Source organism: Cibotium barometz, chromosome 31, assembly GCF_041138505.1.
Source record: "Cibotium barometz isolate CiBa-2024 chromosome 31, ASM4113850v1, whole genome shotgun sequence".
Lineage (NCBI taxonomy): Eukaryota > Viridiplantae > Streptophyta > Polypodiopsida > Cyatheales > Cibotiaceae > Cibotium > Cibotium barometz.
Genome location: NC_141076.1, coordinates 16,791,192 through 16,935,370, shown reverse-complemented (window position 1 = coordinate 16,935,370; position 144,179 = coordinate 16,791,192). Strand labels below are relative to the sequence as shown.

At 41.4% G+C, this 144,179-nt stretch overlaps 1 protein-coding gene across 5 annotated transcripts; it reads right to left on the bottom strand.

The window, feature by feature from the left end:
- Positions 1 to 56,537: 56,537 nt before the first annotated feature.
- Positions 56,538 to 114,009, bottom strand: LOC147620554 (leucine aminopeptidase 2, chloroplastic-like). 5 transcript variants are annotated; one of them, XM_086824782.1, is made up of 15 exons: positions 113,859 to 114,009; positions 112,569 to 112,730; positions 85,276 to 85,349; positions 85,050 to 85,161; positions 84,792 to 84,920; positions 84,358 to 84,508; positions 81,635 to 81,720; positions 81,422 to 81,545; positions 68,449 to 68,591; positions 57,879 to 57,974; positions 57,707 to 57,784; positions 57,526 to 57,586; positions 57,352 to 57,445; positions 57,149 to 57,242; positions 56,538 to 57,062 (listed from the first exon to the last, which is right to left on the bottom strand). In XM_086824782.1, exons 1-15 carry the CDS (start codon positions 113,937 to 113,939, stop codon positions 56,934 to 56,936), a joined length of 1,614 nt encoding a protein of 537 aa, XP_086680908.1. In that variant the 5' UTR covers positions 113,940 to 114,009; the 3' UTR covers positions 56,538 to 56,933. The 5 variants fall into 5 exon arrangements, with proteins under 5 accessions (XP_086680908.1, XP_086680911.1, XP_086680912.1 ...); XM_086824785.1 differs by lacking the exons at positions 112,569 to 112,730; positions 113,859 to 114,009 and adding an exon at positions 85,685 to 86,279 and having other exon boundaries at positions 85,276 to 85,553; XM_086824786.1 differs by lacking the exons at positions 112,569 to 112,730; positions 113,859 to 114,009 and adding an exon at positions 85,685 to 86,085.
- Between the last annotated feature and the right edge of the window lie 30,170 nt (positions 114,010 to 144,179).

Genomic DNA, 144,179 nt, shown 5'->3' with positions numbered 1-144,179 from the left:
AATGAATGAGGAATGGGAATATGCAAGAGGATGCAACCCTCTTGGAAGTGCATCTCTTTTATTCTTATAAATGATATGCTCTTACATTGAAATCTAACTTTATATATATATATATATATATATATATATATATGTATGTATGTATGTATGTATGTATGTATGTATATATATATGTATGTATATATATATATATATATGTATATATATATGTATGTAATAATGTATGTATGTATGTATGTATACATATATATATATACTATATGTTTTTTATGGTAGTGCAAGGTCTTCAACACGATGTGGTATGAGAGAAGACATTTTCACACGGAGCATGAGCAACCTAAGATTCTAAAATCATAGAAAATTTTTAGTAAGATAACTGCTCAAGTGTGTAAGAGACCAATATTCTCATTGACAAGTTTGAGTACTCTAGAATAATTCAAAACATCTTGGAGGCTCAATTAATAAGAGAATCAAGAGCAAGTGTGCCAAATATTCTCATCGAAAAACTTGATTAATGTGAAACAATTTCAAAACCTCTTTAAGGTTTAATTAACAACTTTAAAATTATGTTTATTTGATGTCAAGTGGGTATGTTGAGGTCCTCATGTAAACATAATAAGACATCAAAGTGAGTTTATGGCAATTGAGTCTACCAAGATTTGGCAACATGAAAGAGACACATTTGTGCTACTCCAGCATCATGAATAGGTAATCATCAAAGAAATTTCAAGTTAAGGTTCAAATAAACAATCTTAATGTAGAAACAATTATAGCTCTAAATGTTCCTCTAACTAGGTTGTGTTTCAATCATGCTGCCAAGTGGTGGTATACAAATTTCTCCTCATATTTGAGGCATGTCAATATCAATTTATATAAGGAATTGAGAGATATACACCGATGATTCTTTTTCTAACCAACCTTCTTTCATGCTTGCATGCTCCCTTTTAGCATTACACTTGTTTTGGCAAACCCCTTCAAGGTCTTCATGAATTTCTCCAAGAAAAACACCCATGAGCTATGGTCAATGCCAACAATTACAACCTTATTAACTACATGTACAAGAAAGTGCATCTAGATGGTGAGAACACTCATTGGAAAGTTCTTCTTAATCAATCATAGTGCTTCTAAGGAGTTCCTTCTTGCATCTTTGATTGATTTTTAGTTTATCTTCTTCAAGGATATTCATCAAACTAAGGTGCTCATCTTGTAAATAGCATTCCTACTGTCTTCTCAATTACATAACCTTTAATTGTGATAGGAACCAAAAGCTATAATGGGATATATGTGTGTTTGTTAATGAATACATATATGATTAAGGAGAGAGAAAATGAGTCATGCATAAATGTGAAAACTTATGCCAATTGTGAGACTTTAGGCTACCCAATTTATTGTTTCGATTAAATAAACCCTTCACATAATGAATGTGTCTCATTGGTGTATGAAAGGATCCAATGATATTCTTTATCCCTTTCTCCTCTCTATTTGACAAAATCCAATGATATTCTTTATCCCTTTCTCCTCTCTATTTGACAAAATCCAAGGTGCTAGGGGTAGGACTAATTTTCTTGATACATCTACTTGTGGGGCCACAAATATTTCATCTTCTTAAGTTCATTAAAATCATCCAAGGAACACTTACTATTTTTGTCTCTAATTAAATGTTCCCAAACAATGATCCCATAATTTTTGAATATGTGCCAATCGCAACACTTTAGGCTACTTAACTTATTTTCTACGTAAATGCACCCTTAAGATAATGTGTGTGCCTTGTTGGTGTATGGATAAAATCAAAGGTGTTTGGGGTAGGGGGACTACTTTTCTTGATCCATCTACTTGTGGTCACAAAGCTTCTATCTAAAGCTTTCCATCTTCTCTACTTCCTTCAAATCATCCACCAGGGCACCTTTCCTACCTTTATCTCTTATTAAATATTCCTAAACAATGCTCCAAAATATTTTTGAATATATGCATGGGATCCAAGAAATGATTGATTAATAAATGTTGGTGAAAAGGGGAGATTCTCTTCTTTCCATCTATAGGTTTTTTTTTGTTTTACTTTGGTTTTCCCCCTACAAGATTATAACAGAGCATGAAAGCTTCAAGAAATCCACATGAGGACAAGAGCACAACCAAACATAATTGAATAGGCTATCCACAAAACATTATGGGTTCAGTTGGATAGAGGGTAAGTGTGGATGACTTCACCGGTCCTTGCTAGGAAACTCAAAGACAACCGACACAAACACTATGGTTGGGGGAGAATGGAGCGTTAATCCTCTCAGGGAAGTATACCTGCCAAGGATGAGTCGACCTCACTGGCTAGACATGCAAGACCAGTCTAGGCATACAAGATACAAAATGAAATCTGGCCATGGCCAGTATATAAGAGATCCGCTTTTCATTTAACAAAAAAGGTCTGATGCTCCCAAGCATAAGTAGCATGTGCCACGGTCACCTCCAAGAGAACGTATGCTTCAGGGTCAAGACTGCTCATAAACTACCATGGAGATGGCCATACCAAGGGCTCTACAGCCAAAGGGGAAAGCTGCACATGTACATGCTGTGTTATGGTATTGTAGAGCAATGAAGAAGGGGTGTGCCCTTGAGAGTTTCTCTACAACCTAGCTGCACCCCATGCCAAGAACTCTTTAAGACATTTAGATGATCCTTTATGTGCTACAAAATGCAATGATGTGCTTCCAAAACCAAAGCCGCTTCCACTAGATCTTGTAGGCGTTGCACACATGAGAGATGCCTTACTTAAAAGCAAGCAAACTACTATAGAATGGCTGGACCAGGATACCAAGTGTAGAGGTGTAGGTCCACATGTTTCTGCCACTATGGGCATCTAGACAACATCCAAAACTTGTTGGACACAATCAAAGTGGCCACTCTTTACTACATAATGGAGGCATGTGCTCCCATTGGGAGCATCAAACATGAGGATATCAGTTCCCCATGCCACAAGCCGTTCAATGCAAAATACCCTTCCATTTTTGTAAGCAAGCATGAGAGGCATCTGTTTGTGATGATTCATTGCATTCAACGACACACCCTTCTCCAACAGCAACAAAAGTACCTCATATTAGCCATGTGAGGAAGCATAATTAAAAGGTGAGAGGTGGCAGTTATGAGAGAGGGTGCCGATGGGGAGTCATGGGAGGGAGATGGTGACCGCACACACGGAGGGAAGTGAGGGCAGTGAGAGAGGGGGAGGGGGTCGGGTAAGTTGACGAGACGAGTAAGGTGAGAGAGGGGGGGTTGTTCAGGGAGTGGGAGAAAGGGGGGTGGTGGGTCTGTGGGGTGGGGTGTGTTGCCATATATATAGGCAGTGATGTGTGTGAACACACGTAGGACCACCAGGGCACTTTTTCCCTTAGGAGGTTTTTTCCCCCGGCTTGTATATACGCCCATCATTCTAGGGCTAACTTATCTTTGTACATTGACACAATCTAATACATTGTGTGTTGTGTGCATTCTTGCTTCTTCTTCTCCAAGCTTTGTGTGCTTTCTTGCAACCCTAATTCCAACAATTGGTATCAGAGCAAGCATCGACTCCCAAGGCTATGCCGCTAGCACCCTCCGACTCATGTTCTCCGATTGAGGTGAGCTTTCACAAGCGCTTGCAGGTCCTTTTACTCTGCAAAAATTGCATCTAAGGTCGTTTCGGGCTCCATTTTTGCATTACAAGTTCTGTACAGGTGTTTCCGTCATTTTGTGCAGAAATTTTAACAGTGCAGTTTTGTGCAAAATAGGCATATGTATTCTATTGTGGACCGTGCTACATAGCACAAGTTGTTTTTTGTTCAGTCTTTGCTTCATTACAGGTAGCTTTTGCATCAGTTTCAGTCAGTGGCCATGGCTGATAAATACAGCAACAATGATGTAATTCGCATGTTGTCTGCTGATGATAAATTGGATGGAGACAGCAACTACCCACTTTGGGCATACATGATGCAGCATGTTTTGGTTGCAAAAGGAGTGTGGAACATTGTGCAGGGTATGGATGTATGTCCAGGTTCTGTGGATGTAGGATCTGTTGAGGATGTTGCAGGTTCTAGCAGCTCTACTGTTGCTATTGTTTTACCCCTGCTGAACAAGCTCGTTTTGGGATGGTAAAGATGCGTAGGCTCATGTCTTGATTGCACTTTTTGTCAAATGTAACATCACTCCACATATTCGTTCAGCTAAAATAGCAAAACAGGCTTGGGATATTCTAGTTGGTTTGTATGTAGATCGTAACGAGGCAAAAATCTCTTACCTGCATAAAGAGATAGAATCGAAGATTATGCAGGAGGCAGATGATGACATGAATGTTTTTCTTGCTGAGATTAAAGATCTCAAAGGAATAATTGATTTCTGCAAGTGAGATTATTCCTGATCATTCTCTTGTGCAGAGACTGTTCTTGATGCTTTACCTAAATCATATCAGACTTTTGCTTCCATGTGGAGACTTGTTATTGAGGACAGACCTGATGTTGTCAAGTATGATACTTTAGTCAACAAGCTCTTACAAAAAGCGCAATCTAGGTAAAACAGGGCTAGGCAGCGTGCAGTTGATCAGGCATTTGTTGTGCCCAGCAGCAGAGAAGAAGTGGTAAGGCAGCCCCTTCCACTGTTTCTTCTCCTATTAGTAGGTCTACAACTTCTTCTCCTTCCACAGGTAGCAACAATAGGTCTGAGAAGGCTCTTGATAAAGGCAAGAAAAAAATGAGGTGCAACTATTGTAAGGCAACTGATCATGTCATTAAGAATTGCCCTAAGCTAAAGGCTAAAGAGGCAAAGAAGAAAGAGTCAAATGCAGCCACAATAGCGGATGCTTCTACAAATGCAGATTCTGCAAATGTTGTGTAGGATACAGAATGGGTGTTTAGCGTGTATTGCAAGTATGACCCATCTGTACATGATGTATGTTTGGCAGTTTCTGTTGACTCTGATGTATGGTATTTTGACAGTGGTGCTACAAAGCACATTACCTCACATCGTGATATGTTCACTTGTCTTCATTAGATGTAAGTGGGTTTTTAAGTTGAAACGAAAGCTAGATGGTAGTGTTGATCGCTATAAGGCTAGACTTGTTGCAAAGGGTTATGCTCAAGAAAAGGGCATTGATTTTGATGAGACCTTTGCTCCCACTTGTCATATGACTATACCATTCGTAGCATTTGTGCATTGGTAGCTCATAATGGTTGAATAGACTGCGTTCTTGAATGGAGATTTGCATGAGGAGGTGTATGTATCGCAGCCTCGTGGTTTTGTTCAAAGAGGGCAGGAAAACAAAGTGTGCAGGTTGAAAAAGGCTTTGTATGGTTTAAAGCAAACTCCACGAGCTTGGTATGAAAAGATACATGCATATTTGACTACACATGGTTTTCAGAATAGTCCAACAGAAAGCACTTTGTATGTTAAACATGTGGATGATGTACATCTAACCATTGCTCTCTGACATGCTGCTCACAGGACCAAATGAGAGTCATATTGCTGATTTTAAGGCTGATTTGAATGCCTCTTTTGAGATGTCAAATTTGGGGCATTTGCATCATTATTTGGGGATACAATTTAAGCAGTGTGATGGAGGTATTGCTTCGTGTCAGACAAAGTATATTGAGACATTGTTGCGGAGATTTGGCCTTGAAGACTGCAAGCCTATTGCTACTCCAATGGAGACAGGTTTAAAGTTGAGTCTTCATGATGCTGGAGATCACTTTGATGTCACACTCTATTAGACAGCTATTGGTTGCCCCATTTATGTATGCGTTACGAGGCCAGACATTCAGTTTGCAGTCTCACAGGTGAGCAAGTAAATGCATAGCCCAGGGTCTCAGCATTGGAAGGCAGTTAAATGCATCTTTCGCTACTTGAGTGGCACCATACATCTTGGGTTATTTTATCCCAAGGGGGGATTGTTGCCACCACATTTACATGCTTTTTTGGTGAAGCTGAGTACAGGGCAGCTTGCACAGCTACGGTTGAGTGTGTGTGGCTCAGACAGCTTATGGCTCACTTGGGTGTTGGACAGGAGTCTGCCACCTCTATCTACACTAACAGTCAGAGCACACTGGTAGCTGCAAGAAACCTAGTTTTTCATGCTCACACAAAGCACATTGGGATGCATTATCACTATGTCAGGGAGAGACTCTTAGCAGGAGAGATTAGCTTGGCATATGTGTCAACATAGGATAACCTCCCCGATCTTTTCACAAAGGCTCTTCCTCGTGAGAAGTTTGAAGCTTTCCACAAAGCTTTGGGCTTGCTCCTCTTTGTGGACTGATCTACTTCGGGCATGGCACTTCCCTATACACATGAGTGCCAGCTCTCGTTCACACCATCACTCCCAGGGGAGATTTGTTGCCATATATATAGGCAGTGATGTGTGTGAACACACTTAGGACTGCTGGGGTACTTTTTTCCTCCTTAGGAGTTTTTTTCCCCTGGCTTGTATATACGCCCATCATTCTAGGGCTAACTTATCTTTGTACATTGACACAATCTAATACACTGTGTGGTGTGCATTCTTGCTTCTTCTTCTCCAAGCTTTGTGTGCTTTCTTGCAACCCTAATTCCAACAGGGTGGGGGGGAAGGCATGGTCGATGAGGGGTGAAGTAAGAGGGGGAGAAACCTTTTGGTTTGTTTGTTTTTTCAATAACTATTATCATCATATATTTTTTTTCTTTTTTGGGGGGGGAATGGTGTGGTGGGGCGTGGTAGGAAGGTTTGCCCAGAGTACAACTCCAAGAGGCTAGTCAAAGAACTCAGCTTGACAATGTGCTAAAATTGATCAATCTCCTTTCTTTCTAAATGAACTGCCCTCAGTAAGTCGGGCACGGCCTCTTGTTGGCTTGGTGGTGAGGTGAGAGAGGGGCAACCAGAAGGGGGGGCTGCTGTGCGCACCCAAGAGCAGGCAAGGGGGGCAGCTAGTCATGAGGTGAGAGAGGGGTAAGCGGGGGGGGAACTGGTCGGTGAGAGGGGGTTCGTGTGAGGAAGAGGAGGTGGGGGTGTTAGTGAAGAAAGTGGGGGGGTGTTGGGTGACCGTTGCACACAAGGTTGAGGGTGCTGGGGGTGTGAGGAAAGTGGGGAAGAGAGGAAAGTGGGGTCGACAGAAGGAAGGGGGAGAGGAGAGGAGAGGAGGGTCGGTTGGTGAGTACAGAGTAGAGGAAGGGGAAGGGGAAGACGAGGGGGGGTTGGGTGAGAGGGTGGGGCCGGGTGAGCGTACAAGGGAGGGTGTTGGACGGTAGGGTGATGGTGAGGAAGAGAGGGTGGTGGGGTCACTAGAGGGAAGGGGGAGAGGAGAGGGATGGTGGTCGGTGGGGTGAGAGAGTGAGGGAGAGAATGAGATGAGTAGGTGGGGAGTGAGGTTGGTCGATGGGGGGTGAAGGGAGAGGGAGATGAGGTTGGTCAATGGGTGACGATGAGGAAGAGAGGGTGGTGGGGTCACCAGAGGGAAGGGGGAGAGGAAAGGGATGGTGGTCTGTGGGGTGCAAAGGGAGAGCAAGATGAGGTTGGTCGGTCAGGTGACGGTGAGGAAGAGAGGGTGGTGGGGTCGCCAGAGGGAAGGGGGAGAGGAGAGGGATGGTGGTCGTCGGTGGGGTGCAAAGGGAGAGGGAGATGAGGTTGGTCGGTGGTAAGGGAGATGAGGTTGGTCGGTGGTAAGGGAGTGTCGGTGGGGTGAGCGAGAGGGAGAGAGAGAGAGAGAGAGAGGGGGGGAGATTTGGTTTGTTTGTTTGTTTTTTTTTTTTGAAAGGGCCCACGAGAGGGAGGAGCATGGGTGAGCAAACAAGGGGGGTGGGGGGGGACACTAGACGGTGGGGGGTGACGGTGGTGACGAAGAGAAGGTGGTGGGGTCACCAGAGGGAAGGGGTAGAGGTGAGGGATGGTGGTCGGTGTGGGGTGAGGGAGTGTCGGTGGGGTGAGCGAGAAGGAGAGAGATAGAGAGGGGGATGGTCGATCGGGTGACAGTGAGGAAGAGAGGGTGGTGGGGTCGCCAGAGGGAAGGGGGAGAGGAGAGGGATGGTGGTCGGTGGAGTGAGAGGTAGGTGAGGGGGTGAGGAGTGTGTGGTCGGTGAGGAGTGAAGGGAGGGGTGGTCACTTGGGTGAGGGAGGGAGAGAGAGGGATACAGGGGGTGGTTGGTGAGGAGGAGAGAGAGAGGAGTGGTTGCTCGGTTGGTCGGTGAGTTGAGTGTGAGAGGGGGTGGTCGGTGGGTTGAGTGTGAGAGGGGGTGGTCGGTGGGATGAGTGAGAGGGGAGGAGTACTAGTCGATGGGTGAGGTAAGGGGGAAAAGAGAGAAAGAGAGAGGTGGTGGGTGTTTTTGTTTTTGTTTTTTTTGGGGGGGGGTGTTTTGTTTTTTAATAGAAAAAAGAAAACTAAGATGGGGGAGTCGATTTTTTTTTGGGGGGAAAGAAACAAAAGTACAAAGGGGGGATTTTTTTATTTTTTTTATTTTTTCTTAATCGGGGAGAAGGGGATAAGAGTTGAGGGGAGAGGGGAGAGGAGAGAGGGAAGGGGAGAAGAGAGAGGGGAAGGGAGAAGAGAGAGGAAAAGAATGGGTGACGAGTGAGAGATTGGTCGGTGAGGAGGTTGGGTGAGAGTTTTTTTTTTGCATCTCTTGTAAAAGAAGAAGGAAAAAGAAACCGAAGAGGGGATTTTTTTATTTTTATTTTGGAGACGGAGACCCAATACCTAGCACTTCACGAACACCAGAGTGAGTTGAGACGACAGGCATTTCGCTTGAACCACCACCCTTGGCCGGTCACATCTTCCGAAGTACCTTGATTGAGGGATCTGAAGTCTACTTACAACCTATGAAGCTTTAAGCTTGAATGTAAGGGAATGTTGGGGGGGGAGGACTCTATAGTGCTTTTGAGGGACTAGAACATGGATATGTGTCTCCCAATTAGATCTCCCAATTGTCTCCAAAAAAGAACTTGGATGGGTAATGCAATACCAAAGGTCTCACATAGTAGATGCCCTTCCTGACCGGCCAACTGCCTTCTTTTTATGAAAATTTGTGAGTGCAAATGGCTGGGTCTATCCCTAGAAGATCCTTGTAAGTCCATGCAAATGCCTCTTGGTGTTCTTTGAAAAAGTTGGTGATTCTCTAGAGTGGAAGGGTCCTCCCAGACCCAAGTTGCCACGAAGATGGGGTGTGGCTCCTCTGATGTGCCCAAGTTCAGCTCTCTCACCTCCTCGTGGGGTGGTGGGTAAAAGAGGAGCGGTGATGAGTGCTGCATATGGAGAGATAAGGGGTCATGGGTTGGTGTTGTCCAGAGGGAAATCACCAATGCGTTTCTTTGTCCAATCAGTGGGTATCTCTTCTACTGGCAAGGCTTCTTCCCAAGCCTTGAGGTGCTCTACCTGCCTCTCCTTGTGGGTGTGTCTAGGAGGGGTTATAGGTGCCTCTGATGACTCCTCTTGAGAGACCTCTTGCGAGGTTGTCATCGAGAACTCAGGTTCCCCTAGACCTATGACCTCTATCTCTAGCTTTGTCTTGGAAGTCTTACACGGTGCCTTGGGGTGGAAAAGTCTCTCTCATATTCATTTGCCATTTGAGTAGGGAGTGCTCGAAGCACCCACTGTAATAGCATGTAGTTTCCATGATCTTGGGGTAGCCAAGCAACCAAAACTTTAGCTTTGTGACAAGTTGGGCCACTGACTCCCCCGCCTTCATGGAGAGTTGGTTGAGCTCTTTAGTGATGAGGTCAAAGTAGTTCCCTGGCCAAAAGGTAGCCAAGAACTATAGCCTAAGGGTGGCCAAAAGGTAGCCAAGAACTATAGCCTGAGGGTGGCCCAATCTAGGAAGTGGTTGATGGGAAATTGACTGTACCACCGATCAGCATTTTCTTCAAGCATTGTTGGGAACAAGACCAAGCGTGCATCATCTCGGTTGAGACCTCTTGAGTCACACATAGTGAGGAACCGCCACACTTGGTCTTCCGCATCTTCAATGATGGTACCTTTGAAGGTTGGTAGCTTAACTTGCACGCGGTTAAGGATAGTAGCCAATGGCTTTGGCCCTGGAGCTGCCATAGGTTTAGAAGAGGAAGATGCTGAGGGAAGAGTAAGGGAATGAGAAAGAACCTTACAAATAGTTCGAAGAGGAGAATGAAGGGGTAAATCACCTCCACAAGCTCTAGTCTTCGGGGGCATGCACAACACTCCTCTCACCACAACGATCAAAAATAGCCAAAAAAAAAATTTGAGACTATCATTGACCTCTAGGAGAGTCCCATTGTGATCACCAAATTTTGTCTAAGAAGCTGTGGATGACTCTGTCGGTCCTTTGCTAGGGAACTCAAAGACAACTGACACAAACACTATGGTTGGGGGAGAAGGGAGCATGGATCTTCTTAGGGAAGTATACCTGCCAAGGATGAGTCAACCTTACTAGCTAGACATGCAAGACCTATGCTCTACACTGTCTACTGTGCTCTCTGACCACCACCTAGCACCGGAGTACCCCTACAGGCCTCTCACTCACACCACACACGCCACTCACACCTCACTCACCTCCCTCACACAAAGAGATAGACAAAACACCAAACAAAGTGCAACACTACCATCACAATACCAAAAAGGAGTGATACAAGGGAGACTCCGCTCCACTAGAAAGACTGTGCTAGAACTCAAGGTGATACACGAGAGAGTGTCCTCCTCTATGAGAGTATGTCCCAGACTCTCTATATGCTACCGAGAGAGTGCTCCCCTTAACTCCTCCTTGGGTGTCCTCCTCCTCAGGTGGTGCTCTGATAATAAACGTGGTGCTCATGATAGATCAAGTGTGTGGAGAGGAGAGACTCACAAAATACAAGAAAGAACTCTTGCTTATTAAGTTGCTTATGCATACAACTAGGCTTTGCTCTCTTGCAAAATGCCTCATGGCCTCACCGTTAAATAGGTGAACAAGTGGACCTCAAGTCCATTCACACTCACACCCTTCTCTCACCCTTCTACTCAACCTTAGTCTCTTAATACCCCCCCTCAATACCAACTATGGAAGAATGGAATAGGTGGTATTGGACATAAGATGCCTTTATAACATTAGGCGTACAAGGCTTGAATATAGGTGTGGTTATCTAGGATTTACAAAAGTGTTCCTAGAGCCTTAGAGGCTATTACATTGATGCCATCTAAGTCTTTATTTGTTTGTCGATGAAGATGTACACCTCAATGATGGTGCACCCCACTCTTTGTGTTTGCTTGGCTTCTTGTAGATGACATGCTTGAGAGATACATGCCATTGCTTCCACCATATGCTTTCCACCTTGACCATTCTCACACAATGATCATGACAAGGCTGCCACCCTTGCTTAAGTGGTTTGCTTTTAGATGGTCCTCCAACATGCTTTATGCTTCCTTGAATACCATATCTCCTCCATGGGTAGTGAGGTAGATTTAAATGGGGAAGGGAAAGGGAGGGTCTTACCACTTGCCTTATGCATTGGTCAAGGGCAGTGTCTACTCCACAATTACAAGAGCTTTTATGCATGTTAGTTACAAGATACCCATTAGGGTTTGAAGATTCAAGCTTAGTGAAAGTGAGTAAATTGTTGAGGTAAATACTCAAACAAATAAGGATTATCATCTTTGGCTCAAGAAGGAGAGGACATGGCTCATAATGTTGCCAATGCCTCTTACAAAAGTAATGCCAAAAAATGCTTAAAATCATGACAACCAATAAGGTAGAGCATTTAGGGATTCTATGCTCAACCTTACAACTCATCTTATACGATGAATAATCAGAATATGCAGCGGAATGAAGTGCCTTGGGGTTGGGAAACGAGAACATATGGCTTATGGCATGCCTATGCCTCTTACAAACAAGGGCCTCAAGGGTAATACACATAAACATTGTAAATGAACACTTAGTGTACATGTGTTCAAGTTTAAAACCCATTAAAAATCTGAGTTTGATGATGAAAAAACCAGAATTCTTCCACCTCTTTAGCTTATGAAGTGAAGACAATTGGTTCATGGTTGTACCATTCCTCTTTGGAAGAAGCGGTTGATGAAATGTAGCACTTATGGTGTGTGCCCGGCCTCCATGTTGATGAAGAAGAGCCTTCTTAATGTAAATGACCTCCTCCTTTGATGGTTAAGACCACCTTAGTGTTGAGCAACACTTTAGTTGATGATTAATATCACCATTAGTGTGTATAAAACACAATTAGTGCTAAAAAGCACATTTTTAGTGTCAAATGACACTTATTTTGGTGATTAACTCACCATTAGTGTTTAATAACACTATGAGTGTTTAAAAACACTTTAAGATAACCTCCCTTTGCTGGATTAACAGAGTGATTAGTGTTAAACAATACAATTAGTGCTTAGAAGCACACTTTAATCACTTTGAAAGCTTAAAACTTGATGTCGGTGTTGAAGCTTGACGGGTATGAGGTTTATGGCTACCTCATGTAGATAGAAAACACTTCAAAATCAAGATTAGGACCAGCAATACTAATGCACTCTCACACTTGAGTGATTAGTAGAAGGGAGAGATGATTAGAGAGAGCAAAACCCAAAAAACTCAAGCTTTAATGGAAGCTTGAGGAAAAGGAAGAAAAAGGCGCCTGGTTTTTTGATGATTCCCGGCGTATTCGTGGATGGTTGGAGCTCTAGTCAGAGCTGTAGGGTCTCCACACAATGGGCTATCAAAGCCCTAAAGAGGCTTGCCTTATTGTGGTCTACAGCCAAGCAATGGCTGTACGACCAGCGCAGCAGGCAGAAAACGACGCCGGCTCATTCTACAGACAATGCCGCGCCAGCGCGAGGAGAAATCGACTCATTGACTGTACGTTTCAGTTCATCGGCAGCTCCTCTTCATCTTTCATGAAGAAATCGGGAAGAGATGTGCCCTCTACAAGCTTGTGGAAGGCCTCCAATGGCTGTAGGTTGAGCTCCACACAAAGAAGATGAGGAAAAAAAGGATATTTTTGACCTATTCTCTACACCACAAAGTTTGAACTCACCTAGGCTCTGATACCATGATAATAAACGTGGTGCTCATGATAGATCAAGTGTGTGGAGAGGAGAGACTCACAAAATACAAGAAAGAACTCTTGCTTATTAAGTTGCTTATGCATACAACTAGGCTTTGCTCTCTTGCAAAATGCCTCATGGCCTCACCTTTAAATAGGTGAACAAGTGGACCTCAAGTCCATTCACACTCACACCCTTCTCTCACCCTTCTACTCAACCTTAGTCTCTTAATATGCTCAAGAGGATCTCAAAGAGGATCTCTCCCTGCCACCTTGGGAAAGGGAGAGGGGAAAGGAAGATGGTGCTCAGGATCTCAAAGAGGATCTCTCCCTACCTTGGGAAAGGGAGAGGGGTGTTGCCTCCATGAGTGCCATCGGAGTTGGCCATGCATGTATGAGATGTCGAAGGGTACCATCAGTGAGAGGGGTCAAAGAGCACTGGCGGTCGTAGAGCACCAGCAGTGATGGCAATTGAAGCAGTTGGAGGGCACTGGCAGTGAGGTGGTTGGAGTCATCGGAGGGCACCGGCGGTCGAAGCCATCAGAGGGCGCACCGGGGGTCAGAGTGGTCAGAGCACACCAGCGATCAAAGTGGTCGAAGCAGTCGGAGGGCACCGACGGTCGAAGTGGTCGGAGCACACCGGTAGTGATGGCGGTCGGAGCAGTCGGAGAGCAGTCGGAGCACGCAAAGCCATCAGAGCAGTCGGAGGCACCGGCAGTCAGAGTGGTCAGAGCATGGTGGTCGGAGAGCAATTGGAGGGCACTGACGGTCAGAGTGGTCGGAGATGTGGGGGGTGATGGTGGGGGCAACTCTTGGTGGAGTGTGGAGGACCTGGCTTCCTGTCCACATTGGTGGAGTGTGGAGGACCTAGCTTCCTATCCACATAAGGTTAAGTATTCGGTTCCTTTAAAGTTCTTTAAAAGGAGTGGCATCACCAATGATATGGTTTTGTGATAAATGAGAGATAGGTTATAGCTTTGGTACCAAGATCATAATATCACACATGTTTGTCAACTTCCATTTGTTAGATATAAATGAGGAGACTAACATTCTCATGATTGGAGAGTTTAAGCTACAAATAAAGAAAACTTTAACTAGCAACATAATTGCACGGATGCACTGGGTAATATCTCCTGATTCATGACAGCTATTTGGCATCTTTAAAAGATTCCCTCAAAAAAGAACCCTTCATATTTTGAAAGAACCATGATGCTTACATACAATTATATCTAAAACTACACTAAATTTCTATGTTTTGGAATATGTGAAAATTGATCTACAAATGAAAATGTCCTTAAAAATTCACTTTATAAATAATAATAAAAGGTAAATCCAAAAAACTATTGATTAACCGAAAATAAAATTTGAGTTTTATAACAAACCCCTCTAAAGAATTCATCAAGTTTTTTGTAATATTTTATTTTTAAGTCCATTATATGCTCACATATTTTCTTACATATCCATTATAGCATTCTGACGTATGTGAGCATATTCATGTACCACATTTAAAAAAAATGACACACTTCCTAATTCAATTAAGGATAATGAAGTGATATAAAATTTCTCTATGAAAATGAAATTAATCTATTATTTTAATTTTATTTTAGACTTACATTGATTTAATTTATTTTTTATAAAAATATTAAAAAATAATAAATATCTTATTTTTACTTTTGATAGTATTATTTATTTTATCATAAATTTATTAATTTTATAGTTTTAAATTTTCATATTGAATATTATGAAAATATTAAAGATGATACATAGATAATGGCTATTCATTTCAAATATGATTAGAATATATAACATTTCAAGTTCAATAATAAATACATCTTGGATATTGATTTTTGTTATGAATTTTGAAAATAGAACTAGATATTGAGAAAAATACGTATTAAGTATTGGTTTTGAATATGAAACTGATAGTAGAGAGATTCTAAAACAAGTAAAAGCTACCTATTTAGAAAATGGATACTGAAAGGCTTGTGCATTTTCAACACATTTGAAAACACACAACCTTTTAACTTGGTATCCATTTTTTTAATAAACAATGATATTCTATTTGTTTTTTGGTTTTTTCCTTAAAAACCCAATCAAAGTTAAGTTTCCTTGAAATACAATAACTTGAGCTACAATACACAATTCTAAATATTCTAGAATTAATACACCATTTAGGCTACATGCATATCTTTTGACACCAACAAAACATTTAGATTGCAGGCATGTCTTTTGATTGTGATCTAAACGTTACATTGATACCAAAAAAAGTTAAAAATTGAGCATATAGCTCAAGCTATTGTATTTAACCAAAAAGAAATTTTTTAGATCTTTTTTTAAAGAAACCCAAAACAAGTAAACTATATTTGCGTGTTTCAAAAATGATACCAAGTTTCAATACTTGCTATCCATTTTTTAAAATAAGCATGGATAATTACTTGTTTTGGGAGCTCTTATTTCAGAAAATGGGTGTACCAAGTATCTAGATTTGTGCATTTTTATTACAATTTGGATACTTGGTATTATGTGTCTTCAATGCTGTGTAGATACTTGGTATCCATTTTCCAAAACAAGTAGCATAAGGAGATTTTACTTGTTGTGGTCTTTTTTCTAAAAAAGGCATATAACTAGCTATAATATAATAGAGCAAAAAACGAATTCATGGTGTCAAAATCTTATTAGAAAATGAAATATTTTTGTGAGCAATTTGGAATATTTTTGAAGCGTTAACAAAACTTAAAAATGGATATGTAATATCTATTTTTTGTGAACTTGGAGACATAGCACAAGAACTCATGTATACAAAATAGATATTTAAGATATTTATACAAATCTAGAATATTTTTGAAATGTTAGCAAAACTTAAAAATAGATATGCAATATCCATTTTTTTGTGAACTTGGAGACATAGCACAAGAATTCATGTATACAAAATAATTATTTAAGATATTTATACCAAAAATGATATGTGTATCCCTTCACTCTCTTCTACCAAAGAATTTTTTTATTTTTCAATCTATCCAAACCAGATATCACATATATAATTTTCTAGAATTTTATAATTTTAAAGTATGTTTAAATTTAGAGAATTTTGTATCTTTGTATTCGTGCCTATTTCTATATTAAAACATAATATGAAATAGAAGAGGATGATGACCTTACCACACCTAGTACACTAAAACATTACATTTTATCCTCTCAATGAAGCCTCTCAATGAAGCCTTAATAAATCATTATTTAAAAGAAACTTGAGAGAACTTTCTTTTCTATAAGCTTTTAAAATTACCTACTAATAGAGTTAAGCAATCATAGATCGATGGTATGTACATGTAGCATCTTTTTAATATTTTTATAATACGATGATAACATTTAATGGAGTAATTATATTATAAAGTTTTTACTCTCCTCTGTGAGAAAAATGTATTTTTTGAATATTTCTTTCTTAGTTTTTAGTGTTAAAATTTTCATAATAGAACCATCAATATCACCAAGTAATAATTAATGATTTATAAGAATCTTATTATTAGATTAGAGATTTATGTGTAATTATAATACAATCTTTATTTTTTCGAATTGATATGATAAATTTTTATGAACAAGGATTTAATGCAAAATTGTCACATAAACAGAAATATATGTTTTTTAAAATAAAATCATTATGCACATTCTACTTTTTTTAAACATGAAATATTAACTTAAAATTAAGGGAATCGTTATTTGGGTAGCATCTGCAACTATGTTTATTGATGGATTAAGAGTTTAATTCCAACTCCTCATGGTGGTGAAGGACGTTTAACTCAACCACCCAATCTTGAAACTGATTCTATGCATAGTAGTGGCATTGAATATCCAAGGAGGTTGCTAAAGATTGGTAGTGTACTTTCCATGTAAGCTGTCATTTTGGATGAGATAATTGTAAAAACTTTAAGGCATGTGATCTTTCATGTATTTCCTATAAGCTTCGAGAAATGTAAAATCCTTTATTTTTTTTCTCATGAGAACCTCTGTTTATACTTATAAATATATATATATATATATATGTGTGTGTGTGTGTGTGTGTATGTATGTATATATGTATGTATGTATGTATGTATGTATATACATATATATATATGTATGTATATGTATGTATATATATATATATATATATATATATATATATATATGTATGTATATGTATATATATATATATATATAAACAATAAAGGAGGCAGCCAGCACCACTCAGCCGACCATCCCCTCCCTATCCTTCTTCTTCTCTTGGCCCACTAAGCCTTCAATTTTGTGCACGTACCAGATAAACTCTTTCGTTGAAGATGTGTGTGCTGAGCCCTCCTTACATGTCGGCACCGACCACTCCATGACTACTGTGCATAGTCCTTCTTATTGTTTTCCTCTACTGGCCACCTAGCCCATGCGCGTTCTCATCTCCTCATGGTTGGTACTCTTATCTCCTTATACAACTGGTGTGACCTTCCTCCTTTGTGCACCGATACCTTGCTCCTATAAATCCATTCTCTCCCCCCCTCGTCTCAGAGACCGCATTCCCCACCCCCTCATTACACTCCAGAGTCTCACCTCCCTCCTTATACAACTGGTGTGACCTTCCTCCTTTGTGCACCGATACCTTGCTCCTATAAATCCATTCTCTCCCCCCCTCGTCTCAGAGACCGCATTCCCCACCCCCTCATTACACTCCAGAGTCTCACCTCCCTCACCTTTGCTCCCTCGTTACCCTGCCCACTTACTCACCACCAACCAGACCCCTCACTCCCCTTGTTTTGCTCACACGTAGCCCCTCTGTTAACCCATTTCTAGGGTTAACAAGAGCTATTGACATTATCTTACATCAAGGAGTCAAGGTAGACATACCAAAAGGGCATACATTCAAGATATGAAGCAATGGTGTCCAAATCTATAATTGGGATGGGCGCTCATAATGGTCCAATGGAATACTTATGGCAATTTTCACTTCAAGAACATGTGGTAGAAAGTTAGGATGATGTCCCAAGTGATGTACTTCATGGATATATTATGTGTGAACACTTATGGTGGTGACCATGTATATAAGTGAAAATCTCTCATAATAGAGAGAGCTCTCCTATTGTGCAATAGAGTCTTGCTCTTGCTAATCTCTCTCTAATCCATGCTAGTGAGTGTGTGTGAGTGAAGTGAGGTGAGGTGAGAGGAGGGACGAGTACACGCAGTGCAACATAGCGGTGTGACAATGCTCTCTCGTGGGAGGCACGGTGGAATTACTTCTCATCAAGGAGTTGTGGAGCTTGGAGATCTCAAGGGTTATGAGATCGGCCATTAGAAAGCTCCCCACAATATTTGCTATTTTCTAGGTAATCTTCTTGTTGGATGTGTTTTGAGACAAGGGTTTGGGTGAACTATAACATTTTTGGCATCGCTTTTGGGAAGCGGGGGAGTGCACATTCTATCCAATAGCTTTACGACGTAAAGTAGGAGTATTTATTGATATAGTTTAGGCTTGTCTCCCTGGTAACCCCAGAGCATAATAGGGACCTTCAATGCTTTCCATTCCAATGTAGGTGAGGTTTTATTTCCCAACAAGAACCCTAAGACACTTCTTGGCAATAGAATATTCTTTTTCACACACTCTTACATAGTTCCCTCTAGGCCTAAAGACTATGGAAGACTTGAAAAGCTTCCATTTCCCTCATTCGGCAGTATAGAGTGGCCAATCCTAGACAAAAGGAGTGTAGATGCCTTCAAACAAAAGATGATTAGTGATATCCAATCTTCTTTAAAATTTACAAATCCCTCTCGATCTCAATAGGTCTTAGCTGGTATGCTCCCATTCATCTTTTTGTGCACATGTTTTGTAAGCTCTTGCCACAAGCCACTCCTGCAGTGTTTATTTGCAAGAAATTGCAATCTGAGCATATGAATTGTTTATTTGGAAATGCATAGGATATAGTGGAAGGGGTGCATAAGGGAGATGTATATTCTTGCAAAGTTGTGATTTTCACACTTTGATACTTGAAAGCGTGCTCAAATTTATACATCCAATTCCACTATGAGCGATGGATGAAGAAAAAGGGGAAGTGGATACCATTGCAGTCATGTGAGGGTGTTGACTCACCTGTAAAACTATCGGTCAAACTACCCAATGGCACCATTGACCTTGTTAATGCTAGCAAAGAATGGAGCTTAGCAAACGTTCGAGAACACCTACTACTAATCATGGGATTTGAGGAAGTACAAGATACAAGCTTCAAGATAGAACGTCGAAAGGTATAAGATTTTTCCTCATGGATTTTTGAGTTGATTTTTCTTAACCATCCATGCTCTGCTGATATTTGTTCATATGTGTTTGTGTAGATTGGGAGACGCATGGAGAAGTCTTTCATGGTTCGTGATTCTTGGAGGGATGGGGGTGTGGAATTGAAATTAGGAGTGTAATTGGGTAATGTCAATGTAGTTGTTTTTTGTTGTAATCCAACTTTTCCCTTTTTGGTCGATAATGTAATGAATGGCATAGACTATTTGGATCAACAAGCTTGAATGATCCCACCAAGTTCAATTTGGATAAGTTTGTACAAACGTATTATTTGGATACACTTGATTAAATATATTACTTGGATTAAGTATTATAATTAAAATGATTACATTTAATAAAGTATTTTGAGCAGTCGGCCCTTTTTTGTTAAGTGTGAAATTGTCAATTTCAAACCCTGATTTTTTCTATAAATAGGGAACCTCCCTCATTTTTGTCATTTGTATCACTAGCACTTGCACGCACTTTGCTAGCATATATTCTCTACAGCTTGGCTTGAACTCTCATCATGATCCTAATGGATTATTCCATGACGTATGAGAACTTTCTTGCATTCCTAGAGGAGACTGAGTGGGCTCGCTATAGCAAGAGTTATTTCACATTTTCTCTCGCACCATTGACTTTGAAGCAACTATCCTCCTCGTTGAACATGACTACAAGGAGACCTTGGAGTACATGGAAACATACATAATCCCTTTTCTGTTATCATCCCCAATAATAACACTCTCTAGGTCCCTTGTGAGCTTCTATGCTACATTAACAAAACCAAGGCAAACTATCATAAGAGATTGTGTAGGTACCAACAAGCTATACAAGAAGATGGGTACTTCAAGGTGCTCTTCTCCACTCAGGAAATGGCTACCCTTGGTAAGGGAAACATCGGCACCAGCTTTTTATCTTGGATCATTCATTCTCATATTGAATGAAAAAGAATTTGATGATGAGGTTAAGGTCAGTGACGTTGCCCTGGCCAATTTAATTAAGGGTAAGGAGGTAGATCCAAAGCCTGAGCTCCTTGATCAAGTGGCGGAGAAAGTTCTGGCCTTGGTTCTTTCAACAACACAAAGAGATGAAAACAGCTGAACGTACCACTTCATGGGCCAGTGGAGAAGGGTCATTAGCAATGGCGGCTATGGATACATCCACAGATGAGGTCAATGAGATAGTGGAAGCACCAGATATGCCCACGTTAGCACTAAGTATGCTTAGCTCTGTAGTGGTATATGGAGAGGAGTTTCTCTTCATGTAGGACTTAGAAAAAATGTTTAAAGTAAATCAAGATGAGTGCTTTTCTCTCCTTGCCATTGGGCTACATTGTCCACCACTTGTGATGATAAGAGATCCTCTCAATACATGATGACGGAGAAACTTGTACTAGTTGATGGTACGGTATTAGAGAGTGTCTTATTTGTTCAAGGGAAAATACAGAAGCTAAGCAGGGTCATGTGCCTGAGGAGGAATTCAAAAAAGTACAAGCTAGCTTTTCCCAAGTCAGCTTGGTGCCTTCACCTCCTCAACAATTGGAGGAGCACAAGTCACATCAATTAACATTAAGCAACCAAATGTGATAGCATCTGATGAACTACACTCGGTAAGTTAATAATCCCCAATTGTTTACTCCTATTCATGGTATGATTGATTAATAAAATGTGGTCTGTATGCAGCATTTCATGGAGTTGGATGCCTGGGCACATCATAAGGGTGGCACAAGGGATCCCTTTGGAACTAACTCTGCATTGGCCCATTACTTGGACCGTATTCCAACAAAAGACATTGTGGTTGTCCACAATGCTTTTAGCCCTATGGGAGGATTCCAACTTTTGGCTCTCAAGGCCTTATCCAAACTGTTGTGCTTGTCTAGCATCTCCAAGAATGCGGAGAAAATTATCCTCATGAGCAAGTTAGCCATTTTTACAACCTTTCAAGGAGGCTACGCTCCCAAGGTCATTGTCAATACAGTCATCGCCGAAAGTGTAGGAGAGAGAGATACCATATGCATTGTAGATTCCATCATGGCGGAAACTCTTCCCCTCAACAAGAGAAGGCGCAAGGCCTCCAAAGAAGCACAATCAAAAGTCTGAAAAAATTTGGGATGTAAATTGTAAAGCTTATCATGTAATCCCATCTTTTGGTAATAAAAATACACTTTTTTAAACTATCTATAGGGGGGTCAATTTTACTTTTTGTAGTTGAATTTTACATGAAGTGAATTTTTTAACTATGCACTTAATTATGAATTTATAACTTAATGGAGTGAGTTCAATTTTGTAGTTGAGTTTTAGCTAAATTTTTGTAATTATATTTGAAATCAATTTTAAAAAACATTCTGAAACATTTTTTTAGAGACCAAAACAAAAATCCATGACTATAGATAAGTTTTTACATAGCAGCAGTGCTGATTACAAGTATTAATAACGACGTAAAAGTCTAGCTAATTTAAGATCCTTCATCATTATAGTAACGCTCTTGGCATGGATAGCAAGGTTTACATCCTCAAAAAAGGTCACCAAAAAAGATTCTGTTGCTTCTTGTAATGCTCCCAAGGCAAGCCTTTGCACACGATAGTCTTGAGAGTAACTAAATAGGATTTATTTTACAAGACATGTGAAAGGTGCCTTGGGAATAAGGAGATCGATAGATTTTTGAAATCTACGTATCTCTTGGAGTGCCTTGACTCCATATTTCCTCCTCCTTCTTGGTGCACGTGGAGGCACATTCGGGTTCTGAGGCCTTGGAGGATGAGGATCCTTCTTCCAGTTAGGTCCCTTGCCTTGGGGTGGCCACCATGACGAGGTTGTGGTAGAGGTTCTCCTACTTGCGGTTATGGTGGTGCTTGTAAATATAGAATCTAAGGTGTGCTCCCCTCACTTGTAGAGCCTCCTTTTCCTCCGCATGTTGCTTGGACTTCCTCTCGTGTTGGAAGGGAACCCATATTGGTAGGGAGGGTCTTCCCATCACGTTTCCCTCTATGGAGAAGATAAAAGAATAGAAGAAAATTTAGCCATCCATCTCTCTTGTGTGCTTATCTACTCGTGTGTGTGGGGGAGGTGGAATATTTTTTTCTTCCCATGGTGGAGCACATTGCTCCTGCTCCCTGTTAGTTGATGATTCCATGTGCTATCGGGATGGCGAAGAGGACACTTTCTACTACCAGTATAGTAGCATTGGCAGGACAAGGAGGTACTTTATGTGCAGTATTCTTTGTTTGAGCTATGGGTGAGAAAGTGAGGAGTGTGAAAGTGAAATGAAAAAAATGAGGCCATAGAGTCTTATTAGAGGCACTTTAAAATTAGGTCAAATTTTAAAAATGAAAATTTAGTGTGAAACCAAAAAATAATAATGTCCTTTATAATTTAATGTTGTTTCACCCAAAACTTACCATTTCTAACCATTGTAGCATGCCATGTAGCATGGTGTGTTGGCCCACTAATTTGGTTCCATTTAGCCATATTGGTCTCCTTCATGTAGAGTTGGACTACTTTTGCAATTTGAGATGCCTTTGCTTTCTCCTTCAATAAGCTTCTACTCAATGTGTATCGAAAAAACCAATCAAACATTTCAATGAGGTAATTTGTTCATGTCACCCCTCCACCATGACGAGTGTTCTTGAAATAGATTCCCTTTGCCCTATAATGTGACTTCTCCATTCCTTGGGTGCTCCAGATGTTGAGGGAGCCATAATTTTCCAAGTAATATGATCCATGAGCATAAACAATATGCTGGAAACAAGAAATTGTGTGAGTGATTATAAATACATATAGATTATAACAACTTGATAATAACAAAAAAGTACCATGTAATGGGTGATTGATGTTTCACCCCAACTTTCAATCACAAGTTGAGTAAAATCGATGACTGTTGTCTTGAATATGTTTCATTGTTCAACGTTTGTAGTACTCAATAGCATGATTGACACCATCTTGTCCAAAACAAGCCCAAACCTTAACCTGCACTTGCATCCTTGTCACAGTCAATAGTACACTTGCATAACTCTTTCCAAAATTCCCATCTTGCTTTGGAGTTTTTCCCCGACATGTTGTGCAAAAGACGCCTAACCTTTTCTCCACTCATTGATACTTGCTGCATGCCACAATGTGATTATCTCCAGACATCTTTACATCCTTCACTATTTTGATGTTGCCTCCATGCACCCCTAGAGAGTTGAGTAGATCCTCCACTTTGGAAATGGATTCCATGGATTGAGCAACCAGCTTCATAGTGAATGCAAAGTCAATGTGCATTTTGAGCAACTTATCAAATATTCTCATCATGGCATGTAATGTGTAGAAGTTAATTTTTTCACATGGGAATGAAATAATGAGATTCCATGTGTAGGATCCTTCGCATCCCTCTCTGGCGGTGCTTTTAAGTTGCATGACATAACTCCATCTATCAATCGCACTTCATCTTCCTTGTTGGACTTTTGCTTTGATTTCTTCATGCTGCATAGAGGGCAAGGAAGTAAAGAGAGGTAGCACTTGTGTCACAACCAAGCATACATTTGATTGTTTCCAAATCTCCTCCTAAATGCCAATCCACTACAAAGGTACCCACACCTGGAACTTCAAGTTGTTCACTATTTATTTGTTGCTTAATGACCTCAATAATCCAAGGACATCTTTGAAGCATCCAATCTAACATTTCATGGTTCTCCTTTGGCACCTCAGATACTCCTAAGCAACAATTGTCTTTTTCAGATTGAACACTGAAAGAAGGCACCTTGTTCTTGTCCTTTGCATGTGCCATTGTCTCATTCATGAGTGTAAGTCCCATCCTTTCCCAATGTGCACCCTTTGATAATTTGACACTCATCTAGCTTTAATACAAAAGAGACCACTCCCATAGACTCTACAATCATGAAGCAACACATGATTAGATATACGTGGTATTTATTTTTTCACCCCATGAATAAGAAAGTTTAATTCATACTAGCCTTCATGAGAGACTTTATAAAATTTAATCATTGCTTGTTGAAGTCTCTTTAAATCCATGAAAATGTTGTTGAAGGCATCATTATCTACTTTGATATCACCCTTTGATTTGTCCTTCAATACTTTTGTTCCCTCCACATGAAAATACTCACCGGACAAGTGATCCTAGATGTGCATTTTTTGTCTTCTTTGCCAATGCAACTTTGTACAGAGATGGACGTAATAAGTGGCCTTTGATCCCTTGCTTGTGATGAAAGAGCCTTCTTTGTGATAGCATGGATGGACTCTTAGCCTTTGTGACTTATATCTACTTCATCACAAGCACTTTGAATATCATTTGCATTCAAAATCCCCTCAATGTCCTTCATGATATCTTTTATCAAAACATCATGAAATCCCTTGTAATTAGATTCACGAACAATAGCCAACATGTCTTGCTTTCTAATGCAAGCTTTCAAAAGACTCTAGGTATATGTTTGTGAATTCCCCATCGATGCATCAATCAAAAAGTTCTTGAAATATAAACATTGAAGAAAAGTGTTAGTTGTAGAGCTCTCATTAAAATTATTCAACACTAAATTATTAATAATCACCTTGTTGCCATGATTTGCCTTTTCCTAGCACCATCGCCTATTGCAAGCCTATCAATTTTTGATAGCTCTCTTTGGCATTCCCTCTTGCACCAACTGGGGTTTTCTTCAAATGATCTAATTTGAGTCTAAGCTTATTTAATTCTTTCTCTTGTTCCTTGATTTGTATCTCCTGGTCTTTATTCCTATTCTCTAGATTTTCCACTTGTTTTGTTAAATCTTCAATATTTGATTGAAGATGCAAATTTGATTTGTATATATTTTACATGAAAGCCCTTCCCCACAGACTGTTGGACGTTTACAATATCCAAGAAGCCCATTTTTCCCATCACCAATGTGACGTATAAACTAGTCAAATCAGTGAACGGTGGGTTATCTAAGGTTAATGGATCATATGGATAGAGCACACCATCAACCCATAAGTCTACATGTTTCTTTCCCTAAGCCCTAAGTAAAGAAGTGGATACATTATCCAATGGTTGTCTTACGTAAGGACATTTCATTGATAAATATTCCTCTTCTACATAAATATGAAGATCTATCTTACATTTTCTTGTGTTAGCAATATCTTGGAGGCATGGTTTAGACTAAGATTAACAATGAAAGAAAGATTAGAGTAAGATGAAAGGACGATTAAAAGAAAATGAGATAGTTATTGTTGAAAATGACCTTCAAAAGGTACTTCTGAGGGTAACATATGATTGAGGGACCCTTTTTTTATTAAAAATAATTTTAAAAAAATAAATTTTCAAAAAACCCTAATTTTAGGGTCCCTTATACCCACGTTTTTCATATTTGGGAAAGAGAGAGGTGTGTGATCACATATAAATGTATGAGATATGATGGAATAGGTATGGAGCTTGAAGAGGTAGTTATTGACTGAAAGTGATCTTGAAAAGGTACTTTTGGAGGTTACATATGATTGAGGGACCTTTTTTTTATTTTAAAATGCTAAAATCTAAAATTTTCAAAAAAACACTAATTTTAGGGTCTCTTTTATCCGCGTTTTTCAAATTTGGGGAAGAGAGAAGTGTGGAACCACATAAAAAAGGCATGTGGTCCAAGGAAGCTCACACATAAAAAAATAAAAAATGAGAATGGACTCTCGAAATACTGGTAACTTTTTAAAAAGTGAGTGGACCCTAGAGTAACAATAGGAGAGGATCTAGGAGTTACAAGTCTAAAAAGGGACCCAAAAGTACCTTACAGGGCTCTTTTTATAGTACATATTTTTCCTAATGCGTCCATGGTACCCTTGAATGTGCTTACACACAAGCCAAGGCATGAGAAATAGTAAAAAAGAACACACTTTGAAATGGGTAGAAAAGCATGTGTTCAAATAGAAACCAAAAGAGGATGCAAAACCTTCTAAACCCAAGAAAAACAAGGGCTAATAAACTATCAAAACCAAGGTTGAAATAAAGGACAAGGCAAAGGATCTTGTTGGAGAACCTAACCCCAAAAGTGCCAAAAGCTATACTTGATGCGAATGCATCCACCTCAAAGGCTACCCCTGAAACCACAAAACCCACATGTGCGACACATGATACAAAAGCCCGAAAGGAAGTTCATTCTCATTGCATGAGCAAACATAATGAAAACCTGACGATCCAAGGAAAGTCAGAAGATGAAATGAGTTCTAGTATGTCACTTAGTGAGGATGAAACAAGTTCTAACTCGTCACTCAGTGCACTTCACAGTCCAATAAAGAAACTAGAGCCCGCCCAACCACCCCAAATTAAACATCATTGATCACATGACATATGAGAAACAAAAAAAGAAAGCTCAGGACAACATGCTTAGCATTGTTGAGTGTCAAAGAGGATCACCAGTTATGATTGAACCTCATAATGTCAAACCAAAAAAAGAAACCAAAATACAAAAACCAGAGGAGTATCACTTTCCCTTTCAAGAGGAAGACGTGCTCTCTACATAAATGAACTCATCAAACCAAGAAGAGTCATTAGAGGAAGATTGCACGAATGATGGAGTTGAAAAATCACGTGAGGAATTCAATGAATCCCTTACAAAATTTAAGCAGTCTCTCAAATCTTCATTTGGAGGAGTGCACTCTTCTCGGGGTGGTGAAGCTAGCATACCTTCATCCCTTGCACCTTTAAAGGCTAATCATGAGTTGTACCAAGATTTCAAGAGCTACATAGAACAAGACTAAGGATTCACAAGTTTCTAAATAGACCTCAGTTGTTAAAGTAGTCAATGGACCTAAAGTACCATTGTACACATTGGACACTCTTGAAAAACCTGAGAGCCAAGAAGAGGATGAAAGTGAATGGGAATATGAAATTGAAACGAGAACTAAAGCTAAAATAAAAATTGAAACTTCCATGGTTCTGCTTGAGGATTCTATCATGGTATGGTTAGATTTCCCTATGGGAAATAAGGTTACACGCAAAGGCACATTGATTAGCCCTCAAGCAAGCCATAACCTTGTGACAATAGATGCTTGGGTATCATTGGGCCAATCTACAATCATCCCTAAAGGAAATTCTCTTGTGATCATTGCCAATGGAGAAACTATTGAAGTTCTAGGTTTGCTTCAGCTATGCTACTCAAAAAAATCAGTCAAATTGTGAAATTGGACTTCCATGCAACCCCATATTTCCTTGAATATGATGTCATCCTTGGTGGAGCTTGGGTAAATGTCTTGTGGTATTCAATTAATGAATCCATGCAAACAGTCAGCTTGAACACTTCTGCAGGCATTGTGAAATTGCTCCTATAGGAGGAAGAGACCTTGAAGGAGCTAGAACTCCCAACATATCTTACTCACAATATCCCAAGGGTTAAGGTTGGATTTAAACTATACAATAAAATCAACACAATCCAAACACAGCTTTATCCACATCGAGAACACGATCTCATGTGACCCTCGAGTCATGGGATTTGCTAGGTCAACTAACACTCAAGACTCATCTTGAAAAAAATCCATTCACAAAAAAACATGAACATGCCATGTTATGGGTACTTTAAACATATAATGTATATTGAAACTAACCCCCTTACGTGTAAGTTCTTTGTGGAGTTGAGTATGTGTTGAAAGTAGATGTGATCTTGGGGTGTAAATGGACTACTCCTACCTAAGCACCATTGTGCTTTGCTAGCAACAAGGTTATCTTCTTTGTCACCAACACAAAGCAAACAATACCATACTACAAGGAAGAGGATCCAACCCTAAGGGATTTCTATGATGCTGAACAAAAGCTACAAGCCTTTTCCTCGAAAGGCCCTCTATATGAAAACCTAACTTCTACATCAATAGCCAACTCCGATTTACCATCTCCATCTTCACCAACAAGAGAAAGAGCTTCTATTTCCAATGTCAAAACCTCCCCATTGATAGCCACTCTTGAAGACGTTGCTCAACCATTCCACTCTTACTCTGACAAGAAACTCAAGGGAAAAGCCCCGAAGCCAGCGCCTCTTCATCAACCAACCTCACCAAAAGAGCGGGTTGCATGCTCAAAATCTGCATTATCAAAAGCCTCTCCACACGAGACCCAAGCCTAATCCAACCCGCCGGCTCGGTGGTGCCAACCAAAGTCAGAGGGGGTACTAAACCTTCCCCTTCATCCAAAAAGAAAGCTCCATCATGATAGCCAATGTCAAGATATCTTAATGGTATCAAAATGTGGGTGGATAATATATCCATTAAGTACATCACTTGGGACTTCATCCTGAAGCGAAAATCACCATACGTATTTCGTCCGATCATTACGGGCGCCCATCCAAGTTGTATATTTGGACAGCGTTGCTTCATATCTTGAATGTATTCCCTTTTAGAGTGTCTATCTTGACTCCTTGATGTAAGATAATGGTAGTAGCTCTTGCTAACCCTAGAAATGGGTTAACTTTCCTAATGCCCAATCACGTCCTCATGATCGCGTTGAAGACCTTTGTGTACGGAGAATTGACAAGCTTGTTGATGGCTTTTGATGTTTAGTGACATTCAATGGTCCTTGCTTCTCCAGAAAGAATGAAAAAGGCTAGTTAGTAAATGAAAAGGTTAGATACTAGTGGGAATTCCTAATGGGGTGGGGGTTTTTATGAGTGATCACATTTTAATAATTTTGTGAGTTTTTTTTTTGTTGTATATTTTTTGCTCACTTTGTTTTTGGAAATCATAAGTAGAGTTTCATGTTATTTGTGTTAGTTGGGAAACTATGAGATGTTAATAATGGGGGAGAAGAGAAGGAAGGATCCAAAGGAACGTAGACAAAATCATCAGAACGAGATTGTGATTCTTAGTTGCTCATTTGATTCATTGAAGCACCATTCATCACTTGAAGAATTTGGTCTTTGATGATGTCCCTTTTTATGGTAGGATTCTTGTCAAATGTTGTTAAATAGGACCTATTCCTGCATGCTTCTTTCCATGTTCTTTTATGCTTTTATGTATATTTAAGTACTCTATGAATCAGATAAACATGAAGTACATTAAATGAGTCAAATAGACTCTCATGTCCCTTTTTATGGTAGGATTCTTGTCAAATGTTGTTAAATAGGACCTATTCCTGCATGCTTCTTTCCATGTTCTTTTATGCTTTTATGTATATTTAAGTACTCTATGAAGCAGATAAACATGAAGTACATTAAATGAGTCAAATAGACTCATATTGAGCTGCCACTTGTTGAAGTAGCCACTTGTTGGTAAGGCATAAAAGAATTACAGTGACTTGCGAGTCATATACATCTTCACTAAGGAATAGAGGTCAATGTGTTGTGAAGACTCTAGTTTTTGTTTGGAGATGTTTGCAATTTGAAGGAAAATTCCAAGCGATGGGTTGTACCATTGACCAGGATGTGGCCCACCATGGCCCCCCATCCAGAGATGTACCTGGAAAGTTATCGATGGTGGGGCTCTGGTGCAAATGTCCTCTAGTGCATGAGTGTACTCGTGGAGCAGCTACTACATTAACTTAGCCAAAAGAATAGTAAGATATAGTCTTAGCAAAAATGTATTATTGGCTATTGAAGATTGTGGGGAGTTTCTTATGATATTCTACCATTTTTAGGTAGGCCATTTGTGTGACTCCCTTGTGTTTTTATCTTTTTTTTCTCTCTTTTTTTTTCCTTTTTTTTTGGTTACCACCTTGCAAGCAATAGGTTCTTGTGGCTACTCTCCTTTTTTAGAGAATAGGTTCTTATGTTTGCGGCCCGCATAGCTTCTGCATTCATGCTTCTCATCTAGAGGGGTGAAAAGAGCCTTGATATGCTCATAAGTCTTCGTTGGCAGACGTGGGGATTGATTCTTGAATTTGTGGCTCAAGTGTTATCGAGGTGATAGATATAGATTCTAGTTGGTTGCCATTGGTGTTGACTGAACACGCAAGCTCTTGTGTATGTGTTTTATGCACGAGAGGGGTTGAGTGGCTTGTTTGGTGTTGCTTGGGTCTCCATTCTTGTCGATGTTTAGGTGAAGTTCTTGGAATTGAAGTCAGTGGTGAGGCTTTCTTCACTTTGTTTGATCATAGCAACCATATGATGGGATTTTCATCATAAGATCCTTGTTCTTGAAGCGCGTGCATAGGCACCCATATTTGATGAACATAATGAATTGGTGGCTGATGGTTTTCGTGCTGAGGTTTCGTTCTTTGTGCAGGTTTAGGTGACTTCTTAATGCGCTTGGGAATCCAAACTTTGGTATTACCTTGGTAGTACCCTTGAGCTTGTAGTAATCATTTTGGTAACCCACACTTGTTGAGTCGTTGGAGTCCTTTAAGGAACTCGCACTTGACAATTGGGTGGATTACTTTGCTTCTTTTGCCTTTGCATTTTGTGTTGAGGATGAGGCCTTGATTGTCGAGGTACCCAAATTAGATTGGTACCTTCATAGTAACCTTGAGATACAAGTAGCTAATAGAATTTGGCCTTTTATAAGCCTAAAGTGCCTGACCTGCCCCATAGTTTGAGTGTGAACACTTGTGGCCATGTATATAAGTGAAAATATCTCATAATATAGAGAACTCTCCCATTGTGCAATAGAGTCTTGCTCTTGCTAATCTCTCTCTAATCCATGTTAATGAGTGTGTGTGAGTGAAGTGAGGTGAGAGGAGGGACGAGTACATGTAGTGCAACATGGCAGTGTGACAACACTCGTAGGAGGCGTGGTGGAATTGCTTCTCAAGGAGTTGTGGAGCTTGGAGACCTCACGAGTTACGAGATCGGCCATCAAAAAGATCCCCACCATGACAGTTGTAGTTTGCCAGGTAATCTTCTTGTTGGATGTGCTTCGACGAAGGTTGGGTAAGCCATAACACCCTTGCCAACACTCACCCCTTCTCTCTCAGCCCTTGCCACCTCCCTTGCTAGCGAATCCCTTTGCTAAAACCAACCCCCCCTCACCACTCACTCGTGCCAACCAGCCTCGTCACCACCCTCTCCAAAATTCACCCCCTCTCTCTTGGTCCTCGCCACCTCCCTTGCTAGCCAATGCCCTCACCACCTTCTACTTCACTCCCTCATAGCTCCTCACCTCCTATACTCCCCCTCCACTGCTAATTCCCTCACCCATTCATGTACTTCCACTCCTAGGACTTTGTGTCTTAGTCTCCTTCTTTCTCTCTCTCAATCTCCAGTCCCTCTCTCCCTCTCCCGGTCTCCTCTCCAACTAACTCCACCTCTCTTGTTCTCCTGCTCCCATATTTCTCTCTTAGTCATCCAAGGTCTTTTTCCATTTCTTCCATTTTTCTACTAGGATAAAGAAAATAACTACAACTTGATTTTTAATTATATATTATGCATAAAGCCTAGTGGTTGAAGAATGAACTAAGAGATTGGAGGTTTTATCTCTAGGAGGTTCTCAATATATTCCACCTAAGAGAGGATTTCCACTTGACTCCCAAGCCGTGTGAATTAATTCCCGACAATAAGCAAAGGCTCAACCACGACAAATAATAATGGCTCGTGGAGGACGTGTAGAATGCAGAGGACGTGTAGAATGCAGAGGACGTGTAGAATGCAGAGGACGTGGGCATCCAAGGGTAGTTGACCGTGTGATGAGGATACCAATGAACCTTAAATAGTGGTAGTTGCAAATGTTTCTCGAGGAAGTGGACCCACCTTACCGCCGCAAATATTGGACCTCCACCTTGTCGTGTGAGTGGGACCAACCCTAGAAGTTTTGATTAAGAAAAGGAAATTTTTTGATCGAGAATTTTTTTTAAAGAAAATAGAAAAAGGTTATCTCTCTCATGTGAGGGAGTTTGTTGCATGATTGCTATGCGAAATGTGGATGGAAGATTTCGACAAGACTGGTAACATATTCTAAAGTTGTTTGTTACATGTTGCTACATGAAAATTTGAAATGTGGATGCAAGGTTTCAACAAGACTGGTAACATCTTCTAAATTTATTATAAAATTAAATCAAGGGACATGTTCTCTTGGGAATAACCATTTTGAAGTGATTGGTTTGGGGCAAAATTGGGTATTCCCATACCTAGGGCAACCAACTCTTGAGTATTACAGAGTTGGGGCAACTACTTTATGATGTTTGAACCACCACAAAGTAGGGTGAGGGTTCCTTCCAGGACTGTATACCCGATCTTAATAGGTTTCATGTTAGTGTAGGTGAGTTAGGGGACATTTCACCTTACTAATATGTGATAATTTATCGCCCCACGATGGTTGCAATGCCTATATTGTATGTATCTTAGTGCGCCGAGGGATGTTCTTTTTCTAAGATTGTGTTGTAATTCAATTTTATGATTATATATGTATTTTTTTAAATGATTTGTTGGCATTAAGGGATAAAGGAACCCATGAAGGGAATTAAATTAAGGAATTATGTTATGTGATGCATCTATACCAATAAATGTGCTTAGTAATTAAAATCCTCATAGTTGAATGTATCCCAAATTTGGAAAGTGGGTGGTAGGGTGGACTCAATTAGTTGGGTACTTTCCAAATAAAAAATATAGATAAACATTAGGTAAGAGTCCTAAGACCATGAATGTATTCGTATATTGGGTAGTCAAGAATTGGCTTCCGATTAGATGATCCTCATAAGAAATATTAGGGTGTTACTTATCAATCAATGAGATCCCTCTCTCCCTCAAAGGAAGGAAGGGTATGGGAGGTATCTTACGGGTGGTATCAAAGCCATGGTAAGAGTAGAGAGAAAATTTAATGTGACAATTGAATTGCCGGTACAATTCCATAACGAGAGTTGATCAAACAGTAGAAATACTCAAATTGAGCTTCGACGACTTAGTAGTCAAAGAAATTAACAAATAGAGAGCTTGGAAAAGTCACTTTTTAGACTTCTATCGGCCAAAAGCATCGAGGATGAAGTTTCTACAATTTCCCTCTACTCGTGAATGTATATTCGCTAGTAGATTCGAACTTCTAGATGTTGAATTGTCCATCCTTTAGATTTTAGAGAATCTTAGAGTACTAAAATACTTCGTATTCTATGGGACTCTTTTCCTAGATAAAATTGTCATTGTTGCAAATGGGGAATCCTATTATGCATCCCAATATATCTATAATCAGAGTCCCATATAATACTTTGTATCCTATGAGACTCTTTTTCCAGATCAAATTGTCATTGTTGTAAATGGGGAATGCTATTATGTATCCCAACATATCTATGATTAGATCACTCAATTCACGTAAGGTTCCCCCTTCTAAAATAGGGGAAACACTTAAGATACTCCACTAAGTCTTAGCTTGGAGAAAATTTCCTATTTATCGACACCTTGACCATGTAGAGATTCAAGGATACGATTCATAGGTAAGACCTAGTCCTATCCCCCAGAGGGGAAGCGTTATCTTCTAAAAGTCAAATCACCCATAGGGTAATTTATCATAAATTGGGCAATCTAGACTTGATTTCTAGAGGAAACCCTTTTTTCCTCATCCATGCAAGGCACAGCCGTTGACCTAGTCTTCTAGAATAGAGTTGCCCAAGAACCTAATTATCTAGCGTAGGGCTTTCACTTAATCTGTTGGAAAGCTACCCGACTAATCGGGTCCACCCATCCGTAGGATGGTGCCATTGGGGCATTCCATCCTCCCACTTTCCACCCTACTCACGCGTCAATTTGTTGGAAAGCTACCCGACTAATCGGGTCCACCCATCCGTAGGATGGTGCCATCGGGCCATTCCATCCTCCCACTTTCCACCCTACTCACACGTCAATTTGTTTTCTAATTAATCCTACCACACTGTTTGACATAAATAAACATGTTCCTTAATTACGGCCCTTTTCACAAGGTTTGTTAAAATAGCCTTTTTACACAATACAATCATGCCAAAGACAAGATATATATATAAAAGTTGATACATGAATCAATTCTGTACAAGCCAAACTGGCTCTCTTATTCTTTTCCTTTATTCTGCCAATGATCTAGAATTCGACCTTCCAGCCTCTACATGCTCGGCAAAACCTTACGGGACCATACACCTCATCGTCGGCCCCGTTGGTGAGGACTCAAGCCGGCCTGTCGCCCTCTCAGGCTCCATCGCTCGATCCTCCTGCCCCTCAGAGGGATGTCTACGCACTAGGGTGGGCTTATTCACTGCACTAGCCTGGGCCCTCAGAACCAGGTAGCATCATAACCTCTTGCCTCAATCGGCGAACCTTATTCTCCCAATGGTATGAGGGATACCTTGGGCCAATCCCGGGCTTTGCTAAACGACACCGCCCGGCTACACAAGCACGGAACGGAGTTAGCGTTGAAGCCAGGAAAACTGTACTCTTTAAAGATAGCAATTTCAATGCAATTTATTGAATACAACATCACACAATTCATAACTTCATACAACTTTATGTCATTACTTTAAAAGGAAAAGATGCACATTTATTAGCACTAATAAGAAAAAAAATACTTCTTTAAAATATAACCAAGCTAACCTGGCCACCATTTACTTGAGGAGCTTGAAGCGGGAGGGTTGGAGCTGCATCGTGAGCATCTTCCCTAATTTCGTTGTTGCGTGCTCCTCTCGGGCAATATTCTGACGTTTCCGAGATGGGGTCATTTTGGATGTTGACTTGTAGAGCTCGCTGCGCGGTCGAAACGCTTCAGTCGGATCTCAATTTTCTGAGATCATTTGCTCACCGTATGAGCAAAAGACTATAGCGTATGAACTCTATCTAAAGGCAAAAATCCCTTATTAAAGTCTACGCAAATGGGGGGGATTTTGAGATGTCCTTAAGACCAAAAACGTGGAGGAGGGCTGAGAGGCTTGCTGTAAGTCTATTCACACGGGGGGGAGAACAATTAAGGACACTATCTCCTAGCAAGAGGGGGATGGAGGAAAATTGGCTTATCTGCAAAGAGGCAAATGAGGGGTGGCTACAAGGGCGGCTGTACTGCAGCAAGTACGCTACACAAGGACGGACGGCGATACAACAGGGCATACGCTGCACAGGAATGCGTGCTGCCTGTGGAGCACCTCGGGGGTTTATATAACTGAGGGGTGAGGGTGCGGGCACTATGCAAAGCAAGGACGAAAGGACGGTGTACCATCAAAGGCTATGGATCAGTGGCCTGCATGGGTCTAGGGGAAAGATACGGTGCCAGTTGCCTGGGAAAGGAGTGGTACGAATGTACCTTATCTGGTCTGGGATAGCATGGGTGTCCACATAAGGGTACGTGTGGACCACACAGTGGGCAGCCGTCCTTTGGTTCTTGGGCGACCATCGTACGGGCGTCCTAGTAAGTGTGTACGGACCAAATTTTGGGATAGGGTACCCGAATTTGGGGCATCCGTCTCGATTTGCATGCTGAACCGTCCCAGGGGCGAAATTGTTTTTTGTCCGAGAGGTTCTCTTGGTCGTTGGGGTTCAGACCGTTCATCAATCGGACGCCCGGTCGTGCATTTATTGAGGTTTAAAGGTCGTCGCTTTTTAACTAAAATGACTGAAATTCACGTATAAGCTTGATTCGGTGTCCGTTTTGGATGCTGTAAAATCCTATATTAGGATAAAATCGCACACAGATTCTAAATTTGGGCTCAAAATTTGAAGATTCTAAGTAGAAATGACTCAATTAATGAAATCATTGATTTTTATACCATAAAAACGCATAAATTTATCTATTACATGAACATTTCTTTATTAGTGAAGATGGGTATGTTACAATTCATCCCTAAGAGTAGAATTTATTATGGTGATTTCACTCGGGATTTTTAGGGATCACTCATTCCACAAAAATCTATGCCTTGGATCTTACCAAACAACCTCCCAAGTTTGTCCTAGGGATAAACAATCTTCAAGAAAGTTTTGTAAATCAACACGTACCTTTGTTCACAAAATGTAATAAAAAGTGAATATTATCTTTTTCACCTCTTTAGGATTCCTTAAATTGGCATTAAAGTGTGTTCTCTCTTTTCATGCCAATAGGATGATGAAGCTGAAAGCAAATTCCTACTTAAGCAGATGCAACCCTCTTCCTTCTTAGGAGAAGGAAAAGAGGCTAAAGATGCAGAGGCATGGATAGAGTCCATGACCGACTATTTCTCTCTTGTTGGTACTAATGAAGCCAACCAATCTATGTTGGCCCATTTTTGACTAATTGGGGATGCTAAGCTATGGTGAAAGGAGTGGTGTAGAGAAAAGGATGTCCAAGAAAGAACTATCACCTAGGAACAAATCAAGGGAGCTATCAAGGGAAGGTACTTGCCCTTAGACTTTGAAACCCTAAAGATGAATGAGTTCTATAGCTTAACCCAAAGGAATTCATCAGTGGGGATGCCTACTACTCCTAGTTTGTTAAAAGCAAGTAGTATGCTCCAACTATGACCTTGGCTCAATCCATTAGCCAATTTGTGCAGGGGAGTTCACCTAAAAATATGTAAGTATAACATGTGTGTTCAAATGAAAGGGTTTTTTAATTCAAAATTTTAAGGTAAATTTCTAGAAATACATTTACAAAAAGGGTTTTTATTGATTTTAGAAAAAAACTTGTAAGTCTCTAAAGATAAAGGGGTCATTTTATTCATAAGAAATTCACAAGTAAGGGGTTTTTCAAATACCACTTGAACGCACATGATACATATGGTTTCTTAGTGGTGCACACCCCAAGGATTTGTGTAAGGCTTAAACCCTCCCCACAACCATCGGCTAGAATCCATGTGGCTGGGCAGTTTTTAGGATGCAGTTTTTTGAGCTAAACCTTTAGAAGAAGAACTAGAGGATAAAAATAGCAACAACTACAGGAAGAGAACTTACCTTGAATCATTCAATTCAGGGCAACCCTCTAGATTACCCTTTAATCGTCTGATCAAGTCAAAATTCACGACCACTCTTGCCTCGCCTGGAGACCCTACAGAATGACCCCAGCATGGCAAAGTGGAGTGTGCTACAATTGCCATAAACCAAGTCATCACTGTGCTAAATTCCCTCATCCACCCAAGGCTCTTAACCTTTGCCTCCCCCAAACTTTCCCAGGAACCCACAAGCTAATCCTAGGGGAAGAACGACTTCCATTCAACAACCCAATCAAGTAAGAAATGGGGTTCAAGGCCCCATAGGTAGATATCATGGACGAGGTCGTAGAAGAGTTGCTATGATCCGAGCTAAAGAAGCAACCCTTAAAGATGAAGAGGAGGCTAGAGCCTAAGTTCATGCTGCAATAGAGCACCAAGGTGAAAATCGACAAGTTTCAGTGATCCAAACACCAGCATCTCATCATGGTAAAAATTTTAAATTGTTGATTGATTGTGGAAGTACTCATTCATTTCTTTCACCAAAGTGTATCAAAAAATTAGGTCTTAATAAAAAATCATCCCAAAAAATGGTCATTGAGCTAGCTAGTGGCAAGAAAGTAATTTCCTAGCATACCGTAGGGGTGATAGAATTCGTGGTGCTCATGCTAGATTCAAACATCTGGAGGAAAGAGACCCCAAAATACAAGAAGAGATCTTGCTCATTAAGTTTGGTTGTAATTCATGCTTAAGTTATGGCGACACTACCTAACTAGGTAGTGTCGCCATAACTATGCTACTCATGATCTAGAACTTTTGGTTGTAATTCATGCTTAAGTTATGGCGACACTACCTAACTAGGTAGAAGATTCATGCTTACTACAAATCATAAGAGCTTAAAATGGATTTTTACTTAGCCAGATCTCAACATGAGACAAAGGCGTTGGATAGAGATCTTATCGAAATTTGAATTTGGAATCAAATACAAACATGGCAAAGATAATGTAGTTGCAGATGCATTAAGGAGGAAGTCCTTTGTGGCTATAATATCTACGCCAAGAAACCCTTCACTTATGGAAGTAAAGGAAAAAAAAAGCCTTGGATGATTACTTTGGGCACATTTTACAACTCATGGCCTGAACAACTCACTTTGAGAAACAGAGTAGGATAATTGAGTATTATACTCTTAGTGATGGATGCTTATTCTATCAACTAAGGATGTGCATACCAAACATTAGAAAGTTAAAAGATTGAATCCTACATGAAGCTCATGATGCACCATCTGCCAGATATCTAGGATATGTGAAGATGTTGAATGTTCTACAAAGAAGTTTCTTTTGGCCAGGATTAAAGAAGGATGTACTCAGGTATGTCACACAATGCTTAACTTGTCAGAGAAACAAGGCTGAAAGGGTAAAAATGCCAGAGGCAAGTTGCACCTGCTAGACATTCCTCAAATGAAATGGGAATGTATCAATATGGATTTTATCACAAGTTTTCCTTCTGTACAAGGGGGTTATGACTCTATCATGGTGGTGGTGGACAAATTAGCAAAAGTAGCCCATTTAATTCTTGTCAAAAAGACCTTCAAAGGAAATAGACATTGCAAGAATATTCATCAAGGAGATATGGTTTGCTAAAAAGGATTATCAGTGATAGGGATACAAAATTTACTTCGCGGTTTTGGATCGCTCTTTTTGAGGGGATTGGAACTCAGCCTATCACCTAGAATCAGATGGTCAGACTAAAATGGTAAATCAAGTCATTGAAGACATACTCAAGGCTTATTGCAATCGCAAACCAAAGCTATGGCTTTATTACCTCCCATTGGTAGAATTTTCCTATAATTCAGTCCATTACAGGAGTATAGGTATGTCCCCTTTCAAGGCTTTATATGGTCAAGATTGTATAACACCATTAAATTGGTATGATCCAATGAATAGAGTAGATGCCTCTAAACAAATAATGGATGAAATTTTCCAACTCGATAACCTCTCAGCTAGAGTGTTCTCTCTAAGATATTCTTTCACTACTATCCTTAAGCTGGGCACTAAATATTCCATAGGCATCATTGCCTTAATCCCATAGGCGAGCCAAAAATGAGCTTGTCCCCTATAGATTCCTTATATAGGAAGTCCTATAGCATGCCCACATTGATGTTGTTAACTTAAGCGCCCAGTCGTTATGACTAGCTTCTATAGTTTTGGTGAGGATACCACAAAGGACTTTATTAGTACTTTTTGTCTAGCTTGGGGATAGTAAGGTGATGATTCTTGGTGAACCACCAAAAATTTAATATTCAATGACCTCATTGATGAAATGCGAGCCCTTATCACTAACCAGATCTAGGGGACACCCAAATCTTGATATGACATGCTCGTATAAGGATCTGGTAGTACGAGCATCTGCCTTTCCTATGGCTTTTGCTTTGACCCACTTAGTGAAATAGTCTATGGCAATAATTATATACCAGGCTTGCATTTGACACACAGCTGGGCTAATGGGTTCTACAAAGTTTTTTTCCCATTTTTCAAAAGGTTGCTACACAAAAGCATCATATCTTGTCCATAAGGGATGGTAATGCGTTGGTATTCATCACAATGTTTGAAAGATTCCATGGCATCACCAAATATAGTCAGCCCACCATCCTACTTGCAAGATCTTATGAGCGGCTACTTCACAAAATATCCACAATAGTGATCCCACTATAAGCCTCTTCCAGAATGACAAGGAATTCATCCTCCCTGGCACATCGTATTTCTTTCAAACCTATTGAGAGATGTAATTGTTGAAATATACAAGTGAATAGGGTGTGTACGGGAACAAGCCCTTGGCTAGAGGCTGTAAAAGAGAATCTATAAATGTGAGAGAACCTATGAAAAGGTGAGAAGAATCTACTGGGAGAGAATAAAGGGTAGCATGAGAAGATTTAGAAAGTGTGGAGATATTCTGGGAGAGGTGGAGAGAATCACGCAAAAGAGGTGGAGTGAATCAAGGAGAAATCAGTGGGATTAGATGCTTGGATGTAAACACTATAAATTGAGGCATCGGCCTAATGAGAATTTTCTAGTTTTTGATTATCCATGCCTACATTAAGCTATTAGTTAATTACTCACTACACATCTTAATTATCATCTAATCACTTTGTTAATGATATTGATTCTAGCATTTGATCCACCATAGCTCATCACATTGCTGTAATTTTAACATGGTATCAGAGCCTAGCCTAGAATCCATCAAGTTTATGAGCCCATTATCTAGTTAATTAGGATTAGTAGATAATTAGAAAATAATCAATTTTTTAGTTATTTTCAAGAAGCTTTCTGTACCCCCAGCCAGTGTGGAGGAGCTCCCTCTCCTTGTAGGCTCAACATTAGCCCAAACCCTTCTAGCCCAACATAGCTACCTCATTGCTGCTCCATCTCATCAAATCAGAAGCGCAAATTGCCAAGAAACGTAGCCGATTTTTGCTGATTAGTGGGCGCCGTTTTTTTGCAGTAGCAAATCATAGAGTTCTACTTCATCAAATCAAATCAGCCTAATTCCTCTTAGCTCCAGGAGTTTTCAAGCATGCTCTGCATGCTCTACAAGTTGGTGAAGTCAGAATTTGATTTGATCAAGTCTACAGTGAGATCCAAGCTCTTCATCAAATCTGCAGGTGACTTTGGTAAAACAGAGATTAAGCATTCAATGTTTGGTCAAATCTTGTGTTTCTTAGCTTAATCCTCTACTAGACTAATTGCTATTGATGGCCTTGAAAGGATTTGAGCTCATTTGAACTCTAAGGCCTTAGATCTGGGCTCCCCGCATACTCTATTTTTTGCATAAAAAATAGAGGATTAATTTGCTAATCAATGATTAATTAGTGTGCTAATCATTGTATTTTGGTGCAATTGAGGGTTCAAATTAACCATTAGTATCTGATATAGATCCCTATAACTTCAGATTGCAATTCAGAGTTGGTTTGATACTCCAACCATTCTGTACAAATTGGTTACCCTTGATTTAATATAATTTCTAGTGATTCTATGCTAATAAATCTATTGTAATCTCTTAAACACCAGATTGAGTTGTAAAAGGGTAGACACTGCCCTTGAATCTTGAAATTAGATCAAGAGGTAAGACCCCCTTCACATCATCATGAGTACAACACAAGAAATAGCCAAATTTAATGGGGAGCAATTTTACACATGGCAGACAAAAACCATGTATCTGCTCATGAGGATCATGAGGAAAAATCTGTGGGGGCTAGTTGAGGGAAGAGATGAATGCCCAGAGGTGAGAGGGGAAAATGAGTGGAAGAGCAAGAATGAAAAAGCATTGGGACTTATTGCACTCAGTTTAAATGATGAAATCATTCATCACATCATAGGGATACAATGGGCAAAAGATGCATGGGATGAACTCAATAAATTATTTGGCACACAAGCTAAAAATTCAAAGATAAATTTGTTAATACAATTCTACAAATTGGATATGAAGGAAAGTGAATCTTTAATCACACACTTGAACAGATATAAAAGCATTAAGCAACAACTGGCAGCTATTGGCAAAAAGGTAGAAGATGATGAGGCACTAGCAGTGTTTCTGAAGAGTGTGGACAAAGGTGAATATGAAAATATTGTAGCAACACTAAAGAATGTACCTGAATTGAAGCTACACAAGATAGAAGGAGCTCTACTAGAGCAAGAGAGCAGAGGCAAAGAGAAAAAATGGCTCGACTCAACAGCAGGAGAAGAAAAAGCATTCTTCACCCGAGGAGGATTCTCTCGAGGACAAGGACGAGGAAGAGGCAGAGTAGGAGGAAGGACCTTCACTTGCCACAACTGTGGAAAGCCAGGACACATGGCAAGAGACTGCTATACAGCAAACCCAGTGGAGAAGGAACGACATCAGCAAACTTCATGGAGAAAGAGGAGTCGGATCATCTTTTCTGAGAGAGAGAGAGAACATTAAGCTATTAGTTAATTACTCACTAATCACTTTGTTAATGAGAGAGAGAGAACATTAAGCTATTAGTTAATTACTCACTAATCACATCTTAATTATCATCTAATCACTTTGTTAATGATGTTGATTCTAGCATTTGATCCACCATAGCTCATCACATTGCTGTAATTTTAACAGTAATCGTGGTGTTGTGTGTGCGTGGGAAAGCACCCTAGAGGTGCAAGATATTATGGCAAGATAAGAATGCCACATGGTGCAAGATATTATGGCAAGATAAGAATGCCACATTGCTGTAATTTTAACAGTAATCGTGGTGTTGTGTGTACGTGGGAAAGCACCCTACTAGAGGTGCAAAATATTATGGCAAGATAAGAATGCCACATGTAATATTGTATGGTGTGTGAGTGTTGACCAAAAGAGTGGAAAAGGGAGTGCCACATGGATGATGATGTGTAAAGTGGGATAAGGCTAGAGGGCCTATATCATTGTATGGTTCATTGTGATATGCAATAGAATAGAGCTATTGTTGAGTGTGCAATCTCTCTCTCTCTTATTATGGAGTTTTTAGTGTGGTTTAATCCACCTTAATTATGTTGCATAATCATTGTCTATCACCATGATTAATCCCATTTTTGGATTGTTAACATGGTATCAGAGCTTGAGTGGGCCCTTGGTCATGGTGAATATTTATGTATAGTTTTCTTATTAATGAGGTTATTTGATTAAGCATTATTTTCAGTTTATTATATAAAAAATTAGCACACTCATTGTCATTAGTATTGCATTTGGAGAGAGATTATGCTCATAGAGATTTGGAGATGCCATTCTCAAGTTTGAGAGGAGATTTGCAACAAAAGGAGGTTGCATAGAAGCTACCCAAGAGTTGCAAATGGGATTTTTACAACATGGGAAACCTGCTTATCATGGAAGGTGAAAATGGAAATTTCAGCAAAGATAGTCTTAGAAGCTGTCTCATCATCAAGGAAGGTGCAAATTGCAATTACAACATTGAAGGTTGGTTTGTGTATTATATTGCCTCAATATTTTGGTGTTTGAGCATGGAAGAATGCTCTATGAAAGGGTTGCTATGTGATGGGATCATGAATCCCATGGTTCTTTGCATTGGGCAAAGAGGTTAAAGGTGCACATACTTGTTCAAGTGGTCGACATGTGGTTATGGGCTAATTTTCAATCCATGTTGGAGCTTGTCAAGAAAATGGCATGGCTCGTAGTTTTCTCAATGAATGAGAGCAAAGAAGGGGATGGAAACCTTGGCAGTTTTCACATGTTTTACACCTTGGTTTCATGGTAATGAAATCTTAAAAAGAAGAAGCATCCTTGAAGGTTCAACATGCAAAGAGGAGAGCATGCAAAGGTTATGGAGATCTTTTAGGAGCTCAAGGTGGCCATGGATTTGGCAAGAAATTCATGTGTTTGGATACCTCAAAGGGAGGCAATGCAACAAAGAGAAAAGCTCTTGTGAAGCCTTATCCATGAAAGGACTAATGAGAATGCAACCAAGTTTTCTTGTGAAGGCAGGTAAAGCATGGACAAGCTCAATAGAAGAGCTTGTGCCCTTGGAAGGAAGAGAAAGAAGTGCAACTAGGTTATGGTAGAGCTATAGTAGCCACTATGAAATGCTTTGAAAACTCGAAGAAGAACGTAGAGAGTAGCAGTTCATGAGATATTGCTTGGTGGTTGTAGAAGAAGAAGAGGCCGCCGGCTTTAAAAATGGTTCCAAGACCTGAGAAGAAGCCAAAGAGATTGCAGGCTTAAACATGGCAGCCATGGCTGCTTGTTCTAAAGCAACAGCTCTATAGTTACAGTCTCGCACGAATGCGTTAGATAGCTGAGGGCTCACATTCGCTCACAGTAAGGAATTAAGGAAGCAAACAGTTCACTTCGATCAGTAGAGTAAGCTTAGAATGTAGCTAGAGAAGGAAAACCCATCATGGGAAAATGAATCAGGGAAGATGAAAACAAAGGTGTAGTTACAGAAACAAAGAGAGAGAGAACAAGAGGAGTGTAGGCGCGCAACACATGATGATGTGGCGGGAGGGGCATGACCTCCTTTTGATGGTGATTGTACAAAACGAGGAGAGAAAGATCTAAACAGAAATAGATGAGAGAGTAGCAGCAACGACAACAACACAGAGGTTGCAAGAGAAAGCTCAAAAGAGCGAGCAGTAGCTATGGTGAGCACAGAGGTGCTATAGGCCATGGAAGCTGAGCACAAAGATGAAGCGTGAAGAGGAAGATGAAGGTGGGTCCTGTAATAAAGGATAGCAGATGGAATCGTTTGTAGAAGACAAAGGAAAGATGGAGTCTTGTCCTTGGATGCAGAGTGACATGCAATAGAGCCTCTGCCCCAACAATAGGAAATAAGCCTTTGCGCCGCCCGACGACCAAGAGAGACATATTTTTAGCAACGCATTCAAGACGTGCAGCTTTTCAAAAATTATTATGTTTTATAAAAAAATCATTTCTTTATAAGGTTTTAAGGGTCTATTCACACACCTACTTCACAAGCTTTCAAAAGCATGAAAGTGTTCACACACGCATGGGTCCGTTCCCATATTTGGCCAAAAGGCATTGTATTTGTTTTACCCATGATTATGAGATGGGTAACCGTACTCGAGCTTGAAGCTCAAAACGAGAAATTTTTGTAATCACCCATTGGTATGAGGGTTGCCCTGCCCGAGCTCACCTAGAAGCTCGAAATGGTTGTTGCGTAATGTGTGCATGAGCGATGCACGTGTGAGGTGCATGCGCATGGGTTGGTTCCCACCCGAACATCTACGTTCAAATTGGACTTCGTGGTTCCGCTGTGAGGGAGTCGTCTCAAAATGGACTTGGTGTCTAAGATGGTAGACACACACACACACATGATTGGTTGCTGGGACACTCCAATGTATCATTGAGGGGGAGTGTTGAGAGGTAGCGATTGCGTTTGTGCAATGCTACATTGATATGTGTGATGGATGATGGGTGAGTTGTGGAACACCTCGATTAAGAGGGGGTGTTGAGAGATGTAATAATGGTGTTGTGTGTACGTGGGAAAGCACCCTAGAGGTGCAAGATATTGTGGCAAGATAAGAATGCCACATGTAATATTGTATGGTGTGTGAGTGTTGACCAAAAGAGTGGAAAAGGGAGTGCCACATGGATGATGTGTAAAGTGGGATAAGACTAGAGGGCCTATATCATTGTATGGTTCATTGTGATATGCAATAGAATAGAGCTATTGTTGAGTGTGCAATCTCTCTCTCTCTTATGGAGTTTTTAGTGTGCTTCAATCCACCTTAATTATGTTGCTTAATCATTGTCTATCACCATGATTAATCCCATTTTTGGATTGTTAACAAAACCAGTACATCGTAGTGATAAAGTGACCTAGAGAAGAACCCTAATGACAAAGCTGAAAGGTTTTAACAATCTGATTGAACATGACACGAGATTAACACCCTAATCTTCCTACTAATAGCTTGTTATAATAAGGTACAGCTAAGCTAAGCTTGGAGATCTAGACCTAGGCTCTAATACCATGTTGAGAAATAGGGATCGAGGTTTCCTAATGAATGGATTTACCTAACCACAAACTAATCTTACACTAATGAAAACACTAATCTAAGGTGGATAGAAATGAAGAAAATGCAAAATGAGTGTGCGCTAATCAAGATGCACTCAAGTACAATCAGACACCAAGATAAATTAGGTTAGATACATAGAGAGACGTGAGATAACTGCTGCAAGTGATTTGTTCATTGCTGAAATGGTCCCCTTTTATATGAGGAGGTACACCCTTGGGCTTGTACATCAAAGTGGGATAATTCCCTTTGTTGCTCATGTGGCTTCATGCTAGACTTTTCTCTTGTTTGGCGTAGAGCCTATAAAGGCTATGCCATTTGTATCAACTACACCTAGTTTCCTCTAATATGTAGCCTCAATTCAAAATCAACCGTTGAAGATTATTTTACAGACGCACACAAGTGTGAAGCTAAAATCCATAGCCAGTATCAAAAACACGAGTAATGCAATATGGTGCCTATTGTTATTTTTGTGACCACCCCACTCCCTAGCTTGTCAGCATAATACCCTGGCTTTGCAATGTTCAACTTCTATTTTTCGATTCCTTTTGCTACCTCCCATAGTTGAAAAGAATGATTCAATCGTCTCATAAAGGCCAGTTCATACTATATTCAATGAGAATCCCTCGTTTGAGCATGCTTTCACCTAGAAAACCCCTAGAAATAAGAAAACCCATAAGCTCCAATGCTTAGCAATAATGGAAGGTTGTAGGTCAAAAGGATATTGTACAAAAGCAAGCTAACACTAGAAATATTAGTGAAAGTGAAGGGGAAGGGTAACTTGCACAAGTCATGACTCTTAGGTTAGTACAATTTCTATATGGCATTAAAAGTGATGTAAATGTAGAAATAACAAGAGTCATTTACTAGGACCTTAATGGTTTGTTTTATGCATTCTTAGGACACCAACCATAACATGAGACAAACATCATCAATCACATTGGGCTATGCTATGGCCATGCAAGGACTAACCTTATAAACTAGGGTATAGGGACCTATAGTATGACGGGTTCTAAAAACAACACACACCATACCCCAAGAATGTTCCAAAAAAGAAATATTTTTGAAATTTTGTGTTTCTGTTTGTGATTTGCTTAAGAGTGTCACACATCTAGCCCTTTACCATGGTTAATAGTTTAAAAAAGTACACCTCTCCATAGAATCCAATGCATGCCTAGCTCAAATGATAGATAAGGATCTTGGAAACAAAATATATCTAAGAAGACACAAGGTCTGGGATCCTGCACTACTGGTAACCCCTGCCTCTGCCATGTTGTCACTTTTGCCTTGCTCCCACCTGGTGCCTCTTCCTCAATCTTTTTACCGCTTGCTGCCCACCGCCTCTGGCCTACTGCCTCCAGCTACCCTCGCGTCAGCCCTGCTGCCCCTGCCTCTACCCCCTGCTGCCTCTACCTCCCTCTTTGCCCTCCTTTTCTATTCCTTTAGCAAAACTATTTTTAAACAGATTCAAGTCAGCTGTCCACCTTTGATTGGCATTATGGCTTCCGCCATAGCTAATCCATCTTCACCCCCACACGCTGGGAGAATCATCAATTTTTCGCAAGACAAGCTCACCTCTCTCTAACATGACATTGACATTGCGGTCTAGACCACCCTTATTGTGGGGGTTTATGGCTCACATCCCTCTCGCTCTCAAAGGCCTTTGTGAATGGCTTTTAGTAGCTCTCCCTCCAAAGCTGATTGTGCACTTCCAGGATACACGTCTGCTTGATCGAGGCTTCTTTCAAGTGGAATTTCTTTCTCCGAAAGCTACTTCTTAGGTGTTGGCTGGCAACCCCTTTCCTCTTGGCCCTAGGAATATCTTCTGATCCAGTGGTGGAGGATCAACACCTTACCTTGTCTCATTGTGGCTCCCCACTCTTCCTCGATCTTATTAGAAGCTTTTAGCTTCCATAGAGGCATCCTTTGAATAGGTTTTAGAGGTATAGGCTCTTCCGGGCTCTCTTACCTCAGCTTCCGCCTATTATCGCCACTTCTGATGGTGTACCTCAGGTTTTTGTGCTTGTTCTTGATGCATCAATTATTGATGATCATATCATGCTACATAGACCTGACAGCTCTCATTTTCATTAGAGGATGGAGATTGTAGACAGACCTGACCAATGTCGGATTTGTCGTTTGTGACAGGACCACATTGCTAGAGATTGTCCCAAATCGACATGCCATGCTAGGAGGTGGCATGGTCTTACCCCCAGTAGATGCCTCCTGCTATCCAGAATCTAGTTTCCCATGTGCCCAAGTAGACCATAGAATATTGGGTTGTCGTTAGAGATGGTAGGTGACCTCAGATCCCTTTACCCACACCCCAACCCTTATGCAGCTCTTGCCTCACAAGATGTCGATCCTTCTTTGGAGAATAAGGCTCTGCAGGCACCGGATTTGGATCCCTTGTAGAAGGATGTAGCATTACAATTACAGGATGATTGCACCCTCGAGGATGATGTTGCATGGTCGCATACCTATGCAAGGCGTACCTCCGTCTCTAAAGGGAGTCCTTTATTAACCCACGAGCTCTAGTCGTTCCTACTCTGAGTCCTTATGAGGATTATCTCATGGAACATTCAGGGTCTTGGGGGTTTTTTTCCACGTTGGCGAAAATAGATTGTCAAAACTCAGCTTCACAGTGCAATTAGAGGTGGACCTATGGATGTATTGCTCTTACAAAAGCATAAACTGGATGCTAGCCAATGTGGGAGATCAGGAAAGCTTCTCTCAAGACACACCTTTTGGTTACTAGCCATTGGTACCAAAGGTGGTGTTTGTATTTATATTTCACTTGTGGTTTTGCATTGCATCATTGGACATGGTGTCATTTTACCTTCGAGAGTGCATACTTCTTATGCAGGGTGTTACACGCATTGCTATTCTTAACCTCTACGCTCCTAACCATAGAGATGAGAGGATTGTCTTTTGGAAATCTCACTATGTTGATGCCTCATGCTGACCATTAGATTATTGGTGGGGATTTTAACATGGTTGAGATGCTAATGGATAAAAGAGGTGGACATGAGGGCTTGGTGTATCCTCTTGAGAGGGCATCTTGGGAGAGGTTTATACTATCCATTGATGGCAGAGATTGTTGGCATGAGGATGACATTCCGAGGAGACCATCCACTTTTCTTCGTTCATGGTCTAACATGAGAAGGGATGCAGGATCACGACTAGACCAATTTTATGTGGATGATTGAGTGTTTGACAAAGGGGGCCATACTATTATTGCTGCAGGCACTTCAAAATGGGATCATTGCCCAATGGTTTTATGCATTAGAGATCGGAGTCACCATGGATCAACACCTCATGTATGCATCCCTAATCATTTGTTCTTAGATGCAGAGCTATCATGTCAAATGCTTGATATTTGGAGATCTCATGATTTCTTGCAGGCCTCGCAAAGCCTCGACTCTGCTCTGTGATATTAGTGACTTTTATCACATGTGTGACCTTTCTAAGAGGCAAGAGGCCTTGGATTTAGAAAGGGCTATTAGAAATAGACCAGTTGCCTTATAGAGAGAGCATGAGAAACATCCTCATGATCATTGGGTTGCAGACTCTTTATGTACTCTTATGGCAGAGCTTCATCACTCTCTTGAGCAGTGTGTAAAGTACAACTACCATGCCGCCCAAGAATCCTTTTGGACCTAGATTGGGTGGCAGATGCAACAAACACTTCTTTGCTACTCACAACCCATCTCATGCAAAAAATAATGTTAGGCTGCTACAAGACTCACATGGCACTCTTCATTTAGATCCTCTTATGGTTAGACAGATTACCATTGATTTCTATCGGTAGCTTCTTAATGCTAAGCCTCTTTGTGACTTGAGACAGGGCATAGAAGAAGGTTTGGAATGCATTGCCACATTTGATTACTATAAGGAGATGTGTGCCGTTCTAGATGCCCCTTTTTCTATGCAGGAGTTTAGTCATACTCTGCATGCCTTACCTCATGGTGGTAAGTGTCAAGGGGAGGATGGTATGTCCCATAATTTTTCATTACTTTTTGGGATGAAACTTGGGTAGAGATCACATCGGCTCTCTAGGAGATGTGGGGCACACAGTCTATGCCTTCTTTTCTCACTGAGGGGCTTATTTATTTTATCCCTAAGAGTGGGGATAAGGCCTTGATTGGACAGTGGAGACCTATCACCTTACTTGGGATTGCATATAAGATTCTTGCTAAGGCAATGAGCATTAGATTATAGCCAATTTTATAGGATGTCATTCATGATACTCGGAATGGATTCTTACACTGAGAAGGAGCAAGGCTTTGATAACATTTCCTCATTTTGGGAGGCCATGAAATGGGCCAAAGCGAGTAATCAGCGTGTTTAGCCATTCTACTTTTGGATTTTGAGAAGGCTTATGTAGAGTGGATTGGGATTTCCTTGAGGGTACTCTTAGCCATATGGGTTTCTCTCAAAGATGGATCAGGGGAGTTTCATGCATGTATCGTGATGCCCACAGTAGTGTGCTCGCTTATGGTGATAGAGGAGAGTGGCTTCAGATCTCTTTCTCATCAGTATGGCAGGGATGCCCTTTAGCCCCATTATTATATATAATAGTCGCGTAGGCTATGAGCATCTTCCTCTGCTCCACTATTGGTATTTCTGGATTGAGCTTGCCTCTTCGTAGTCACGACGAGCTGGTTGACTCTGAGTTAGCTGATAACACAGCCATGTCCTTAGAGGCCTCACACATGTTTATGTTCCTGTCGGGTGGCACTGGAAGAGTTTTGTTTGGCAGCGGAGGCCCTCTTTTATTGGCACAAATCTATTGGTTTTTGGATTAGCAACTCACTGAGAGTTACTTGGAGTGCAAAGCTTGGTTTTACTTAGATTAGCAGAGGATGAACTGCTAGATATTTAAGATGCTAGGTTAGGTTTGATATATCTTTGGCACAATAGTTTGCTCCGGTACTTATGAGTATTCAAGAGAAGCTTCTTCATTGGAGCTCTAGGAGATTGGATTTTGTGAGATCCCTGTCCCCACCGCGCAATAGTTTGCTCCGGTACTTCTGAGTATTCAAGAGAAGCTTTTTCATTGGAGCTCTAGGAGATTGGATTTTGAGAGATCCCTGTCTCCACCGCGCAACGAATTTAGGGGTGCTAGCAGCGGAAGTAGCACTTCTTGAACGGGGCAGGGTCCCCCACTCGGGACCTCGCCCACTCTACGGATATCGGGATAGAGACTAATCCATCGGTTCTTCCAAAACCGAACCCCAAAAAACTTCCCTTGCCCAGAAAGCATGGGCGATTCCTCCAGGATAACTTTTCTCTAACGTAGTCAAAAGTCTTAACTAACAGAACTGATCTGACCGAACTCGTAAGTCCCATAGTCAGATCAGGGAAAAGATTGCACTTGGATCATAGAGACCAACGCTTTTTTCCTCATTAAGAGGCACAGCCGTTGATTCTTTTCCATAAAACAATTTTTGTCCGGGATTTACTTCATCTATCGTATCATAACAAAATTGAGTCTCAATTTAGGGATCCATCAGTCCAGCCTAACCCCATCCAGTCCCATGGGTTAGCCAACCGCCCAACCACTATAGTGATGGGATCCAATTAGGAATTTGGTTAGGTTTTTTCCCGGGTACCAAGAAAAAGAGTTCCCATGTCCCCTAACCGGATAGTCGCCTTTTCGATAGTTCCTAGCTCATAGTAACCGATAATATATTCACATATCAAAATGAAAACTTCGTTGAAGATCAGCAAGATCAACCAACGGATCCATATAAAAGGGCCATGGACTCATCCGTTGAGGACCAGTAAGGTCAATCAACCAGATCCATACCCGAATTCAGAAAACAACTCTTACTCCTTGTTCCAATATCTTCCACAACGCACGTGTGGGTATCATTGGGCGACCCAGAGCCCGAGCACCATATGGTCAGCACCCTCTAGAATCCTTCACAGGTGACCTAGCGCTTCACTCATAGGGCCCACTTCCTTGGTCTCTCATCCACCGTACCGGAAGCTCACCATTTTAATCGAACCGAGGCTGGTTAAGACCTCAGCCGACCTTGCTACGCGAGACATCCTCCATTGACTCTCCATCAGCTGTTGCAACTTAATTGATTAGATCTCCACAACCTCATTCACAAGACGGTCAAAATACTTCCCCAACATTCTTTGACATAAAACATTCATAACAGGTCATAAATATAGTTTCTATAACGAACTCTCGTCTTTCCACATTGTTCCACATCCATTCTTTCACATACTCATTCACATCCATTCTTCACATACACATTCACATCCATTCTTCTCATACACATCCTTATCCATTCTTTCACATACTCATTCACATCCATTCCTCACATACACATTCACATTCATTATCATCACATACATTCACTCACATCCCATATCATTCATTTATATTCTGATTCTCATGACATCACATCTCATCCATTCATTCACATTTATCTGATTCACATCGCATCTCATCACATCTATCCACCTCACATTCTCATCACCTCTATTCACATCACATCCATCTTTCCCATCTATCTGATTCACATCACATCTATCCACATCACATTCTTATCACATCTATCCATATCACATTCTCATCACTTCTATTCATATCACATCCATCCATCCATTCATTCACATCTGTCTGATTCTCACATCTCATCACATTCGTTTTAACATAGAATTTAGAAGAATTCTAATTTTTGATATAAAGATTCTTTACGTATCTATTTATGCATAAAATCAACTTTTAAAATAAAAATAAATCCTTTATACATCTTTCTATGCATAAAATCAATTTTAATGAAATTAATACTTTTAAAATAAAAATAATTCTTTTATGCATCTTTCTATGCATAAATTCAATTTTAATGGGAATAACACTTTTGGAATAAAAATAAATCTTTTATGCATCTTTCTATGCATAAAATCAAATTTGATGAGAATGACACTTTTGGAATAAAAATAAATCTTTTATGCATCTTTCTATGCATAAATTCAATATTAATGAAAATAACACTTTTGAAATAAAAATAAAGCTTTTATGCATCTTTGTATGCATAAAATCAAATTTGATGAGAATAACACTTTTGGAATAAAAATAAATCTTTTATGCATCTTTCTATATATAAATTTAATTTTAATGAGAATAAAACTTTTAATATAAAAATAAATTCCTTTATGCATAAAATCAAAATTAATGAGAATAACTCTTTTGAAATAAAAATAAAATTTTTTATTCATCTTTTTATACATAAAATCAAAATTAATGAGAATAACTCTTTTGAAATAAAAATAAATTTTTTTATGCATCTTTCTATGCATAAATTCAATTTTAATGGGAATGACACTTTTGAAATAAAAATAATTCTTTTATACATCTTTCTATGCATAAATTTAATTTTAATGGGAATGACACTTTTGAAATAAAAATAAATCTTTTAGAATACACAAACGGAAGGAATTACTCTTTTAGAATAACCTAATGTGATAAACTTTAGTTCCACAAAATTTAAGAAAATTTTGCTATAACCTCCTTTGTATGGCTGACCATTTCTCAATTCTATGCCTTAAATTAATCCAATTTGAATTCTAATATCTCTAATCTACTCCATTTTCTAAAAATAAAGAGAGTAAACAATGAAAAGATTTTAATCAATCATTTAACTAAACTTTCTAGAATTAAGAAGGGCTGAATTGTAAAGAAGAGAAGGGGGTGGCCTTTCCATCAAGGCATAGCATCAGATTTTAATTCAAACATTTTCAAAGCATAAAATTTAAGAAAACCATAAATTTAAAATTCACAATAAGTAAGAATTAAGCTTACATGGAGTTTGTAAGCTTTCCTTTGGCTTGAGGGATTGAGGGTTCTACTCTTGTTTGCAACAAGAGCAGCCACCAGTTCTTTTAGAGAGGATTTAGTCAAAAACAATTGAATTATCAAGTGAATTCAATGTATTTAACTCTAGGGAGGAGTAGAGTAACAGTGCATAAATACTATTGAACTTTTACAAGGAGGGAGGCTTCTATTTATAGGAAAAAGTGAGCCTCTAACCAAGTAAACTGATTCTAGAATTTTTCAGATCAGTTTGGTCACTTTTTGACCATTTTTAGGTCAGTTTAGCTTACTTTTTGGATCTAGTTGAAACAGGAGAGAGAAGAGATAAAAACATCTTATTATTTGTGAGTTTAAAACTCATCCACACGTGAAATAGGCGCCTCCCTTCATGAGGAAAATTTCCCACACTGAGGTATCAAAAATGCATCATTTCCTCTAAATATCTCTTCTTTTTTAATTAATAATCCTTGTCCTTAGTCAACTTTTCATCTTATGTGAGTATTTACTCATTTTTGGGAGATTTTTCTTTTATTCTTTAATTTATCTCCTCCCTATATTTGGATTAATCTTATTGGTCCATAGGAACCTTAATCCAAAATTTTCAAAAAATCTAGACCCTCAGGCTAAGGTCCTTTTTACCTATTTTCAATTTATTCCAATTGCACACTGGAAAGTTCTTTTTGAATTTCTGTTTTAGAAAAAATCATTTTAATAAGAAGGGATATTTTTCCATCCAAAGATATCTAGAAACTGAATTATCTCTCTCTAAAATATTTTCTCTCTAGGCCAAAACAGAGAGAAAAAAATCTGCTATTATTTTGAAAAAGGAAATTGATTACAGGGAGAGAAACTGGACATCTTGAGGGGCTGGGGGAGGAATCTTACAGATTTAGCCTCCAGAGCATTGGTGGCTAATCAGGTCTTGCTTGCCTCGGCTTGGTTTATTGCCTCTTGTTGGTGCTTCTCTCATGCGCGCTTTGGTCAAGTATGGAGGTTGATCTGTTTTCTTTGGTCGGGTTTGGATGGCACCACAGAGACAAATGTGCCAGGGTAGCTTGGCTCACACTTATTTAGCCCAAACAAAAGGGGGGACTGAATATTATCGATCTAGATGTTCAGTGTAGGGCGTTGCTTTGCAAACTTGTGGTTTGGTCGGGTTTGGATGGCACCACAGAGACAAATGTGCTAGGGTAGCTTGGCTCACAGTTATTTAGCCCAGACAAGAGGGGGGACTGAATATTATCGATCTAGATGTTCAGTGTAGGGCGTTGCTTTGCAAACTTGTGGTTAGATGTTTCCTACCAACAAGCACTGAGCCTTGGAAGGATTTTTTCTTATCTCAGATGTACACCCTATGTTGGGAGAGATTGGCTGCCCCCAACACATGGTTTTTGTTCACGGAAGCAGATATCAAGGCACCATCTTCCCCTCTTATTGTAGTCATTGTCAAAGCTTGGAGAAGCATGAGACCATTCTTGCGAGAGGCTTCCTAGGCCTTTGGATGAGGCCAACTGACAAACCTATTATGTGGAACGAGTTCATTAGGGATGAGGCCGATCAGCCACTTGGTGCATCCCGTTACATGCAGTGGTCAGGATGGGAGAGATGTGCATATAGAGTTCTGGCTTGGAAGACCTTAAAGAGTCTTTCGGTGGATCGGAGAGCTGCATCCATTTCACATCTTAGGGGCTTTCGCATACGTATTGATCAAATTGATGCAGTTATATCACATGAGTGGCTCTTTGGAACCTTTCATGTAGATTATCATCCGAGATAGCTAGGAGTTTTTTCTAGGATAGGCGTACCTCTACAGGTCATTGCTCTCCCGGACCAAGAGGCTACATAATGCATCATATATTTTATCATGCCTAGATGGAGATTGAGGATGTATCATGGAGGGAATCATCCCAGATACTAGGCTTAGTCTAGTGAGGATTATTGGTCATTTGAGGAAGCACTAGTTCATTGGTCTTCTCCTCAAATAGTGACTCATGGCTCATGGTGTTGGTGTTTGTGGCTGAATGGTGGTAGTCCTATCAGATATCTTCAGTGGGATCCAGGTGAGTGGAAGTGGATTGATGCCTTCGATCCATTGAAAAGCCTTCCCTTTCTCAAATTCACGATCTAGAATGCCAGGCTCCTCATCAGTCGACAGATGCATATGATCCGTACTCTCAGGCCTCATTGGGAAAGTTATGACATCTCTCGAGTGACAACGTAGATATTGGCATATGCTTTGGCATTCATACAGAAGGAGCCACATCACTCATTTCTTTTGGTTATTTTTACATGGTGGTCTCCCCACCAATCAGTGGAGATCGATTTTCGGTGTAACACCTACCTGCCCAAGATGTGCGGCAAATTCTGAGATTGTACAACATTATTTATGGGGATGCAACACTGCACAACGTATTTGGGTTCTAAAGCCCAACTTATGGGAAAAGTGAGTGGCCGCGCCATTTTTTGTTGCTTGGCTCTCCTAGTCTAGTCCGCAGCTTTTCTGCAAGGGCAACGATACAAATGTTGCTATTTTCATTCATAGATGTATTTCCCACCATGGTTTGTTGCAGGATATCCCTCACATTATACCCCCCCCCCCCCCAAATAGAGGATTGACACCAATTTTGGGAGATTGTTGCCAGTATTACAGCAGCTAGATACACAGAGGCTAATGAGGGTGTTCAGATTTTTGAGTCTCAATGCATTCACACTATATGGGGTGATATCCTAGGCGAGATGCGAATTCAAGACTCATGGAATATATTCTATAACCATTCGGGTATCAATCGGAAGGCACTCACAAGAGAATAGGAGATTTCAGGAAACGAAAACTAGAAAGAGATCCCTTATGTCCACCTAATGTACATGTACAAGAGTCCAAAAGAATGAATTATAGTTCTTGTTCTGTTTTGCTTACAATTGGGACATTTCGCACAAGCCATCTTTGACCTCCGATCATTTTGTCTATGTCAAATGCTTCCTTGTTCCTTGTTCTCCCTTTGTTTCCAAATCGCCTCCCCCAGCATATACATAATTATGTTTCTCTTTTTTCACTTCATATTTAAAACACTTCCATCACATCATTAATGAGGTATTCGAACATACTGCGATGCAAACCGTATACACCATGCCTCTCTCTCTCTCTCTCTCTCTCTCTCTCTGTGCATGAGTTTGTGCATGCGTGCACATACTGAGAATCACTAATAAGAATATCGGATCTTTCATAGTTGCTTTATTTTCTGTCACTTTGCTTTAAGTATATAGATCGTGACTGATGATGTCACTGGGTCAATGTGTCTGATATGCAATTTTACATCACGTTACACTTGAATCCTTTCATTTCCACTGACAAAACCATTCTTATTATTAAGCCATTGAGAAACACCAATACCTGACCTTATCCCAATGACTTATTGCTGGAATCTTGTCTTTCTGTTCAAAGGCTTGCATAAGACTTGGTTATGGACAGCTATCCTACCAATTTCAGTCCTTTGAATTCTGCTTTTGTCAGGTTTATAAAAGAAAATCGAAAACCGCTCCCCTTAAGGTCAGCTATGCCCCAAAAATCAAGTCATTCTGCAACTCACGTGGTTTTGCTTACTGTGAGAGCCCCACAATCCATTTAACCAAAGTTCTGACAGGGTAACCAGAAGCTGTGCCCAGTTTTCGGTTCCAAACAGGCCCGGTTATGTCCAAGTGTGCCCACTCCATTCCATGGCTGATGAACTGCAGGAAGAGATGTCAATGGTGTGTATGCAGTTAGAGCTCATTCTTCTGACTTTGTTGTTGCACTATTTAAAACACACACATACCTCTTTCAGAAAAAGAGCAGCCTTGATGCTGCTCCCATCAAGGCCCCCTGAGTTAGTGAGATCCGCAATTGGACTGCTCAGAGATTCCCTATACCTATAAATGGAGTAAGAAGCTCTAAAACAGTTCTAATTATAAAGCACATAAAAAGCATGTGTAGCGTTGCTCTAATTATGAAGCAAATGAAAAGCATGTGTAGCAATACCTTTCCACCAGTGGTAACCTCCAAATCTTCTCACCAGCTATTCTGGCCGCAGTCAATAGCTGCTCTGCCATTGACTCACTGGGTGTAAACAGGCCTGCAGCCAAAAATAAGTTGAGCATTGCATAACTCAAAATCACAATTCTAATACGTTGAATTCAGAAACTCAATATATACCTCCCACATCATGCCCAAGGGCAACCACACACGCTCCAGTCAAAGTAGCAATGTCAAGAATCTGCAGGTGAAAATGTTATCCACTTGAGCAACTGATTATCGAAATATCTCAAAATTTGCCTTAAAATAACCGGACAAATTTCTGGCAGTACATGCCAGTAGCCATCTCAAATGTTCATACCGCATCTACATGAAGCCCACAGGCATATACAAGCGAATCTGCTAAAGGAAGCCTACCCTCCGCATCTGTATTGACCACCTGAAAGCTCCTCCAGTGCTGTCTCAGTAACGGTAGAAACTTTTGCATGACTTGAGAGTTCTTAACCAAAAGTCAAGGGTGATCACGAATATACCTCAATTGTCTTCTTATTGGCTGCAGTGACAATATCTCCTGGATGTATACCTTTCCCACTTATCATATTCTCACAAACAGCAGAAATAAAATGTACCTGCTTGCACATTTCAAGCAATGCTTTTTCCTCTAATAAAGAAGTTAAGGTCATTCTCTCGCATTCTATCATAGTTGCCAAGTGGTGAAATGTATTAGGGAACTTGATAAGCCTACCTCCACAGAGCTGCCTCCCCTAGACTCTGTGACACTTGGGATGTTCTTCTGTTTGGGAAAATGGATTGCAACTAACCTGTTTTCCAAAACAAATCCCAAGTGTGATTTCCAAACGTCAAAGTCTAGGAGAGGCAGCTCTGATGGAGGTAGGCTAGTGACAGATTTCTTCTGGTCCCCCCAGTGTGGCATTCAATTTTATCACAGCATTTATCAATAATGCAGAGCATGCTTCATTGTGTGTTTTTTAATATATTTCTTTTGGTATTTCAACTGTCTAAGTACATTGTTTGATCTCTGGTGGAGCATGGCTTGTTAAGGTGATCTCAGGGTGGTGCATCAGAAGCATGGTGAGCCCATAACCCACAAGACCAAGGACCGAAACCTTAGGTGACAGGCACTTCAGCATTCTGTGCAGACATTAATAGGCACAGGCAGAGAGGGTCCTAACACATCTGCAAGCACAAAGGGTTGATGATGATGCAGGAGATAAGCATAGCACCTTAGGGGGAGGCCCTCAAGTTCCAAGTATGACAAGCAGCTATACTGACTATTGTCGCCCAATCTGTATCTTTCTCACAATGAGACAGCATAAAACAAGTGGTGGTACTGAACCTCTAGGTGATGGGAAACTCAAACCCTGCTTCTGATTGAAAAGAAGTCTCTTTTGAACAGATCTTTTAAAAACATCTGAGGTCCTAGGCACCATTCCCGCATGAGATATTGGATGTACATTGCCTACCCTTACACTCATCTGTGGCATAATTCTCACGCATCCAGGACAAGTCCTCATGTGACCTAATAGAAACGGCACCAACATTAAGGTTTTTGGGATGGTGCAGCTACCACTACATTTCCCTCTCCATACGTATGGATAATCTGAAAATGAAACATCGATAAGAAGTTTGCCACACGCATGTGCTTTTCGGAACGCTTTGTCCGAGTCAAGAAACATCTAAGACGCTGATGATCGGTCTTCATTGTAAATTCAGCCTCTAAAAGAAAGTGTTTCCACACTGTCAAGGCATGATTTACAACCAAGAGTTCCCTCTCATAAATTCTCAAGTGTGTCTCTACACCATGCAACCTTATAGTGCAACTGCATGACCTTCTTGGTTCAAGACAGCTGTGCCTTCTGGGAAATGTGGGTGCGAAGACCAAGTGTAAACCCGTCCACATCCAGATGATATGGGACTAATGTGTAGTTCAATTTATTAGCCAACTGGGGAGAGATGGTGTCTTCAGAACTACTCATATCGAAAAGGACTACAAACTGTCGGCCCTGGGCAGAGCCATAAGCTCGGATGAGGCTCTTCTGAGCAACATCGCTCTCACCCTCCTACTTAGCATCAAATACCACGGATGGCATAGGATGCATGGAAGGTAAAAAATGAACTGCATTTGAGGTAGTAGGCAGGGCTGGAGGAGCGGGGGAGGCTGTGGCAACTGTGGCAGAAGGAGCTTTGGCGGCTTGTGCCGCTTGCCATTTGTGGCAATCCTTCTTACCATGCCCTATAATATGACAGAAAAAACATCTATTTTCTGACTGGTACTTCCTTTTCTCCTCTCGAGGAAGATAACCTCCAGTAATGCCTGCTTTAGCCTTTTCATAAGGGGTTTTCTTAGGTTCTTTATCTTTCTTACCCCCTGAAATGGAGCTATTACTGTTGTCCTTCTTAGCATCTTTAGAAGACGCGTTACCCTTCCCTGTCTGTGCAGCTGATTGCTGCTGCTGCTGTCCTTCCTAGCATCTTTAGAAGACGCGTTACCCTTCCCTGTCTGTGCAGCAGCAGCTGATTGCTGCTGCTGGGGTTTGGTAATGGATTGAGATGACTGCTTGGGCTTGCCTCCGTTCATCTTCATTTCTTCATTCTGAGCGAGAGTCAGAGCAAGAGTCCAATCCATGAATGAATTGCTCAATCTTAGCCTGCTCAGATAACCCTAACTACTGTGCTAAAGTAATAACCTTACCGGAAAACTGAAGCACTGGGGATCCGTTCTGTCTGAGTCCATAGAACTTGTCTTTCAGACCGGTCATGTACTGGGGCGGGAGAAATCTGGTCTTCAGGTCATGGACAAAGATGTCCCAGTCAAAAGCTGTGACACCTGTGGCCTGGTCTATATACTACACCAATGCTGCCACCAAGTGACTACCTCACCAGTGAGATGGGGAACCGCTAAGTGGACTTTGTCTTGAGGGTCTGTGATCCTGGCTAATGGAAAATGAGCATTAAACTGATGAATAAATTGATTAACTGATGAATGATCACACTTACCATCATACTTACTGAAGTTTGGTTGACTACGAATGATGGTGGTTGATGCTGCTGCGGATTGCTGGCTAGTGACACCTATGACTGGGGAGACTGAGGAGAGCTGCTAATACCTCAAGTGTATGGCCTCCTTTTCCCGTTGGTGCTCGAGTAACATACGTTCTCGATCAAGCTCACGTTGGTGTTCCCGAGTTCAGCCTGACGCCGGTCTTTGTCGATCCTGCGTTGGGCTTCCTCATAGTCCCGTCTTTTTGCTTTTTCTCTTTTCCTTCGGGCCTCATCCTCTCTCCTTTGTTGTTCCATCTGAAAGAAGAGGGAGATGTAGTCGGGTGCTGCTGAAGGTGTAGAAGGACGTGCTAATGCTGCCTCCAAGAGTTGGAGACGCTCCATGAGCAGCTGGTTCTGAGCTCTAAGAAGAGCTATGGTGTCTGCTGTAGGTGGAAGAACATGGTCTCCTTCGGGGGAGACGTCTTCCGGCTGATGAGTACTCTCTTCTGTAGACATGATGCTGAAGGCGGTGGTCGTGTGCCGGAACGCAATCTAACCATCCAAGGATGCCCCCACGCTAGGATACAGTGTGTGTGGACAATCTGAATCTGATACCAATGTGATATGCAGCGGAAGTCTTTGTATTGGAAGATCCTGTCACACAAATGCTCACACCGTCTTCTGTATCCTGAGTTTCGTGAGTTTAGCAATCCACTTTAATACTTCAAACTTTAAAGAGAGATGAGAGAGAGATATGAGAACTGTACACCAGATTGGGTCCCAAATTACCCACTGAAGGGCCCCCTATCCCAATAACGAGATAGTATTTGCTTTATTTCTTTAGAGAGAATGACTGTGGACTGTAAATAAGCCAAACGCAAGATCTCGGAGGATCGGAGCTTGGCTGAACTGTACACGGCTGTAGAAACACCTCGATGAACTGATCTTGAGCCTATGCGCTCTTCCCAAGGGCATGAGGAAGGGCTGCACACCTCAAGCTGAGAAAAGTAGGTAGTGGACTATTCTAAGCTATGTTAGAATGCTGTAAATGCTTGGTTACCTTCACCAGAGGGCTGGTGTATGACTGGATGATGCACCGAAGGCTGAATACTGATGTAAACTGCTGTAGGACTGAAAACGCATGGAAGGACTGCTGGAAATCTGCAAACGCAGGGCTGTAGGGCTGTAGGGCTGTAGGTCTGGCGTAGAACTGATGCTGGACTGAAACGCAAGCTACAGGGCTGCTGCTGGACAGAAACGCTGACTTAAAGTGGCTGAAGATCTGTAAACGCAGGCTGCAGGGACTGAACTGTAGGCGGCTGATTCACATGCAGAAAACGCAAGAGTTTATGCTGATTTGGGGCTGATCTGATGCGCTTATGGCTGTAGGGACTGCTGAATTGTATGCGTTGGAGAACCAAGGTTGGCTGAAGCAAACTCAAGCACTCCAAGGGCTGGATGAGACTAGTCTAGTGCTGAAGGCAAGGGAACTCCTAGGGCTAAGGAGGAAAGCTCTAAGCACACCGAAGCTGAATGAGAAACTAAGCCCTATGCAAGCCTATTTATACTAACTAGAGGCTAGTCAAGTTGGCTAGTCACTTATTTAATAAAGTTTATATTTATAAATGACAATAAATGCTAAATAAATACCAGAAAATATGGAAAAAATACCATATAAATCCTAGTAAGTTCCCTAAGGCTTCTGGGATGTTCTAAATGATGCACACGCATATGAATGCATATTATGCAGGATGCAGAGTGCTTTCTAATGCAAACCCTAAGGCTTCTACTGACTCTACATGCATGAATGATTCTCTCCAAGTGGGTTAAGGGACTTGACTGACTGACTGACTGACCCGCTAAGGCTGAGGAATGACCTACGTAGCTCGTGCCTCACTTATCCTGGACTGAGGATGTACAATGGCGTCACGGCGTACGACAATTATCATCCTACTGGGTTCTAATAATGTACAACTGTTGCACTACTGATGATGAGCCAGTTTGTCACCATGCACTGGGTGCAAAGTGCATGTGATAGGGTAATTTGGGACCCAATATGGTGTACAGTTCTCTCTCTCTCTCTCTCTCTCTCTCTCTCTCATCTCTTAAAGTTTGAAGTGCTAAAAGTGGATTGCTAAAGACTCACGAAACTTAGGATAAAGAAGGTGGTGTGAGACTTGTGTGATAGGATCCCTTATTACACATAATTCCGCTGCATGTTACAATGAAACACCCTTCTTCAAAGCTTTATTAATCTAAATGTGAAGAGGGTTGCTATCCCGTGGAGTGCCTGCATTTTTCACATGATCCTTACACCTATGATAAAAACACAATTCTCTTGCTCTAGTAATCCTTTCTTGGATTTAGGCATGTAGGCTAAGGCATTCCCAAGAGAACATCACATCCATGCAAAAGGGGCAATTACGAAATCCACATAACCTTGGATATGCATACTAAGCTTTCCAATCATGGGTGTCACCTTTACATCCTTGTCAACAAAAGCTAAATTTCCATCTTTCTCATTTCCCAACTCCTACATCCCTAAACCGAAGGGGGCAGCGGCCTTATGGATGCAAATGCAATTGTCTGTCGAGCAGTCATCAAAGAAGAAAAGAGTGGGCTGATCCTTCAACTGCCCCCATGCCTTGCATACTTGCCTATTACGAGGAGGGTGGGCTGTCCTAGCATGAACATCTAGCACCACATTCTCTTGAGGAGTCTCACCCTTCTGCTGGTTCCATTCCAGACAGCCCTTCAAGACATGATATTTACTCACACATTTGAAGCACTTGCCCTCTTTGACATACTCCAATTTCTCTTGCCAAGAAAGCCCAAGTTTGTCCTTCTTGTTCTTCCTAGACCCCGGCTTCTTCTCTCCTGCACTTTCAGCGTTCTTAGGCTCTCTTACATCCTGGAAATCCCTCTTACGCTGCTGTCCAGATTTATGCATGTTCAGACCAGCTTTTCTCTTGTCCTTTCCCAAGCATGCTTGGATCTTTTCGGTGAGATGCTTCACATAGACCTCTACGGCCAAAGCTGCGGCAAATAGCTCTTGGAAGTGGAATAAAAGTGAAGTTCCAAGCCATCCTGTATGATAGGTTGCTCATCTTCTCCTCTTCGGAGACCAATAAGAAAGGAAAAACCTTAAGATAAACCTCCAAAAGCGAGCATGGTACACCTCCACTTTCTCATGTTCCTTTTGACCGAATACTTCCCACTCTTTAAGAATCTTCTTCTCAAAGTTTGGCGGTAGGAAATGGTTGTGAAAAGATGTCGCGTTGCTCATAAAGAAAATGCTGCCATTGTTTTGGGGCCTGTATCATAGTTCATACCATACGTTTCATACTACCATACATCACGGAGAATGATAGGTATGCTACAGTATGATTCAGCTCCTGGTGGAGTTTCATACGTGGCCCTAAATTTGGGACTATAGATGTGGGAGTTGGGACTTAAAAATATGACAATTTGACACTTGAAATTTGTAACTTGAAACTTGAAACTTGAAACTTGAAACTTGAAACTTGAAGGCTGAAAACTTGAATGGCATAGTGCATAGTACATAGTATTATATGTACTAATAAGTATGTGCAATACATTGGTACAGTGTAGGGCTTTTTCATAGTATAGTGCCCACTGCCCAACCTGAGGCGGCCTAGGTTCTTTACAGCCTGAGCCCAGTATCTATAGGGTGCAAACCAACCACGGTGTCACTTTCAGCAAAAAAGTCTCAAATTTATTTTACTTTTTTTAAAGCAAGAATGATAGGTAAGTTTCATATGCCGTTTTACCATACACTAGCTAATGTTTGCTTCACCAATCATACGAGTATGATATGAACTATGATCTGTATCACCGCAAGTTCCCGGTCATAGACCGAGTAGTTTTTTTCTATAGGGATCAGCTTACAAGACATGCAAGCAACTAGGTGCCCACTCTGTTGCAAGACCGCTCCAATAGTGATGTTACTTGCATCAGTGATCACCTAGAATGGGTCATTCTAGGAGGCTAACCCTTAACAAGGAGCCTGAGATAATGCAACCTTAAGGTCCCTGAAAGCCTGTAAACCCCGAGGGGTCATTTGAATCCATTGCCTCCGAGTCTTGACACCTTTACGCAGATCAGTGAGAGTTGCCAAGACGTCAGAAAACTTGTCGATATGGGTGGAATATACCTATCAAATACCCACAAACGACCGAATGTCATATGCCATTTCTCGAATCTCCCAATTAAGGATTTCTACCACCTTTGCATGGTCTAATCAGATGCCTTCGGTACTGATTATATATCCAAGGTAAGGAACGTCGTATAAATAAAACTCCATTTTTTTCATTGACATAAAGCTCATTGCTTTCTAGCAATTTCATCACTTTTCCCACGTCATGCATGCCATTCTTCTGTAGCTGAAAAAATCAGTATGTCATCCAAAAAGATGAAGACACACTTGCCTATCAAGTTCTTAAAAACCAGCATCATCATGCAGTTAAATGTAGCTAGGGCGTTTAGGGCATAACCACGAACTCATAGTGGACCCAGGTTTCAAAAGAAGATGGCGATACCAATGAGGCGAACAAAGGAGATTTTATGCATGCCATTGTGGCTGAAAATGAACTTGTGGATAGCCATGACTCTCCAAGTGAAGATGAAGTCAAAGTGGAGCAAGAAAATGTCTCTCTTGTGGGGAGTGAGGGCATGGACAATGATTCTCATAATAATGACAATGTTCCAAAGGAGCTTTGGATTGAAGTGAACTACATATGGGATGCCCACAAAGTGATGAAGTGTGTATGTGGAAAAGTCCACACAATACCAATATTTCGCCAAGAGCAATGAGAAGAGAGTACTTCCTGCCTTGTTTTAAGTGTTGCACCTACCCATTGGTCATATGTTAGCATTGCCTAGGCTGTAAGCAATCATTTGAGTGTAAGAGATGATCATTGGAGTTGTACAAGCACCTAGGAATCCACAAAAAAACTTGTGGACTCCTAAAGAGGTCGGAAGCTCATTTCTTTACACACAGGGTACAACAAGGTTCCTACAAGTCAATTTTTCATGGTATAATCCATTCAGCCTCTCTAAGATGTAATCGATCCGAGGCATAGGAAACTTGCTCTTGATCGTTAGCTTGTTGAGCGCCCGATAATCTACGCATAGCCGGGAGGATCCATACTTCTTTTTCACAAAGAGGATCGAGGCTGCAAATGGAGACACTAGAGCGTATGAAACCAGATTGCACCAAGTCATGGAGTTGATGGTCCAACTCCGTCTCCATGGCCTTGCTCAAGCAATATGGAAACTTACTTGGGCATTCTGAATCTGGGAGGAGTTCAATTTTGTGGTTCTTCAGTCTAGATGGGGGGGGGGGCTTAGGAGGCAGGTTATCTCGAAGAAAAATCTTTTGGAACCGGTCATGTAGGGCCTTGTACTTCTCTAAAGCACTCATCACTATCTGGATGGTCTGAACATAGATCACCACACACTGTGCACCTTTTTGAATCTCTCGTTTAGTTTGGATATGGCTAATGACAGGAAAGTTAGGTATCTCTGGTTCACACTTAATGATCACGGGAGATTTTGATCCATTTCAGGTAATCCGGAACGTGTGCTGGTCCCAGTCAACATCTAGGGTGAACTTGTGAATCCCTAAGATGATGTCTGCACCTACAAGAGGGGCAACCATGAATATCTTAGCAAAACGAGCTTCAAACTCGATGCTCGTTGTCATGCCTATGCTAAATCCCTCCACTTTCTTATCTACCGAGGTCAACGAGAAATGGGCTAACCAAGCGGCCTATTCCGTGACCACATCCTCTGTACTACCGCTGTCAAATAGGACGACGACTCTCTGGCCACCTATGTAGCCAAATGTCTTGAGCAATTCATTTCGCTCATACTCATGGCCATGGTTGCCCTTCTACTTATCTTCTAGCTCCTAGCTGACAATGGCCCTAACCATAGAAGTGGGAGCTGGAGGACTAACAACAACCTAGGGGGTCATTGTGGGAGGTTGGCTCACCACAGAAGCTGTCGAGACCGGGGTGGTGGTCTGAGCAAGGGTCCTCTTAGCGCATGCCTTAGAAGTATGTCCTTTTGTATGACAAAAGAAACATCGCCCCTCGTATTGTTCGTGCTCTTCGGGACTGAGCTTACCACCTATCTTGCCGGCCAGAGCCTTCTGGTCTAGAGTAAGGCGAGGTCCATTGTTCGAGTTCTTGGAGCCCGAGGCTCCCGGGGTAGATCCTAACTAGGTCTGGTTTTGGCCCTTGCCTGTGGCAGTGTGGCTGCCTTGACTACTCCGGACTAGGTCTTCAGTTTTCCATTGTTGTATTTCATCTCAGTACTTTGCGCAAGCGAAAGTGCACACTATGATGTGCATAAATTCTTGGAACATGGCGCTTGTGTCACCACTAATGATTTGGCTTCCGGAAGCAATCGTTGTCGAAGAAACAATTTCTATAGGGGTCTCGATTTCTCTCTCGTCGGTCAGAATTCGCCATGGTGGGAGTGGTTTTGAGTTTGTACTTAGCCTGCATGGCTAATAGAAGGATCTCTTTTCTGGGGAAAAAAAAAGATGGCCCAAGTGCCCAGTGCTTAAGTGCGAGCCATTTGGAACTCAACCAAAACCTCCTACGCATAAGTTCAATATTTTTTTCAAAGTCCCAAAGCAAGGCCTCAAGCTGAATTTTGGCCCTGGTTCGGAACCCTGCAAAAAAAAGACCTCCACTTGTCAGCATACAGTGACACACACACACTGACTTATAGCCAGTAGTTCTGGGCATCCCCGATGCTACAAGACTGACCCACCGCAACACAGACAGCACACGGAAGTAGTTCTCAGTCACAATGGCTAAAAATAGACACAATAGCTGAAAATAGACACAATGTCTAGTCACACTAGGAATGATCATGTCCCAAAAAAGAGCTTTTTGAATTAATGATGTTCTTACATCCAGCTATTCAAGCTTAGGGAGCCAAATGGTGACAAGGTGGAGGCCGGACCAGCACTCTCCACATTTCAGTGGCGACAGTGGCTACCACCCCTATCTGACAGTGGACCTCGGAGACTTCACATATGCCAGCGTTGGTAGCTCATCTGCAGCTTGGCCTCCTGGCACATTCTGCATGCGCACTGCAGTGAGACTATCGCAAGCAAGTCCACTCCCCTAGAGCGGAGACCATTCGAGCTTTATGGGTTGATCTCATCCGCACCATGGGGCTCTTGACAAGGGATTCTCTGTGCATGCAAAGACAGTGGGCAACCTTCTATCGTACCTGGAGCACCAGACCCTTCCTAACCAAGAAGGCAGACATGCTCATATGGCATAGAAGGCCACCTGTTTTTGGCATCCTCTCCACACCCCCCCCCATCTGGAGGAAGCCCACTTTCTGTTCTTACTGTCATGGACAGGGTTGTATAACGCCTCTTGGTGGACTTTCTTTTAACTAATATAAGGGTCTCTTTTTTCGGGGGGGAAAAATGGCACTTGCTTCTCTATTTATTCAAGAGAAAGACAACCCATTTTATTATAGAAGGACTAACCAAAAATAGGATAAAGCTATGCACAACTCTCCTTCCCAACTTTAGCCTTGCCTTGACTACAACACTGACCTTCTTAGGTTTTCTTAGACCTCTATAAAGTTTGACTTAATACCTGCCTTGACTACAATACTGACCTCCTTAGATTTTCTTAGACCTCTATCCAGTTTGACCTAATAACTGCCATCTTTGGATGCTCATATAAATCCCAAATGCACAATGACTTCAACATAGCCCTTGGACTTGTGGACTTCTCCTGTGGGTTATTTAAGCCACTTCTAGCTAGTCGGCTCCTCCTTTACCAATCTTCAACAGATTACTCAATCGATTGATCATACACTTTCCTTATCAAGAGAACGAATTCTGCCCCCTTTTTACCCTTCACCAGATTTAATCCCTTGGCCTTCTACCTTAACTTCAAATACCCGAGTCACATGCCCCAAGATCAAACGGCACAAGTACAAAAATGGCTCTATCAAACAAATATATAAGCCTTTTTCCAAGCGGATTGCCAAGAATATTTGAAGTAACTCTTTAGTTATTAGCTTTGATTCTCAATTTACCTCCACTCCTTTTGGCTTAAGATCACCAATTGCAAATGCAGCACCTAAAGCTGCTCCAGTACCACCCATGTCATACTTCATAAGTTCTACTTCTGATCCAACACCACCCTTGATATTATATCCACCAGATTCAAAACAAACACCTGAAATTACATAATGATTAGATAAACTTATAAATCCGAATGCCAGAGGAAAAAAAAATAACATTCCCACAATATTACAAGATACGAGATGACCACTATCATCACCACAAATGATTGATACGTGAAAAAAAATATCTAATCAAGAAAAAGCAGGATTCTCATCAGTGCAAGGATGAGGTGAGTAGGGGAGAAGGGAAAAGGTAGGGAAGGAAATGGATGCGTAATGTAACATAAGCATTATCTCTAGACACATTTTCTGTCCAGTAAACCCTAATATCAGAAAAAAAAGGGATTAGCAGCATATTAGCTTAGTCAAATTCTATTTCAGGAGAGGGTGGCTTCACTTGCTTTCCTCCCAACCATGGTGTAGCCTTTTCTTCACGCACGACACTTTCCTTGAAGCCTCAATTGACATTTCCACACTTTGTGGCTTCTTTCACATGCTAGGTCACACCACCCCTTGCCCAATGCTTGCCATGTGGCCAATTACTTCTCAAGGGTGTGAACCCTTTTGGGCCCTTCACCTTATTCCTTCCATTAATTCCTTTGGAGGTCCCCTTAGGCCTTTCTACCTCACATTGGCCACATCAAATATTGGTTAAGCCCTCTAGACTCCCCAATTGCTCACCCATCCCTAGGAGAATCCTGTCAGTACACGAAATGTTAACATTCACGCCCTTGGAAACAACATTGGGGAATCTCTTCTTTAAATTGCTTACCTTCTCGCAAGTTGAGCTTTCCTCTAGTCTATCCTTCCACTTTACCAAGTAGTCTAAGTACTTAGTATGCCGAGTATGTCTAGTCCTCACATCAAGAATCTTTTTCGGCTCATGTGGAACATTATGTGGCTATATCAAGGGTTTCATCATCTACCAGATTATCCTCATCACCCAGTTTTCATCTTAAGCGACTTACATGAATATTGGATGCAGTTCAAATCCTTCTGGTAGCCTTAATTTGTAAGTAACCTCACATCTTTCTAATTATTGTAAATGGATGACAATACTCAGAAGACAACCTAGGGCATTCGCCATCTTCAAGATTTCAAAATTATTAGGTACCTTTAAAAAGAATGTAGCCTTTAGTAAACTCTACCGTTCTTCAGTGAGTTAACATGGCCATGCCTAGGTCAAGAGTAGCGTCTGATCCGAAATTTTCTGTGGGCCAAGATTCACAGCTGGCCAGCTCAGGCCAAGGTGGTTTTTAGAGGGTGATAACTCAACCATTGACCCGTGGTGGATTGGGCATCATAGACCCAGCAGTGTAGAGCAAAGCCTTGCCGGGCAAGTTGATCGTCAGAGGCCTTCTACAAAAAGGGAGCCTAGGAAGGATTTTCTAATGGACCGGCTTAGACCCCCTCACTTGGTGGCCCATGGACTCCTAGTGTACAATGGATTTTTTTTAAAAAATTTAAAGAGACTTCTATTAAGTATGAAAAAAAGGGAGACTTCAGACCAAGCAAGGGGAAATCTCAACCAATCGGGTGCCTTGTGCTGCCAGCAAGGCCCCATATGAGATCGAGTGAAAAAAATGCCATGATCCCATTCTCTCATAAATCAGCCACGTTTTCTCTTTGGGTGAGGGGTAGGCCTCCCGTCGCTGCCAGCCCACAAACATTTATGGATCAACCGCTAAACCTGACCAATACAAGCTCGGGAGAAAGCGCAGCAAGAGGTGTTGTACCACATGGTGGCGAGAAGAACCTCGTTCGCCACCACACAAGGCACTGCAAAAGAATCTTCGGTTAACTTATGCAAGTCCAGATAGCTGTAGGACTGCACATATGCTGACTGAATGCTGAAGAGGAACTTCTCTGGTAGCCTAGAGCTGATAGGGTGAATATCTGCTGCTTGTACTGCTGCTGAACTTTGCTGAATAATGGGGAATGATGCAACTGCTTTTGTATGCCAAAAGGCTGCTGGTGGTCGGTTGCAGAGAAGCTGTCGGCCTGTTTTATTATGGACAAAAATGCTGTTTAAACAGCATTAAATGCTGCACAACAAGCTTATGGTGATATTTTATCCTGGCCGATTGCTGACCACTGGCCAATTGCTGTTTTGCCTTCATTAATGCTGGCAAACAGGAACCCTAGGGCTCCATGGCTGGCCGACTGCAGGTAGGGGCAATGTTAGGCAACCGACTGGCTGCCTAGGCCCCTCCATGGCCTAGATGATGCCCCTTTGTGGGCTGCCATGATCATGGGATGACTTTGGCTGTCCCATATGCTTTCTAATGTAACTAAATGCAAGACCTACTGCTAAAGCTGACTTCTACATGCACTAGCTCATGAATTCTCCAAGTGGGTTAAGAGGATTGACTCCCAACTAACCTCTATGGCTCGGAGACTGACCTACGTAGCTCGTGCCTAACTGTCTGGACTGAGGGCTTACAATGGGGTCATGGCGCATGACAAATATTCCTATAAAAGGTACTATACTGTACAAATGTTTGCACTGATGATCATGCCAGTGTGTCACTGTGTGCCCGAGAGCAGGGTGCACGTGACATTCCCTCCTGCTTAACTTGGCGGCAGGTTCAGGGCTTCCAAGTAGTCCGCCAACAACTAGGGGTACACCTGAAAGAACTCTTTATCCAGCCATACTGCTTCATGAGTTCCTCGGTCTTTAAACTTCGTATAAAACTGTCATATTCTTCGACCGAAACCATGCTTCCATCTCTGGAGGAGAATTTTCTCTAGCTCTATGACTTCAGCTTTGTCGATCATATATGGCTTTGATGTCCATTGAGACATGATGATGATGATGTACACAGGTTGTCTCATAGGCCGTTTTTGGGCCTTTAGAAGACGTTAATAAAATCTCTTTCTTTATTTCTTTTGGTATATCCTATAATGCTAGACCTACATATGGCTTCAACCAAGAAACATGAAAGACATTGTGCATAGTCCAACTTTCCAACAACTTTAACTTTAAAGAGACATCATTTAACTTCTAAATGACGAGAAAAGGTCCAAAACTTCGGAATGAAAGTTTGGGACAACGCTTGCCCAATTGCTTTAGCCGTTGTTTCATGATGCAGAGATATATCCAATCCCCTTAAAGTTGACATCTCGCCTGGATTTGTTGGCATGCTAGGTATATGCTTCCTGAGCTTTAGCAAGGCGCTCCTTAACTGACTCAATGATTTCCGAGAATGTCTTAGTTGTCTTATTGGCCTCTAGAGATTGTGATACCTATCTTGTCGAAAGAGATGAGAACCGGCAACCAAATGCTACCTCATATGCCGTCCAGCCAATACTCGATCAGTGAGTATTGTTTAGGATTGCTTGAACCAATAGAAGGTATTGTTCCCATTTTGACTGTTGGTCATGGCAGTATGATTTGAGAACGTCAAAGGCCAATTGATTATAGATTTATGTTTAGCCATTTGTTTGGAGATAGAATGCACTGGACAACTGCAACTTTTTAGTCCCAAAATTTTCAAATAATATTCTCCAAAAATGGGACGTGAACTTAGGATCTCTATCTGATGTGATTGTCCGTGGCAAACCACCAATGGGGTACCAAAATTGAATGAACAAGCGAGCAATGTCCTCGGCTGTGGTTATCTGCTTGCATGGAATGAGCTGTGTTTCTAGATCCAGCTGAGGCGAGAAGAGGGCCTACAAAGTTCATACTGATGTCGTGAAAAGGTCCCTTAGGAATAGGCAAAGACTGAAGTAACCCTACCTGTTTTGTATGAGAAACTTTCAACTTTTGACATATCTCACATGATTGGACGTGTTGGTAGACATCCCGTCGCATTTTAGGCCAGCAAAATAACCTCTCTAACTTCTCCAAGGTACTGTTGATACCCCTATGACCTCCAACAAGAGAATCATGGACATCATGGAGAAGGACTTGACGCTTTTCTTTTAGTACACAGAGACAATTCTTGAAAAACAACCAACCATTGTAATGGCCCCTATGACCTCCAACAAGAGAATCATGGACATCATGGAGAAGGACTTGACGCTTTTCTTTTAGTACACAGAGACAATTCTTGAAAAACAACCAACCATTGTAATGGCCTAGTTCTGAAGTGAGGGCCAATTGATATTGACTCCTGAACTCTTTCGAATCCGGATACTATGCCTTCATGCTGTCAAAGTCTTTGCCTTGAATTTCCAGCACAATGGACTCTTGCAATGTTTGGATAGTGCCTTATCGACTAAGAGCATTGGCAATGGGGTTGTTCTTACCAGGGACATATTCAATCACTCCCCCAAATTGTTGGAACAATTGACTCCATCAGGACTGCCTGTCACTCCATTGGACACTGGGCATGGTTTGCAACCATTTAGTGCTTGGTGATCTGCCTTAAACTGTGAAGTCCCTCCCGTAAAACGAAAGTGCTTCCAATGTTTAAGCACGGTCATCACTCCCAAAAGCTCCTTGTCATAAACTGGGTAATTCTTTTCAGCGTTGACTTGCAGCTATAGTTAGCCACTAGCCTACCATCTTGTTGTAAAGCAACTCCAATGGCAAGATTGCCGGCATTGCTAATCACCTCGAAAGAATCATCCCACGATACCAACTTCAAAACTGGTGACTCAGAGGCAACTTTTTCATTGCCTGAAATGCCTCTAAAGCCTTGCCCATGATGGACACTTTCTGACGGTGAGTCTTCACGCCCTTGAGAAAGTCAGTGAGAGGTGCTGCAAGGTCAGAAAATTTGTCCATGTGTTTGTGCTATAGGCCTGGCAAAGACCCACAAATAAGAGGATTTCCTGGGCTATAGTGGGAATATCCCAATTGAGAATGGCCAATATCTGATGATTTGATGATGTATCCGAGGTAATGGATTTCCAGTACTCCAAACTCACTCTTCTTGGCATTAATAAACAACTCATTGTCTTGCAAGAGTTGCAAAACTTTTGCCACATCTTGCTCATGCTGCGTTGCAGTTCCTGAGAAGATAAAGATGTCATCTAAGAAGATGAAGACAGATTTGCCCAATGAATTTCCAAAAAACCTGAGACATCATTTTGTTGGACATCGTTGATGCGTATATGAGTCCAAAGGGCATCACCACAAATTCATAGTGGCCGCGCTCGGTCCTAAAGGCCGTTTTTGGAATTCTTTCTCAAAGATCTGAACCTAATGGTAGCCACTCTTAAGATCTGTCTTAGAGAAAAATTTTGCACCATTGAGTCGTTCTAGGATGTACTCTATTCTAGGCATGGGGAATCTATTCTTAACTGTTAGCTTATTGAGCGCTTTGTAATCCACACATAAGAGTGCAGACTTATCCTTCTTTTGGACAAACAAAATAGAAGCGGCAAATGGGGAGGAGGAAGGTCGGATAAATCCAGACCGGAGTAGCTAGGCTAACTGCTGCTCCAACTTGCTCTCCAATGCCTTAGAAAGGCGGTAGGGAAACTTGTTGGGAGGCTCTGAACCAGGAACCAACTCTATGCGACGGTCCTCAGGTCTACTCAGTGGGAGATTGGGTGGGAGGTCGTCTCGTAGCATGATGTTGTATTGAGACAAAAGACCAGCCATCGGTGCTCCACTGCGGGTGCTATCTAAACTGCATTAGACTGAGAGTGGACATATAGTAACGCACAATTTGCTCCTTTTCTGATGGCTCATTGGGCTTGAATGTGGGAAATGAGTGAAATTCCAAGAATGCCCTGATCCCCGCGAATCACGAGGGGCTCAAGAAAACCTTCAACGATAGTGAAAGTGTCATATGTCCTACCTCCAATCAAGAATGGGTTCATACTGGCTAAACCACTGGATCTCGAGGATCATGTCACACCCTAAAAGAGAGGAGACAATGAAATCTCACTCGAACATTGCCCTCTGAATCTGAAACTCAAACTGCTAAGCTTTATGAGAAATGTGTGTATGAAGACCAAGGGTAAACCCACCCACATATAGAAGGTAAGGAACCAAGGTATAGCTCATCTTGTTTACAAACTCTGGAGAGATGGCATCCTCAGAACTACCCATGTCAAAGAGGACAATGAATTGCTTTCCATGTGCAGTGCCATAGGCATGGATGAGAGCCTTTGTTTGTCCCTCACCCTCACCTGCTTATCTTCAAAATACCACTGGGAAAGCAGGAAAAAGCTGAACAGCATTCGAGGCTGATAGCGGAGGTGTGGATGGGGATGCTACAGTTGCTACTGTGGAAGTGGATGCCTTAGCCAGCTTTTCAGCCTACAATTTAGTGCAATCTTTCCTCCCGTGTCCCAGAGTGTGACAAAAGAAACAACAGTTCTCTGTCCTATACCGTGTCTGTTCATCCAGCTGGAGATATCCTCCACTGATGCCCTCCTTAGCTTTTTCCTCAAGAGTCTTCTTGGACGTAGAATCCTTCCTATTGCTCGATTGACCCTAAGAATTTTTCTTTTGGTCTTTGCTGTTCTAAGCCCCCTTACCCTGGGTAGATGATTGTTGTTAGGGATTAGGAGTAGATTGTACTTGCTTGGGCTTACCTCTGTTCAGCATCAATTCCTAATTCTGAGCAAGGGTCAATGCCCATGCATAAGTCTGAGGCTCAAAATTCCTAATTGGGTACCTAATATTTGTGTCTAAACCTTGAATAAACTACTTGAGCTTATCTTCTTCCAATATGCCCAACCGTTGGGCCATGGTAATGACCTTTTGTTGGAACTTGGAATCGGTCAAAACAGGAAAACCACCCTGAGTGAGTTTGTAAAACTCGCCCCCAAGATTGGTCATGTTTTGAGGTCAGCCATGAAGGTAGTCCAATCAAATTGGAATTGGCCTATGATGGGATTTGTGTGAAGTTGTGACCAATGCTGCCACCAAGTAACAGCTTCCATAGTGAGTTGGGGTGCTACCACATGGACTCTGTCTTGTGGATCTGTAATTTTAGCTAAAGAAAAATATGCTTCAAATTGATGAATAAATTGAGTAACGACAGCATGATCACACTTACCATCATACAAATTTTATACTTACTAAAATTTGGAGAGGTTCGTATGACGGTGGTGGTAGGGGCGGTGGAGGACCAGGTATTCAAAGCCGTCTTGGGGAGGGATGCCAAAATTTGTGCCATCGTGCTAATGCTCGATTTGCATAGCCTCCCAGTTGAGTCTTTGCTAAAACTCTCAGTCAGCGGCTTCTCAACGGCGCTGGTCTTCCTCATATTTGTGTGTGGCTTCCTTTTCTCGTTGTTCCACCGCATGTCGTTGTTCTTCTCTATTTTTTTATTTTCTACAATTCTTCTTGCTTCTTCACATCTATCTTCATGTTTTCTTCTTTGTTCCTCCATACTGAAGAACATATGTGCTAGATCTGAGATGCCTTCTTTGGGCTTCTCTTTTTCTACGGCAAGCTACATCTTTAGAGAATTTATTTGCTCCATCATTATTCTCAGGAGCTCTATTGTGCTTGGCGAAAGCGTACTTTCTGTTGGTAAGTCGTATTGGAAGCTTTGTGCCTCCATAACTTCCTGCTGGCTTTCTTCTTGATGTGATTTTTCTCCCAACATGGTGGAGGACAGGGTCCGGACCATAGTATTAACATCCACCGGATGCTCTCACTTCTTTAGGTAGCCGAGTTGGGTCACCAACCTAATGCTTTGATACCAATGTTACATGCACTGAGGTTGATCGTGGTACGCACAACAGGGCCCTCTTTATACCTTTATGTGGTTAGAATCTTTAGCATCCAATTCACTAAGTAGAGAGAGAGAGGAGAATGAGAGAGTGAAGTAGATGACACCTTATTGGGTGATACTGAACTTTGTTGAATACTGAATAAATAATGAGGAATGATGTGACTAGCAACTATTGAAGCAAGGAGATGGAGGTCTGCTCAAAAAAAAGAGAGGCAAGAGACGGCGGCCTCGATCAAGGATGATGGATCGGCTGCCATGGAGTCCTCCTGGGAGTTTGAGACCAAAAGATGTCGAGTTTTGCCATAGAGAAAATTGCTCGAACGCTAGAAGCACCTGATAGGGAAGAGGATAAGGAGGGGAAGTAGCATGGCAAGGCGGGGGCTAAGGCAAGGGTGGCAAAGGTGAGGGAGGCAAAGGGGTTGAGTTCAAAAAGGGCTGAAGGTGTGATCCATGTGCAGTGGGTGTATAGGCTGAGAAGATCTAACTAGATGATCCCCAGTTGGTGTCCTCATGAGAAAGCCGGAGAAAAGGGGAGTCCAAACTGTATTGAAGGGGTGGGAGGCGGTCCATGCGGAGCCCATATCCCAAGAACCACGTGGAAACTCACGCATACCATACCCCAGGGTGGCCCTCAAGTGCTAGCTATCTCGAGGACTCTAGGGCAAGCCTTGGGTACCTGTGGGGATCCATGTGACTGATGCGATGGAGGTATATGACTGTCTGAAGAGTCCATCCACTACCATCGGAGTTGCAGCAAACTATGCCTGGATAATCTGGTGTGGGACCTTGGTTTTACCAAGGTTATAGTGAGGTCCCACTAAGTGCACAAGTCTTGTAAGGCATCCAAATGTCTCTGAAGCCCCTTAGTTGAATTAGAGAGGAGGATGATGTCATCTCCATAAAGTAGTAGGGGCATCAATATGCCTACCAGCATGGGACCAACCCCGCCTAATCTGTCAATGAAGCTGTCAATGTCTAGAAATCTCCTAAGATGTACCTCTTGGGGATATCACACGTCCGGTGATTGACAGACTCAGAGAGGGCGATGATGATCCAAACCATGGCAGATTGGACTCCAACCTCCTGTAGACATTATAGGAGGCGGGCTCGGGTTACAGAATCAAAAGTTTTGCGGAAATCCATAAAGCAGCAGTAAATCCTTTGATGTCCTCTACTCTCCTCGATGATGGCACGGAGGGTGAAGATGTGGTCAAGGGTAGAGTAGCTCCTCCGGAGGGCACGGAGGGTGAAGATGTAGCTCCTCCAAAAGCCTGCCTATCCTGAGGCTCTGCATCCTTGTCTCTCTGGAAATGAACAGAGCTCCACCTCTAGCACCGATCCAGAGTTTGTCAATGTGTGGCCAATCATGATCGTCATGTAATTATTAAGTTCAAGTGGATCTCCAGCTTTGAGGATCGAGATGATGGTGTTAGTGGACAAAGAGGGTGGAAATCCTTCACAAAGGGCTCTATTGAACATGTAGGCTAGTAGGGTCGCTAGGGTATCGTCAGCATGTGAGATGTACTTGGCAGTGAGTCCCTCATGATCCTGGGTTTGCCCATTACGTAGTCTGTGGATGGCCTTGAGAACCATGCCCTTTGTGAAGAAGGTGGAGGTGGTGGAGCGGGGATCTAGTGGTGTGGCTGATGGGGGATATGATAGAGGAAGCGTGCATAGGAGTGCCATGTGTCCAGGAAGATGAAGGTGTGGAGGGACAATGTTCTCGGAGTTTCCTCCAGGCCTTGCCCTTAGAAGAGTCGGTATAATTCATCCTCTTTCCGAGTGTAGACCTCCCGTTTCTTGCATTGGGTGAGGTGTTGAGAAATTTGTTGAGCTCCATGCCCCAGAACTGTTGGTATGATGACAAATGCCGAGCTACACACTCCCATCTTAAGCATGAGGTACGGATTGGGGAGGTGGCTTGGCGGTAGACCGCCACGTGCAGATGAAAGAAGTGGTGGTAGATGTGTGGAGAATGGTGGTGAGCTGTGATGTGAGGGTGGGTATACGGGGACAGTAGGATCCACAACTTGGAGCTGGCAGTAGATGTGGTCAGAGTTAACAAGGTCAAGCTTGAGATCAAAATGGACCTTGGATGTAATGTGAGACGGGGGGTGGTGACAAAGGGACAACGGTAGATGTGGTTGGAGTAAACACAGGGTCAAGCTCGAGATCAAAATGGACCTAGGTGTAATGTGAGATGGCGGCGGGGGGACAGGGGGTGGTGTGCAAGTAAGAGTGTCATCCCTGATCTACACTATGAGGACAGGCATTGCCATTGGTGCAATGATTACTTTGGTAGAGTCCGCCTAGCTGCAGTGACACCCTGGGATCGCTCTACTCGTCATGGCTCGATGTGGGATCAGCTGTCTCATAGCTAGCATGTTTCCCTACTGGAAGGCTAAAGAGGGGATAGCTACCTCCCAACAAAGTGTTGGAACAGGAGAGCAAGCTAACTCTAGGTGTAGAAAGGAAAGATGGCAAACATAATGAAATGGAAATGAAAGGAAATGAAAGCAATGAACAAGTACTTACATGTAGACCAAGATAGCTTGATTTGATTAATGTGACACACAAGAAAATACATCACTCTTAAGAGTGAACACACACACTCAAGTACCATATGCTTATGGGATAACTCCCAAAGTGACACGTGGCACTCTCTCACACAAAGACTCATAAACTAGTTCCTAGTACACACTAGAACACACTCTTTGACTATGATTTCTCCAACATCCCCCCTCAGAGCAAAGAGTGTGAGACCCAGTACGCAAGGAGTAAACCGATCCCCCCTCCACCGCAATACTGCAAAGAGCCAGTCCAACTGACCAACTACACAGTCAGCTTGCCACCAACAGTGAGAACCATCACTCGTCACCCCCCCCCCTTACTCTGAACAAGGTGTCAATACGTCATATCAAAGTAGAAACAATACACGTTTTTGGGAGACAACCCAGGGCAGAGGACCCTTATTGACCATCACACTGTTTATTTCATCCATTTTATGCATAATGCAAGGGACAAGCACCCATACACACATATAAGAAATCAGAAACAATAATCTGTCATCCTCATCGAGGGTGACATGGGCAGAAAGTGCATGATCTTCAGGAAGCTCGTCTGGTGGTTCATCAACAAGATTAGCATGGTGTTGTTCTTGTTCTTTCTCCTTCTTCTTGAAGCAAATTGGCTTCAATATGACCTTTCCGCTTACAGTATCTGTAGATGATGTTCTTGTTGGCTTTCCATCTGCTGGCGGAGATAAGCGCCTCTTCAGTGATTGACGTCAAGGATGTAGAAGTGGTTTCCTTGTTCCAGCAGTCTTTCTCAATGAGAAGAGCAACCAAGTCATCATATGTAGTAGCGACCAGGCGTAATACTTCAATGGTCTGCTCAAAGCGAGAAATGCCTTGCATGCTTTTGATTAGTACTGCCATCTTGTCCTCATCATTTGGAGAACACTTCAAACTTGATAATTGTTGAACAAGAGAATTAAATTTGGAGAGATGATCACTTAGCTCTTCATTGTCTTGCATTTTCAGCTCATAAAACTTCAAATTCAGCAAAACTTTGGAATTAGTGACCTTGTTACCAAAGATGCTCTCCAATCGATGCCAGATCTCCTGTAAAGTCGACGCGATGAATGAGAGAGTCCGCCAAGCAGAGACCAATGAGGGCAAGGGCTTTTGCATTTTGTTGCTTCCAAATTTTTCTTTGTGGCTGATCAAGTGCATCAATTGTGTCGTTCTCAACAACTTCCCAGACTCCCTCACGCATAAGTAGCAGCTGTATCTTGGTTTTGCCATGTGGGAAAGCCTTCCCCCTTGAACTTATCCATGAACAATGTACTAGATGATGGCGAAGTCATGACTCAAATCTGAACTGAAAAACTTGTTGTTTTTGCAATGGAATTTGGCTTCATGTGAAAGCACCCCTATCTGTGGTGAAGGGTGAAGCCCAGAAATAAAGGTTGTGAAACTTATCCCAAACAAATGGCTGAGCTACGCCTCATCACTTGCGCGACCCGCAAACCTTTGATGCTCCTGCAAACATAGGCACCGCAGCAACAGTCGCGCTAGTTGCCAACACCGCCATGTTCTCCTCAATGTATCACATAGTGCAACACAAGATGCAGGTTCTGACAACCCTCCGTGATCAAGATCCTAGCTGTTAGCACAACCACGAAGCAGCACAGCGAAGAAGGGCGTGCATGGGGTTCAGCGGGCGGGAGACGACGCCTTAGCTGGTTGGGCAGGCGAAGAAGAGGCTGCGCACAAGGACATCAGTGGCGGGTCTTTGCGCAGTGGCGCCGCCGATTGGGCAGGCAAAGGAGGCTGCACAATGGCAGTGGTGGATCTCTCCATAGTGGCGTCACCTGGTTGTGTAGGCATTCAGCAGCAGAAGCTGCGCTTCACATGCTCAGCAACAACGTTCAGTTAGTCAAAGAGTGGAACCAAAGAAGAGGCTGGTGGCGATGGATGTGGCGCTTCACCTATGATCAGCGACGATCGATGAGGATGAGTTAGCGATGGATGAGGATGAGTTAGCTTGGAGATGGATGACCAAAGGAGGAAGACCAACTTCCATTTGTGGGTCGGCCTTCACCCCCAAGGGTTGCCCATGGAGAAGCATGGCTCTAATACCATGTTGGAACAAGAGAGCAAGCTAACTCTAGGTGCAGAAAGGAAAGATGAACATAATGAAATGGAAATGAAATGGAAATGAAAGGAAATGAAAGGAAATGAAAGCAATGAACAAGTACTTACATGTAGACCAAGATAGCTTGATTTGATTGATGTGACACAAAAGAAAGTACATCACTCTTATAGAGTGAACACACACACTCAAGTACCATATGCTTATGGGATAACTCCCAAAGTGACACGTGGCACTCTCTCACACAAAGACTCATAAACTAGTTCCTAGTACACACTAGAACACACTCTTTGACTATGATTTCTCCAACACAAAGAGTGTCAGCCCTGTATGGTCAATCTCACAATCACATGCTCTATGACCTCTATGAGCACTTTTAAGGAAGCTTTGCACTTTCCATGAGCCCAACGCATATCCCTCCTTCTTAGTACCTTCTTGGAGGGTTTGGAATCGACCTTGACCAATGTGATTTTAAAGTATTATTAGAGAATCTAATTTTAAAAAAAGTGGACTGCTTTCACTCAGCCTGCCTTACATATTATTACATTTTTTAAGATTTGAACTGGCATGCCGCATACCTTTTCCAACAACTGCAACTCTTTTGTAGAAAACCCCTCCTGGTGGTGTGTATTTCATGTGAATTAACTTGGCAGGCATTTCTGAAGCATTTGCAACAGCTAAAAAAGCGCCCATTCCAAATGCCTAGAAAGAGCAAAGGCATGAAACAAGCTTATTGGAGGGAAAACCCAAGTTGCAGACCACAAGAAGCTTATTTGAGGCACTAAATTTACCTCACACTCGTGCCGTTCCAGAATGGTTGTTGAAAGAACATCCCTATAAACCATAGCAATGCTGATTGCAACATCAGCAAGAGCACCTGATATGATTATGCCGGAAATGAAGACACAAACTTTGAGCATACAGCAAGTATAATTGATAGCATCAAGTCAATGAGATATAACGTTAATTGTCTTCACGTTCCTTGAATCTTCCATGCATACATGAGCACGTGTGTACACATGCAAAATGCCTAGCAAGCATAGAACTAGCACCTCACTCCATTAGCAAGGACTGTATATATATATATATGGCTAATAATCAGTGACCAAATGAACAGTTAATAACTATTTCTTGTACTGTAAAACATGTAGTCCCCATATTCACCACTTTTAACTTCAAGGGTCTCTTGCCCTCTACTGGCTCAGCTTGACTAGGTCCTTATTGTCCAATCCATACACCCCTCTAGTTTTTATCCAAGTTGAATGGTCAAGAAACTATCCTGTTGTGGCTGATTAATCTAGAGTAACGCAAGGGGGACGTTCTGAGCAATAAAACATCCCACAACAAAATACAATAGTTTTACCAAAATGCCCATGCTAAAGTAGCTACAATAAAGGCTTGCCAACAACAAGATCTACTCCAAATCATGCTTGGAAATCTACAGGCACATTTTGAATCATGGTCTCAGTAAGCCAAAAGAGGATATGCACATGCAGATAGAGGTGGCCTAGAATGCAGAAGAGAAAGTCCAAGGAAAATGATAGCCAAGTGCAACAACTATCAGGGGATGAAAAGGAGCCCATGCAAGGATGCATCAGAAGAGCCAGAAACGCCCACCGATGAGGAGGAAGAGCAAGCTCTATAGGACCAATCTGAGATGCAAGAAAATGTCATGCAAGAGGATGGAAATGCAAGTACCAAGGACCTAGGTGTGCATGGGCTAGATGCAGTAATGAAACCCGAACAAGGCTGAGATAACGATGAAGAGGGGGAGCTGCTAGTTAGTCACGGAAGAGTGAGAAAGAAGATGAAAGCTCCAATGGCACAATGCAAACCGTCCACCTGAGGGTAGAAACCCAAAAGCAAGAGAACGAAGCTGCATAGCTTGATAGCTAGCTGGAAGATGAAGAGTTCATCGTAGTCAATGCCTAGAAGATGCCTAAGGGCCTTGGCAATGCAAAGAAAGAGGATGCCAAACAGCTGGAACAAGTGGAAGACCCACTCAATGAAAAAGAGGGATGGCCGGATTGAGTGACGAAGAACAGGAAGAAGACTTGCTAGAATCCTATGCCCCGGAGGAGGACAAGTGCAAAGATAATGATCATGCAAACCAGTCAGAAGAGGTCGAGGGAAGGGTGAAGATGGTGCAATTGCCAAGGCATACACAGAGGTAGCTATTCACATGGGTCGAAGAGCAGGTAGAAGAATGTATTGTAAAGTTAGATTGATATGAAAGGTGATTCAAAGAGTATAATCTGCCCATTATAGAGAAGCCAAAAGTGTAGTCACCTCGGGTGAACCCTGATGAAGATGCACGAAGGAGATTAAAGAAGATATATGCCATGAAAGACGCCCAAAGCAGCCATAGAAATCTGCAACCATATCTTTGGCAACAAGGCAGCATAATGGTTAAAGAAAGGAGCAAACAAAAATTTCCACTGATAAGCACAGCCAGCAAGGAGGGAGAACAGAGCTGCAAGGAGCACAAAGAAGGTGACCACGTAGCACAGTGGAAAAGTAGTGCATATGGACAACCAAAGGTGTGGGATTCAACAGTCAAACGATCTATTTCTCCTGGACACCAGATGATGGCATTCGGATTGTGCCCAAATGTCCATAGAGCAAACAAAAATTTCCACTGATAAGCACAGCCAGCAAGGAGGGAGAACAGAGCTGCAAGGAGCACAAAGAAGGTGACCACGTAGCACAGTGGAAAAGTAGTGCATATGGACAACCAAAGGTGTGGGATTCAACAGTCAAACGATCTATTTCTCCTGGACACCAGATGATGGCATTCGGATTGTGCCCAAATGTCCATAGGAGTGTGTCAATCGAGTGCAAAAAAGGATCCAGGACAAGGCAAAGAAGCAAGGGCACACAAAGTGCCAAGGCAATGGGAAAAAGCGATCAAAAGGGTCAAAACCAGGGAGTGTGAAGGCACGGGGTCATTATAATGAGTCATTTTGAACACACATAGAATAGAGCATGATAGTGGACAAGGTTTTCCTCCCAGATTTCTTGAGACCATGGAGCTTATGTACATAGCGTGCTAGTTTGATAATTGGCTTTGACTTATGCTTGATGAATAGGAGTTGAGTTTGGATAATGGATTATCGTCATTATTTTTTTAAAAGATTTGTGAAGAGATTAGTGGGATCTCCAGCCTTGCTTTGGGATAAGTTTAGGCTCATTTGCGATGCAATGAAGTGATCATTGGAACCCGTTTTGCACGAAAACCTGCAGAGCCATAATAGGGTTGCTTCTCTGTCAAGAGCACAAAACAAGTATATTAGGGCTAAGTTACATAGATAAGATTATTTCCGTGGAAGTGAAAGGAGGACAAAGATTAGGTATTAGGTGGTTTTCATGTATCTTTACAAGTGCAATACATGTGCATGACATGAAGCTGAATTCTTCCATTTTTAAGAAACTTAAACCATCTGACTCTAATTAATACCGCATGGCATAGAACATGAAATCCCTTGTTTACAGCATGGGGAAAAAGACAGAATACCTGGTGTCATAACATTGGCTGGAGCTGCAACAAGCTGCTTTGCTATGATCACCCCTGCGGTAGTGCAAACAGTGCTTCTCAAAGCTTCATCTCGTTCACTTCCAGTTCCAAGAGATATGATTGCTACACTTTCCAACTTTGATGGCCTTGCCTACAACGTTGGCGCAGATTATACTTGCAAGTAAAGTAAGGTGAAGAACATATTTATATACATGCACATATTTATGTGCATGTGCATGCGCGTGCACGTATGGATGTATGGAAGGATGTATCTATGCTTCTATGAATGGACAGATGTAAGTACTGCACATACATACTATGCATCTATGTATGTAAATGTGCGAGTGTGCGTGAACCTGAAATTGGCCAGTACAAATGCTATGAAATTACCACTTCAAAAACAATCAACTATGCTGTCAAAACAGTAGTTCAACCTCTGATTTGAAACGAGTGTCCTCGTATGTCCCTAATATTGCACCAGATGCTATAGCTTCAATTGCTGCTATCTTGGATTCTTCAGTCATAAAATCTGTATCCACTATTGCAACCCCCAAACTGCATAACTGAAAGATCATGTTGTCATTATGGATAATAAACTTAATTTGCACAAAAGTCTCTAGTCACAATTTTTCTTGATTTAAGTTTTAATAAAATGGAATTGTGATTGTAGCAGTTTTAATAACGTCTATAACCTTTGACTGTTTTGCCAAACGAGCTGCTGTAGAACCCAAAACACGCCATGAATCGGAAGCATAAACTGCATCTAGAACCGAATATGATCTACCCAGGCCCACCAATGCAATCCTGAAATACAAAGCATCATGTACTCACCAGAATAGAAATCAAAGATCATTCAGCATGAAAATAATTAGTAATAAAAGTTTTCCCCATATTAGGCATATATTGGTTTGAACCTACCTCTTTACATTCCCATGAGATAGCCGTATTGTTGATAATTGACCCAGCAACCCTTTGAAATCATCCTCAAACATCTGTGAATTGTTTGTGGGTGTTTTGTTATTTGGGAAGTCCAAAGTTGGTACTCAAAAGCCGGATCAAGAAAACAAAAGTTTCAAGGTGGTTTATTTCATGGTGTCGCAGCTCATAATGTAAAAAGACAACAATATTAAACAACTTTTTGGTGTTTGTGTTCCAAACATGGCAGCATTAAAATCATGTAAGACAACCTGGTATATCTGCATATCAAAACATTCAAACCTAAGCACGTGTCAACCCCTAATGTTGCCAAAAACATTAATGAGAGACTTCCAAAGTCTTCTTGAGTGATGGAACCTTGGCAAGTTCAACTCTAGCATTTGCTACTTACTGAGTGTATAGTTTGGTGTAGATCTCAGTGTTGGGTACCTATGATAGAAAGTGGGTGTCCTCTCTGGAGACATTCCACTGCTCCCATCCATAAACAGGGAGGATGTTCCTATCAAAGTGACAGAGATCAGGTGTCCAAGGCCCTGTACAAGACGATCTCCAACAAAGCGATAGAGACAGGTAGCCATGATCATACAGGCATCACGATGCAGAACCACCTGCTCCTCATGACCCAGAGATTCTTATTTGCCAGAACTGAGGAGCAGATGCTACGTGATATTTAGAGTTCTTCTCTGACAAAGCCATGTGTGATTGTATCATGCATAGTCACAGGAAACGGGGGAAACGGCCCCCTGAAATGAAGAAATGCCGTTTCCCCTCGCTTAAAAGGTGGAAACGGGCAGAAACAGGGAAATGATCACCATGTAGCTCCTCACAAGAAATGGACCGAAGCAGCCGTCTAGCACACCATTTCCTAATGATATCCCATGCCATGCGGCAAAAAATAAATAAACGTTGGCCAAAAAAAAAAGAGTTGCCCATTGCCTGCCCAACTTGATTTGTGAATCTTTAAAAAATAAATATAAACGTTGCCTCACCAACATGCCTGCGCCCCAACATGCTGATTGTAGGAACATGTGTGAGCTAATTTAGGGAACATTAAAAAAATTGAAACGTTGGCCATGCTAATGACTAGAAGAAAATGTTGGATGCTAACGACTAGAAGAAACGTACAGGTACAGTACCGTATAAGCCTGCAATACTTGCTTCTTCTGTACTTGCAAACACGTTCCAAGAGCAGAGTATCAAAACCCAAAGCTCAAGCACTCACCTCTCTCTCTCTCTGTCTCTCTTTTACTCTGCGGGGCAAGGCCGAAGTCGGAGCAAAGCAATCGCATTCACTTAATTTTTTTTAAATAACCATTGAAGTTTATTAAATGACCATTCAAGCAAGTCCATATAAAATAGATGGGAAGCATCTTAATTAAATTGCCCAGTTTTTTTCTTATATAATGCTTCCTGCTGCAAGCCCTTTTAGAATAAATGAACCTTGTTTTTCAATTAATCCCTCTTCTTCTTATTGTGCTGCATTGAATAGTTAGCACCAATGGCGTTCTATGAGTGGCGTTGTGGTTGTCGTTCATGCGTGTTGAGCGCTTCAGAGTAGATGGGACCCAAAGAAGGAGGGGGTGGACGGTAGTGTTGCGCGCTTCTTCTACCATGACGCCATTGCCTTTTAGGCTGCTCGTAGGTTCCACTTCAAGGACGTGGTGCGTAAGATTGTAGAGTTTGGATCCACCTACACTCCTCCATCATCAGAGGCATTGAGAACCACCTTACTAGAGAAGGAGAAGGACACAGTTGCTGCAGCTACAGAGATTGTTAGGTCCTCTTGGGACAAGAATGGCATCACACTTATTGCACATGGGTGGAGCAACAATCAGTCCAGATCCATTCATGGTGTCATTGCCTATTCCAGAGAGCAATCTTTATCTCATCGCATGATGCATCCAAGACAAGGAAGAGTACAAAAGCACTTTTCCAGGAGTGGTCAGCAACCATACAGGCACGGTGGGTGAAGACAAGGTGATCCGGTTTGTAGCTAATGGAGAGAATGCCAACAAGGTAGGCGTCAGATTGTTGACTGACAGGTTTCCACGTATCACATTTTCCGTATGCATGGCCCATTGCCTCAACAATCTTCTCAAGGACATTGGGAAGTTGAAGTGGATTGCTCCCATCATAGAGCAAGCCACCCAGATCATATCCTTCATTTATAGCCACACTTTCTTGCTGGCTGAGTTCAGGAAGAAGTTATCTAGAGAATTGCACAAGTATTCGGGCTATCACATGCACTCTACACTGTAGTGCAGGGTGACAAGATGGCTCATCATCATCAGTGCAACATTGTACAGTATTAGTATCCTTTAGGATGATAATTATCATACGTGACCCCATTGTAATCCTCAGTCCAGGATATGTCAAGCACAAGCTATGTAGGTCATTCCTCAACCATAAAGAGTCAGTCAGTCAGTCAAGTCCCTTAACCCACTTGAAGAGATTCATTCATGCATGTAGAGTCAGTAGAAACCTTAGGGTTTGCATTAGAAAGCACTCTGCATATTGCATATCATTCCTCCATTGCATATAGACCATTGTAGAAGCCTTGAAATAGCATCTAGTATTTTTAGGATATTTATTAGCATTTATCTGGCATTTTTTCCATAATTTACAGCATTTAAATATCATTATTTGAAATGAACAAATCATGTAGCACTTTATGCTACAGTCGGCCAGCATTAAATGCCAGCCGACCAGCACTTGTGCATATAAATAGCATTCCATAGCACTCATTCTAGTCATCTCATAATCAGCCATCAAACGGGAGCCTTCACACAAGGAGCATAAGCAATTGATCATTCAGCCCTAGATTACCTCAACCTTCAGCGTTTTCAGTCCACAGCACAAGGAGCATCAACGCATGAAGCATTCCGTCATCCATCATCAAAACGCAGCATAGAAGCAATTCAGTACCTTGCGTTTTCAGCACACATACAGTTTTCAACATACATATCTTCATCATTTTGCTATAGCACTTTGGTGAAGGTAAAACTCAGCATTCATTCACAGCCTAGAAACAGTCCCAATCATCCCATACCTCAGCCTCAGATTTACAGCCTTCCCTCATTCCATTGGGAAGAGTGCATAGGCTTGAGATTGGACATCATTGGTGCTTCTACAGCCGTGTACAATTCAGCCCGACTCTTGGTCCTCCGAGATCTTGTGTTTGGCTTATCGTCAATCTAAAGTCAGTCTCTTCAAAGTAATAAAGCAAATACTATTCCGGTAACAGGATAGGGGGTCCTTCAGTGGGCAATTCAGGACCCCATACAGTGTATAGTTTATCTCTCTCGCTCTCTAAATCTCTTAAAGTTTGAAGTCATAAAAGTGGATTGCTAAACTCGCGAAACTCAAGATACAAAAGGCGGTGTGAGACTTGTGTGATAGGATCCTTAATTACGAATACTTCCGCTACATGTTACACATGCACTCGCTTCGGATACAACTTCCTCGTGTTGCAGTCTCTTAACAAGTGTCGTGCCCTAAAGCAGTTGATGGTGAGTGATGAGTATGAGAGGCATACTTTGTCTAGAACTGCTATAGAGAAGACATGTCGCATATCAGAGACCGTCTTTGCTGGGAGCAGGTGAGACGGATCATAGCTTTGGGAAGGCCAATCATCCACTTGTTGAGGATGACAAATTCACTTCAACTTGGAAAGATTTACCAAGGGACGGACAAGATGGTGGAAAAGTTGGAGCACATCAAGCCAGATGAACATAGGAACTAGATTTTAACGAAGCTATGCTAGGATAGATGGGATATATACCATTCACCAATGCATGCAGCAGGTTTTATGATCGACCCCTAGTTTCAAACAGGCAATCAATACAAAGATTCGGAGATGGCAGATGGATGGGACTGTGGGAACAGCAGAGCAAACTAACTCTAGGTGCAGAAAGGAAAGATGGCAAACATAATGAAATGGAAATGAAAGGAAATGAAAGCAATGAACAAGTACTTACATGTAGACCGAGATAGCTTGATTTGATTAATGTGACACACAAGAAAGTACATCACTCTTATAGAGTGAACACACACACTCAAGTACCATATGCTTATGGGATAACTCCCAAAGTGACACGTGGCACTCTCTCACACAAAGACTCATAAACTAGTTCCTAGTACACACTAGAACACACTCTTTGACTATAATTTCTCCAACATCCCCCCTCAGAGCAAAGAGTGTGAGACCCAATACGCAAGGAGTAAACCGATCCCCCCTCCACCGCAATACTGCAAAGAGCCAGTCCAACTGACCAACACCTCCCATGTGTCAGTGACTACTCAGTCAGCTTTCCACCAACAGTGAGAACCATCACTCGTCACCCCCCCCCCCTTACTCTGAACTGGGTGTCAATACTTCATATCAAAGTAGAAACAATACACGTTTTTGGGAGACAACCCAGGGCAGAGGACCCTTATTGACCATCACACTATTTATTTCATCCATTTTATGCATAATGCAAGGGAAAAGCACCCATACACACATAAGAAATCAGAAACAATAATCTGTCATCCTCATCGAGGGTGACATGGGCAGAAAGTGCATGATCTTCAGGAAGCTCGTCTGGTGGTTCATCAGCAAAACAAAGATTAGCATGGTGTTGTTCTTGTTCTTTCTACTTCTTCTTGAAGCAATTGGCTTCAATATGACCTTCCGCTTACAGTATCTGTAGATGATGTTCTTGTTGGCTTTCCATCTGCTGGCGGAGATAAGCGTCTCTTTCAGTGCTTGACGTCAAGGATGTAGAAGTTGTTTCCTTGTTCCGGCAGTCTTTCTCAATGAGAAGAGCAACCAAGTCATCATATGTAGTAGCGGCCAGGCGTAATACTTCAATGGTCTGCTCAAAGCGAGAAATGCCTTGCATGCTTTTGATTAGTACTGCCATCTTGTCCTCATCATATGGAGAACACTTCAAACTTGATAATTGTTGAACAAGAGAATTAAATTTGGAGAGATGATCACTTAGCTCTTCATTGTCTTGCATTTTCAGCTCATAAAACTTCAATTTCAGCAAAACTTTGGAATTAGTGACCTTGTTACCAAAGATGCTCTCCAATCGATGCCAGATCTCCTTAGTCGTGGATGTAAAGTCGACGTGATGAATGAGAGAGTCCGCCAAGCAGAGACCAATGAGAGCAAGGGCTTTTGCATTTTGCTGCTTCCAAATTTTTCTTTGTGGCTGATCAAGTGCATCAATTGTGTCGTTCTCAACTTCGCAGACTCCTTCACGCATAAGTAGCAGTTGCATCTTGGTTTGCCATGTGGGAAAGCCTTCCCCCTTGAACTTATCCATGAACAATGTACTAGATGATAGCGAAGTCATGAGACTGAAATCTGAACTGAAAAACTTATTGTTTTTGCAATGGAGTTTTGCTTCATGTGAAAGCACCCCTATCTGTGGGTGGTGAAGTGTGAAGCCAAGAATTAAAGGTTGTGAAACTTATCCCAAACAAATGGCTGAGCTAGCGCAAGGACATCAGTGGCGGGTCTTTGCGTAGTGGCACCACCGGTTGGGCGGGCAGAGGAGGCTGCACAATGACAGCGGTGGATCTCTCTATAGTAGCACCACCTGGTTGTGTAGGCGTTCAGCAGAAACTGCGCTTCACATGCTCAGCAGCAGCGTTCAGTTAGTCAAAGAGTGGAACCAAATAAGAGGTTGGTGGCGATGGATGTGGCACTTCACCTATGCTCAGCGGCGATCGATGAGGATGAAGCGATGGATGAGGATGAGTTAGCGATGGATGAGGATGAAGCGTTCGATGAGGATGAGTTAGCTTGGAGATGAACAACCAAAGGAGGAAGACCAACTTCCATTTGTGGGTCGGCCTTCACCCCCAAGGGTTGCCCATGGAGAAGCATGGCTCTGATACCATGTTGGAACAGGAGAGCAAGCTAACTCTAGGTGCAGAAAGGAAAGATGGCAAACATAATGAAATGAAAATGAAAGGAAATGAAAGCAATGAACAAGTACTTACATGTAGACCAAGATAGCTTGATTTGATTGATGTGACACACAAGAAAGTGCATCACTCTTATAGAGTGAACACACACACTCAAGTACCATATGGATATGGGTAACTCCCAAAGTGCCACGTGGCACTCTCTCACACAAAGACTCATAAACTAGTTCCTAGTACACACTAGAACACACTCTTTGACTATGATTTCTCCAACAGGGACATAGTTTTGGAGAGACTTGAGCCTAACATTGCAAAGAAAAGAATTATCAAGGATCAGCTAGCATAATACAGGGCTTGCAGGAGGAGGTTTGGAAGAGCCAATGCTTTGAGAGATTGTTTCATCACTGATCCATGTGTTTGGTGGGAGGACTATGGGGCAGACACTCCAGAGTTGCAACAGTTGGCCATCAAGATTCTAAGCCAGGCGGTCAGTTCCTCTTGTTTGGAGCAACTATGGAGCTCATTTAGCCATATCACTTCAAAGAAGCGAAACCGGCTTGGCACTCAAAAGACCAATGATCTAATTTTTGTGAGCGCCAATTTGCGTCTTCTTGAGTGTTATGAGAACCCCCAATCTTGGAAGCATTGGTCAGAGTGGGATGAGAAAGGTTCAGAGGTAGAGGAACAGCCACTTTACTGCATGACCCGATAGCTAGTTCGGCGAAGCAAGGGATTTCTCCAATGACTTCCTAGGCTATGATGATCTGTGCTCAAATGATGTGCATCTCTCGCAAGTTTAAGTCTACTCATGAGTTCCAAACTTGGCTGATGTATTTTCTTCGTACTTTGTATTCTAAATTTAACAGGAAATTGACTTGATCTTCAGGTGTCCTTTCTTTTTTTGCTCTAAATGTGTGCTCTTTTATGCAAATTTGAGAATGTATGGCTGTTGAGTTTGTAATTACTAGTTTTGGTTCGGTAATTAATTAATCAAGTATATGTGCTGTTTCCTACCCATTTTCACTTCCGAGGAAGTGTCGTTTCTGTTCCCGTTTCCCGTTTCTGGTGACTATGGTATTATGACACCCTTAGTGCAGCAGTCATCTTCTTACATGCTTTCATGCTCATGCACAGTGAGATAGCTTTGTTTTGATTCTATTTTATTTTCCATTCCATGATAAGATATGCCATGGACATTATTGTATCACTTTGGAGTCAGAGGCCCATTGGGTCTTTAGTAGATGCTTAAATCTCTCTCTCTCTCTCTCTCTCTCTCTCTCTCTCTCTCTCTCTCACACACACACACACACAGAGACACATACAGAGACTACATGAGATAGCCTCATTTGAGTTTGGGACAGCACCATTGGTCATTAATGCCCTCACCTACATTTCCTATCTACACACATAGTTGTCAGGTACGATACCGTACGGGGAAATACGGTAAAAGATTAAAAAAATTCTTATCGTATGATAAAATATGGTGTTTTAAAAAAATACTTATAAACTTAGGTATTTCCAATTCCAAATATGGAGTATTTTAAAAAGGAGGGAAGCATTATAGTACAGAGGAAGCTCAAACAGCCATAGATAAGCCAAAAAAAAAAAAAAACATTACCTCCCAAAAAAAGTAATTTTTTTGGGGAAAAAATTTTTTGAAAAAAAAAAATTCAAAAAAAAACTGAAAAAATTCGTACGAGTCCATATGGTAGTACCGTACATTATTCTGTACGATAAGCCGTCGTATGCCGTACGAAAACAACCATGTCTGTACACATTGGACAAATCGTATTCCAAGGATGGCATTTGACTCTTCTAGAAAGGTTGCACAGGAGGGCCGTGGGCAGGTCCTAAAACTCAAAGATCATCTACTCGTACATGCATGGCCTTTAGATGGACCGCCTCTTCCCCCTTTAATCCCTCCCAGCAAGATATCGACCGCCTCATCTGCTTGGACTTGACATGGCTTCACACAAGTAGGACTTAGGTGTAACTTCCGGGGTTTCGGAACACACGTGACTATTAATGCAATTAAATACTAAAATCGGCCACAGCCTTAACACATATCCATCATCACTTTGCATAAAACATAAAAGTTGGACAAAACATCCACAAATGCTGAAAGCGGAGCTCATGTGACACCGCCTAGAGGCCGGAATATGCCGACCCCCCCCCTGTGGAGTATTTTATTACCCAAGGAGAATAATATCATGTACAAGCTTTGAGGGCCTTACTCTCCCCACGGGAGATGCCGGATTATCCATATACAAATGCCATAACACAAGCCAACATGAGGCAACCATAAAATTCAGCCGGAACACTAAATAAATGCTGGCTGTGAATGAAATGGAGAATCACTAATGCAAGACTAAGGCAAGATTAAACAAGATTAAATCATGTATACTAGCATGCAATTAGCAAGAATCACACACACAGCACACATAATGCCTAAGTTGTTTAATCTCCCACCATGATAATGGAATTAGCCTTCCACAAGCCAAAGTGTGGTAGCTCAAGGTTCCATGGTTCATTCAAATGTCAAATGATCAAAAGATATAAATGAGAGTCCATGTGCCCTTTTATACTTGAGCCCAATGGCCATAGTCCTAAACCTAACTAATAAAGTTGCTACTTTATTACAAACCATCCCGTTCCAAAGATTATGGGTAAATATTTTACCAAAATAATTCCCATGCAAATTAAAATCAAGCATGTACTTAGCTGTGAAAGCATTAGCCTTGGCACTTGTAAATGTAAGAGTGCATATTACTTAGAGCAAGGTTAAATGGATAAGGTGTAAAGCCTAAGGTTTAATGTGGGTACTGATTCTTCCCCAAAAACCACGAGTCTTCTATGCAATAGAGTTGGTACAACAGGTTTAGCTCTCCATTCAGCCGGTACAGCAAGTACAATAGATGGTATAGCAATGCCCCTCAGTCTCCGCCCAAGCTTCTTGAAAACCCACAATGCCCCTTAGTCTCCGAAGCTAAGGTTTAATGTGGGTACTGATTCTTCCCCAAAAACCACGGGTCTTCTATGCAATAGAGTTGGTACAACAGGTTTAGCTCTCCATTCAGCCGGTATAGCAAGTACAATAGATGGTGTTAGCAATGCCCCTCGGTCTCCACCCAAGCTTCTTGAAAACCCACAATGCCCCTTAGTCTCCGAAGCTATCGCAAAAGCGCCCATTTGGCTGAATGGATTGAAGCCATGAGTCAAGAAATGGAAGCTCTCCAAGATCAGCACACTTGGGCTCTTGTGCCACCGCCGCCCAACCATAACATCATGGGATGCAAATGGCTCCTCAAGAAGAAGTTTAAAGCTGATGGGAGCCTGGATCGTTTCAAGGCACGACTGGTTGCTCGTGGCTTCACGTAGCAATACGGCATCGACTACACCGAGACCTTCTCACCGGTCTTGGGTATGGCATCCTTCCGCTTGATTGTTGCATTAGCAGCACACTATAATTTACCTCTTCATCATATTGATATTAAAACTACATTTCTTCATGGTAGATTAGAAGAGGACATTTACATGCAACAACCACCCTATTTTGTCTCTCCATCACATTTAAATTTTGTTTACAAGCTTCAACGCCCCATCTATGGCTTGAAGCAATCACCTCGACAATGGTATCGTAGAATGCATGATGCGCTTCTCTCATGGGGCTGGCAAAGGCTTCTCACCAATCACAATCTTTACATCTTGCATCATAGTCATGGTTGGGCACTTGTAGGTCTCTATGTTGATGACATTCCCATCCTCTCCTGCAATGAGTACATGATGCATTTAGCCAAAAGCATGTTCCAATGTGAATCCCCCATCACTGATAATAGACCCATAGAATACTTCCTTGGTATCCAAGTTATCCATGACCCACATGGTAGCTTCATCTCTCTTTCACAAGAAAAGTACATTGAAGAAATCTTAGCACATGCCAACATGTCGCATTCATCTTATGCCCCTACTCCCATGGTTACCAATGCCAAACTTTCTCTTGAAGATCTACCCTACACTCATGTAGATAGGAGCTTCATGCATGATTTTCCAAATGCGCATATACTTGGGGCAAATTCGGTACTGCATAACTTGCACCCATTTGGATGTGTGTTACATTGGTCACATTCCTTCCCGTGCATTGCATGAGCCCCGCAAAGTCCATGGCATTGCACTCAAGAGGTGCCTAAGGTACCTCCATGCCACCAAAGCACACAGGTTGGCTTATTTTGCAGGTATATGGGCAAATTCGGTGCTGCATAACTTGCACCCGTTTGGATGTGTGTTACACTGGTCACATTCTTTCCCGTGCACAGCATGAGCCCCGCAAAGTCCATGGCATTGCACTCAAGAGGTGCCTAAGGTACCTCCATGCAACCAAAGCACACAAGTTGGCTTATTTTGCAGGAGGAGGCCCCCTCATCTTGGAGGCCTTCACAAATGGTGATTGGGAGGGACATGACTCCCACATGATTGGTGAGAAGAAAGAGTAGAGCAGACACACTCAAGCGTCTCTCTCTCTCTCTCTCTCTTTCTCTCTCTCTCTCTCTCTCTCTCTCTCTCATCAACATACATGGATCTACTTGATATACATTTTCCAGTATTTTCTACTCAGTATCATCTCGGAGTCCTACAATTCTTACAATTCTTATAACTATAAGACAATCAGTTTATTGTACTTTTTAGTCTCATTTAGTTGTTCTCTTTGATGAGACACCAACTAGGCCATCTGGTCGCAATGACCGCCCGACTGTGAAATCCAATACAGTCATCGAGGCCATCTGATCGCAATGATCTCCCGACCGTGAATGTCCAATATATCTAGCATCGTTTCCGTCCAATGGGTCTTCTAGCATCGTTGGCTCCCATATACAAATCTTGCTCCTTGGGCTTTCTGGCATCGTTGTCACCCAAACTAGAGTATATCCAATCAAGACCATTACATAGGTAAGATAATGATCAATTCCATTTCAGTATAAATATATACAATGAAGAGGGCTAGAGGTACAATCCCTCCCTCTTAAATCTATCTTGATCACAAGACGTTTCAAGCCTGTACTTCAAATACATCTAGACCAACTGCTTCCTCATAAGCTCGAAGAATATCTGGGTAGTCCTTGAAGTACTCTTCTGGCATCCATTTCACATCCATAGGCGAATAGTTCTTAAACTTCAAGAGGAATTTCCAGACCACTGTCCTTCCTCTTTTTCTCACGGAATGGAATACAATTTGTTTTGGCTGTAAGATTTCTTCTTGTTCTTCCACTTCTGGTGGATCCTCCAATACAGGCTCCTCTGGGGGTAGTCCTGTATATGGCTTCAATAAACTAACATGGAAGGCATTATGTATCCTCCAATGGTCTGGAAGGTCTAACCAATAACATACATCGTTGATCTTCTTGGTAACCTGAAAAGGTCCATAATATCTGGGGGCAAGCTTGGGGTCCTTGAGCTTCTTAGTTTTTGACTTTCTAAGTCTTGCTTTTTCAAATCGCAATAACACCCAATTCTCTTCTTCAAAAGTGACCTTCCTTCTGTGCTTATCTGCGGCTTTCTTTTGCTTGGCTTAAGATGTCTCAATAGCCTTCCGAACCTATGCAAAGGCCGTATCCAAATCTCTAATAAACTCATCCGCATGGAAGATCTCTTCCTTGCTCTTCAAAATAGGCAACAACAATGGTTTGCCATAGATAATCTCAAAAGGAGCTTTGCCTGTCGAAGAGTGAACAATGTTGTTATAGGCAAACTCAACTCATGGCAAGTAATTCTCCCATCGATCCTTTGCTTCGAGAGCATAACACTTTAGCATATCCAAAATAGTGAGGTTTGCAATCTCACTTTGTCCATATGTTTGAGGATGCAGCTTTGTCCCCATATTGTCAAAAAGTGCTCTCCAAAAGAAACTGATAGTCCGAGGATCTCTATCCCCTGCAATGGATTTGGGTAATCCATGATGCTTGAAAATCTGTTGAATAAACAATCTTGCCATATGATCAGTGCGAATGGTCTTCTTCACTCGAATGAAGTGGGCTTGCTTACTAAACCTGTCAATAATAGTCCATATTCCATCATTCCCAAATCCTGACTTTGGCAATCCAAAGATGAAGTCCATAGCAATACTTTCCCATGGAATGTTGGGAATTGGCAAAGGTTGTAACAATCTTGCGGATTTTTGTCGATCAAACTTGACCTTCTGACAAACTAAACATTCTCGAACATATTTCTCAATATCCTTTCTCATGCTAGGCCAAAAGAAATAATTCTCCAAAGCTTGAGTTATTGTCATGATACCCCTATGTCCCATACAAGGTGGGGCATGGCATTCTTCCATTACTTTTGGTCTCAAACCCTTGGTCACACATAAACGGGTTTGCATCATAAGAAACCCTTCCTTGATGACATAAGAAGTCACCAAGTCTCCATTTTGCAACCTGTCCCAAATGTCTTTGAAACCTTCATCTGTAGCATAAAGATCTTTCATCATAGTGAAGTCCAAATGATATCCCATAGAAACTGCATGGGTCATGGATCTTCGAGATAGAGCATCTACTACTTTATTGTCTTGCCCATGAGTATGCATAATCTGAAACTGAAATTGGACCAAATAGCTAGCCCATCTTATATGCTTTTCTGATATCTTAGGTTGAGACATAAAATACCTAAGACTTTGATGATCTATCTTGATAACAAACTCAACACCCATAAGATAGTGCTTCCAAATCTTCAAGGCATGAATGATAGCCATCAATTCTTTCTCGTATATGGGTGCGGTCTTTTCGGCTCCTTGAAGTCTTCGACTCTCATAAGCCACGGCATGGCCCTCTTGGATCAAGACTGCTCCAATGCAATCTCCTGAAGCATCACACTCTACCATGAATGGCTTCGACAAATCTGGAATAATCAATACCAGTCCTTTCCTAGCATAAAACTTTAGTGCTTCAAAGGATTCTTTTTCAGCTTTGGCCCACCAAAATCCCACGGCTTTCTTTCTCAAATCGTGTAGTGGACTTGCTACCACAACAAACCACTTGATGAACTTCTTGTAATAAGAGCATAAGCCAAGGAAACTTTGAACTGCATGCACACTGGTCAACTTCTTTATCAAAATCAGCAAAATCCTATATGGGGAATCCTATATGGGGCTATCATCATTGTAGTCTTGCTCATGATTTATTGAGTACTCCGAGTCAGAAATGGGAGGTGTACTCATACTTTGCCTAGCACTTGAGTCTCCCACTTGCCCTCTCATTTTCTTCTTAGGGATCACCTCTTCTGCTTTGGAGTTTGCTCCCTTTCTTTTGAATTGTGCTTCAATTTTCACCACCTCGCAAGATCAACTCCTAGGTTGATTTTTAAAGTTTTGAAGCCTTCTAGAAATTCCATGTGGAATTGTCTTCTTCTACAAAGATCGTTTTGCATTCCACAATAGCCTTGACCAAAGATCGTTTTCCATTCCACAATAGCCTTGACCAAAGATCGTTTTCCATTCCACAATAGCCTTGACCTTTTCTGGGTCCATCCGGACCCCTTCCTTGGACACTATATGGCCCAAGTAGTGAATATCTCACAAAAAGAACTCACTCTTCTTGCCATTCACATACAACTTGTGCTTCCGCAATTCCTGAAATACCATATCCAAGTGCTTCCGATGCTGTTCTTCATTCTTTGAATGCACAATAATGTCATCAAAGAAAGTAGCTTCAAATTTTCTCTATGCTCGAAATATTCTTTCCATCATTCGGTTGAAGGTAGCCGGGGCATTGGGAAGACCAAAAGGCATCACCAAATACTCATAGTCCAAAGGTAGTCCTCAATGTGGTCTTATGAATGTCTTCTGAAACATTTCTAACTTGATGGTAACCACTCTTCACATCGATCCTGCTAAAGATAGTGGCTCCATCTAGTCTATCTAGGATATCATCAATCCTAGGGATAGGAAACATGTTCTTTATAGTGATCTTCTTAAGAGCCCTGTAATCAATACACATATGCCAAGAACCATCCTTTTTTTGAACCAATAAGACCGGGGAACGAAAAGGTGCTGAGCTCGGTCGAATCAAACCCTTTTCCAAAAGCTCAGTTACTTGCTTCATAATCTCTTGTTGAGCCTGACTCACTCGATAGGGAGGTCTGTTAAGAGGTGAGCTTCCTGGCATGATATCAATCTTATGATCTTCCGGTCTCTTTGGAAGTAGCTCTCCTGGAAGAGAATCTGCAAAACAATCCCCATACTTCTTTAGGAAATCTTTCCTTTCATGATCAAGAGTTGAGAGTGACTCATTACCCTCAGATTCCTTTGGATCTCTTACATATATCAAGTACAAGGAAATAGATTGCTTTATTGCTTTAGGAACTTGTACATGACTAACGAGTGGAATAGAATTCCCCTCAACTCCTACATCAAAAGTTACATTCTTGCCTTTAAAAGGAAACCTTATCTTATTTCCAGCCCAATCAATGGCTGGGTCTATCTTCTTATGCCAGGGCATACCCAAAATCACATCACAATGTCCAATTTTGCCAACAACAAAGTTCTCATGATCCACAATCTCCAATCTATAAGTGGAGCTTCCGAAAATAGGAGTCACCTCGGCTGACATTCCTTCAAAAGCGGCACTGACTGTAATAGGAGTTCCAAACCTATCCGGAGGGAGGTTCATGGCTTCAACCACTCGTGGATGGATGTAGTGGTGGGTAGCACCACTATCGAAGTGGATAAGTACTGGTTGGTTTGCCACTTTGCCCCGAGCTTTGAAGAGTTGCCTCTTCTCTAGTCGTGTATCATCTTGATGTTGGAGTTCTTTAGGTAATGCATTACTTTGGGGCCGTTTGGCTTCTTGATTTGGTTATCAAGACATTTTGCAGCCATGTGTCCTTTCTTTCCACATAGGAAACATTCACCTTCTTTGACATACTGCTCAAGTTGCTTGCGGGTTAGCTTCTTTTGGTACAATGGGGGTTTATCCTCATTCTTGTTGTTCTTTTCTTGTGGCTCGTTCCTTGCTTGAGATCCCCCTTTGAACTTCTTCTTTTGGGACGAGTCTCGATTCTCATTCTTTGATTTGCCCACCATCCAAGGCATATATAGAGATTCGGCTTGCAAGGCTTTGTCTTGGGCTTCTTCCAAGGTTTTAGGTCCCATCATATAGACTGCTTGCAAAAGCTTTGGTTGCAATCCATTGACAAATTTTCGCATGTCCATCAATGGTGGGATAGGAGTATATGAGGTAAACTTCAATGAGACGGTTGAAAAGTTATTAAGATATGTTGCCACACTTTCTCCCACCTTTTGCTTTACTTCATCCCATTCCTTATGTACATCTGCCTCGAAGGTTGCAGGAAGGAACTTCTTGTTGAACATGGTTTTGAAATTAGCCCATGAAGTAGGCTCGGTCCCATCTTGGACCACTTTTAGCCACCAATTCAAGGCGGCATCTTGTAAGTGCATATGGACCGTGTGGAGTTTGGACTTTTCAGAGAAGTCCTCTCCTCCAAAGGAGGCGCCAAACTATTTGATGAAGGATAGAGCTTTCTAGGTGTCCCGCTTTCCATAAAAGGTATCAAACTTTACGCTTTTCTCTTCCAGCTTGAAGTCCACACTTTGCCGGTTGAAGGCCCCTTTGTCTTCTTCTCTTTTAAGTTTTGCTAGGCTTGAAGAGGTTGCATCTGATAGAGCGGGTCTAGGGGTAGCTTCTCTCTGTCCTCCATGAGTGATGGATCGGGTAACCCCTTTACCTCGTAAGTATGCTTTGGCGGCTTGGCTCTCCAAGCTAGGAACTCTTCTTCTTGAAGATACTTTTTGAACTTTTGAAAGTCTCGATATGCAGCTGATGTCATGACTGCAGTCTCATGAGAGACAGATTGGTGGCCTTGGATCCCTCGATGCTCTAGGTTGGCTTTGTAGTTGATCCCTTCGTGAGGCCCTTGGTCTCCCTCAACTCTCGACATGGTTCTATCACCCCAGAAAAGATTTCTTCAAGAGAAACCATTGCTCTGATACCACTGTAAGCCCAACAGAGCGTGCAGTGAGACAGATGCAACCACGTGTGCGAGAGATAAAGATAGAGAGAGGGAAGGGGGAGAGAGAGAGATGGGAATAGGGGTTTCACACAGTCACTGCGCTGAGCGGGAACAAGCCCCGCCCCCTCTTCAAGAATTTATTTCAGGAACAATCCACGGGCTTTTCCAAACCAGGACCAATACAACAAATGAATACAATATCAAACAAAAGTGTCCATGTCGAGATCGGGCCGAGGTCAATGTCGAGGCGCAAGATAACTGATGCCGAGCTCACCATGAGGATGACCCACAAGAGACTTACACCGGGCTAGTACCAAAATCCAATGTTTGATGTTCCAAATATCCACAAAAGCTCTCTACACTTCAGTCCAGACAAAGGCAATTCTAAAAAGCTTTTCACCAATATGATAAATAAGTATCTCCACAAAGTAGGTCCCTTCTTCCTAGGGTTTCAAAGAAAATAGCAGTGGTGGTACTCTTAAATGATGTTGGTGCGGGTGGCAGGCGCTTACACCTGTGGCTTCAAGAGGTAGCAAATAGTATGCAACAGCTGTATACTGGGCAGAGGCAATACAATGGTTGTTTGCTGATTGAGCTGCAGGCGGAGTCTGATGGCGTAGACGCACAGGTGATGCATAGAGCTGATACGGGCACTGCAGGCTGTGCACAGGGCAGAAACAGGCAAGGCAGCACAGCCAGGCAATAGGCAAGGAGGCGGTGCAGCTACGGGCAGAGGCAGCGCTGCTGCAAGTAAAGGTGGCGCTGCTGGACAGAGGCGGCACAGTTGCAAGCGGAGGAGGTGCTGCTGGACAGAGGCGGTGCTGCTGCCACACAGAGGCGGCAACTGTGTGCAGAGAAGTACTGGCGGGGCTGACACTGCTTTCTGGGCGATGCAAGGGGTGGAGCAAGTGAGTGCAGTGGTGTCATGTGCATCCCGCACTTGGATGCCATGTAGACATATCTGTACAGAAGGTGCAGGACTTGGGGTGGAAAATTGGTCCCATGTGAGCCCAGTCCGGGATGAGTAAGTCAGGGTTCCACTCCAGTTGTCCGAGGTCAGGTGTGCATTGTCCTGCACATGTGTCCAAGGTTAGGTGTGCATTGTCCTGCACATGAAGCAACGCCAGTCTGCGCTGCGAGTCTCCCTCTGGAATGATGTCAGTTTCTCTATATGTTTGGTCTGTGAGACCAGATGTCAAACGACTGTGTAGAAGTAGGTATGGGCACAGGGAAGGCTATGAGCCACTCCAAGGGAGCCAAGAAGGCCCCAGGCCTTGCCCACCAGCCCTAGTGTGGGCTGGGCAAGGCAGCTGACAAGGCCATTGGGCCAGTCCAGCCAGGCGGCCAGGCCAAAGGGCTGCCCAGCAGCCAGTTGGCCAGTGCCCAGGGGTTGCCCAGCAGCCTGCGCAGTGCTGGACAGCAGCCCACAAGGCGGCCAGGGCTTGCAAGTCGTGGAGGGAAAAAGAAGCCAGCCGATTGGATACATTAGTGGGTATAATTACCCAAGGCATAAATTAGTTCATTCATCTCATATTTCATCAAGGTACTGAAGCTAACTCAAGGTCCAGGACAGCCAAGGAGAAGCTAACACAAGGGTGAAGGATTGAAGGTCAAGGGCAGAGGATTCCCCTCAGCCAAGAAGGTTCAGGTTTAGTCTTTTATTTTCAGTTTTGCATCATTCTAATAAAAGCAAATACACCATTCGTGGTGGGGGCCCTACAGAGGGTATTCGGGACCCAATACTGTGTCTTCTTCTCCCTCTCTCTCTATCTATTATTCTGCACATCTACATTCAGTTTCGTGCGTTAATTTCATCGCAACAAGTGTGCTGATTTGTGAGCACTGAAGTTACCGATCTCCCCCAAAGCTTCCGCATGTTACAATGGTATCAGAGCCTACCTCAAGTGCAAAGATTCAGCAAGAAACCAAAAAAAATTTCTCTCTCGTGTGGTTGGTTTTCAGACTCCGGTGGACCACCCCTTTCGGAGTGACTCCTGTCCCTCAAAGGACGGTTGGTTTTCAGCCTCCGGAAGTTTCCCGCACACATAGTGGATGGTCAGATTGCGCTCCGAAAAGGAGGTGCATTTTCCTGCTATGGCGAGCTTCGACGACGAAAGAGACCAAGAACCTTGGGACCAAAGTGCACCAAGCAGCCCAGCTAGGGCATCAGGCATGAGTGTTAAAGAGATGTTCCAACACATGATGCGAGCAATCACAGACAAGAGGACCAAGTTGGAAGAGCAGAAGGCACAGATACTGGCTCTGGAAAAGCGCAACCATTCTCCAGCGCCGCGTTTTCCATCTCCTCCTCCCTCTCCTTCCGTATCCCAGATTCCAGATCCTCTACACAGGGACCCTCTCGAAGGGTCACGACCGCAGCTGAGTTCATTGCTTGAGTTGCAGATGCGTGCATTGGAGATCCGACAACGCGAAGATGAAGCCATGCGACGCATGGAACATGAGTGATACCTTGCGGCTTTGGACGCAAGACTGACAACAGCGGCTTCCTCAAATCATTTTCCCAAGAAAATGAATTTCAGTAAGTATAATGGTAAACTTGACTCCACAACTCTTTATTCATGGTTGCATCAATTTGAAGCTTACTTTGCCGTAGTTAAAAAGAATGATACTGACAAGGTGATCTTAGCCGGTTGGTACTTGGAAGGTGAGGCCATTCCTTGGTGGACCCAGTGAGCTCATGCCCACACCAGATTAGGTATGGCAGCTTATATTTGGGACGAGTTTGTCCCCGACCTTAGGCAACGGTTTCTACCGCCTTTCTTGCTAAGAGGGCCGCGCTTAAGGGGGAGAAAATTTATCCAGATGAGGATCTTACGCTGGCCCAGGTAGCACACTGGAAGGAAAACATGCCTCGAGTGTTCGAAGCACGTAAGGAGGGGAAGTGGGCTGTATATAGAGATGGGCAAGTGTTCATCCGGGATCGCCGGTCATCCTGACGGGGCGCGGCCTATGGGACCTTGAAGTTATCGGTGTGGAACTGCAATGGAGCCCTACGGGTAGATGCAGGGTGCTTCGAGGACACTTTCAAAGGCCGGGATATTGCCATGTATACAGAGACACACCAATGTGCAGGGAGTAAATTACCGGAGGTTCTTGGGTATAGATGGGAATCAGTATGTCGACCCCAACCACACATAGCAGCAAGGGGGACTAGAGGAAGTGGGGGGGTAGCAGTACTGTTAAGGGAGGACTTACGAGAGGCAGTACATGTGATGCATAGAGGTGCATACGCACGCTACATGTGGATCAAAGTGAGCACAAATAGACCTCGGGACATTTACATTGCAGTATGCTACTTCCCACTGGCACATTCCAGATATGCTACGCCGAGAGAATCACCATATATGCCATTGTACGAGGACATCATGTGATTTGCGAGCTTGGGAGATGTACTACTAACCGGGGACTTTAATGCACATACAGGCCGAGAACAATCAGTTCTCTATGCTACGGATGAGCCCATGTACCATGAGCTAGCAGCGGATGAGATAGGGATGTAGAGATCTGCCCAAGACACAGGAGAGGTGACAGAATATGGGAGACACTTCCTAGCTTTGGGGAGTGCACATGGGCTAGTTATCTATAATGGCCTATCCCGTTGGCCAGGTTTAGATGCTCTCACATTCTGGAACAAAAAGGGAGGAGCTAGTACAGTGGATTACCTGATGGGCTCACCTACCTTGATACATGATATACAGGATCTCTCCATTTCGGGCAAACCCATTGGGATAGCAGCAGACCATGCATATTTGACATTTTCTGTGACTTGTGGATATGTTAAGAGGCACACCACCCTGTAGTCATACCAAATACCCAAGATATCACTTTACTCGGGAGACCTCTAGGGTATATGGCAGTGCAGTATATGATGGTCTGTTCGCTCTTGACCCGAGCAGTCCACTTGATGAGCTTACAAAACAGTTGGCAAATGTATTACATGCTTCAGCAGCATATGCTTTCCCGTATACCCCCCCTCTTTCTACCCCTCCTCGCCATATGGCCCCACAGAATGGTTGGTACAATGATGACTCGTGACCGCCTACAGCAGGAGATCGAGTTGAATGACAGATAGGAGACGAAAGGTCATGAATCTTGCTCTACTACTATTGCACAGACGGTGACTCCTCCCATCCTGCACATCTCCCCCCTTGCCCCCCGTTGCTCCAGCCAGTCCAGTCACCCGATAGAGCCGGGGGATGGCTCTGCCGGGTGCCTAGACTCGCCAGTGCAACGGGGGGCAAGGGGGGAGATCACACCTGCCTGGACCGCCTCCACCTCCACCTCCACCTCCACCTCCATCCACCTCGCCCTCCACCTCTGTCTCCGCCTCCAGCGCCGCCGCCTCCTCCCCCTCACCATCGCCGCTAGCCCTCTCAGCCCCCCTGAACGCTGTGAACATGCCCTCTCAGCCCTCCATCTCCACCTCCATATCCATCCTCCACATCTCCCCCCTTACCCCCCGTTGCTCCGGCCAGTCCAAGCATCCGGCAGAGCCGGGGGATGGCAGAGCATCGGGGGGATGGCAGCGCAGACCATCCCCCGACTTTGCTGGGGGTGCCTGGACTGGTCGGAGCAATAGGGGGGCAAGGGGGGGGATCACTCCTACCTGGACTGCCTCCACCTCCACCTCCATCTCCGCCTCCAGCGCCGCTGCCTCCTCCCCCTCACCATAGCCACCGCCGGCCCTCTCAGCCCCCCTGACCGCTGGGAACAGGCCCTCTTAGCCCTCCATCTCCATCTCCATCTCCATCCTGCACATCTCCCCCCTTCCCCCCGTTGCCGCATGGCATGAATATGCAAGAACTTAATATGAAGTACCAAGGCAGCCCCCCATCTCTCATCCATCAGCGACTTGCCCGGATCATAGTACTTTTATCACCATTCGGATGGTTTTGGATGCTATTGACAGACTACGTAATGGAAGAGCCCAAGACTAGGATGGTCTAGTGGCAGAACATTTTTCACATGCCAGAGACGTATTGGCACCACTGCTAGTACACATGTTTAATAGGGCCATTTGCGAGGGTTTCCCAGACAGTTGCTCGGCACATACTATTGTACCTCTATTTAAGAGTGGTGACCCCATGATACCAGGGAACTACAGGACCATCATGATTGGCCATTGCTTGGCCAAGATATTCTAATCTATTTTGGATCGAGAGTTGAGTAGATAAGTTGAGACACATGGGCTCATAGCACGAGGTTTCAGATGAGGTTTCACGACTTTAAATCACATATTTACCCTCAGGGCTCTCAATGGGGAGGGACGAGCACGGGGAAAGAGGATAGATTGCTGCTTTGTGGACTTCCGCAAAGCCTTTGACATGGTGCCACACGCCAGACTCACGAGGAGATTGCATGACATTGGTGTTCCCGAGGAGATGTAGTGGGGCATTTATGCATTATATGAGGCGGTTTTAGGCAGAGTACAGACTCCCAGAGGCATGTCAGATACAGTGACTAGCACCATTGGGGTGAAGCAGGGATGCCCACTGTCACTCACCCTTTTTGGACTTTACATTGATGAGATATCCGACTACATTGACAGGATGGGGGGGGCAAGCAACCAATCTGGGCAGGGGTTTGGATACCCATACTGCTATATGCCGATGACATTGTACTTATTGTAGACTCCCCTTAGGGTTTGCAACAGCATTTAGATGCTTTGCAATCATTTTGTGCAGATAGGGACCTCACAGTGAACCTTGGGAAGACTAAGATTATGGTCTTCAATACCGCACAGGCCTGGGTGCCTAGATCTGACTTTTAGAGGTGAATCAATGGAGTACACCAGATCATATGTGTACCTAGGAGTCACATTCAGCGGACCACAGTTCTCTATGAGGCAGGCAGCAGAGGCTAAATTAGCACGTGGTCAGTTTCAGGACCCGCGCACCAAACTCTGGTTGTTTGACACATTGGTCACACGTACACTCTTATATGGCTCACCCATATGGGGACCCAGCCTCTACCACACGAGGAGGGTCAGACCAAAGAGAGATTTCTATGATGGATGGCAGGTACTAGAGAAACCACTGGTGACTATGATCGCACACCGGTACCTCATGAGATTTTCAAAGCAGAGATAGGAGCCGCACCAGTGGTTATGGGAGCTCCCCAGACAAAGATACCCACACCTACTCTTCCAGGCAGTTAGCAGCAGACGGCGATACACGCTATTGGTACACCCAGATGTGTACCTCGCTGAGATTACATGGCATGACGATTGATGCACTCCCTCCATTTGATTACAGCTTGGACTGCCCCTTCTTGGACCTTAGTCGCTCTAAGAAGAATAGGGTGATCAAGATGGACATCGTGAGGCTAGATACAGAAAGGACATGGTCCAACCCCCCCCTACCACTAGGCACGAAGATGGCCCACTATTGGGACCATTTTCTACATCTCTCCCCAAATGGCTTTGTGACACGGTCTACATACATGGACACCCATCTCTCACATGGCATTCGCAGTGCCATTGGACAGATCCGCACTTCATCACATTAGTTGAGGGTGGAGATTGGCAGATACGAGGGGATGAAGCCAGAAGACCACATTTGTCAGCTATGTCAATAGGAAGTGGAGTCAGAGGAGCACTACATATGCCGATGTACTGTCTACTATGAGATACGAGGGAGAAACTAGTCTCTCTTCCGAGAGGGTTTTGGACCATTACGACATGTGATGGAGTTTGAGGATCAAAGGTGTTTGGGGCTTTTCTTATTGGAACTCAGACGCCATCGAGAGGCTCTCCTACGAGCCCGGACAGCACACCAGGATCAACCCCGCCAGCGAGCCATGACAGATTTTTTCAAGGCCAAGACCACCCCGGCAGATACGGCCAGGACCTCCACTACCCCCTCGGAGAGCCAGACGTCCCATAGACGTCCTTCAAGAGGAGTCACCCTTGACAGAGCCATAGCACTTTGTGGAGCGAGACTCCCACGCTTACCAGGACCTCGTCCACGGCCGCTTAATCACCGGTGGATTAGAGCCATCATCACCCACCACAGGAGACGACTGCTCCGCCACTTTAGTCTCTCTATCTTATGGAACTGAGAGGTCTATAAGCTCTACTGGTTTGGAGGGGAAGCCAAAACGGAGTAGTTGGCACTAGTTGGTCAAAATGGCTTCGAGAGGGTGTTGAGGGAGGTCATAGAAGTCGTGGGGGTGTTGGAAAGAGAGAAGGCCTTGAAAAAAGAAGTGGGGGATGAGGGTGATACTAGAGATGGGGAGCTTGGTGAGAGGAGATACATGTAATGCTATCGGGAGAGGGGCTCGTCCAAGTAGAGGTTGTGCTGGAGGAGGTTCAGTCGGACACTCTGGAAGTGGAGGTTAATGAGTTGGTAGGGGCTTTCTAGGGGGAGTGCTAGGATAGGGAGCTCCATGGTTGTGTTCATCAAAGCATTCACCCTGCAATCGAGGGTGCTGGAGGAAGGAGCATCAGGAGGAGTATTTTCCTTTCATAGTTGTTTAGGACTTTTTTAGTCCTTTTTGTCTTACTTTTGATGAGACACCATCAACTGACTTTTGATGAGACACCATCAACTGTATACTATGTTTTGGTCTCATAGGCTACTTTGGCCTTTCGCAGACGTTCATATATCTATCTTTCTTTCTTTCTTTCTCTCTCTGTGCTGTCGACTGCTTCTACATACCTATGGATTTCCTCCATAGCTGACAACTATTGTTGCCTCCTCCTAGGGCTCTCAATTGGTATCAAAGCTTGGAGCCAACTCTGATTATCAATTCTGAATTCAGCATAGCTGCTGCTTTACAAAATCGCCTCTCCACTAGTGGTTCTTCTATTCGCCATTTTTTCTTCAAGGTTTTAATAAGCCTTAATCAAAGGCTTTAATAAGCCTTGCTACTATAAGGATTAATTAAAACTCCCCGACAACGGCGCCTCGCATTTTTCTCTACTCGCAGAGTCGCCAACCGGCTTCTTCAAACTGTTCGCCGACAGCTGCCTATTACCTTGAGCAAGGGCATCAATACCAACAGTACCCTTGCTACCCACCTAGTGCTGCTCTGGCATTTGCACTAGTAGTAGTGTTGCTCTACCTGCATAGGTCCTCCCTCCATCCACAGCTCATGCTTCCTCCTCAACGATCCTCTCCTTCGAGCATCCTCTTACCAGCAGCATAATTGAGGCAAGAGCTGCTACACGCGATGCAATTCTCCAGTTGGTGCACTGCAACCCGCCACCTGTCAAAGAAGAAATTTGAATTTTATCTTATCTCTAATCTAAGCTCTTAAGGATTTTCACACAGTCCTTTTTGCAAGGAGTTGTTCACATGGAGGGCATCCTCAAGTGTGAAGTTTGGAATGGGTCTCACCAATTTAGCCCTTGTACATCAGCATATGCTTTCACAACATCAAAGGCTTCATCAACATGGGTTCCATCAAGTACCTCATCATTCACACTTGAGCTTGGGGTTGCGGTTTCATTGAAACGTAGCCAAAAACAATCGTGCTTCATCGACACATTATCGGAAAGTTTTTAAAACTTCCAAAATATCTATTTCGCATTTTGTGTGTGAGAGTCAAGGGTCCTCTGCCCAGATTAAATCCAAAATGAGATGTAATAATGTGTGTGTGTGTGTGTGTGTGTGTGTGTGTGTGTGTGTTGACCTTTCTTTGTGTGTGCTTTGAATCCCTTCATCCAAGCATGGGGGGTTCTTGTGTTGAGAATCATCATGTTTTTTTGGAGACTACTCTTGCTACCAAGGACCTCTTGGCCTAACATTCAAAAGACAACCTCCAACCAGGATTTGTATTAATCCTATGGATTTAAAAGCGTCTGTTGTATCCAGATTTGTATCAATCTAGAACATATGAGTATCCAGATTAGTACATCTGTTGTATCCTGATTTATATCAGACTAGAACATGTATGAATCTAGATCTATATCATTCCCTAGGCATTGGAACATCTGTTGTAGGGGGCTTTGTTGGAGACAACACATGTTCTCCCATCATTTATCATTGTATGGGTTCCAAAGTCAAAGGGAAAATTTGTGGGAAGCACCCGGTCCAAGTTTGATTGAGTCAAAAGATAAAGGCTCAAGCCTACAAAAAGGCATTGTACTCAAGATTCTTATTATCAATCTAATCAATGTCATTGAGCAGCGCAATATTGTTCTCTCTTGAGCATTATCACATCTCTCTCTCTCTCTCTCTCTTTGATGCACATAATGCATCAAAGGCACATAAGAAGATCAAATACAAAGCATCATGCAACAAAAAGCATCTAGTCCACATCAAAGAACCTGTCAAAGAGCCAAGAGTCAAGCCAAAGAGAGCCAAGAAGCATCCAATAATGAGAAGAAGAAAAAGAAAAACACGACATCGACATGAAGCATGAAGGAAGCAACAAGGGATCTTCATCAAGAAAAAGCAAGGAGATCTCGAGCCAACAGAGGCACTAAAGGAGATACCAACCACTACCCTAACCTGAATCATATGTTGTAAAAGCCACCAAATGAGTAGGCAAATTAATATATTTTGAGCACACTTGACCACCTATCTGTAGCCATAAAGCACCTAGAAGCGGTGATGCAAATGTAATATGCTGGACCACCAGAGCAGCCAAAGTAGCACCCTTGGGGAGTGAAAATCAACTCGACCATCTCTAAAACAACCTCTAAGCTAGAGAGTAACCTATCCAAAAGAGCCTTTGAGTTACCCGGCCAAGTTAGAAATAAGGGCGGGTGATGATATGTTGTAAACCTCACATCCAACCACCTTATAGTAGCCTAAAAATATGGCACCAAGGGGAGGTGTTGAGAAATGTGGTGCCATTGAGCACAAGGAAAAGATAGGGAGTGAGTATGAGTAGTCCAAATGAAGTACAAGCCTAGAGCAAAGGTGGAATTATCCCACATGAACTAGCAAAGCCAATGTTGTACTCACCCATATAAAAGGAGACTATTTTCAAGCAATGAACATATGACTTGCACTTATCTCAAGTCTCTTTATGTATCCAAGCTAATTCATCTTGGTGTCTAATTGTACTTGAGTACATCTTAATTAGAACACACTCATGATGAGTCTTCTTCATTTTTATCCAACTTAGATTAGTGTTATCATATCGGTCCACTACACATGCTGTTGGAGTGAAGAAGCAAAGAGGTTGCAGGCATAACAGGTTTTCTGCTGCATTCATCTACAAGGTGAAAAATAATGGCAACTAATTTATAACAAGAATGAGAAGCAGTAAAGCTTTCCATGCAGTTGATAAATCATCAAACCTTCACACCAAATATGTCAAATAGAGATCCTTGAAATGTGTTAAGAATCATGAATCAAGTTCTCCAAAAAGACATCTACCTAATCAAAAACTAACCCTACTCTAGCACGCCCGTCACCTGACCTTGCAGCTTGCCTTTACCACTGTCAAATTCTATAAAGAGAGCCAGGCCATCGCCATTGCGACGCTTCTTTTGATTACGCTATATTACTAAGGTATTAACTTTGAGAGTGGCTTTTTTTGAGCAGCCATCTACAAGAGCTGTATGAAAGGGCCATCTTTTGATCTGTCCTGCCTACCAGAAGTTGTTTCCATGGGCTCTGTGCATCTATCTTGTGTGCAGGAATAGAACAGCTCCAAATGCATGGAAGAGTTGTCAAAAAGAATCACTAGGAAAGGAGATGGATGCGATAACACTAGGCTGAAAAAGGATGCAAGCTTGATACTCTCACATCAGGGGACCAAGTGTTTTCTCTTAAAATGATGGCATCACTAAATTAATAAGATTTAATGTTCTTCTAGCAAAGTGTGATATCTTCTAATTTGAATAGAATGAGAGCAAGATGCTATTGATATGCAACATAATGAGTACAAAAATAAAAGCAGCTGAAGTCATCACCAAAATAAAAGCAGCTGAAGTCATCACACCAAAATAAGCACTGAATCAAATGAATACAGATTCAACATGGAAGAATTTTTTGTTGATGACTACGAAATAGAAACCATGTGCAATGCTCTAAAAGAAACATTAAGTATATGCATGCGTGTATACATATAATGCATAAATACAAACATAAAAGTCTGTAAACAAACCTCACTCAAACATGACACACCTCATACCAAGAAGTCGTCACTAAAATAAAGACAGAATCAAATGAATCCAGATTCAACATGGAAGAATTTTTTGCTGATGACTACAAAATAGAAACCATGTGCAATGCTCTAAAAGAAACATTAAGTATATGCATGCGTAAACATAAAAGTCTGTAGATATATAAACACAGCCAAACCTCACTCAAACATGACACACCACATACCAAGAAGTCAATAATAGCCAATACATTTACCAGCTCATCCAAAACTCCATCCATTTTCGAATTCAGTGCTGCTAAATGGGTGTTGTGCAGTTTTCCGTGAATATCCTGTCCTAAGCTGTCTTCAAAAACACCAACTGCCAGTAAGTCCCCTTCCCAATCACTGATGGTACACTCTTGAGCCTTAATGTCCATCTGCAAGGCAAGTCAAATCAAATCACTAAGCCTCTTTTTGTCCAAAATCAGCCACATAGAAAAGCACTTCACACATACAAAAGCAAGACAAATTGTAACCAGAAAGACTTGACTTCCATTAGAAATAGCACAAGGAATATGGAATCTTTGCTAGATCAATTTCAACCTACACTGTAAACATAAGACGAGCCTGTAACTAGCCAGAATATCATAATATTCGCAAAGAAATAGATCATCCTCAACATTAGAGCCCTTGCTCACTAACGCAAGAATAACTTCTCACATCAATCAGCCCTAGGTGCAACACATGCATACATGCAGTAAAACCTACATACTTAAAGCCATGTATGCATGCAAACTACATGCATACAGCCATGTGTGCATGCAAGCAGTCATACCTACATTCATACAGCCATGGATGTGCATAATGGGACTAACACCATATGGAGGTACGGAACATAGTCGCTAGCAGACAAGTCAATATTCTGTTGGATTGGTTGCCATAATTGGAAGAACTCTACCAACCAATTCTAGTGCAAATTCGTGCATCAAAACCATCAACAAGTAAGAATCTACAAGAGGCTTCTTGAAGAACTCTTCCAAAGGATTGAGGGCATTAAAAGTAACTAATCTAAATGCAAATCCTTCTCTCTTCAAAGAATTAAGGTGTCAATCTGATCCATGAGAAGCATTGAACACTAGTAATACAAACTGCAAATCCCTCCAATTCCACTAAAAAGCTAACTATAATCATACAAGAAGAGGCTTAAAGGCAGAAGGATGCACAGCATAGCAAGTGCAAATTCGCCTGAAACGCATTAAGATTGAGTCTTTGCTTGACTAAAACAGCACAAATCATGTTGTGCTGGCCTTATCAGGTGTAAGAAAATCGGGAAAAAATGCAGAGTTCTCATAGAAAACCCTCACAGAAGAGAAGAAAAGACCTGAGAGTGTCCATCAGCTACCCTTACGGAAGGGGGAAAAAAGACCTTGCAGTAAACAGAAAAAAAAATGTCCTGATGATATTTGTGCAGGCGGGCGTGAGTTTGTCGTTTGTAGCAGAAAAAAGAAACACACGCACGCACGCACGCACGCACGCACGCACACAGAAAAGGGGGAGGGGAATACATTTGCAACGTCTGGCGGAGTGTGCTTGGTAAGGCCTAGGGTTTGCGCGGCATCGAAGTATTGCCGAGACATGGCCGCCATAGCTGAGCGCTCTCTCTGTCTCTCAGACACACAACCTGTTTACGCTGTTTGTATTGCAGCAGTGATGATCTAAGGCAGGTGGTGGGAAATATGATTTAAGTCAATGAATGAAAACGCATATAAAATACTGCAATATACATGCAAAAAAAAAAAGCATTCTTATAATAATCATATCAAAATAATTATATATATAAGTTTCATATTGTGAACTGACCTTCCAAACAAAATGATTATTTATATTTGTGACGCGAACAATATATCATTATATATAAGTTGCATATTGTGAGGTAGAAAAGATCAATTTTATGAGTTATTTTCCATCTCACGGTTATAAATATATCTATTTTGTGTATGAGAATGTATTTTTGTATTTAAATTGTTTTTTTCCTCATTTATATGTAAAATTATCTATTCATAGAAATGTATTTTGGTTAATTCAAGTCATGTGGTGTGGTGTATATTTTTCTCTCATTTTTTTTATGCGTTTTATCAAATTGTAGCTTCAAAAATGCTATGTCCATCATTTTGTATGTACTAGATCTTAGTGATAAATAATTAGTCATGCATGTGAAATAGACTTGCAAAATGTGTGTGTGTGTGTGTGTGTGTTATCTGTTTTTTTTTTCTACCAGTGGAAATGAGTACATGTGCTTAATCTGACAATGAGCATGTTCTCAACCTTCAAACAATGAATTTATTTTTATTTTATTTTTGATCAATAGTTATATATATTAATCAAAAACCAAAGGGAAAAAAAACCAAATGAATTTATTTATTTTTTAAGATATGATCAAAAACCAAAGGGGAAAAAAAAAGACCGTGAGCCATCAACCCAAGTCTAGCATTATAAACATGATTTCAAATAGGCTAAAGCTGTAAAAACTGATTATGATTTTATATAAGCATTGATAAATTGTAAAGTAGCATGATTATTATTTATGGAATTTCAAAGCAGCATGGTTATTTAAATAGCTACTTGGTGTATATAGACAAGATTGAAATTTGGCATGGAGTGCTACCTTTGAGGTGTTGACTTGGGGAGAAGTGAAGGCCCACAAGTACCTCCTAGTACATGGCCGTGTGTGCCTCCAAGAACTATATAGATATAGATAATAGATGATAGCACTTCAAGCTACATTTTAAATTTTGAACAATAAAATAAACAAATTGTCTACAGATTTCACACGTTTCTTCTCTTGTTTGAGTTCTACATTTTCTATAAGTTTTGGGGATTAATCAACTTCACTACCCAATTTTGGTGGCGTCATATGGCCCCTCCTAAAAGCAACCTTCAATAAGGGCACGCGTGCCCAGTTTTTGTGATGAGAAAAAAAAAAGTCTCTCATTATGGTGGCTTGTCTTTAGAGAAAATCAAAGTAATCTTGCTATATTAAATAGTGGATGGGGGATTTGGAAACCAACCATTCCATGAGTATTTACACATTTTTTATAAAAACATGGATCGGTGCAAGTTTGGATGGGGATAGGGAACATTTTTCCTACAATTGTAGGAGTTCCATAAGTGTGTATTCAATCATGGCTTGTCTTTGAACTTGAGAAATGTTTTAAACAAGAGAATAATTTTTCTAAAAGTGGATTAGCTTTGTTGAAAGTCTGCATGTGCATGTGCAAGTGCATGTACATGTGTGTGTTGCATATGCATCTGCATGTTCCTGTGTGTGTATGCATGTGTGTACATTTGTGCATATGTGCACACATATGCACAAATTTACATTTGTGCTTGTGCATGTGCAAGTGCATGTACAGGTGTGTGTTGCATGTGGATCTGCATGTTCATGTGCGTCTATGCGTGTGTGTACATTTGTGCATATGTGCACACGTATTGTGTATAAATTAAATATAAAGTTCTTTTTTTATGCTATTTTTTTGAAGTTGCCCTAAGGCAGCAAATATAAACTATCGCTAAGACTTGCCTTTCACACAGGCACGCTAAAAATAGTTGATGCGTGAATGTTCTAAGAAAAAGAGCACCAAGGTCTTTAGATGTCACTCATCACCCTCAGTTAAAGCAACATTTTAAATCTATGATTGTAGTTAGTTTGACATAAGAAAAAGAATACCATGGTCTTATTAGTTGGTGATGTGAATCATGAACATAGTTTGGTCTCCACATAACTTCTAATGATTCATATAAACTATAACAAACAATCAAAAGCATACTTAAACTAAGCTCCACACAATGCTTAATAGATTATATTTAAACAACCTTACTTATCGTTTACTCTTTTGATGAACTTCATGGCACGCATCATGACTCATTCTAATATTCTAATATTCATGCATGATGCCAACTTTCACCAATCTTCATTAACGATTATCTCAATGATGACTCCTTCTAATATTTAAATATTAATGCCAACTTTCACCAATCTTCATTAAAAGTTGTCTCAATATACCTAGAAAAGTGTTTAATACACATGCCACAACTTTTTATTAAAATAAAATTAGTGGACCGTGACTAATTTCAAAAAGGGGATTAGCTTCATAAATTACAATAAATTTTCACTTATAATAATAGCCTTTGTATTAGGGTCTACATGTCATCCATCAATACGCCACTAATGTGGCTTTTGGATGGTATGATGAGGTTGAAATATTTGGTCATTCGAGTAAAGGACTTCACCCATGTTCATGGATCAACATGATACATTTTAATTGGCCATGCACCATCATCTCCAATTGAATGAACACGCTTCTTATGTCCTTACTTTGGTGACTTTTGGTGGGTTTCCATTATTAATCAAGATGCCTCTCACATACTATTCTTACCTAATTTTGTGCATTAATTTGAAGAGTATTGTCATAGATGTGAATTTGTCTCACTTATATGCACACATTTGTGTGTATAATTTAATTGGTGGCTTTAATTAGTGCATGGCTTGCATGCATTACTAGCATGGTTAAAGCCGCTCCGTGTATGCTGTAACTGAGAGTCTGTGTATGTTGTAATATGATGTAGCTAAGAGTCCGCTCCCATAGAGAAGGCTTTTACCTCTATAATCTCTTAGCTACATCTTTCAAAGTTTTCTTTGAAAACCTTGCAAGGGTGTCCCATACATGCACTACGCACGAGGAGGAAAAGTGCTTTAAAGAGAAACAATAAGTGCACTAGGTTGTGATTGGTCAAAGTTCAGAATCAGCATTAAAAGGGATGGTTTACAAGGTGTGAGGGGGCTGCCCATGAAGATGAAGAAAATGTAAGGTATCCCCCCACCCTCTACATTTTCTTCACTTCCTCTATGAATCCAACTTCTTTTAGCTCCGGCTTCATACCTTTCTAAGAGTCATCACATACTTTGCCTTATTGGATCATTTTCGAGCGAGAAAATTCACACCATTCAATTTACATAGTTCTCTAGGAAACTATAAGTTCAGTAACTTACCTCAAGAAAATAAATTGATATTTTCTCTTCAAATACTATAAAATTTTATATTGAGTTCATATTGTACACACGTTATTAAAGGACCTTGGGAGCACTCATGAGAGCAACATCTCATGTCTTTGGCCCATGGGATTCCTTTTTTGTGAGGTATTCTTGGTCCTCTGATTATACTTTTTCAAAGACCTATGCTCAACAAAGAGTCTATAATGTATAGTTTCTTAGAGAGTTATATTTAGAAGAGTATTTGGGAAATATATTTTTGGAGAAGTACACTTATGTCCCTACATGATGCTCATATTTTAATATATAAAAACTCTAGAAAATTAAAAGGGTAATAATTATAAGATTAAATCTTTATATTCTAAATTTAGAGGTTAATATATAAGATTAATTGTGTAGATAAGCTGAAATGATGTTTTCCATTCGGTTTGAGTGGTTGAATGACTATGTTTCAATATTGAATGTGAAAGTTATGACACTTTCATAAAGTGTAGTACCAAGGGTAGTTCACCGGTGGCTAACTATCCCATGAAGACCTTTTTAAAACATAGTTCTTTGGAGAACTATTCTTGTTAGATGAGATTCCAGTCACATCTTCAAACCATAGTGGATATGTGTGTGTTAGACTTCTAAAAGACTTATTTAAATCAATGCTTTAGCAGCATGAAGACATTTGTGGGTATCCATGTATAGTTCTTTGGAAACTATACCTCAAAAGGCTCCTCCTAGGGAAAGTTCTCAAAGAACTGTACTAGAAACACCATAAGCCAATCTTGTCCAGCTTATCTAATATTCTATTATCACTTAGCCAAATTCAAAATCACATATTTAACCCAATTAACATGAGCTTTTTTCCTATACTCGTATGCTCATAATTTTTTGCTCAGAAAATTCACATCCCTACTTGATGCTAAGCTTTGGCTCATGTAGATGGGTGCTTATCTTTCCCTACCTAGTTTGTTTTTCTCGCACCTATATCAGCCGGTGTGTTCCTTCTCCCATGGTCAAACACCATGATGTTATCTCATATGACTACTTATGTACTAGTTATGCCTCCTTCTCTTGTATTGTCAACCCTACACACAGTTGTCGTGAGTGATGACAAACTATTGTGGAGCTTAACTACTCTATATTATGCCTTCTTATTTGAACAACAAGCCAAGGTTTTCTCTACCGCTGTTACAAATACTTCAACCACACAAAGATGTATTTTTTAACACAAGGTCATGAAAATCCTCTTTGTGTGGTTGATCAGTTCTTGGATAGCCATCGCTAGTTTGAGTATAAGTTCTCATGGGGCCATATATATGGGATTATTATAATCCCCATCGCTACTTTGCATTGCTCACAAGCTTTCAACATTGTGCCTTATCAATGTTGCAATATGGTGCATCGCAATGCTCCATAAAGACATCATTCTACTGTTGTTAAGCTCACCCTAACGTGTCGTGGTGGGAAGTTGCCGATCTGCTAAGCTTGAGCAATGCTCAAGAGTTCCACCATAGCTGCTCACCACCATCCTCCTGCACTCATTATCAAACCAAGGCGGTGGTGCAACCTGTCTCACCAAAGATCGTGTGGGATCTCCGCGGAAGACGATCACGATGGTAGCCTGATCACTCAAGCAAGAGGAAGAGAAGAAGCAAGAGGAAAGCATGAGAGAATAAGTGATTATTAGCACTAATCACTCCCAAACCCTAACCCTGAGCACACCACACATGCTAGATTAGAGTTGCAAGAGAGAGGGAGGGAGAGAACACTCCACTTCTATTGCACAAATAGGAGAATGAGTTACAAACAAGAGAAATTGGCTTATATAGTTCCAAGTTTTTTCCCACTAGGCCACCCGAGAGATTAAGTGACCCGAGGCGCCCAAAACATAGATACAAGGCTTTTCTCTATGGTTTGGCCAACTGACCAAGATCCTCTTGTCTATCCTTTGAAGCTCAATACTTGGGAGAATCTTTAGGGCGTTTCCCTCATCAAATGACAAGATTTACAATATAGTGTGGGTGTCCATTACATAAGTGTGCGGACATAGTTGTCGTAGGAATGTGTTAACCAACATGTGGTTAACATACTCCCCTTCCTAAACTCGATCGCATCCTCATGATCGGTAAGAGGTTGTTGATCACGTTGGGAAGTGTCGCACTTGGTTCGCCTGTCCCTCTGGAAATGAGAGGGGGTGGGAGGGTCCTCATGATTGGTAAGAGGTTGTCGAGCATGCTGGGAAGTGTCGCACTTGGTTGGTTCCCCTGTCTCTCCAGAAATGAGAGGGGGTGGGTGAGTTAGTAAGATGGAGAGAAGTTATTGGAGTACTAGCGATTAAGTATCCAACTAGTCTTATGGGCTCGTATGAGTTTGCTTTCTTGTATGTGTCCAGTAGTACTCTTTATTTTGTTTGGGGTGTTTTTCTTTATTGTCACCTTTGCGTCTGGACATCCTCTTAAGAGGAGTCAGAGTACTTAAATGAGTAGACTAGCATGGAATACTTAATGACTAGTATCCAAGTGGTAGATGGTAGCGGGAATGAGGGTTAATAAAACAATGGTGTTAGTAAGCAATTGGTGGGGGGGGATTCCGGAGGGACAAGGAGGCAATGTGCATGAAACTGCTTGTGCTTCAAGATGATGTAGTCAAAGGCGATGTACATGAAGCTTTAGCATCTTTGTCAAGACGTCGTAATGGGTATCTTGGCTCCGATGGGGATGTTGAGGTATCAGGTTGCGATGTTTTCTCTATTTCTTTTTGTGGGTTATCTTCGTCTCATTGTAGCTCATGGAACTGGGATCCTATGTTGATAGGTGTGGTAGTCGATGGTGGCGAGGATCCGCAGATGTTGAGCATAAGAAGAAGTTATGTGTAGGATTGATTAGGCATGAAGCACAGTTATTCAAGTGAAGTGGGGGTGATTAACAAAGATCCAAGCGATGGGTCGTACCATTGACCAGGCTTGCGTCCACCATAGTCCCCCCATCCCCAGAGATGTACTTGGATGGCTGCGATGATGAGGCTTTGTGCAGTGTGTGCACATAGGACAGAGCCCTGTGAGAGAGAATTGCAGGTGTTGTGCATGGGTGAGGGCAAAAGGTGTGCACGTGGTCCTAATCACCTAGATATTCCAAATCACCTAGAGACTCTCTCTTTTTTTGGGTCCTCATGTGGGTGAGGACTTACATGTGTTTATTGGTCAACACCCCTAAAGAGGGTTTTGTATTGATTAGCCCATTTAGCTAGATTTGTGAGCTTACCCTTGAGGTTTTCTTTGAGTGGTTGTATAAGCTCTAACATTTGTAGCATTGTCCCTTGGTTTGGTGATGAAGTCAAGGGGTGGGTGGAGCGTCAAAGGATGAGCTCCTTTGGTTGAAAGGGCTAGGCGAATTGAGTTGTTGAGTGCCCACGGCTTGGGTGTGGGCAAGTCCGTGGATTTAGTTGATGAAGAGGGGACTTGCTTGCACGTTGGTCGCCAAACCATCTGCGTGTCGAGTGGACAGGTACTGGCTTGGTTAGTATGGTTTAGACCAACTATTGAGGGGTATGCCATGTGATCCAAATGATGGAGTTGCCATCATGGAAGCCTAAGGCTTCTAAGAGGCACTTGGACACCCATCGTTGCTGTGATGAAGGCATGTGATTCACGACCTTCTTGGTTTTTGGTCGATAAGGCTTTGAGCTAGGAATAGGTTGTTGATGCTAAGGATAGGCTTGTGATTGTGTCTTGGGGAGCCATTGCCTGCATGGAAGTCTTAAGCTTTGAGCACATTGGTAGGCACACCCAATGTTGTTGGCTGCACTGTGCTTGGGGTTTCCTAACCTTCGGGCATTGGGACTTTTGTTGCAACTCCTTAGGGAGAAGTTGTGGTGGATGAGCACATGCGACGTTTTTGGGGAGCCTGAGGCAAGTGTTGCCTTCATAGTAGCCTTGTGCTCGAACAAGTGGTTGGGGAACTAGCCAACGTTAACACTTTGGCTTGGGGTTAGTTTTTGTTAGCTTAGTTAGTTTATTGTGTCTGGGTTTCAGAGATGGCCGTTTGGGGATCTAGAGTTCTATGTAGCCATCATAGAACCCCTGAACTGTAAGAAGATTCTCGGGCACCCACCATTGATTGTTATGATAAAGGTAAGAGGTCAAGATGCTTGCGGTGTGGGTGGTTGAGGATGTAGAGTTGAGGGGATTTTCAATGACGAGGCGTAATTGTCATTTTGGAGGGTGTCAACAGTGCCCTTTTGACCGGCTTTGGTGAGGCATGGGGTGTGGTAACATAGGAGACTTTGGTGATGAGGATGGGACATGAGGGGGGAGGGTAGTCGAGGATGAGGGTGTGTGTATGATGTCCTCTTGGGGACACAAGAGGATTGTGACCGTTTTGTAGTTGACTTCCATGGTGGTTGTTTTATCACTGCCAATTGATTTGTCAGTGAATGGCATGGCTGCTGGCCTGCATGTCAATTTTGACAAATCCAACCTCATACCTCTGTATTTATATGATTGGCATGTTCTTTTATGGCCCGGACACATTATGCAACCCTATGATGTGGTCCGCCATCTTGGTTACCCTATTGGCTGGTACATCACTAGGAAACAACAGTTAAAGTGGATTTTTGACAAACTTCATGCCAAGCTCCACTACTGGAAGCTCTCCACCTGGCCACTCCATGTTAGGCTCCGGATTGTCCAGTCTCCCCATGATCCTAGTGGTTTCAATGGTATCAGAGCAAAGGGGGGAGAGAAGGTGAAAAATATTGAGAAAAAAAAATCAAAGGGAGGAAGGCTTGTCAAAGAAAGAGAGACGGTACATGCAATTTTCTGGTTTCTACGAAAGAAGGAAAAAATTCAGAAAATTCAAGGGAATTGGAGACTTGGTTGAAGGGTTATTCTTTAAGTTACATCAAGGAAATATCCAAGGGACAAAAGCCTTACCCAAAGCTTTAAATGAGTTACAATACAAAGCTAAAGCAAGCTTAACTAAAGCTTAAGCTTATTAAGCTTAGCATTAAGCTTCTACATGCGCTGTGAATCCCTGCCCATCCAGGACAGCGCGGCGCCATCCTCTTTGCTTGGAAATTCAGCTCACAATTCTGCAACCTGTTTAAACATCTATTATGTCATATGTGTCCGGCATGTTCTCTTGCACAAATCCTGTACCTTGTCTATAAGAGGTTTCGTGGAAGATCCAGTCATTTGAATTTGCAACGATGGAGAAAGCTTTGTAGAAATTAAGGGTGGAGAAAAATTACATATTTGATTTACTCAAAAAGGTCTAAAAAGATAAGAGGAGATTCATACACAAAGCTTCTTCAAGCCAAAACTTCATCAAAATCAGCCCCCAAATTTGGCTCGACTTCAAACTAGAAATATTTTTAGTTTCTTATTCTGGTTCGGCTTAGAAAATTATAGCAATTCAAAGTTACGGAATTTTCAAATTTGGTTATTTTATGCCTTCTCGAAGCTTAAATTCACTCTCGATTCTCAATATTTTTTCTACTGGACAACCTTCCAACGCTTCGAGACTACTTCGAGCACTTTGGTGATTGCGTTGGATGGCCACACTGCTCTTCTAATCGCCCATGGGATTCAAGATCTTCAAAATCATTACCACGAGCGAAAAATCATATAAGTATTTCTAACTTTTTCTTATCTTTATTTCTTTTTAGCATTCATTGGCTGATCTACATGCACTTCCATCTATTCAAGAGGAACTCACAACTTTACAAGCATAATTGGTCAATGAACGAACTCATAGATCAATTGAGATCATGTAAGAGGCATAAGCATGACACTGAGAAGGCGATAGTGATGAAGATTCTATTCTTCGAACCATGAAAGCAACTTAAGATGCTCAAATGGCTCGAAAAGAATCTTGCATTAGTTCGCAAAGCTTTTTTCTTTTTAGAATTTGATGGAAAGAAGGACGCACGCACTCTTTTGGCTTGGCTTGGCTTAGCCAATTCGATGACTATTTTTCGGGAGAGAAATTGTTCGAGAAAGATAAGGTCAAGTGTGCTGCGAATCACTTGATTCAGAATGCTGCTTCCAAGAATGGTCAGCATAAACCTCGTACTTGGGAGGATTTTCAGCACGAAATTAAGAGACATTTTCTACCTCCTCAGTACAAGGCTAAAACTCGACAACATTGGGATACTCTTAGGCAATTGAAAGGAGAGGATGTCCAAACCTATATTGAAAGGAGAGGATGTCCAAACCTATATTGAAAAATTTTGGAATGCTCTCATTCAAATGCAATCTATAGAAAAAGTGCATGAAAAGCATCTTAAAAGGAAGTTTATCTCAGGATTGGATCCAAAGATTAGAGCAGAGGTTAATATGTTTCGTCCTCACACTCTTTCCTCTACTAAATCTTTTGCTCTAAATTGTGAAAAGAAAAATGGTGTGCCCAGGTTCTAACAGGAGAATCGTACTTCTAAATTCTCCAAAGATTCGACATCTTCTAGTGGTTTTGACAGGCGTTCTTCATTCAAGCGACCTTTTAACAAGGGTCAAGATCAAAGAAGCCAACAACAAAGCGAAGATTGGCAACAATAGCAATGGAGCGAGTGGAGAACCAAAGAAGACAGATTAGTGTCCAAATGACACCAACAATAACAACAACAATAAGAAGAAGCCAATGGCACGGCTTAACATGGTGGATGGAGATGAAGACATTGGCAATGGTGGAGACGACGATGATGCTTACGACGACGACTATGAGCCATAGTCTGATGGTCATGAGTTCAATGGTAAATCTGATCAAGAAGGTACTTCTAACCTTAATCCTCATTCTTTTTCACCACATAATTTACTTAAAATGAAGGAAAAAATTCAAGATAAGGAAATCACAGTCTTGCATGATGATGGTAGAACACACGATTTTATTTCTGAATGTCTTGCACATGGTCTTCATCTTCACATGATTCCTTCTTGTTTTAAAGTAAAGGCTGCTTTTCAAAATCAAAAGTATAATTGCACTAAGAAAGTAAAGAATCTTGCTTTTTCTATTACACAATTTTTGGATCAACATACTGTCTTAGTAGCACCTTTACGCCTAATTACCACTATGTTCAAAGCACGGCACTTGGGTGATTCCAAATATTCCATGTGTAGGACATATGAAATTAGGGATAGCTGGAACTAAGTGAGGATTTATTACTTATGTGTTGTCGTGGTGGACTTGTAGCATGTGTTGCAAAACTGGATAGATTTAAGATTGTCCTTATTTCAATTGATTGAAAAATATGTTTTTTTTAGCACTACTACATGCTTGCCTTACATGCTCTCTATAGTCCCACTTGATTGTTTAGGGTTATTCTTATAGAAAGGCTCAATGAGCATTGTTCATTTGCTAACAACTTCATAAGGTTCATACAAATATCCAAATGAATACATGTGGCCTTATCTAGTTGCTCTTCTTCGAGTGCAAACAGGTCTGGTTGTAGCATTGTTAATTTGCTAACAATTACATGTGGCCTTGTCTAGTTGCTCTTTTGTGGGTGCGAATAGAGCTAGCCTTGCTCATGGCATCATTTGAAACACTTTCAACTTTCTGTGTATGACCCAGAGACTAGCACAAGGCCTTTTGCTTTCTAGCTATGTAGAAGGCCTATGCTCTCTTGATGTGCTAGTGATTTGACCACTAGCCTTCATGATCCCCTCATTTTTTTCACTTGTTTCATTCTTGCATGACAGTTCAATATAATGATATTGTTTCCCTACTCGCTAATGTCTAATGTCTCCACTTTGTTCGAAAATGTATGTAATCTCTAATGTCTAATATCTCTAATTTTTAATCTCTAATGTCTAATGTCTAATGTCTAATTTCTACTCTCTAATGTCTAATGTCTAATGTCTCCACTTTGTTTGAAAAAAAAATTCTTCCAATTTACTACATGAAAGAGAAAAGTGTCACCATAAACATTTTTTAATCTTCATAGAAAAAAATCCTATGGAGGTGAATTATGTAAAACAATTTATGCTTGTTGGATTCTTCACCTACTTTGGCTAAAGAAAAACGCAAGGATTTGTTCCCTTCCATGTCACATTGCTCATCTTCATCAGTAGCCTCCATTTGAAGTGTTGCTACATCTTGCCTTCATCGTCTTGATCTTCTCTTTCTTGTGACAATTTTAGGTCCCACCATCTGGTGATACTCTTCTAAAAAGAACTCATCATTCCCACCATAACTCTGAGTTCTTCCTTTCTTTTGATTCTTTATTAAAAAAAAGTGAAGAAATATAGAGATGAAATTTGTGTAAATCCAGCACATTTTAGAGGCATCTGGTTTTGTAAATATGCACCTTGTCTTCTTCATTTGGAAGCTCACACAACTAGGCTCTCCACGGTGCTAAGCAAGCAACAATATTTTATTTTGGCTTGAAAAAAATAATTCAAATTAAACGTTAAGTAGCTAATACAACCATTCATGGAGAAAGTATTAAGAATAAGTATGAGGGGATTACTATTGAGAAAGTAGTTACTCTCTGATGATATAAACACAAGGATAGATGCATTGGATTTGGTTGCAAGGAGAATGCCTTGTAGTTACAAGAAGGAGAATACCTTGCGAGACGATGGTTGCAAGGAGAAAGCACAAGGTAGATGCAACATTTCAGTTTTAAAAAATTAAGTTACTAACCTTAAGGTGCAAGGTTGAGGGGATTACTATTAAGAAAGTATTTACTCTCTGATGATATAAATGCAAGGTCAGTTTTACAAGGAGAAAGTGCAAGGATAGATGTATCGGATGTGATTGAAGGAGAATGCCTTGCGGTTACAAGGAGAAAGCACAAGGTAGACGCAACATTTCAGTTTTAAAAATTAAGTTGCTAACCTTAAGGTGCAAGGTTAAGGGGATTACTATTGAGAAAGTATATACTCTCTCTCATGATGTGAACACAAGGTCGGTTGCAAGGACAAAGCGCAAGGAGAAAGCACAAGGAAAATGCAACATTTCAAAAAATAAAAATAAAAAAACTTAAGATCAAAGGTTATCCAAAATTTATTAGAAGTTACTTCCATTAATTATTTTCTTTTCTTTTTTTACGCATTGTAGGCCCCTATTCTCTCAAAAGACATTGATGCACACTTTGCTTCTACAAGTGTAACTTAAATTTGACTTGCGTAATTTTATTATGTTCAACTCATCATCCTCTTTTCTCCAAGAGTACATGTTTTGCTTGGTACTTTTCACAACGAACCCAATGAGGTTACACCCACCATGATGATAACTATGCTGATTGTGAGAAAGCACAAGGCAGATGTAATGTTTTAGTTTTAAAAAATTAAGTTGCTAACCTTAAGGTGCAAGGTTAAGGGATTACCATTGAGAAAGTATATACTCTTTGATGATATAAACACAAGGTCAGTTGCAAGGAGAAAGCGTAAGGACAAATGCATCGGACGTGGTTGCAAGAAGGAGAAAGCACAAGGCACATGCAACATTTTAGTTTTTTAAAAACATTAATATTAAAGGTTATCCAAATTTACTTAGAAGTCACTTCCATTAATTAATCGATTTTATTTTTTTACTCATTGTAGGCCCCTATTCTCTCAAAATACATTGATGTACACTTTGCTTCTACATGTGTAACTTAAATTTGACTTGTGTACTTTTATTATGTCCAAATCATCATCCTCTTTTCTGCTAGAGTGCATGTTTTGCATGGTGCTTTTAACAATAAACCCAATGAGGTTACACCCATCATGATGATCACTAATGCTAATTGTGAGATGTGGGATTGTTGGGTGTAGTGCATAGTCTTATTCAAGATCCTTTATACTTATAGTTTTTCCCTGTATGTAAAAGACTCTCATTTGTTTCAAAAGTGTTTTGGCTCTCATAAATTGGCTTGTTGCTTATACGTGGCTTGTTGCTTATACGTGGCTGAAATAAGGGTATTTCAGCCAGGTGGAAGCATGTATAGACTTATTCAAGATAATTCTTATATGTAAAAGACTCATTTTTTGAAAGTGTTTTTAGCTCTCATAAAATGGCTCGTCGCTTATACCTGCCTGAAATAAGGTTATTTCTATTTCTCATATGGAATAATGTTTATAGTTTTTGTGGGTTACCTCCATTTGGACTCGACGCATAGGTATGGGAGATGATGTTACCCCTTAGACTTAGATGGAATAATGTGCATAGTTTTTGTGGGTTACCTCCCTTTGGACTCCACGCATTGGTATGGGATATAATGTTACCCCTTAGACTTAGATGTCTTAACATATTGATCATTCTCTTGTTTTTGTGATATTCAAGTATGTGGGTTTACCTGCCCTCATGCTTATTCACACTATGAAATAACACTAATGACAAGGGAGTAAGGTGTTAACACATGCCTTCACATCAAAATTTTAAAAAATACTAATTTTGACTGTTTGTTGAATGTGGTGGTGGGGGCAAGTAAGAGCCATTTCCTCTCAGCTTTATGGATTGTGTATAGATTGGTAGTGGCTATAGCTTGATTACTCGGGATCAATAATCACCATGTCCTAACTCCTAAATATGCCCATAAATGGCTTCATGAAAAATATTATGGTTTTGGCAATCAATGGTCCTTGTTGCTTGATTTTATGATACTGAAAGCTTGGAATTTTGAGTACCAATCAATTTTTCATAATTGATATTTGGCTCGAGATATTTGGTTTATATGAAAATTTTAACTATATGTAATAAAATTGATTGATTGTAAGGTTTGTTTCTATGTTATCCACTTGATTGATTGTAAGGTTTGTTTCTATGTTATCCACTTGATTAAGTGGTAGTGATAATTGATAGGTCACACACACACAATGCTAAACTTAATTGATAGGTCACACACACACAATGCTAAACTTAATTTCTCCTCGCTTATCCTAAATTAATTTATCTTACCAACTCAAGCAAGATATGTGATTGATTATAAGGTTTGTTTCTATGTCATCCACTTAATTATGTGGTAGTGATAATGTATAGGTCACACACACACACAATGCTAAACTTAATTTCTCCTCGCTCATCCTAAGTTAATTTATCTTACTACAAGTAAGATGTGTGTCCATCACAAATATCATCCATATTGATATTGGACAAACCATTAGGATTCATACATGCTATATTACATTGTTGTCATCCTTATCTCCAACTATATCCAACAACCTCTTTAAAGTAACAGGAGGAATGTTATTGTTTCCAAGTGGATGCCAGTGCAACTGACATGGATCACACATTGGGCAAGGAAGCATAGGGAGCATGGGCTACTGTCCAATTAGTGCCTCCTATTCGAAGAGGCTGGTGGAGTGACATCCATCCCCCAACCCACACCTAGGATCAAGAGAGACACTGCAAGTGCTCAAAGAGCAAGAAGGATGTTCTTCTACACCTGTCTTTTTAGAGTCAATTGAGACTAAATCCATGGGACTATTGTCTACAGGTTTTAGCCATTTTGAGATCTATTTTCAAGTCATCAAAGATTAGCTTCCTCATTAGATCTTTCTAGTTTTTTCTTTTCTCTTTTTTGCTTATGGTGTGGGGTTCTCATGCAGAAGATGTAGAAATGGCTGCATGACCTGACAATTTCTTGTCTTGGGTCATTCATTATCTTCAATGGAACTTCTTTTTCATCCTTTGAAGAAGATGGACATGCTACACTAACAATTTCCAACCCCATGGTGGGAGACAACCATGTATTCATGTGGGGATTTAGATTTGTTGGCTTAAGAGGGCATGATCCATTCCACACTTCGTGCACCATCTATCTAATGGTGGTGGGTTAGAATTTATTAAGTTATATCTCTTTAGAAAATTGGCCACTTTGTTAGGGTCTTAACATCTAAAGCATGCTAAGGCAGCCTGCCTTGGCACATTTATGTCTCTTGGTTGGAAAGCCCCTAATGCTATTTGCATTAATGTTGTCAATTGGTGCATATCTGCATCACATTTCCTAGTTAGGCCATGTGGTGTTCCCTCCTTTTTATGGGCTCCCAATTACTGAATCGAGGTATTCAACATAGAAATATGGCGGGTTAGGAGGTTCATCGATGATTAACCTAGTCTTGACTAGCCTTATAGTTGTTCTCCATGAGACTAGTTGAGAAGGTACCCCTAAAGGTGGAATCTCCATATCTCTGTAAGAATTCTTAAGGATGATTGGGTTCCTGTTAGCATAAGTGACACTGGGAGGTGGTGCTAACAAGGCTAATGGGGTTGAGGAGGTCCTGGCAAAGCTACCACTCTTACCATTCTCATCATTCTCTAGCTATGGTAGCAATTGGTTGATTCATGATATCCATATCCATATCTCCTACAATACCCATACCACTGGGAGGTGGGGCTAGCAAGGTGTTGGCAAAATTGGAACTCCTACCATTCTCATCATTCTCTGGGCATGGTAATAGTTGGTTGATTCATGATTTCCATATCTTCTACAATACCCACACCACTGATTGGGTTCCTATTAGCATCAGCCACATTTGCACCACTGGTGGGAGGTGGTTCTTTTAAGGCTAATTCGTTGAGGAGGCACTAGAAAAGCTGGCACTCCTATCATTCTCTGGGCATGGTAGCAGCTGGTTGATTTGTTCTAGGTCTTAGAATAGGCCATTCATAAGTTGTGTGGTTGCTTCTACATACATCACAATGTCATTTTGCATGTAGGAGCTAAATGAAGATTCGTGTCTCTCTTGGAGTGACTTTGAGTACTCCTTCGAGTCCTTTTATCATCTTGTTTGCAATGTATTTGGTTGGCACTCTTGGGTACTTTAGCCCTCTTGGATTCATGGCTCTCGAACGACGATGGTAGGTTTAGTTTTGGTCAATGATTCCAACCTTAGACTATCTGTACAAGGGATACTCATAAAGTTACCATCAAAGTCTATGTCATCCAAGTAATTCTCCACTCTAGTGTTCAATGCCTCTTGGCATATAATGCATCATGTAGTGTGCTTCTCAATCCTTCTAACAACAACGAATTAGCCTAGTTTGGCTTGGTTTTTCCTCCTCAAGACACCCGTTGTTCAATTTCTTGAGACGATTGATGCTATCTCACTGGTCTGTGTTCAAGTTGCCTTGAATTGATATAGTTGAGTTACAGAGCTATGCTTGACACCTATCTTGGAGAATTCTATTGTAAACACTAGCTCCATGGTTTCTCTCTATGAATCTTCTAACATTTGAAACCAAAGCAAAGCATTGCTTTGTAAGGTTAAGCCAAAATTATCTATCTTTTTTTAGGGTTGGTCACCCTTTCTACTATTTATAAATGTAGGGATCTCCCATTACATCACTTTCTGCTATATATATATATATATATATATATATATATATATATATACTTAAAAGGAGCCAAATAGATGTAGGGATCTCCCATTCCATCAAACTTTGAAATCATCTTGGCTATGAGAGAGGGCCTTATCCTGGGATCTGGGATGGTCATACTTCACTTCGTCTCTCATTCACCTTGTGGGTTTGACTAGTGCCCATCAATAGTTCTCATCATGTCTTAGGCTATATGGGTTTTAGGTTGGTTTTGCTATTGGCTCAGGAGCCACTACGACCATGTTCTAGGTTCAACTTTGGGAGGTACCTGAGTATAAAATGTAGAGCTATTGGTACACTTGAGGCTCTATATTCATGGCTCTTAGCTCTTGAGATTACCCATCCTAATTCAATTGGTACTATTGGTTCAACTAGGATTACAGATATGGTTCTCTCTGAAGACTCTTGCCTAATGGTTCTCATACCAGTGGAAGCTAAATGTTCCTCCCTTCTTATAGGGTCTAACATGGAGGGACGCTCAAGTTTGGCTTCGGGTTTGTGGGTCATTTCTTTTGTGGAATATTATGAAAATTCGCCTCTCTCCCACCGAGCTTCCTGGTCTTCAGGTGATCTCCTCACGAGAAATTCTCACTTCATTTGGCCTTGAAGTTCTATGCTCTAGGTCTATATTGGATGGGAAGACTCATCCCTACCCAAACCTTTCCATCCTTCTCACTTCTTCGGCTGTTCTTGGGATGTATATGTTACCGCCCTTATCTGTCCCCATCACACAAAGCAACAATAACTTTTGGGTTGTCCAGGATCTCTGGTTCTCATAGCCTGGCTATGCCAAAAGTGACCATCGCTCTAAGAGCATCCCATTAAGCTCAATGTAGATTAGAACATTGACAATCTCATGATAATCATAGCACTATAGCACATAGGATTCATTGGCTATTTGAGTTTAAGCTTATTCCCATGTGTTGAAATATACAAGTGAATAGGGTGTGTCTGGGGGGAACAAGCCCTTGGCTAGAGGCTGTAAAAGAGAATCTGTAAATGTGAGAGAACCTGTGAAGAGGTGAGAAGAATCTACTGAGAGAGAATAAAGGGTAGCATGAGGAGATTTAGGAGGTGTGGAGATATTCTGGGAGAGATAGAGAGAATCAAGCAAAATAGGTGGAGTGAATCAAGGGGAAATCAGTGGGATTAGATGCTTGGATGTAAACTCTATAAATTGAGGCATTGGCCTAATGAGAATTTGCTGGTTTTTTATTATCCATGCCTACATTAAGCTATCAGTTAATTGCTCGCTAATCACATCTTAATTATCATCTAATCTCTTTGTTAATGATGTTGATTCTAGCATTTGATCCACCATAGCTCATCACATTGCTATAATTTTAACATGGTATTAGAGCCTAGCCTAGAATCCATCAAGTTTATGAGCCCATTATCTAACTAATTAAGATTAGTAGATGATTAAGAAATAATATTTTTTTTAGTTATTTTCAAGTAGCTCACTATACCCCCAGCTAGTGGAGGGGCTTGATCTCCCTCCAAGAGCAACATTAGGGGGGCAAGCCCTTCTAGGCATACATAGCTAGCCTCCAGCCAAGCGAATTGCCATGTCAAACCGCCGAGCAAATCTCACGAAATTCGCTAAATCACTGGCGCCTTTTTTCTGAAGAAGATTTGATATCTCTGCTTCTCCAGATCCAATTGCTCTAATTCCTCTTGGCCCCAGGGATTTTCAAGGGTGCTCTACAAGCTGGTGAAGTCAAAATTTGATTTGATCAAGTCTACAATGAGATCCAAGCTCCTCATCAAATTTGCAGGTGACTTTGGTAAAACAGAGATTAAGCATTCAATGTTTGGTCAAATCTTATGTTTCTTGGCTTAATACTCTACTAGACTAATTGCTATTGATGGGCTTGAAAGGATTTGAGCTCATTTGAACTCTAAAGCCTCAGATCTGGGCTCCCCGCATACTCTGTTTTTTGCACACAAAATAGAGCATTAATTTGCTATAATCAATGCTAATCACTATTTTTTGGTGCAATTGAGGGTTCAAATTAACCATTAGGTATTTGATACAGATCCCTATATTGCAATTCGGAGATGGTTTGATACTCCAACCATTCTGTACAAATTAGTTACCCTTGATTTAATGTAATTTCTAGTGATTTTATGCTCATAAATCTGTTGTAATCTTCTCCTAAACACCAGATTGAGTTGTAAAAGGGTAGACACTACCCTTGAATCTTGAAATTGGATCAAGAGGTAAGACCCCCTTCACATTATCATGAGTACGGGGCACAAGAAATAGCCAAATTTAATGGGGAGCAATTTTACACATGGTAGGCAAAAACCATGTATCTGCTCATCATGAGGAAAAATTTGTGGGGGCTAGTTGAGGGAAGAGATGAATGCCAAGAGGTGAGAGGGAAAAATGAGTGGAAGAGTAGGAATGAAAAAGCATTGGGACTTATCGCACTCAGTTTAAATGATGAAATCATTCATCACATCACAGGGATACAATGGGCAAAAGATGCATGGGATGAACTCAATAAATTATTTGGCACACAAGCTAAAAATTCAAAGATAAATCTGTTAATGCAATTCTACAAATTGGATATGAAGGAAAGTGAACCTTTAATCACACACTTGAACAGATATAAAAGCATTAAGCAACAACTGGCAACATTGGCAAAAAAGTAGAAGATGATGAGGCACTAGTAGTGAAGAGTGTGGACAAAGGTGAATATGAAAACATTGTAGCAACACTAAAGAATGTACCTGAATTGAAGCTACATGAGATAGAAGGAGCTCTACTAGAGCAAGAGAGCAGAGGCAAAGAGAAGAAATGACTCAACAGAGAAGGAGAAGAAAAAGCATTCTTCACCCGAGGAGGATTCTCTCGAGGACGAGGATGAGGAAGAGGCAGAGTAGGAGGAAGGACCTTCACTTTCCACAACTATGGAAAGCCAGGACACATGGCAAGAAACTGCTATAGCAAACCCAGTGGAGAAGGAACGACATCGGCAAACTTCATGGAGGCTCCTATAAGGAAGTGAAGTCAGATCATCTTTTCTGAGAGTGTAAGATTCCTCCCCAGCCTCTCAAGATGTCCAGCATCTTCCCGTGTAATTAAATCCCTCTTCAGAAATATAAAAGATCTTGTTTCTAACTGTTTTAACCTAGAGAGAGAAAATATTCTAGAGAGACAATATTCACATTTTGAATATTTTTAGATAGAAAAATTTCTCATATTATTAAAATGAATTCCCTTGAAACAGAAATTCAAAAAGAACTTTCCAATGTGCAATTGGAATTAATTGGAAATGGGTATAAAGGACCTTAGCCTAAGGGTCTAGATTTTTAGAAATTTTTGGATTATGGTCCAATTAAGGTTCCTGTGGGCCAATAGGATCAATCCATGTGTGGGGAGGAGATAAATCCAATTTGTAAAAAAAATTATCCAAAAATGAATAAATGCTCACATAAGATGAAGAGTTGACTAAGGACAAGGCTAATAGTTAAAAAGGGGAGATATTTAGAAGTAAATACTCACATAAGATGAAGAATTGACTAAAGACAAGGCTAATAGTTAAAAAGGGGAGATATTTAGAAGTAAATACTCACATAAGATGAAGAATTGACTATGTACAAGGTTTATTAGTAAGAAACTATGAGTAATATAAAAAATATGAGATATTTTGGGTATAATGATTCCATTTTGACATATATGTAAGGAAGGGGAGTCCCTTTAATAAGGCGCCTACTTCACATGCTTGAATGAGTTTTAAACTAAAAAATAATGTGATATTTTTATCTCTCCTCTATCTTGAACCAAACCAAATCAAAATGGAACCAAACCGAATCAAAAGTAACCAAACTAGGTCCAAATCTAGTTCAAATTCAACCAAACTGAATCTGGAAAATTCTAGAAATCAATTAACCTTGGTTAGAGCCTCCCTCTCCTATAAATAGAACATGAGTCCTTTGAAAAAATAGGAGAATTTTACTATACTAGAATTATGCTGAAATAATGCTAATTTTTACTATTCTCTAAAATTCTCTCCAAATTGAAGAAATTGGAGCTTCCCTCTTTCTTCAATCCCCATTGGTGGCTCCATCAACATACTAAACCAATTGATTGGTTGGAGGCCTTTACCGTGAACAAAGAATCAAGCAATTTGTAAGGTAAATGGTGAATTTTGATCTTTTCTATAATTTCTCAATGTTTCTCTCAACCCCTCTCAAGCTTGAGAAGCTTAATTGGAATGGTTTTTGAATGCTATTGAAGTTAATTGATGAATGGTAGTAAAGAATTACATAGATTGATGAATGCTATTGAAGTTAATTAATGAATGATAGTAAAGAATTATATAAATTTCCATTTATGCTTAATTCTAATGGTTTTTATGTAATTTCTCTCTCTCACTCAAAAAATGGTCATACTCATGACCTATTCTCAATCCAAATGAAGCTTTTCATAAAGCTTTTTCTTAATCCAAGATTAATCTATGCTTGAGGCCAAATTAATGGCTTTTTTCTATGCTGTTAGTTTATGTATTTCATGAATATTAATGATTCAATCCATTATGGATTAATGATCTAGTTAGGGATCATTCTAATCATTTCCTTAAAGATAAGCTTTATCTTTTAAAATAATTGAGATTTATCAGTCATAGCAGCAGAGCATAAAGAATTTAAATTAATCCAAAAAGTGTTATTTTTATTAATTCTTATTTTATGCATAGAAAGATACATAAAGAATTTTATTTTTAATTCAAAAGAGTGATTTTCATCATAAATAATTTTATGCATAAGAGAAATTCTTTTATTCTAAAAGTGTAGTTTCTACTAAATTAGAATTATGCATAAAAGATTGATTTTTTCTCATTTAAAATGAATTTATGCATAGGAAGATGCATAAAAGATTGATTTTCAATTCAAAAGTGTCATTCTCATTTAAAATGAATTTATGCATAGGAAGATGCATAAAAGATTGATTTTCAATTCAAAAGTGTCATTCTCATTTAAAATGAATTTATGCATAGGAAGATGCATAAAAGATTGATTTTCAATTCAAAAGTGTCATTCTCATTTAAAATGAATTTATGCATAGGAAGATGCATAAAAGATTGATTCAAAAGTGTCATTCTCATTTAAAATGAATTTATGCATAGGAAGATGCGTAAAAGATTGATTTTTATTTCGAAAGTGCTATTCTCCTTAAAATGGAATTTATGCATAAATAGATGCGTAAAGAAATCTTATATCAAATATAAGAATTCTCTTGTATTCTATAAATAGATATTAGGATGTGATAAGATGCATATGAGAAGTGATAGGATGTGATAAGATGCGTATGGGAAGTGATAGGAAGTGATAAGAGATGTATGAGATGTGATAGGATGTGATAAGATGTGTATGAGATGTGATAGGATGTGCTAAGATGAGTTAGGATGTGATAAGATGAGTATGGGATGAGGTAAGAAGTGTATTCTGATAGGATAAGATGTATGTGGGTTGTGATAGGGCGAGAATGTAGATGTAGATGTGGATGTATGAATGTAGATGTGGATGTGAATGTATGAATGTGGATGTGTATGTATGGATGTATGAATGTGGATGTGCATGTATGGATGTGAATGTGAATGTGGATGTGTATGTATGGATGTATGGATGTGGATGTGTATGTATAAATGTGAATGTGAATCTGGATGTGGATGTGGATGTATGGATGTAGATACGGATGTGGATGTAGATGTATGAATGAGGATGTGAAAATGGATGCATGCATATAGATGTGGATGTATGAATGTGAATGTGAATGTGGATGTGGATGTGGATGTATGGATGTAGATACGGATGTGGATGTATGTATGTGGATGTGGATGTATGAATGAGGATGTGAAAATGGATGTATGCATGCAGATGTGTATGCATGTATGTGGATGTGGATGTATGAATGAGGATGTGAAAATGGATGTATGCATGTAGATGTGGATGTATGGATGTGAATGTGGATATGGATGTGGATGTATGCATGTAGATGTGGATGTATGGATGTGAATGTGGATATGGATGTGGATATGGATGTGTATGTATGAATGCGGATATGGGATTGGATGTATGATGTAGATATGGATGTGTATGTATGAATGCGGATATGGGATTGGATGTATGATGTGGATGTACGAACATGGATGTGGGATTGGATGTATGATGTGGATGTACGAACATGGATGTGTATGTAGAATAATGAATGTGAATGTGTATGTGAAATAATGTGTCGTCGATATGAGTGAATGGATGAGAATGAGCACACATATGAATGGAATGTGGAATAAGTAATGTGGACCGAGGAGGGATAATGTGGAAAGACGAGAGTTCAATATAGAAACTGTATTTTGTGACCTGTTTGTAAATGACTGTTTTATGTCAAGAATGCTAGGGAAGCATTTTGACCGCCTTGTGGATTAAGGTCATGGAGACCTAACTGATAAAGTTGCAACTGCTGACGGAGAGTCAATGGAGGACGTCTCGCGTAGCAAGGTCGACCGAGGTCTTGACCAGCCTCGGTTCGATTTAAATGGTGAGCTTCCGGTATGGTGGATGAGGGACCAAGGAAGCGGCCTATGAGTGAAGCGCCAGGTCACCTGCCAGAGGGTGCTGACCATACAATGCTCGGGCTCTGGGTCACCGAAGATACCCACACGTGCGTCGTGGAAGATATTGGAACAAGGAGTAAGAGCTGTTTTTTGAAACCGGGCATGGATCTGGTTGATTGACCTTGCTGGTCCTCAACACGGATGAGTCCATGGCCCTCTTATATGGATCTGTTGATTGATCTTGCTGATCTTCAACGAGGATTCCATCTTGATTTTTATATGTGAAAATATTGTCGGTACTATGAGCTAGGAACTATTGAAAAGGCCCCTGAGTGAACAGGTGGTGAGCGTTCTGGTTGCCAATGATGCCATAAGTGCACCGATGAATGTATGATTGGAAATATGGATTCAACCAGAGATTTTGAGGATTGTCATCATCAGTGACATAATGGTTTCATTAAAGGATTGTTTTAAAGATAGCTGATGTATGAGAAAAAAGGCAATTTCATATTGGGTGTGTAAGTGGTGTGACTAGTTTTATGTTTGCATGAACTTCCGGCTAGGGGGCCTGGGAACTCTTTTCCCTGGTACCCGGGATAAAACCTAACCAAATTCCTAATTGGATCCCATCACTACAGTGGTTGGGCGGTTGGCTAACCCATGGGACTGGATGGGGTTAGGCTGGATTGATGGATCCGTAAATCGAGACTCAATTTCTGTTATTACGATAGATAAAGTAAATCCCGAATAGTAATTGTTCTATGGATAGGACGGCTGTGCCTCTTGATGGGGAAAAAAGCGTTGATCCAAGTGCAAGTTTCTTCCTTGATCTGACCGAGTATCTTTATAGGTGCAGTCGGATCAGCTTGATCAGTAATGATCTTGACTACGTTAGAGAAAAAAGTTATCTTGGTGGAATCGCCCGTGCTTTCCGGATAAAGGAAGTTTTTGCGGGTTCGGTTTTGGAAAAACCGACGGATTAGTCTCTTGTCTGGATATCCGTAGACGAGGCCCTGAGTGTGGGTCCCTGCCCCGCGCAAGAAGTGCTACGTCCGCTGCAAGCACCCCGAATCCATTGCGTGGTAAGGACAGGGATCTCACAGTTGGTATCAGAGCCAATTGGCTAATAAAGATCAACTGAGAAGCCAAATATGTCAAAAATTTATCAAGAAGCACAAAAAGGTTGTAATTGTGTGATATAATTTATACAATTTGATATTCAAACTGAAAATTCGTAACTTAGTAATTGGGTCTTCAAATGGAAGTACCGCAATTGTATGGAACCCTGGCTTGCTTGAGGCCTAGACATGATAGTATTTACCTTATAGTTCCAAGTATCATGACTACCCGTATATACCGAGGGTATAACTGCAGCTCTTTACTGGCCGTATATACGAGTAAATCTAAGACTTGAAATTATAAGCATTAATGCTATCCAGTTGATGAATTCGAATGTGGTTGATATGATTTTTAATTCTGTTTGAGAACTGATGAGTTGATTTGGATTCTGAATTGAAAAATGATGATCCCTGAAAATTGGTTGAAATGTAATAAGCTGAGCGAAACCAAAATGAGGATGAGTGGGACGAGTCCCTGTGATGATATTTATAACTAGAATGATGACAATGATTTCAGCAAATCACTATGAGATTAGTGGATTGTGCTGTCAAATTGGTACTGTTAACAATTGACACAAGGGATGACAAATTGAGAACTTGCTTGACTGAAATTCCCATGGAGGAATGTTCAGAAAGAAATTTTTCGGTCTAATGGACCATTATCGTGTTAAAGATATGAATGTTATGATCTGAATAAATTGTTATTTAATGATGAGTTCCATATAAGAGATATTTATTCCAGTATTCTGTTGGGTTGACCAGAATATAAGGAACCCCAGAATAAATTGGATCTTAAGAAAAAGAGGTCCTCTACTTTGCGAGATGAGGACATCTCGCATTTTTTTTAAGTGGGGTAGGATGTAAGATCCCTCCCCCAGCCTTCGAGGTATACATGAGTAAGAACCTCCCTTTCTGATCTTATAATTATTCCCTCTCTAAAATAAAAGAAAGATTCTGTTTAAAAAGGAAGACCCTTTCCCCAGAATACTTTCTCAGGAGCCCCACCTGTTTTAAGGATCCAGAACGATGAGTTCAGAAGTGAGAATCGGTGTTCTGGATGCCAAGGTTTTGGTCATCAGTTAAAAGACTACCCGACTCCTGCCATGTCAAATCTGATTTCAAAGAAAGTAGGTGACTTAGCCTATGAGCTTCTTCTACCTCCTCATCTCAAAGTTCATAATGTATTTCATGTAAGCCTTCTAAAAGAATTATATGCAAAGCCCAAATCATGGAAAGACGGTAAAACTTTAGTGTTAAGATACACCGTCGGCTTCTAGGTTACACTAGTTCTTTCTTTTATATAAGTCATAACTCTTACTTGTCGCTCGCAGTAATCTTACTTCCATCGATCTCCTTTCTTTCTTAATCTCTTTTATGGCCTGGCAGTAGGATTTGGTTTTATCCATGATGATTTCTCACCTTCAAGACGCAAGCGAGTCTGTGAAGAAGGATTTTATAGAACTATATGAGCGCTTACTTTTCCCTCGCTTGGCATATGAGTCACATGGTCATTGTACATAAAGTGTGTATGTTACCCATGAATGCAAGCACTTGTAGTTATTAATGTTGGTATACCTCTAGCTAGCTTGTGGATTGCCTACACGTAAGTGGGATGTAAATCAATTTTTGGCACACCTAACAATGTATGTTTCTTGAGGATGTAATGCTAAAATGAGAACACACAGATAGCTATAAAAATAATTGTTATAAAAAATATAAAAATATTTCAAAGTTAAGAAAAATAGCCTCCTATAAAATTTGATGTTGTAGCTCAGACCAAATGGCAGACCTATCGAGACATAACTAGGGTAACACCGTGGGGTCAGCAAACTGCCAAAATTTAAGTGACCAAAGCAGGCGTGTCATAGCTCTATGTTATTCATAGCACGTGTGAAAGTAACTAAATAAGCATTATGTGCCAATCTCTCATACATGTCTAACTCGTAAAACCCATCACGGTTTAGAGTACTGGATATCATAATGATGTCTCCATTACTCCGATCATGAACTGTACACGTGTCACAACAAATCTGACCACTAAGCCTGACTAACAATGGCAAAGGCTAACAACAAGTTCTTTCTATGATTGTCTCATAGATAAGACTTTTGAGAGGGTGATCATCCCACCATTTGGAGCAGTGAGCACAACCTTACCAACTCCTTTCACTAGATATAAGGAGCTATTTGCACATATGATTATGCCTCCTTAAGGAGTAAACTCAAGGGAGGAAAACAAATCATGCTAAGTAATGTGCTAGCACCACTATCAAAATACCAAACATGTTGATCTCTTACTAAAGGAATACATACATCATGGATAGAAGGGTCATAACTATAGTGCACAATGAATCCCCAATCATCATGTGCATAGTTCGTTGACTCCTTTTTAGCACTTGGTGTTGCTTTGGAGTTCAGTGGGGTAAAGGCTTCAGCTCAATTTTCTGGTTGATAGCTAGAAAGTAACTTGGTTAGGATGGTAAGGGACACCTTGTTGTGTTAGTCCCAAGGCTTTTGGTAAGTGAGAAAAGTGAACACATAGGTCAAGGGCACCCATTCATCAGGGGATGATGATGTCCTCAAATTTAGTCCCCTTGGAATTGATACCATCATTAGTGATCACATGCCGAACCTCAGCTATGGCTCCCTTCCCACTATGAAATTTGATGCGGTGGCTAGGTGGTGCAAGGCTTATCTAACGAGATCTTTGATGAGAGGTATTCGGTGATGTCATGTGGACATCAGCCATGGTTTATGTGTGATTATTTCTTGTGCACATGATTATCGTTAGTTTGAGTATATGCACAATCGTTGTGTGGAAATTGTCGGATTTGTGTTGGTATGTGTGAAATGGATTTTGTAGTTGGTTAGGTTTGAAATGGGGTTTTTACTTACCAAAAGGAAAGCTCTTAGACTTGCCAGTAGGTGTGTTATAAGACTATCTGGGTATGTGGCTACAAGAAAACAAAAGCTCTACCCTCTATGTGAGCAGCGCTCTACCCACTCATCAGTGGTGGGGGAGCCATAACAAGTAGTAAAAGGATGATTGATAAACTTTTACACTTAACTTTCTAGTTGTTGGGAAGAAGGTAGGATGTCAGTGTTGCATCAAGTGATGCTTGTTGGAATGATGGTGGTTTTCTAGATGCGCTTCATTTCTAGTGGGTGGGTTTTCTTTATATCCTTGTTGGCCTCCTTGGGTAGCTCATCACCAATTGTGTTGCCTTCATCTTCTTGGTGCCTTTAGGGAAGTTTTGAGCCTTCTGGGGTTTTGGTTATGTTAGCTAGCGGTTAATCGGGTCCCTAATTATGGCTTTGCTTGTGCTTCTGGTGTCCTTGTTTAGATTTCAAATTTTTGGATTGCCTTATACTTGCCAACTTGTGTGTTGTGGTTTGCCAATGTGGGGGAATTATTCTCTCTCTCTCTCTCTCTCTCTCTCTCTCTCTCTCTCTCGTAGAGATATTCATTGATGACCTATGTGTGCACTAGAAGTGGAAGGATCATCTTGCTTAGGCTAATCTATAAGAGATGTAGACTCTAAAACATCTCATTGAACCCACTCAATGTCAATTCTAGTGTAAACATGGTGTCATCCTTGGATACATCGTCTCCAAGAATGGCATCTCCACAGATGAGAGAACAAGATCCATGCGATCTTAAAGTTACTATCACCCATCAACTACTTGAGGGTGTGTGGAGATTCATGGGGCATGTTGGATATTATAGAAGATTCCTCTTCTCATATACCATATATGCCAAGCCCTTATGTAAGTTGCTGATTATCTTTGAATGGATAGATGAATGATGCAAGTGGCCATACAAAAAACTGAAAAGAAGGCATTAAAGCGCACCTATCTTGAGATCCCCCAACTGGGATCTGAATTTCTAAGTGCATATCAATGGTTTAGCATTCACTATTGGATGCATTAGCATGACCAAGGGAGCACAACATAGACTTCTATGTGACCTTTGCTAGTTGCCAGCAGATAAATAATGCAATGTAAAGAGATAGGGTTTAGCTACCACGGTATATGTTGTAAATAAGTAAAGGCATTTCTTACCATCTTGGCCAAGTTTTTTCCTTTGTCAACAAACAATCAAGCACTGCTTTATTTGGTGAATAAGACTTGCACCATGGGGAAAATCACTAGATGGCTGCTCATTCTTTTGGAGTTTAATTTGACCATTGTTGTGTAAAATGGATCTATGCATGTCCATGTCTATCACCTTTCTAAGAATTTCAAATGGAGAACGCCCTCTAGGAGTGGAAGATGATCTTCTTGACGCTTCAATTTTCTCACATTGACCATATACCATAATGGAGTGAAGACATCGCCCAATTCTTGTTTGATGGATTACCAATTGATACTTTTTTTTCCATTTTCTTGTCAATTTACCTTTTCACTATTGAAAAACTCTTTAAAAATACAACATTACAAAAACCATAAATAACTCCAAAAAATAATTTAAAAAACCATAAAGAAGTCCAAAAAATCATAAAATACTCATTTAAAAAACTTTAACAAACGATTTTGGCACTAGATCAGGTGCTTATGTATTTGCCGACGATGACGAGAAGGAAGAATCATTACTCAATCTTATTCTGATCGGATCTTCAAATATAAGACTTCATCTCATGCTTTGAGTAGTACTAGACCATGCATAGAGTTGACCTCTGTAATTGTGAAGCATCTAATCCCACTGATTTCTCCTTGATTCACTCCACCTCTTTTGCTTGATTCTCTCCACCTCTCCCAAAATATCTCCACATCTAATCCCACCTCTTTTGCTTGATTCTCTCCACCTCTCCCAAAATATCTCCACACCTCCTAAATGGCTTGTTCTCGCACACACCCTATTCACTTGTATATTTCAACACCTCCCCTCAAGTGAATAATCCTAGCACACCTAGACCCTATACCAAGTTTCCCTCTTACTTGATAGTCCGCGACTAGTGCCTCAAGTCCCTAAACTCATAGTCCTTGACACTCTCTCTCTATGTGTCCAAGGCTACTGCAAGTGCCCGTGACCTTGACTAAAGTGCTCACACATACATCTACCACATGGCCTACATCATTGGTGGCTCAGAGGTGGTTTTACTTTGTTGGGGCAGGTTACATTGGGTTGTGGGGTTTCTCTCTCTCTCTCTCTCTCTCTCTCTCTCTCTCTCTCTCTCTCTCTCTCTCTGTGAGATCCTTACCACGCAATGGATTCGGGGTGCTTGCAGTGGAAGTAGCACTTCTTGCGCAGGGCAGGGACCCACACTCGGGGCCTCGTCCACGGATATCCGGACAAGAGACTAATCCGTCGGTTTTTCCAAAATCGAACCCGAAAAAACTTCCTTTATCCGGAAAGCACGGGCGATTCCACCAAGATAACTTTTTTCTCTAACGTAGTCAAGATCATTACTGATCAAGCTGATCCGACTGCACCTATAAAGATACTCGGTCAGATCAAGGAAGAAACTTGCACTTGGATCATTGGGATCAATGCTTTTTTCCCCATCAAGAGGCACAGCCGTTGATTCCTATCCATAGAACAATTACTATCCGGGATTTACTTTATCTATTGTAATAACAGAAATTGAGTCTCGATTTACGGATCCATCAGTCCAGCCTAACCCCATCCAGTCCCATGGGTTAGCCAACCGCCCAACCACTGTAGTGATGGGATCCAATTAGGAATTTGGTTAGGTTTTATCTCGGGTATCAGGGAAAAGAGTTCCCAGGCCCCCTAGCCGGAAGTTCATGCAAACATAAAACTAGTCACACCACTTACACACCCAATATGAAATTGCCTTTTTTCTCATACATCAGCTATCTTTAAAACAATCCTTTAATGAAACCATTATGTCACTGATGATGACAA

Bases quoted from the DNA above. Each gene is read 5' to 3' on its own strand.
- LOC147620554 (XM_086824782.1), bottom strand. From the start codon at position 113,939: ATGGCGGCCATGTCTCGGCAATACTTCGATGCCGCGCAAACCCTAGGC. The intron at 84,921-85,049 runs GTTATAGACGTT...ATGATCTTTCAG, and splicing joins GTTTGGCAAAACAGTCAAAG to TTATGCAGTTTGGGGGTTGC. The intron at 57,975-68,448 runs GTAAATTGAGAA...ATGTGCAAGCAG, and splicing joins TTAAGCCAAAAGGAGTGGAG to GTACATTTTATTTCTGCTGT.